Source organism: Cherax quadricarinatus, chromosome 31 (genome assembly GCF_038502225.1).
Source record: "Cherax quadricarinatus isolate ZL_2023a chromosome 31, ASM3850222v1, whole genome shotgun sequence".
Classification (NCBI taxonomy): Eukaryota; Metazoa; Arthropoda; class Malacostraca; order Decapoda; family Parastacidae; genus Cherax; species Cherax quadricarinatus.
The window spans coordinates 10607596-10751774 of NC_091322.1; the positions used below are offsets into that span (position 1 = coordinate 10607596).

Below are 144179 nucleotides of genomic sequence, written 5' to 3' on the forward strand. Positions count from 1 at the left end.
AACAACCCCTCTTCTGCCCTCTGACTAATACTTTTATTAACTCCACACCTTCTCCTAATTTCCACACTCCGAATTTTCTGCATAATATTTACACCACACATTGCCCTTAAACAGGACATCTCCACTGCCTCCAACCGTCTCCTCGCTGCTGCATTTACCACCCAAGCTTCACACCCATATAAGAGTGTTGGTACTACTATACTTTCATACATTCCCTTCTTTGCCTCCATAGATAACGTTTTTTGACTCCACATATACCTCAACGCACCACTCACCTTTTTTCCCTCATCAATTCTATGATTAACCTCATCCTTCATAAATCCATCCGCCGACACGTCAACTCCCAAGTATCTGAAAACATTCACTTCTTCCATACTCCTCCTCCCCAATTTGATATCCAATTTTTCTTTATCTAAATCATTTGACACCCTCATCACCCTACTCTTTTCTATGTTCACTTTCAACTTTCTACCTTTACACACATTCCCAAACTCATCCACTAACCTTTGCAATTTTTCTTTAGAATCTCCCATAAGCACAGTATCATCAGCAAAAAGTAACTGTGTCAATTCCCATTTTGAATTTGATTCCCCATAATTTAATCCCACCCCTCTCCCAAACACCCTAGCATTTACTTCCTTTACAACCCCATCTATAAATATATTAAACAACCATGGTGACATTACACATCCCTGTCTAAGACCTACTTTTACCGGGAAGTAGTCTCCCTCTCTTCTACACACCCTAACCTGAGCCTCACTATCCTCATAAAAACTCTTTACAGCATTTAATAACTTACCACCTATTCCATATACTTGCAACATCTGCCACATTGCTCCTCTATCCACTCTATCATATGCCTTTTCTAAATCCATAAATGCAATAAAAACTTCCCTATCTTTATCTAAATACTGTTCACATATATGCTTCAATGTAAACACCTGATCTACACATCCCCTACCCACTCTAAAACCTCCTTGCTCATCCGCAATCCTACATTCTGTCTTACCTCTAATTCTTTCAATTATAACCCTACCGTACACTTTTCCTGGTATACTCAGTAAGCTTATTCCTCTATAATTTTTACAGTCTCTTTTGTCCCCTCTCCCTTTATATAAAGGGACTATACATGCTCTCTGCCAATCCCTAGGTACCTTCCCCTCTTTCATACATTTATTAAACAAAAGTACCAACCACTCCAACACTATATCCCCCCCTGCTTTTAACATTTCTGTCATGATCCCATCAGTTCCAGCTGCTTTACATATATATATATGTATATATATTCTAGGTAGTAAGTTGGTAGACAGCAACCGCCCAGGGAGGTACTACCGTCCTGCCAAGTGAGTGTAAAACTGAAGCCTGTAATTGTTTTACACGATGGTAAGATTGCTGGTGTCTTTTTTTATCTGTCTCATACACATGCAAGATTTCAGGTATGTCTTGCTACTTCTACTTACACTTAGGTCACACTACACATATATGTACAAGCATATATATACACACCCCTTTGGGTTTTCTTCTATTTTCTTTCTAGTTCTTGTTCTTGTTTATTTCCTCTTACCTCCATGGGGAAGTGGAACAGAATTCTTCCTCCTTAAGCCATGCGTGTTGTAAGAGGCGACTAAAATGCCGGGAGCAAGGAGCTAGTAATCTCTTCTCCTGTATAAATTACTAAATTTAAAAAGAGAAACTTTTGTTTTTCTTTTTGGGCCACCCTGCCTCGGTGGGATACGGCCGGTTTGTTGAAAGAAGAAGAATATATATGTATATATATATATTTTTTTTTTTTTTTCAACAAGTCGGTCGTCTCCCACCGAGGCAGGGTGACCCAAAAAAAAGAAAGAAAATCCCCAAAAAGAAAAATACTTTCATCATCATTCAACACTTTCACCACACTCACACATTATCACTGCTTTTGCAGAGGTGCTCAGAATATAACAGCTTAGAAGCATATACGTATAGAGATACACAACATATCCCTCCAAACTGCCAATATCCCAAACCCCTCCTTTAAAGTGCAGGCATTGTACTTCCCATTTCCAGGACTCAAGTCCGACTATATGAAAATAACCGGTTTCCCTGAATCCCTTCACTAAATATTACCCTGCTCACACTCCAACAGATCGTCAGGTCCCAAGTATCATTCGTCTCCATTCACTCCTATCTAACACGCTCATGCACGCTTGCTGGAAGTCCAAGCCCCTCACCCAGAAAACCTCCTTTACCTCCTTTACCTTTATATATATATATATATATATATATATATATATATATATATATACAGTGGACCCCCGGTTAACGAACTTTTTTCATTCCAGTAGTATGTTCAGGTGCCAGTACTGACCGAATTTTTTCCCATAAGGAATATTGTGAAGAAGATTAGTCCATTTCAGACCCCCAAACATACACGTACAAACGCACTTACATAAATACACTTACTGTAGTGGAAGGAAGGCGGGGTAGGGGTCGGCCTAGGAAGGGTTGGAGGGAGGGGGTAAAGGAGGTTTTGTGTGCGAGGGGCTTGGACTTCCAGCAGGCATGCGTGAGCGTGTTTGATAGGAGTGAATGGAGACAAATGGTTTTTAATACTTGACGTGCTGTTGGAGTGTGAGCAAAGTAACATATAATTGGTTCGCATTCCAGTAGGTTCAGGTGCAAGTACTGACCGAATCCCATAAGGAATATTGTGAAGAAGATTAGTCCATTTCAGACCCCCAAACATACACGTACAAACGCACTTACATAAATACACTTACATAATTGGTCGCATTCGGAGGTAATCGTTATGCGGGGGTCCACTGTATATATATATATATATATATATATATATATATATATATATATACATACATATATATACAGTGGACCCCCCCCGCATAACGATTACCTCCGAATGCAACCAATTATGTAAGTGCATTTAAGTAAGTGCGTTTGTACGTGTATGTTTGGGGGGTCTGAAATGGACTAATCTACTTCACAATATTTCTTATGGGAACAAATTCGGTCAGTACTGGCACCTGAACATACTTCTGGAGTGAAAAAATATCGTTATCCGGGGGTCCACTGTATATGTATATATATATATATATATATGTGTATATATATATATATATATATATATATATATATATATATATCAAGGTAGTAGGTTGGTAGACAGCAACCGCCCAGGGAGGTACTACCGTCCTGCCAAGTGAGTGTAAAACGAAAGCCTGTAATTGTTTTACATGATGGTAGGATTGCTGGTGTCCTTTTTTCTGTCTCATGAACATGCAAGATTTCAGGTACGTCTTGCTATTTCTACTTACACTTAGGTCACACTACACATACATGTACAAGCACATATATACACACCCCTCTGGGTTTTCTTCTATTTTCTTTCTAGTTCTTATTCTTGTTTATTTCCTCTTATCTCCATGGGGAAGTGGAACAGAATTCTTCCTCCGTAAGCCATGCGTGTTGTAAGAGGCGACTAAAATGCCGGGAGCAAGGGGCTAGTAACCTCTTCTCCTGTATATATTACTAAATGTAAAAGGAGAAACTTTCGTTTTTCCTTTAGGGCCACCCCGCCTCGGTGGGATACGGCCGGTGTGTTGAAAGAAAGAAAGAAAGAAAGAAAGAAATATATATATATATATATATATATATATATATATATATATACACACACACACACACACCTCTCTGGGTTTTCTCCTATTTTTCTTACCAGTTCTTGTTCTTGTTTATTTCCTCTTATCTCCACGGGGAAGTGGAACAGAATTCTTCCTCCATAAGTCATGCATGTTGTAAGAGGTGACTAAAATGCCGGGAGCAAGGGGCTAGTAACCCCTTCTCCTGCATATACACGTATTACTAAATGTAAAAGGAGAAACTTTCGTTTTTTCCTTCTGGGCTACCCCACCTCAGTGGGATACGGCCAGTGTGTTGAAAGAAGAAGAATTACTTAAGTTAAAAAGAGAAACTTTTGTTTTTCTTTTTTGGGCCACCCTGCCTTGGTGGGATGCAGCCGGTGCATTGAAAGAAGAAGAATTAAGTTTCCAGCAGAAAATGGTGGGTCAGAGGTGTAATGTTGATTAATGTATGACCTCTGTTGTTGATCTGGCAAAAACCGACACACCGGAAAAGTCCAGGAACCAAGGTTGGCAGGAAATAGGTGATGTTTACCTGGAGTTTACCTGGAGAGAGTTCCGGGGGTCAACGCCCCCGCGGCCTGGTCTGTGACCAGGCCTCCTGGTGGATCAGAGCCTGATCAACCAGGCTGTTGCTGCTGGCTGCACGCAAACCAACGTACGAGTCACAGCCCGGCTGGTCAGGAACCGACTTTAGGTGCTTGTCCAGTGCCAGCTTGAAGACTGCCAGGGGTCTGTTGGTAATCCCCCTTATGTATGCTGGGAGGCAGTTGAACAGTCTTGGGCCCCTGACACTAATTGTATGGTCTCTTAACGTGCTAGTGACACCCCTGCTTTTCATTGGGGGGATGTTGCATCGTCTGCCAAGTCTTTTGCTTTCGTAGTGAGTGATTTTCGTGTGCAAGTTCGGTACTAGTCCCTCTAGGATTTTCCAGGTGTATATAATCATGTATCTCTCCCTCCTGCGTTCCAGGGAATACAGGTTCAGGAACCTCAAGCGCTCCCAGTAATTGAGGTGTTTTATCTCCGTTATGCGCGCCGTGAAGGTTCTCTGTACATTTTCTAGGTCAGCAATTTCACCTGCCTTAGTCTTAGTAATTCTACATGCAGAAGCCACAATTCCTTGGGTGAATATCATATTATAGACATGAATACAAGGTGATTATATAATAAAAATATAAATTTTTTAGTTGCGGAAACATTTATAATGGAGTAAATGCACAGAGATTCTCATTACTGTATATTACTTTTCCAGAAAAAGATTAGTAAAATACAGTATATCTTGAATTACAATATATGTCAAGTGGGTAGCAGTTGCCTAACTGGGTTGGAAATATAAGCGACACACATGGATACCATCAACTAGATAGGCAATGCTAGCAAACAAGGTAAAGCAGCCTAATGATATTCCTAAAAGGCGCCTAGTAGAATCATTAACAACAATGTGACTTTCCCAGTATATCAAACAAAGTACAGCAGCAATCAGGAATAATCCAAAGAGAGTGATGTTCAGCACAGGCTCCTGTAACAAGAAAAAATAGATATGTTAATGCAAAATGGAGGAGGAAATCAAATCTAGTTAATAATAACACATTGGACTTTCTCCTGAGCCCTAAAATCTAAATTTATCATTACTGTATTTTGTTACAAGCAATACCACACTATATTAGCCTTCTAAATTAGTTACGAATTATCACACAATCCAATGCTAGACAACACCCCCCCCTTCCCCACTTGTACATGTATGTGTAGTGTGACCTAAGTATAAGTAGAAGTAGCAAGATGTACCTGAAATCTTGCATGTTTATGAAACAGAAAAAAGGACACCAGCAATCCTCTCCCTGGGCGGTTGCTGTCTACCAACCTACTACCTAGGAGTATTTTTTTTTTTTTTTTTCAACAAGTCTGTCGTCTCCCACCGAGGCAGGGTGACCCAAAAAAAGAAAGAAAATCCCCAAAAAGAAAATACTTTCATCATCATTCAACACTTTCACCACACTCACACATTATCACTGCTTTTGCAGAGGTGCTCAGAATACAACAGCTTAGAAGCATATACGTATAAAGATACACAACATATCCCTCCAAACTGCCAATATCCCAAACCCCTCCTTTAAAGTGCAGGCATTGTACTTCCCATTTCCAGGACTCAAGTCCGACTATATGAAAATAACCGGTTTCCCTGAATCCCTTCACTAAATATTACCCTGCTCACACTCCAACAGATCGTCAGGTCCCAAGTATCATTCGTCTCCATTCACTCCTATCTAACACGCTCATGCACGCTTGCTGGAAGTCCAAGCCCCTCGCCCACAAAACCTCCTTTACCCCCTCTTTCCAACCCTTTCGAGGACGACCCCTACCCCTCTTTCCTTCCCCTATAGATTTATATGCTTTCCATGTCATTCTACTTTGATCCATTCTCTCTAAATGACCAAACCACCTCAACAACCCCTCTTCTGCCCTCTGACTAATGCTTTTATTAACTCCACACCTTCTCCTAATTTCCACACTCCGAATTTTCTGCATAATATTTACACCACACATTATTATTTTATTATTAATATGGTGTCCTCTAGACTAATAAGACACTCTTAGTGATTTTAGTGTGTACCTGCATGCCAGCACAGTGTGTAAGTTTATTTATGTACAGGTACACATAGGTATAATTATCTGAGCACAGTGTTACCTTGATTTATGAGTGCCCCAACTTATGAGTTTTCCAAGTTATGAGCACTTGCTTGGTCGATTTTTTGCTTTGAACTGCAAGCCAAAATCCGAGTTACAAGCAAGCTTCAGATATGCCGCCACTAGTTGGTGCAGCGAACGCCACAACAGTGCACATGGTTACCTCACCATGGATGCAGCTCTCTTGTGTTGTGCTTGCATTTTGTGCAGTTATTCTGCCAAATTTCTTTTTTCTAACCATGAGTCCTAAGACAGTAAGTGCAAAGGACAGTGCTGAGAAGAAGAATTAAAGCATGAAATCATAGAAAAACACAAGTGGCATGTAGTCGACTTGGCGAGGCAGTGCAAGTGTAGTATGTACTTCATGCCTCATGCGAGGCATTTACAATGATTTACTTCCGAGATATTCACCCAAGTCTCCTGACTTGGGAAAAAAAAAAATTCCGAGAAAACCGCTTTTCAGTGTTTTCCTTATGAAACTAGTGATCTAGTGCAGCTAGCCTCAAAAACACTCTGTTTTCTCTTATAATAAAACCTCTGAAGGGCAAATGGGAAGGAATGGTCAGAGCAATAATTATTTTTACCTCGGGAGTGGCAGCCACCATTCATCACAAAATGACATATTTTATTCATTCATTTATATTGTTTAATGAGAGGATTAAGGAGTTATAGGATTAAAATAAAAAATTAGGGTCAGTACTTACTGAGATATGAAGCTGCAAAGTTGGCACTTAACGCTAACCTGATATCAACATCGAGTCCTGCCTCTTGCATTTTTATATTATTTTATATAATTTTTATGTTCAGATAATTACAATTTATTGTAGTTCTTGTCATTTCATAACCAGCCTTTGTTCTGACACTAATATTAGGTACTGAAATTGTACTCAAATTGTCACATAAAGGATCACTTGGACAACGAAATATGGATCCCAGGTTACAACCTATACAGATGTGACAGAGTGAACAGGCAAAAGGGGGGGGTTGGCCTGTACATTGCAGAGTCACTTGTTTGCACAGAACTGCTAAATGCCTCAAATGATGTAGTGGAAGTTTTAGCAGTAAAGGTCGAGAACCAAAACCTAGTCATTGTGGAAATCTACAAGCCTCTGGATGCAACATCCCAGCAATTCCAGGAACAGCTGTTAAAAATTGACCACTGTCTGGAAAATCTTCCAGCTCCTGCACCCAACATCTTGCTCCTGGGGGATTTCAACTTAAGGCACCTAAAATGGAGGAATATAGCAAATAATATTGTTGCAGTAATAACACCAGGAGGCAGCTCTGATGAAAACTCACACTCACACGAGCTTTTAAATCTCTGCACAAAATTCAATTTAAACCAGCAAATAATAGAGCCTACTAGACTGGAGAATACACTAGACCTTATCTTCACTAACAATGATGATCTGATAAGAAATGTCACCATATCAAAAACAATATACTCAGATCACAACATAATTGAGGTTCAGACATGTATGCGTGGAGCCCCAGACCGACATAATGAGACTAGTCACGAGGGAGCATTCACCAAATTCAACTTCAATAACAAAAACATAAAGTGGGACCAAGTAAACCAAGTCCTAACCGACAGAAGCTGGGAAGATATACTAAGCAACACGAGACCCTAACTTATGCCTAGAACAGATTAACTTGGTGGCACTCGATGTATGCACAAGGCTTATTCCTCTAAGAAAAAGGAGGAGTAGATGTAAAATAGAAAGAGACAGGCGCTCCCTTTACAGGCGACGGAAAAGAATAACAGAGCGGCTAAAAGAGGTCAATATATCTGAAATGCGTAGGGAGACACTGGTCAGAGAAATAGCAAGCATCGAACTTTAGCTAAAGGAATCTTATAGGAGTCAGGAATCGCGGGAAGAACTAAAAGCCATAAATGAAATCGAAAGAAACCCAAAATATTTCTTCTCCTATGCCAAATCAAAGTCGAGAACAACGTCCAGTATTGGGCCCCTACTTAAACAAGATGGGTCCTACACAGATGACAGCAAGGAAATGAGTGAGCTACTCAAGTCCCAATATGACTCAGTTTTTAGCAAGCCGCTAACCAGACTGAGAGTCGAAGATCAAAATTAATTTTTTATGAGAGAGCCACAAAATTTGGTTAACACAAGCCTATCCGATGTTATCCTGACGCCAAATGACTTCGAACAGGCAATAAATGACATGCCCATGCACTCTGCCCCAGGGCCAGACTCATGGAACTCCGTGTTCATCAAGAACTGCAAGAAGCCCCTATCACGAGCCTTTTCCATCCTATGGAGAGGGAGCATCGACACGGGGGTCGTCCCACAGTTACTAAAAACAACAGACATAGCCCCACTCCACAAAGGGGGCAGTAAAGCAACAGTAAAGAACTACAGACCGATAGCATTAACATCCCATATCATAAAAATCTTTGAAAGGGTCCTAAGAAGCAAGATTACCACCCATCTAGAAACCCATCAGTCACACAACCCACGGCAACATGGGTTTAGAACAGGTCGCTCCTGTCTGTCTCAACTATTGGATCACTACAACAAGGTCCTAAATGCACTAGAAGATAAAAAGAATGCAGATGTAATATATACAGACTTTGCAAAAGCCTTCGACAAGTGTGACCATGGTGTAATAACGCACAAAATGCATGCTAAAGGAATAACAGGAAAAGTCGGTCGATGGATCTATAATTTCCTCACTAACAGAACACAGAGAGTAGTCGTCAACAGAGTAAAGTCCGAGGCAGCTACGGTGAAAAGCTCTGTTCCACAAGGCACAGTACTCGCTCCCATCTTGTTCCTCATCCTCATATCCGACATAGACAAGGATGTCAGCCACAGCACCGTGTCTTCCTTTGCAGATGACACCCGAATCTGCATGACAGCGTCCTCCATTGCAGACACTGCAAGGCTCCAGGCGGACATCAACCGAATCTTTCAGTGGGCTGCAGAAAACAATATGAAGTTCAACGATGAGAAATTTCAATTACTCAGATATGGTAAACATGAGGAAATTAAATCTTCATCAGAGTACAAAACAAATTCTGGCCACAAAATAGAGCGAAACACCAACGTCAAAGACCTGGGAGTGATCATGTCGGAGGATCTCACCTTCAAGGACCATAACATTGTATCAATCGCATGTGCTAGAAAAATGACAGGATGGATAATGAGAACCTTCAAAACTAGGGATGCCAAGCCCATGATGACACTCTTCAGGTCACTTGTTCTATCTAGGCTGGAATATTGCTGCACACTAACAGCACCTTTCAAGGCAGGTGAAATTGCTGACCTAGAAAATGTACAGAGAACCTTCATGGCGCGCATAACGGAGATAAAACACCTCAATTACTGGGAGCGCTTGAGGTTCCTAAAACTGTATTCCCTGGAACGCAGGCGGGAGAGATACATGATTATATACACCTGGAAAATCCTAGAGGGACTAGTACCGAACTTACACACGAAAATCACTCACTACGAAAGCAAAAGACTTGGCAGACGATGCAACATCCCCCCAATGAAAAGCAGGGGTGTCACTAGCACGTTAAGAGACCATACAATAAGTGTCAGGGGCCCGAGACTGTTCAACTGCCTCCCAGCATACATAAGGGGGATTACCAACAGACCCCTGGCAGTCTTCAAGCTGGCACTGGACAAGCACCTAAAGTCGGTTCCTGACCAGCCGGGCTGTGACTCGTACGTTGGTTTGCGTGCAGCCAGCAGCAACAGCCTGGTTGATCAGGCTCTGATCCACCAGGAGGCCTGGTCACAGACCGGGCCGCGGGGGCGTTGACCCCCGGAACTCTCTCCAGGTAAACTCCAGGTAATACATTGACACATGGACATTTACACCTGCCTTGGTCATTTACTATTGTCTAGGAATATATACGAAGTATTTATAGGTCCCAGCTATGTTTTGGATACACAGGAGTATAGAAAAGAAGAGGAAAGAAGAAGGAAGAAGAAGGAATAAGAAGGAAGAAGTTCCCTTGAAGCAATGTGTAAGACAAGTGTCAGTGACATACATCTGGGAGGGCAGTGATAAGATGAGATAAGGGATGACATTTGATGGGCGCCAGTGAGGGTGCAGATATAAGATGAGACAAGGGATGACATCTGATGGGCACCAGCGAGGGTGCAGAGATATGATAAGGGGTGACATTTGATGAGCTTGTATCTCTGTCTCTGATTATCTGTCTCTCTGTCTTGTCTCCCTGTCTGCTTGTCTCTTTCTCTGTCTCAGAGAGAGCCACTGTGAACCAACAGGTATTCTTATGCATTATATCTACAAGCACAGTATAGCACTTCGGATTTTTTTAGGTTATCCTAGGTAATTTACACTATGTATAATTGTATTTGTGTGTACCTGTGAGACAGATAAAAAGAGATAGAGACAGATTGATAGAGACAGTCAGAGACAGAGGTAGACAGAGATAGACAGACCCTAAACTTGGGGTTAACATCACCTTCCTCTTAAAAGGGAAGTGTTAATATGACACTACATCAGTGAATCCTTGGTGTTTGCTGCACTGTTTGCTCTAGCTGGCACTCAATTTAACTGGCACTCCCACAAGGTACTAAGTGGTCCCAGATTTGTTTAATATGGTGCACCCTGAGTGTTAAGACCCATTCTATGCGGACCAGGCATCTCAGGCCAATCATGCCAAATTTGGAGGCAGATAAAATAAAACGTATATATGTACATTTGGGGCGCTAGCAGTAAGAACATATATACGTATACGATTGGACCGTTTAGGGGTTAAATTGTCAGGAGGTTGTAATCATTCTCACAGCAGCTTTCTGTTGTATAATTAAGGTTTAAGGTGATTTGCTGTGGTTCAACCCCATGCACAAATACCATATGTGAGGTAAGGGTAGACGAGAGAGTGGTAAAGAGCAAGAAGCAGTGGCATCATAAGGGGGGGCACCCTGGGTGACACCAGCTAGGGGTGACACCATAGAGCTGACATTTAAAGCACTCCAGAGCAATTATTATTTATTTTTATTATTATTATTATTATTATTATTACCATTGTCATACCTTGTTCACAGATTTTAATTATTTCTTAAGCTGCCACGATACACTGAGAATGTAAACACACATACGAACACACCAGCTAACCCCTTAACTGTGAACTTCTTTTGTACTTCCATTTTCCTCTTGTTTTCCTCTTCCAAGTGCTGCTGCACTTTTAACTCTATCTTCTACTATGGGATGCACAATAAAGTACAAATTTATAGACGAAATATGTAGTCTTGGAGATTGCTTGATGCTGAGACGCATCACTAACCCCTTTACAATGAACTTCTTTTATACTTCTATTTTCCTTTTGTTTTTCCTCTTGGAAGAGGGAAAACAACAGGAAATTTGTACAAATATGTAGTCTTGGAGACTGTGAAAGCTTGTGTACTGAGTGGCTGTAGGAAGGAGATTCAGATACTTGACGCTGAGACGCTGCGCTGCCTGTTCACAACCCAAGTTCTCGTACAGTATACAACAACAACTCGTCAGAGAGCCCGTCCTCTGAGATGTCGGTAAACGAGTATGTCAGTAAGTGAGGAGAGGCTGTAATTCCATTAACAAGTACAGTGGAACCTCAGTTTTCGTTTGTCTTGGTTTTTGTTGAATTTGGCTTTTGACGACTTTTTCGTCAAAATTTTGTCCCAGTTTTCATTCCTCACCTTGGTTTTCGTCGAGTTGACAGTAGTCTGTCGTACTGAACGTGTCAGCCCACACCCACACAAAGCATCCCACATGCTCTGAGTCAGTCTGGCTTTGTTTCTCGTCGGTAGAGGGTGGCAGAGATGGTGGTAGAGGGTGGTAGTGATGGTGGTAGAGGATGGTAGTGGCTGTGATGGTGGTAGAGGGTGGTAGTGACTGTGATGGTGGTAGTGGTTGTGATGGTGTAGAGGGTGGTAGTGATTGTGATGGTGAAGAGGGTGGTAGTGGTTGTGATGGTGGTAGAGGGTGGTTGTGATGGTGGTAGAGGGTGGTAGTGATTGTGGTTGAGGGTAGTAGTGATGGTGGTAGAGATAACCTCTCCTCCCTCTCCCCTCCTTGCCGTCTTCCATACGCCAACAAGAGTCTTCAATAAAGGTAAAAGTGGTGTTAAATGTTCATTTATCCCTTTCATTAGTCCTTTATATTTATTTCTCATTGCTTTCTGTATGTAAAACTATAGTTATTCTCTATAAAATGTATTTTTTGTTAATACTTTTGGGTGTCTGGAACAGATTAATTGGATTTACATTATTTCTAGTGGGAAATATTGCTTCAGTTTTCGTCGAATTCGGTTTTTGTCAGACTTTCTGGAACAAATGAATGATGAAAACCAAGGTTCCACTGTACGTACGTAGTTGAATAACAAGTTACAGTATTATATTTTATATCAACCAAGGTAGTAGTGGTTTAGCAGTAATTAAATTAACAAGTAGTTGAATAACAACTTACAGTATCATATTTTAGCACATTATACATAATGAGATTAAGACCATTTAGTTTTGAAATAATTTTATAAAATATGGCAATTTTTGAGTGGTGTTTTATAGTGTTTGTATTGTTAATTTTGGGAGATAAGGTGATTTCTAAGTAGAGCCTTGAACTGGTGTACAGGCAGGGGCCCTTTTGTATTTTCAGGCAATGAATTCCAGATCTTAGGGCCCTTGATATGCATAGCATTTTTGCAGAGGGAGAGATGGACACGAGATATATCAAAGAGTGTTTTGTGTCTTGTGTTATGCAAGTGTGTTCTGTTGTAGTTCTCGAGAAGGAGTTTGAGAAGAGGGTTTATATTGGAGAAGAGTGTTCTGTGTATAAGGCATAATAATATAAGTGAATATTTTATATGTTAAGCAGGTTCAAGCTCTTAAATAGCAGTGGGATGTGTCTGGCCCAGGAGTTTGTAATCATTCTCACAGCAGCTTTCTGTTGTATAATTAAGGTTTAAGGTGATTTGCTGTGGTTCAACCCCATGCACAAATACCATATGTGAGGTAAGGGTAGATGAGAGAGTGGTAAAGAGCAAGAAGCAGTGGCATCATAAGGGGGGCACCCTGGGTGACACCAGCTAGGGGTGACATCACAGAGCCTCTAAAGGTGACACTAATGCCCAAAACAGTGCTGCAGCAACATAAGACCAGAATCCTTTGTTTCATATAGCCTCTTATGATTACAGAGTACAAATAGGCCTATATAGGGAAAAATCATTGATTTTGATGTGACAGATGATTTTGCAGGATTGAAGGCAAGGAAATTTAAGATCAGATTCACTGAGATGTTACCTGTACTCAGGGTCAAATCGGAACTAGTGTTTCTCTGATATTGCAGTGTTTTTCTTTATTTTTCAATTTTTTTTTTTTTTTTTTTTCTTTTTTTTTTTATTTATTGTTGAAGATGAGTAAATGTAGGATCTGTTGCCTGTACTCAAAGTGGTATTGGAGTTTATGGTTCCTCATATTACTACAATTATTTATTGTATCATTAATAAAGTTGAGAAGTATTCTCCTGTTCGGTTTATGGCCCTTAAATGTTTTCATTGCTAAGCATTACGGGGGAGTAAACTGGAGTTTATTCCCCCCATCCCCCCCGACCTTGGATTTCATGAGGGTGACACCAAAGATGCCGCCCCGGGTGACACCAACCCTAGCAATGCCACTGGCAAGAAGTGCCATTTGGGGTACATAGCACCGTATTTTAGAGAAGATGCCTACTGTTTGGGAGATTTTTTTTGAAATATGCTGCATGTGGGTCTGAAATTTAAGACGGTTGTCAATGTGGAGCTCTAGAAATTTTCTGTCAGTGTGTCTTGAAATGGGGGAAGCATTTTTCAATATGTATTTGTAGCTCTCTTTCCAAACAGTTTGAAGTAGGTTTTGTCGATATTGAGAGTAAGTTTGTTGGCCATCATCCAAGTGGATATTTTTAACAGCTCATCATTTACAGTGTTTCTAAGTATGATTTGGTTTGGGTGAGAGAAGATGTAGGTAGCGTCATCTCCAAAAAGAACAGGTTTATGTAGTTTGGAGGCATTAGGGACAGGGCCGGATTACCGCATAGGCAAACTAGACATTTGCCTAGGGCCCCGCGGTCCAAGGGGTTCAGGGGCTCATCCAAGACTGTGCACATGGTGCAAGTGCAAAGGGGTCCCTACCTAAAAAGTTCAAGAGATTGGAGAGTAAAATTGATTTTTAAAAATTAATTAAAACAAAAATAATTAAATAAAATAAAATAAAAATAAATAAACCTAACCATAGATGGCAACACTCAACACGCCTTTGTTTACATCAGAACAGCTGTGTTTTCCCACTAATGGGTGAGTATTCAAATTCAAAGTTTATTCTCTATAAGGATTACAATGCTGAGTTTACAGAAATTTGGTTATTGTTTGGTTTACATGTAGTAAAATTGTAATTACAGAGTGTACCACTAGAACGCTTAGCATGGCTAGGCATTTCGGGCATACTTAGTTTTATTCTTAATTGTAAAATATTACAAATTATGAGGTAAGTTGGTATTATGGCTAAGTGACTAAATACTAGTTTGTGGAGATTCCTCTCCAATTTTCTGTAGTAATTACACGTTATCTAGACTTGTACTGTGACCAATTTTCTGTAGTAATTACACGTTATCTAGACTTGTACTGTGACAAATTAACTGAAGTGTTGTTGATAGAAATTGATGTGTATGGATAAATGTTTGTTTTTGCCTCTAAATGTTAAGGGAGGTACCTGATAGGGTTACTTGACCAGTAAAGATGCATGGACCAGTAAAGACACATTTTTGGTAAAAATACTATAAAGAAAAACCTAAAAACACAAACTGACTTCCGTTTGTAGGTTTTAAAAGCACTTTGTCCTGTCTTTAAGTCTTTATCATTTCAATAACAGATCTCAATTGATTGATGTTCTACATCACTTCCGTCGCAAATGCTTAGTTTTCAAGTTGTGACGGAAGTGATGTAGAACATCAATTAATTTACTACATATTTCCCCAGAAACACATAAGCCACATCAGAAAATTGTTGGTTGGGTGAAACTGAAAAATGTCCCTGCATTCTTTAATTCTCATGTCCTTATCTATGGTGGTAGGCCATATATCATGCAAAACATAATGATTAGTTTAGTTATGAAAATGGTAATATAAATAACATTGTGCATTGTTCTTGGACTCAGTATGATTTCTGTTTAAGTAAATTGGAGATCAAGGAGGATGAATTAGTAAAATATTCGTAGCCCAAATCACTAACCTAATCTATGGTAAAAGTTCTGTATATGACTCCTTTCTAGTAACGTTTTGAATTTTTAGATGCGCAGCCAGAGGAAAGGGGGCTACAAGAGCCATATCCCCCAATTGACAGAAAAAAAAAATTTAATAATTAAAAAATTAATAATAAGTGATAATGAAAAATTTGTATTTGCATGATTACAGACAGTGATACATCCTCATTATGGCATCTTGTGAACGTGATGTTGGACGTTCTTATGCGAGTGGGTCACAGTAAAGAAAGAAGAAAATTCAAGAAGAACAGAAAAAGAAAGATGTAGGAAGCTGCAGAAAGATCACAGACATGCTCACGAAAACAATTTCTGATGTTACCAGTACAGTTGAATCTGCAGATACGTCAGATCATACAGGAAGCCCTCCCTCCATTATTTCTCAGCCAGCATCTACTTCTTTTGTGTCTCCTCTCAATGTCTCAATGGACATTTCATCCACAAGATTTGTCTTAAAAGATCCTGCCTCATGGCCAAATGTAATCCCAGATTCTCTACGTAATGCTTTCATTGCAGAAAACTTCAGTCAAACTCTGAACATTGACTTTAGGAAATCAGCAAGGATTTATGATGATGGAAGTCGTCGGTTCTTAAAGTCACCTATGTTTTATAGGAAGCTTGCAAATTCAGAAACTGTGAAAAGATCATGGATGGTATACTCTGAAAGCTCAGGAAAAGTGTACTATTCAGCATGCAAGCTATTTTCTACCAAAGAAAATACCTTCACACAGGGGTTCAATGACTGGAAAAATTCCAAGCATTTCGAGGAACATGAAAACAGCACCACTCACAGGAGCTGCATTTTAGCCAGTGTATTTCGTGCACAGAAAAAAGGCTTATTGGATTCTCATTTGGAAAATCAAACTGAAAAAGAGCGCACTTATTGGAGAAAAGTTCTAGAAAGAGTTGTTGCTGTTGTAAAATTCTTAGCTCTAAGAGGACTTGCTTTCTGTGGAGAAAATGAGGTTTTTGGTTCGGAAAACAATGGCAATTTCCTAGGGATCATAGAACTGTTAGCACAATTCGATCCATTCTTAGCAAATCATGTGTCACACCTTGAGAATGCAGGAAGAGGCACTGTATCTTACATGTCATCTACTATATGCAATAAATTTATTGAACTGATGACTAAGAAGGTCCTCAATAACATCATAGCAGCTGTGAAAACTGTAAAATACTTTGCAATAAGTGTAGATTCAACACCAGATATTTCACATACAAATCAATTGACATTCATTGTTCGCTTTGTCGACTCCAGTGGTAAGCCTGTAGAGCGCTTTATAAAATTCATTCCTCTTTCAGGCCATGATGGAGAAACAATGATGAATGTAGTACTGGATACTCTGCTTGAACATGATCTCTCTATTATGGATTGCCGTGGCCAGAGCTACGACAATGCAAGTAACATGTCGGGTAAATATAATGGATTGCAAGCCCGTATCAAGCAAATCAACCCACTTGCTGAATATGTGCCCTGCTCAGCACATTCTCTTAATCTTGTTGGGTCATGTGCTGCGGAGTGTTGTGTCGCTGCAGTTTCATTTTTTTGGACTTTTACAAGCACTCTTTAATTTTTTATCTGCTTCAACGCATCGGTGGAGTATACTCAAGTCAACCATTCATGGAGATGTCATCAAATCATTATCAACAACAAGGTGGTCAGTGCAGCATGATGCAACACATGCTTTGAAAGACAGCTTTGCTGAAATACGTTCTGCTTTGATCCAAATAGCAGAGGATGAAGACCAGACAGCAACTACAAGAAGCGAAGCAGCCAGCTTAGCATCAAAATTGGAAGATTTTGAATTGGCCTTACTCTGTGTGCTTTGGGACTGTATACTGGAATGGTTAAATGCCACGAACAAGACACTTCAGAAAATTGAAATTGAAATGGCTACTTGTGCTAACCTCTATGCAGGCTTAGTGGAATTTGTAAGCTCACTTTGCAATGATGAAGCTTTTGAAATGTTTGAAGAGAAAGCTAAACTGCTGGTAAAAGACTACAGTTACCGGGCAGATCATCAGCGGTCAAGGAAGAGGAAACGCAATTTTGAAGAGCCAGACAATGAAATTGTGTTGCTACCAATGCAGAAATGTAAGACAGCTACATACTTCGTCATTCTTTATTCACTGATTACAGAATTGGTGAAAAGAAAAGAAATCTACCAGAATCTCAATGACAAGTTTGGATTTCTGTTCAAAATTACTACTATGCCAGATGCAGAATTGAGAGAAGCTGCATTAAAGTTGCAACAACACCTTTCAGCAGATGTTCAGGACACATTTGTTGAAGAAATAGTTCATTTTTCTGGGTATATGAATCAGATTAAAGCTCCACCTGAAAAAATGTGTGCCCTCAGCTGCTTTGAAACATTTAAGAAATGCAGGTATCTCAGAAACCTTCCCTAATGTTGACATAGTGTATCGCCTTTGCCTAACACTTCCAGCCACTAACTGTGAAGGAGAACGTTCATTTTCTGTTTTGAAAAGAGTGAAAAACCAGCTCCGTTCAACAATGAGCCAAGACAAATTGTGTAACCTAGCCTTGTTGACCATTGAGTCTGATCTAACAAGAAATATTGATTTTTAGAATATAATTGATGATTTTGCCAATATGAAATCCAGAAAAAAGTTTATTTAAGAAGTGCCTGTGAATATAAACAATTCTTTACTTTCTGAGTTTATATGATTTGATAGTCTTATGCATGATGCAATGATAACAATAATGGTCAGTGATTTATAAAGGGAATAATAGTTCTGTAGTGGTTATGCTGAATATAATAGGTACATGATGTCACTACTTTAATAGCCTAATCTAGTAATACTATGCTGTCTTGAGTTTATTCTCTTTAAAATGCATGATTTAACAAGATAGTTATAATGGCTGTTGGTAAATGGTTTTGGTTGTCTTGATGTACTTTCCCTATTAAATTTAATCTAAATAGCCAGAATGTATTTAATTAGACCTTAAACAGGCTCACACCGACCCCCCCCCCCAAGCTGGAAGGGGTCGCTTCGCTTAACCGTAACTCAAAGGGGCCCCGCCAATCTGAATAGCCTAGGGCCCGGAGACTTCTTAATCTGGCCCTGATTAGGGAGGTCATTGATGTAAATGAGAAAGAGTAATGGTCCAAGGACAATACCCTGGGAGACTCCAACAAGAACAGGTTGTGTGATGCAGGCAACACCATTTGCATATACCATACTGGGGTCTATTGCTAAGATATGATTTTAGGAAATTGAGTGAGTGTCCTCTGACCCCATAATGTTCAAGTTTTAGGTGCAAGAGATCGTGGTCAACTGTATCAAATGTTTTCTGTAGGTCTGTGAAGAGGCCCAGTGGAATTTCCTTTTTTTCCACCGCCGTATATCGAAGCTCGAGCATATGTATAATTACATCGTTTGTGCTTTTGCTTGGCCTAAATCCAATAATAATCGTCCGGCCTGAAAGTTGTCCATTTCGGAAATAGTCCCATTATTACATCTAAACATTGGCTCGCAAATGGTCCGTTAACTCACTAATCGTCTTTGGTCCGGGACGCGTACTCACGCTCTGAGCCGCCTCCGCCTGCCTTCCCAGCCAGTGTGCCATTGTTTACCAGTGAGCGACGGTCCCCTCACATGCTCCTTCGAAATATTTCATAATATTCCATTGATTTTAGTGCTTGCAAGTGCTAAATAGCCTACCATGACTCCAAAGAAAGCTTCTAGTGCCAGCCCTTTGGTAAAGAATGTGAGAAACACATATAATTTATGAAAAAGTTTGTAGAAAAATACAAAGGTGGTGGTGGTAGAGTGGAAGCAGTTGTGATAGTGGTTGATGGTGGTAGTGATGGTGGTAGAAGGTAGTAGTGATGGTGGTAACAGTTCTAATGGTGGTAGAAGGTCATAGTGATGGTGGTAGAGGGTTCCTTCTTTAGTGATTCAGCGATTCTACCAACTCCTCCAATGTTGTTGGAGTTATATAGGGCTACAGAAAACACCACCGCCTCAGCTGCTGCTTCACCACCATTATGGATGGCTTGCTCTCAGTGGCCCTTATATACCCAACAACAACACAACACAACACCTCTCGTGACATACGTAATGACTTATTTTATTCATTCTAGAGTATATTCCATGTTTCTATGTTATTAATATTGTTTATTATGTCATATTAGTTGAATTGTGCTAGATAAATAAGCCAAAGAGTTGATATTAGTGTCATATTTTCCAACAATAAACTTGCCATCCCTCCCTCACACAAACAAGTCTCCAATAAGAACATAAGAAAGGAGGAACACTGCAGTAGGCCTGCTGGCCCATACTAGGCCAGTCCTTCATAAATCCAACCCACTAACAGAATAAATGCTACCTAAGCAATAAGCTCAGATGCAAGTCCAACTCAAATCCAACCCCTCTCACTCATGTATTTATCCAACCTAAATTTGAAACTACCCAATGTTTTAGCTTCGATCACCCTACTAGGCAGACCGTTCCACTCATCAACTACCACTATTACCAATGTTCATTTATACATTTTATTAGTGCTTTACATTTATTTGGAATTTTTTTTCTGCATGTAAATCTATATTTATGCTAGGGAAGTGACCCCTGAAGTGACTTAGAGTCCTTATGGAGGGGGATTCCCCTTCCAAACAATAACCTCTCTTCCCTCTCTCCTCCTCCCTGTCTTCCATTCATCAACGACAGCCTTCAATAAAGGTAACTGTCATGTTGAATGTCATGTTGAATATTCATTCTTTTGTGCATGTAAATCTATCTTTTAGGTAAAAAAAAAAATTGTTGTTGATACTTCTGGGTGTCTGGAATGAATTAATTGGATTTACATTATTTCTTATGGGGAAAGTTGATTCGAAAATCGTCTATTTCAATAATAGTCCCACTTCCAGGAACGGATTAAGGACGATAATTGAGGGACCACTGTATGCTGTGGGATACAAAGTAGGAGTAAACTTGCTTGTGTATTATTTTTTCAAAGATTTTAGACAGAAGGGGTAGGTTTGATATAGGTCTACAATTATTTAAATCAGTAGGATCACCTCCTTTGTGGACTGTTGTAACCCTTGCTGTCTTGAGTAGGCATGGGAAGGTTGAAGATTCAATGGATTTGTTAAAAAGTGTTGTAATAACTGGTGACAATAAATGAGAAGCTTTTTTATACATAAATGGTGGTAAGCTATTTAGGTCCCCTGCCTTGTTCTTGAGTGTTGTGATGATGAGTGAGATTTCAATAGGGTTTGTTGGGGATAGGAATAGAGTATTAGGGTAGCTGCCATTGAGGTAGTTTTTTGGTTGTGTGTCTGAGTTTGGGACTTTGCTTGCTAGTGTTGTTCCTACAGTGGAGAAAAAGACATCTGTCACATTAGATCAATTGTAATTGATGAATAAGCCGTAGATTTGATATTAGCATTATATTGAAGTATTTTCTCCTGCCTCCTGAGAGCCAGGAATTCCGCGTGAATGGATTAATGGCATTTCAATTAATTTCAATGAGGAAAAGTGATTTGATACACGAGCAAATTGAGTTACGAGCTGGGTCACAGAACGAATTAAACTCATAAGTCAAGGTAACACTGTATATATGAAATAACTTCAAAACACTTGAAATTCTGGAAATTTCCAGACATAATGGAGAAACACAGTGCTCACGGAGAATGTAAACAAACTGGGTGGGGCACAGTGACCGTATCAGAAAATCAGGTGGGGGGGAGCTGTATAGCAAGTTTTGGTCATAATTCGACATGTCCTTATTAGCAGAATGCAGTAAAGTCTGACCACTTTGACTTATGACCAGCTCTCCAACCAGTATGATTTCCTCTGTTCTGTTTATTACAGTATACAGTACACTACTGTATAAACATTTAAAAATATACAGTGGACCCCCGGTTTACGATCAGCTCCCAATGCGACCAATTATGTAAGTGTATTTATGTAAGTGCGTTTGTATGTGTATGTTTGGGGGTCTGAAATGGAATAATCTAATTCACAATATTCCTTATGGGAACAAATTCGGTCAGTACTGGCACCTGAACATACTTCTGGAATGAAATAATATCATAAACTGGGGGTCCACTGTATTAGAAATATTATAAATGGTGCAAAGGTGACATTAAAAAAATATCTAAAGATTGTTAACACAAACCCACTACCAGTATAGTATGCTCCTTGCTTACCGACCAATTCGCTTACCAACCTACTCTTAAGAACATAACCCCGTCGTTAAGTGAGGAGAGGCTGTACGTATATATCAATGGTATTATCTTGCCTAGGATTACTGTATCATCTGCAAATGTTTATATTATTAATTCCTTATGAAAAATTATTTATATTTATTAGTAATATCATCAAAGCATGCAAAGCATGCACCCTGTTGGTGATATTACCCAAGTGAGCATTTTTATTTTATATAATTTTTCCCATTTTTCTTTCAATCAGGAAATCTTTCATCTGCTGTAACAATTTGCCTATAATTTTTCCTATTTTCTGCAATTTCCAGATCATTGCAAATACAACAATAAAAGAATGCAAGTGGTGAGGAGCACAGTACATGGTGAGGAGCACAGAAATGATCAAAGCAGATTCCAAGAACTTTATTTAAAATTTTGTTAATGAGTCGTAATTTTTATTTACATGTCAACAGTGAGAAGGATCTCGGTAAAGTTCCTTCCTTGGGAGACCTGTATGAAGGTACACCAATAAAGAAGCACCTTTAAAGATATTCAGATATGCCCCCAAGAAATTAATTAAATTTCTAGGCAGCTGAACTCCAACAGCAACACTTGTAATATATTGTTGTCTATAACTTAGAAAACAAAAACTCTCACTGGTGGAGTGTCTGATCCTATTAAGACATCTGAAACACACTGTTTCGTGAAACAGTTGAGCATCGAGGTTGTTACGGAGGGTGAGAACCCAAATAATAGAACTAAGTTTAAAGTAATACTGTAAAGTACTGACTCACTATTACAGAGGATCTGGTAATATCCCTGTCAACAATGTAGCAAAGCAGCAAGATGGGTGTGATAATAAGTCCTGTTACTAAGAGGCCCATACTGAAGATGTGAGCATCTTCACCACCAAACAGAGAACCTGTTGTCCTTTGTATCATCATAGTCACCAGCAAGAGGATCTGCAAAAATGGAATTAATTCAAAACAACTATTAAAATTGAATCCAATCCCTGTCTCTCACACACATTAATGTCACTGAGGCAAGTGTCACTCGCACAGAGCTACGTCTTAATCACAGCATCCTCAAATATGCTGTGATCAATGAATTTTGGCTTAGACATGAAAGAATGGCTCTGTCCAGTGGGTGTGCACAGTATAAAAAAAAAATCTTGCCCAACAGTGCATGATGGGAATAACAAACCTCTGACCCTGTGTTTGGGTTAAAATAGCATCTGTGAGTTTTCTAGGATGAATTTCATTAGTTTATTGATGCTTCTTGATGTCTATTGATAGACCAGAAGACATACTAATGAAATGGAGATGATTTTGATTGGTTTAGATCAGAAGTGGCCTGAAACAGGCCCATAGTGATGGAAATATTTGATTTTTGGCAATTTTACTGAGGAAAGGTCAGGGCCATATAACCCCCAGTCTGTTTTATGGGTTTTTACTAAATCTGCTTCAATAATGTGGTTGGCATAAACCATGACCTATCAATCTTGGTTATATTTAATTAGCTAAGAAAAAGGATAAAACTTAAATTTTTCGTGTGATGATGGATTCAAAATGGAAAGATTATAAGGTTATAATGTGTAATTACAATCTTGATTTGTTAAGTACAAAGAAAGCCACTATTATGCCGGAGCATTTTCAGCACACTAAACCTAATGCTTACAGACTACTTAATACTAGACATATAAATAGTGGTAAATTTTAATTATCTCCATGGGGAAGTGGAACAGAATTCTTCCTCCGTAAGCCATGTGTGTTGTAAGAGGTGACTAAAATGCCGGGAGGAAGGGGTTAGTAACCCCTTCTCCTGTATGAATTACTAAATTTAAAAAGAAAAACTTTTGTTTTTCTTTTTGGGCCACCCTGCCTTGGTGGGATATGGCCGGTGTGTTGAAAGAAAGAAATTTTAATTATACATGCATTGTTTTTCTTATTTCAACAGAGGTAGCTAGTCGTTTACAGTAATTAAATTTATAGTAGGGATGAAGTATAGTAGGGCCCCGCTTTACGGCGTTTCACCTTACGGCATTCCGCTAATATGGCAATGTCAAATTATGACCAAAATTTGCTATACGGCAAGTGGTCTTTCAAATACGGTGCCCCCCCCCACCCGGTTTGTTAACATTCTCTGTGACCACATCTATTATGTCTGGAAACTTTCCAAAATTTCAAGTAGTATTTTATAGTTATTGCGTATTTTATATGTACTCTGATAATTATACTTATGTGTACCTGTACCTAAATATAATTACACACTGTGCTGGTGTGCAGGTACACATTAAAATCGCTAAGAGTCTCTCTACTCATGATGCCAACAGTACATAATAATCATCACTCTTAGGCACATTAAATGTCTTATTTTACATTAATATAGACATTTTCATTAATCTATCTATGATTTTTTCCTCAAAATTATATAAGAAACACGTTACATAGCAAATAAACATGATACATACACTCACAGAATAAAAATTGACGTAAATATGAGATTTGTTTACAAAGCGGCTGTGTAGATAGTGTCGGAAGAATTACGTTTTCTCTAGTCAAACACTGGGGGATACCTGTATAAAAATATTCCTTTCTTATGCCTTCACTCTATATATAGCAATTCACGACCTTTGTGAGTTTAGCGCTTTTTTATTATGATGATAATAATAATATCATCATCTTCACTCTAAAACTGGTGTATTGCATGAAAATGGGAGTGTTGTTGTTTATTTATTCTGTACTAACTTGTACAACTTGTACACAGTGTAAGAGTATTTGTATTGTGAGGTAATTATTATTACAGTGGAACCTCAAAAATTGAACTTAATCCATTCCAGGAGCTAGTTCTAAATTCGAAAAGTCTGAAATTCGAAGCAATATTTCCCATAAGAAATAATGGAAATACAATTAATCCGTTCCAGAAACCCAAAAATATTCACACAAAAAATACATTTTATAGAGATTAATTACAGTTTTACATACACACAACAAATGCTCTAGTCTTTAATTATGTATAGTAATATAAAATAACATTTTTACTTACCTTTATTGAAGATTGGTGATGGCATCTGGAAGATAGGGAGTTGGGGTTATTGTTTGGAAGGAGAATCCCCCTCCATGAGGACTTCCAGTATCAAAGCCCTCTCTGGGGTTGCTTCCCTTCTCTGTATTTTAATGCCACTAGGACCAGCTTGAGAGTCATTGGACCCCAGTCTCACAAAATAACTGTCTACAGTCCTCTGTTTCTGTCTCACAAAAAAACTATCCACAATCGTCTGTTTGTCTCAGAAAAAAACTCCACAGTCGTCTGTTTCTGTCTCACAAAATAACTGTCCACAGTCGTCTGTTTCTGTCTCACAAAATAACTGTCCACAGTCATCTGTTTCTTTCTTACAACATAACTGTCCACAGTCCTCTGTACATCCTGGCAAGCTCAACAAGTCTCACTCCAATCTCATACTTCTGTATTATTTCCTTCTTCACATCTATGGTGTTTCTCACTTTCTTTACCACAGGGGTACTGCTACCAAGTTTCTTTGGGCCCATGGCAGCTTATTTCACAGCCCCACAAGCACTAAACACAATTAAATAATCATAAAATATGTGAATGAGATCGCAGGTTAGTGTTCACTCAAGAATAAACAAAGCTAGACTGCTCACGGCGCCTGCGCAGGGACGCAAACAGAGCGGGCCAGCGGACAGGTCCCATACCCGGTGGTCCAAAAATAGGGGCGCATTCAATAATAGGGACACAGTTTGTCTGAAAAAATGGTCTTATTTTCGAAACGTTTGATATGTGATACGTTCGATTTTTTATTCCAGAGTATAATAAAAAAATATTGTGAGGTAAAAGTTTTACAAACTCTTACAAACGTACGTGAATGAACTAAAAGCAGACACATATTAATACGCATTTATTTCACCTGACAAAGTGATCACCCACTACCTGTTCAGTTTGTGTTCTTACATTATCTGAACTCCGTATCTTGTTCTCTCTCTCATTTATTCTTTCGCTAACTAGTTGGCTCTCATTGACAATAGCATCTAAGCTTAGCTGTGATAAAAAGAGGAGTTGTAAGCCTCTTGCTTTAACCCTTTCAGGGTCGCGAGGCCCTCTCCTAAATTTGTTCTCAGGGTCAAAAAATTTTCAGAAAAAACAAAATATTTTTCTTATGAAATGATAATCTTTTCCCTATCATAATAACACCAAAAGTATGAAATATGATGGAAAACTTATGGAATTATGCTCTCACGAAGTTAGCGGTCTCGCCGATGTTTACGCATCTGCAATTTCGCCCAACTTGAGCCCTATTTTTGGCCAATTCCTTTGTACTAGTCGACAAAAATCATATTTATTTCGCTAGAACTCCATTTTTTCTATCACATGAGTACAAGAAACCACCCATTTACCAATTTAAACTATCCAATAAAGTGGTTAGAAATTGGCAATTTTGCCAATTTCACACAAATTTCAGAAGATGCCAATTTCCAAATAGGGTCCAGAATAAACAAGATAGACATTCCTGGCACTAAAATAACAAGTTCTCTGTTCGTTAGTCATGTCCCCAGGCCCCTCTTATATTTCTTTTGCTTTCCACTTTGAATTGTTATTCTCACAAAAAAATAAAAGATTTACTGTTATGCAGACTACTGCTTTAGTGCAGAAATGGCATAAATAATATCAGCGCACTTGTGAAAGAATATTAGACTCACCAGTTGATGTGTATTAGACGCTTGGCATGATTTGTTTACTTTTGAACTTTGGTAAAAATCGAACATTTCTGCTACTTTGAGCTCAATTTCAAAGTACTTTTCATTGTGAAACCAATCAAAATCATCTCAATTTCTGTAATATGTCTTCCATTCTATATAAATGAGACCAGGAAAACTAGAATACAACCATAAATACCATACGAAAATACAGTGCAAAGTCGCTGTTTTAATCCTAAAACACAGTCAAAGATTTTTTTTTTCTCATTACGCACTGTGTGCTGCAGGATTTTTTTATACTGTGCACACTGACCACACTGACCCATTCTTTCATATATAGGCCTACCAGCTTTCTCTCCCTAGACTTGAAGGCACTAGAATTTAGGCGTTCTAGTATGTCAATAACCCTGGTGCGTAAGCCGTACTGGTACGTCGAAAACCCTGAAAGGGTTAAGTGCCAAGTTAGAGGATGATAGTGTGCCATTCTGATTTTATTCGATAAACACCCTGCCACTCACTTCTCACACATTAATATTAATATTTTAACCCTTTCAGGGTCCGTCCCGTAGATCTACGGCTTTACGTTCAGGGTCCAAACCGTAGATCTACGCCATGAGCTCAGCTCACTCTGATAAACTGTGAGTGGTACATTTGGGCCTAGATATGAGAGAATACATCTATGTGGTATGTGTGCACCACATAAAACAGATCCTGCAGCACACTGTGTATAATGAGAGAAAAAAATGAAATCATGATTTTTCGATTAAAACAGCAACTTTGCAGTGTTTTTTCGTATGTTTTTTATAGTTGTATTTGCGATTTCTTGGTCTCATTTGATAGAATGGAAGACATATTACAGAAATAGAGATGATTTTGATTGGTTTTAGCACTGGAAATGGCTTGAAACTGAGCTCAAAGTAGCAGAAATGTTAAATTTTTGCCGATATTCAAGAGTAAACAAACGACCTCACACGTCTAATACACGCCAGCTGGTGGTTCTAAGATACATTCACAAATATGGTGATGATATTTATACAATTATTACAGTACAGTGGACCCCCGCATAACGATGGCATCACATAGCGATTTTTCCGCATAACGATTACTTTTATCGCAAAATTTTTGCCGCGCATACCGATTAAAAACCCGCTTACCGATTTTCGTCCGAGACGCGTCCAATGTGCCCTCAGCCAGCCTCACATGTGCCGCCCCGTCCCATTGTTTACCAGCCAGCCTCCGCGGTAACATCCAAGCATACACTCGGAATATTTCGTATTATTACAGTATTTTCGGTGCTGTTTCTGGAAAATAAGTGACCATGGGCCCCAAGAAAGCTTCTAGTGCCAACCCTACACCTCAAAGGGTAAGAATTACTATAGAGATGAAGAAAGAGATAATTGATAAGTATGAAAGTGGAGTGCGTATAGCCGACCTAGTCAAGCTGTACAAGAAACCCCAATCAACCATCGCTACTATTGTGGGCACCAGAAAGACAATCAAGGAAGCTGTTCTTGCCAAAGGTTCAACTGTGTTTTCGAAACAAAGATCGCAAGTGATGGAAGATGTTGAGAGACTCTTATTGGTGTGGATAAATGAAAAACAGATAGCAGGAGATAGCGTCTCTCAAGCGATCATATGTGAAAAGGCTAGGAAGTTGCATGAGGATTTAATTAAAAAAATGCCTGCAACTAGTGATGATGTGAGTGAATTTAAGGCCAGCAAAGGTTGGTTTGAGAGATTTAAGAAGCGTAGTGGCATCCATAGTGTGATAAGGCATGGTGAGGCTGCCAGTTCGGACCACAAAGCGGCTGAAAAATATGTGCAGGAATTCAAGGAGTACATAGAAACTGAAGGACTGAAACCTGAACAAGTGTTTAATTGTGATGAAACAGGCCTGTTCTGGAAGAAAATGCCAAGCAGGACCTACATTACTCAGGAGGAAAAGGCACTCCCAGGACATAAGCCTATGAAAGACAGGCTTACTTTGTTGATGTGTGCCAATGCTACTGGTGATTGCAAAGTGAAGCCTTTATTAGTGTATCACTCTGAAACTCCCAGAGCGTTCAGGCAAAAGAATGTCCTCAAGGATAATTTGTGTGTGCTGTGGAGGGCAAACAGTAAGGCATGGGTCACTAGGGAATTTTTCTATAACTGGTTACACCATGCATTTGCCCCCAATGTGAAAAATTACCTAACTGAAAAGAAATTAGAACTTAAGTGCCTCCTGGTGTTAGACAATGCCCCTGGTCATCCTACAGACGTGGCAGAGCGACTTTATGGGGACATGAGCTTCATTAAGGTGAAGTTTTTGCCTCCTAATACCACTCCTCTCCTGCAGCCCATGGACCAGCAGGTTATTTCCAACTTCAAGAAACTGTACACAAAAGCTCTGTTTGAAAGGTGCTTTGTAATGACCTCAGAAACTCAACTGACTCTAAGAGAGTTTTGGAGAGATCACTTTAATATCCTCAATTGTGTAAACCTTATAGGTAAGGCTTGGGAGGAAGTGACAAAGAGGACCTTGAACTCTGCTTGGAAGAAACTGTGGCCAGAATGTGTAGACAAAAGGGATTTTGAAGGGTTTGAGGCTAACCCTGAGAATCCTGTGCCAGTTGAGGAATCCATTGTGGCATTGGGAAAGTCCTTGGGGTTGGAGGTTAGTGGGGAGGATGTGGAAGAGTTGGTGGAGGAGGACAATGAAGAACTAACCACTGATGAGCTGATAGATCAACTTCAAGAGCAAGAGGCCAGACCTGAGGAAACTGGTTCAGAGGAGGGGAGAGAGAAATTGAAGAAGTTGCCTACTACAAAGATAAAGGAAATCTGTGCTAAGTGGCTTGAAGTGCAAACCTTCATGGATGAAAATCACCCTCACACAGCTATTGCAAGCCGTGCTGGTGATTATTACACTGACAATGTTGTGAAACACTTTAGGCAAGTCATAAAGGAACGAGAGGTACAGGCCACTATGGACAGATATCTTGTGCGAAAGAAGTCCAGTGACTCTGAAGCTGGCCCTAGTGGCATTAAAAGAAGAAGGGAAGTAACCCCAGAAAAGGACTTACTACCTCAAGTCCTAATGGAAGGGGATTCCCCTTCTAAACACTAACACACTCTCTCCCCTCCTCCCATCCCATCAATCATCACCAGATCTTCAATAAAAGTAAGGGTCATTTAATTGTGCATGCCTTTTTCAGTTTGTGTGTATTAAAATTAACATTTCATGTGGTAAAAAAAAATTTTTTTCATACTTTTGGGCGTCTTGCACGGATTAATTTTATTTCCATTATTTCTTATGGGGAAAATTCATTCGCATAACGATTATTTCGCATAACGATGAGCCCTCTTGCACGGATTAAAATCGTTAACCGGGGGTCCACTGTATTGCATAACAGTAAATCTTCTATTTTTTGGTGTGAATAAAAATTCATTATGTGAATAAAAAATAAAAATGGAATTTATTTGTAAAGCCTCAAAACATAACTAATGAACAGAGGAAATGTTAGTTTAGTGCCAGGAATGCCTACATTGTTCATTCTGGACCCTATTTTGAAATTGGAATATTTTGAACTTTGTGTTAAATTGGCCAAATTAACAATTTCCGATCACTTTATTTTGTAGTTGACACAGTTGACTTGGCGATTTCTTGTGCTCAATCGATAGAATAGAAGTAATACTAGTGAAATAGCTAAGAATTTGGTTGATTGGAATAATGTAATTGGCCTAAAATGGGAGTCAAAGTCGGCAAAATCGCCGATTCGTAAATATCGCTGACACATCAAAATTCGTGAGAGCATAATTTCGTCAATTTTCCACCAAATTTCGTACTTTTTGTTTTATTACCTTCACAAAAAGATTATCTACGATTTCCTAAGAAAAAATAACAAATTTTTTTTTTTTAAATTCTTGGACACTGGTGCGTGACTCCAGATTTGGGCCTTGGACCCTGAAAGGGTTAAGGTATGTAATAAGTGTACTCTGTGTGTATCTTACCTTTTATTGTGTTTTTTTTTTTGCCTATTTCTATTGCTAACTTAATATAAGTTAGTGTATAAGTTAGTATATAAGTTAGGCCACGGAGCACCATACAGGCCATGGGGCACCATACAGGCCACGGGGCACCGTACAGGCCATGGGCCACCATACAGGCCACGGGGCACCGTACAGGCCATGGGCCACCATACAGGCCACGGGGCACCGTATAATCAGTCCTGCTGGAAGTCATACCCAGGGTGTAATACGGCAGTTCGTGGCAGTTCGTAGCCACCTTGAAAAGCATAAATTAATCAACGAATCTCAGCATGGTTTTACAAAGGGGCGTTCATGCCTTACGAATTTATTAATTTTTTTCACTAAGGTATTTGAGGAGGTAGATCATGGTAATGAATATGATATTGTGTATATGGACTTCAGTAAGGCTTTTGACAGGGTCCCACATCAGAGACTATTGAGGAAAATTAAAGCACATGGAATAGGAGGAGAAATTTTTTCCTGGATAGAGGCATGGTTGACAAATAGGCAGCAGAGAGTTTGCATAAATGGGGAGAAATCAGAGTGGGGAAGCGTCACGAGCGGTGTTCCACAGGGGTCAGTGTTGGGCCCCCTGCTGTTCACAATCTACATAAACGACATAGATGAGGGCATAAAGAGCGACATCGGCAAGTTTGCCGATGACACCAAAATAGGCCGTCGAATTCATTCTGACGAGGACATTCGAGCACACCAGGAAGATTTGAATAGACTGATGCAGTGGTCGGAGAAGTGGCAGATGCAGTTTAATATAGACAAATGCAAAGTTCTAAATGTTGGACAGAACAATAACCATGCCACATATAAACTAAATAATGTAGATCTTAATATTACGGATTGCGAAAAAGATTTAGGAGTTCTGGTTAGCAGTAATCTGAAACCAAGACAACAGTGCATAAGTGTTCGCAATAAAGCTAATAGAATCCTTGGCTTCATATCAAGAAGCATAAATAATAGGAGTCCTCAGGTTGTTCTTCAACTCTATACATCCTTGGTTAGGCCTCATTTAGATTATGCTGCACAGTTTTGGTCACTGGATGGGTATGGGGTGCATAATAAACATATTAAACTATTAAACTAACGTATTGCAGAATGGATATAAATTCTCTGGAAAATGTACAAAGGAGGATGACAAAGTTGATCCCATGTATCAGAAACCTTCCCTATGAGGATAGACTAAAGGCCCTGAATCTTCACTCTCTAGAAAGACGTAGAATTAGGGGGGATATGATTGAGGTGTATAAATGGAAGACAGGAATAAATAAAGGGGATGTAAATAGTGTGCTGAAAATATCTAGCCTAGACAGGACTCGCAGCAATGGTTTTAAGTTGGAAAAATTCAGATTCAGGAAGGATATAGGAAAGTACTGGTTTGGTAATAGAGTTGTGGATGAGTGGAACAAACTCCCGAGTACAGTTATAGAGGCCAGAACGTTGTGTAGCTTTAAAAATAGGTTGGATAAATACATGAGTGGATGTGGGTGGGTGTGAACTGGACCTGATAGCTTGTGCTACCAGGTTGGTTGCCGTGTTCCTCCCTTAAGTCAATGTGACCTGACCTGACTAGGTTGGGTGCATTGGCTTAAGCCGGTAGGAGACTTGGACCTGCCTCGCATGGGCCAGTAGGCCTTCTGCAGTGTTCCTTCGTTCTTATGTTCTTATGTTCTTATGTAAACTTGTTGTCTGGCATTTATTGCATATTTTATATGTGCTCTGATAATAATACTTCAATGTATCATGTTCAAATTAAAAATAAATAAATAAATAAATACTTGTGGACCTGTGTGGTAGCTGGGCGGAGGGATAACATTACGTTTTCTCTGCTCGGCCACCAGAGAAAACGTGTATGAATCTGCGTTTGGCCCAGCCACTCCCCCACTCTGCTTTTGTTTACAATTTTCGGCATGAATTATTCATTACTTCTCCCTTCGTTTATGATGGCATCTAAAGGTAGTTGTTAGAAACGATTAAATTCAGTGAACAAGGTATGTCGATGCTAATAATATGTCTCTGGGCCACAGTGTAGGTAGCTGGTAGGTGTAGCCCAGGCAGGCTACACCTACCGGCTACCTACACTGACTTCCTACAAATAAGTACTACTCACCTCTCTCCCTACATTAAGATTACAAATACTCTAAGATAAGTAATGAATGTACTGTGAATGTATTTTACTTTGTGTGTTTTTAATGCTTAGCTCTATTACTAACTTAATATAATTTAGTGTAAACTTGTTGTCTGGCATTTATATGCATTTATAAAAGGAAAAAATGGCGTTCTGCTTTCCGGCGATGTCTGCTTTCCGGCAATAGCCTGGAACCTAACCCGCCGTATAATTGGGGCCCTACTGTATATAAAAAAAATTACAGTACAGTATTACAATTTAACACAATTTACAATTATGGGACTGAAACAAATTTAAGTTTGAAATAATAATTAATTGAACAATCATAAATTATTGGGATTTTTTGAGTTGCTGGTAGGTGATAAAGTACAGTGGACCCCCAACCAACGAAGGCATCGTCTAACAAAAAAATCACCTAACGAAGCGTTTTAGTGTAAAAATTTTGGCCCAACCAACGATCATTCATCCCAAACGCATCCACGTGTCCATCTGGCCTGAGCGTGTCTTAGCTGCCCTGCCTTCAGTTTGTGAGCCATTGTATACAAGCCAGTGCGGTTGCTTCCACGCATACATTTGGTACATTTTGTATTATTCCAGTGTTTTTAGTGCTTGTAACTGCTAAATAAGCCACCATGGGCCCAAAGAAAGCTTCTAGTGCCACCCCTGTGGTAAAAAGGGTGAGAATTACAATTGAATTGAAGAAAGAGATAATCACAAAGTATGAGAGTGGAGTACGTGTCTTCGAGGTGACCAGGTTGTATAACAAACCCCAATCGACCATCGCTACTATCTTGGCCAACAGAAAGGCAATCAAGGAAGCTGTTGTTGCAAAAGGTGCAAGTATGTTTTCGAAACAGAGATCGCAAGTACTCAAAGATGTTTAGAGACTTGTTTTGTGGATAAACGAAAAACAGATATCAGGAGATAGTATCTCCCAATCAATCATACATGAAAAGGCAAGGCAGTTGCATTACGATTTAATTAAAAAATGCCTGCAACTAGTGGTGATGTTATTGAATTCAAGGCCAGCAAAGGTTGGTTTAAGAGATTTAAGAATCGTAGTGGCATACACAGTGTGGTAAGGCATGGTGAGGCTGCCAATTCGGACCAAAAAGCGGATGAAAAATATGTGTAGGAATTCAAGGACTACATAGACACTGAAAAATCCAAACCCCAACAAGTGTTTAAGTTTGACAAAACAGGCCTGTTTTGAAAGAAAATGCCAAACAGGACCTACATTACACAGGACAAAAAAGCACTGCCAGGACACAAGCCTATGAAAGACAGGGTAACTCTCATGTTGTGCAGTAATGCTAGTGGAATTGCAAAATGAAGCCTCTACTCGTGTATCACTCTGAAACTCCCAGTGTTTTCAAGAAAAACAATGTCGTCAAGGCTAATTTGTGTGTGATGTGGAGGGCAAACGGTAAGGCATGGGTCACTAGGAACATTTTCTATGATTGGTTTTATCATGTGTTTGGCCCCACTCTGAAAAATTACCTCCTGGAAAATAAATTGGACCTCAAGTGCCTCCTGGTACTAGACAATGCTCCTGCTCATCCTTCAGAGTTGCCAAAGCAAATTTTGGGGGACTTGAGTTTTATCAAAGTGAAATTCTTGCCTCCTAATACCACTCCTCTCCTCCAGCCCATGGACCAGCAGGTCATTTCAAATTTCAGAAAACTGTACACCAAAGCAGTGTTTCAAAAGTGCTTTGAAGTGACCTCAGGCACTCGACTGACCCTAAGAGAGTTTTGGAAAGATCACTTTAGTATCCTCAATTACATAAACCTTATAGGTAAGGCTTGGGAGGGAGTGACTTGCAGGACTTTGAACTCTGCTTGGAGAAAACTGTGGCCACAGTGTGTAGAAGAGAGGGATTTTGAAGGGTTTGGGGCTAACCCTGAGAAGCCTATGCCAGTTGTGGAATCTATTGTGGCACTGGGGAAGTCCTTGGGGTTGGAGGTTAGTGGGAAGGATGTGGAAGAGTTGGTGGAGGACGACAATGAAGAACTAACCACTGATGAGCAGCCAGAGCATCTGCAACAGCATGAGGCCACAACTGAGGAAATTGCTTCAGGAAATTTGTACAGTGTGGACAAAGCTGCAAACCTTTATGGATGAAAATCACCCTGACACAGCTATTGCAAGTTGTGCTGGTGACTTTTACAATGACAATGTTGTGGCCCATTTTAGGAAAATCTTAAAGAACGCGAGGTACAGAGCTCTATGGACAGATTTTTGGTGCGACAGAGGTCCAGTGACTCTCAGGTTGCTCCCAGTGGCATTAAGAAAAGAAGGGAAGTAAGCCCAGAAAAGGACTTGGTACCTAAAGTCCTTATGGAAGGGGATTCCCCTTCCAAAAAATAATACACCACCATCCTCATCACTTATCACTACATCTTCAATAAAGGTAAGTGTCATTGTCATGCCCCTATTGTTAACCTTTCTTTAATATTACATTGCGGTTATTTCCTTTAATAGCTAAATTGGAAATGAATGTCCTTGTATTATTAAGGCTTATTCTTATTAACAATTATTATAATTATTTATATAACATGGCCATGATAAGTTTAACTGAAGGTATAGTAACATGCCTTCCGCCCGGTGTACTGGTGTATGGTTAATCTGTGGTGTTCAGTGGTTACACCCCCCCTTCCCCCCCTTTTTTGGTCGACTACTCTACTGAGTGTTGCTGAGTCACATGACCCACCTGACCTGTATACTCAAGGCTGAGGGACGAGCAGTGAAGAAGTAGCAGCCAACGAGAACACTCCTGCTCGTCTCTGGTAACTGGCCAAGGTTGATTATCCGGCCTGGACATATTCTGTTTTATTCTGACTGCTTCCAATTGGGAAATAAGACTTTAGTCACTAAAGTAATCTCTGTACATATATGTTATATCTAGGATCTCCTCCTAATCATGAGTTATAAAAGCCTTATATATTTTGGACTATATAGAACAAACAAACATTCATAACTTGTATACGATAATTCGTATAATATCATTTTTGGGTTTTTGTTGTATCAAATATACTACATTAAAATTAGATTTCTGGAGGATTACTATTATTACCCCAACCTCTCTGTCCAAAGTTGTTATGCTCTAACCAGAAAGAAACTGAGTGGTTACAACCCTTGGAGTGTAACAAGTGGGGGCCTGTGTCCGGGACCATAACATTGAATTTCGTTTAAAATGAATGTAGAAATGGCAGAGAGGTTTGAAGATATAACAAGGGAGAGATTACAGAATTTGAAGCTTCAATCTTGTTGGCAATTAGCACGAGGCTTGGGCATAAAATACGACAGACATTTTACTGCCCAGACAGTCAGATGTATGATACAGAATGTCCTTTTTCCAGATGAGCAGGATCCAGAGACTGAGAATGGAGAAGCAGATATTCCTTCTTTTTTGAATTCTTTACTACAGACACCCGAGGCTGGAACTACGATGCCAACAACCCCTACTGGAGACGACGGACATCAACTTCCCGATACTCGGAAAGACGACGCTGCTACAACGACTCCAATTCCATCTCCAAGGACTATATGGGGAACAGAACTCCATCAGGCTAAGGAAACAGTTCCAGGTAAACCCTTTACAGAAGTTTTAGAAATGGAACAAGAGAAAGTCTTAGTGGATGATGAACACGTTCCACTTCAAATCTCTTTGGTTCTCCTGACTACTATTCAATCGAAGGAGAATTTCGAATGTCTAGAACGTATTTTATCACTTCAAACCTCCTTTGTAGAAGCCCAAAGAAAACTAAAAAGGGAGAATTTTGAACACGAATCTTTGCTTTATGAACGGGAAGTACTGAGAAAGAAAAGAGAATCAAGTAATATGCATACAATCCCTTCTTTCGACCTTAGTAAAGCAGCCTCTTTAATGCCTAAATTTACTGAGGATAATTTAGATTCATTTTTTGAGGCATTCAAAAATCAGGCAAAAGTGATGCAATGGCCTCCTAAATATTGGGCTGTTTTAATACATTCATCTTTAATAGGAAAAGCTCAAACCATAACTGCAAACTTACCTTTTGAACAATATTTTGATTATACTCAGGTAAAAGATTGTCTTTTGAAAGCCTACGATTTATTACCTGTTAGTTACTTAAAGATGTTTAGAACTCTGAAGAAATATCCTCAGCAGTCTTGGGTGGACTTTGCCAGAGAAAAGCTCTCGGCTTTCGAGCGTTGGCGTAGGGCCACAGGGGCCGCCTCAGTCAAGTCACTTTCTCAGCTGACATTGCATAAAGACCTTTTTAAATATTTCCCAGAGAGGGTTCATACATATCTTTTGACATTTCCTACAACTAACTTATTAGATACTGCTGCCCACGCAGATCATTTTGAAATTTCCCATGCTATAACCGTAGAAATGTCTAAGACCCCGGAAAAGAAATCTCCCTCCCAAGGTTTTAGTTTAAGATTGACTACTAGAAAAGCTCCAGCTGTCAAACCTTTGAATGTGGTTTCAGAAAAAAAAACAGGTGACAAATGGCTCTTTCTCCAGGCATTACCCTAAAGATCAATTACCACTGTGCCTTTTTTGTAAACAGCATAAACAGCAGGAAGATAAAATCCAACCAAGAGGGAGATATCCTACTCAGGTAATAAATTCCTCTCGGAAGTATGAAACTCTGGATGATGAATCTTTACCTTTACAGGCCTCGTCTAGCAGACCGTCTAATAGATGACTTTACCACGATAGTACTTCAGAAGAAAAGATCCGAGCAGCTATGGAACCCTACTTTTCCAAGGGGAAGTTCGGACTCTGTAAAGAGAGGTTAGTAAACATCACAACCTTTCGAGATACTGGCAGCTATCTCTCTTTGTTAAGATCAAACCTGGTAAAGTTACCTACTAGTAATGAACCCCGGCTGGACGTATTATTAGAGGCTTACGGAGGCACAATAATAAAGGTCTCTATTATAAGGATTTATGTAGAACTGCCTGGATATGTAGGCTGGATCAATGTGGGACTTTCAGATAAACCTTTCCCCATTGCCGGTGTAGATCTATTAATCGGGAATGAAATTGATCAATTGGAGATACCCAAAGAGCCTCTGGTTTTAGATAATCCTTGTGATATAAATTATGCATTAGAAGCTTCTGAGGCAGGGCTAGATTTATTTCCCCTTAATGTGATCACCAGAGCCATGGCTAAAAACTCTAAAAATGTGGATATTCAACAGCCATTAGAAATATCTGACGAATTAGGTTTGAACTTCCTGTTTAGCGAAGCAATTCAGTCCAGACCCACAGGTGACACTAAGAATGTTTCATCAGTCCCTGCGGACCTAGCTAGAAAATGTAATAAAGAAGAATTTCTTGTAGCTCTAAAGGACGATAAAAGTTTAACCAATAAGGACAAAGAGGAAGGTTATCTTTTAGATGAGGACGGTTTTCTTTGGAGGAGAAATAATGATAATGACTCTAGTTCAAAGGGAAACTTGTTAGTGGTGCCATTATCCTTGCGTAATATGGTATTTGAACTAGCACATGATAATCCATTGGGAGGTCATCTAGGATCCCGTAAGACCGAGAAGAAGATTAGGAAATATTTTTTTTGGCCTCAGATGAGGACCTATATTGCTGACAAACTACGGAAATGCCATGTTTGTCAAATAATAGGCAAAACGGCGCATAATCCCGCGTCTACCCCTTTACTTCCAATAAAATGTCCTGAAGAACCTTTTGAAAGATTAGTTATTGATTGTGTAGGACCGTTGCCCCGCACAAAAAGGGGTAACCAGTACATCTTCACTATCATAGATATGGCAACGCGGTATCCTGATGCTATCCCAATGTCCAAAATTAATTCCAGAAATATAGTAAGAGCTTTAATACGCTTCTTTGCACAAGTAGGCATACCACGTGAAATTCAATCTGATCAGGGTTCTAATTTTACATCTAAGGTTTTTAAAGAGGCTATGTCTCGATTAGGAGTAAGACAGATCCTCTCTACAGCAAATCATCCCCAGTCACAAGTAGTGCTAGAAAGATTCCACCAAACCCTTAAATCTACTTTACGTGCTTACTGTGAGCAACATTCTCATGAATGGGATGAAGGTTTACCCTTTCTTCTCTTCGCCCTCCGCGAAGCTGAACAGGAAAGTACTTAATACTCTCCATTTGACTTGATTTTTGAACATCAGGTACGAGGACCTCCTAGCCGTATTACGAGATTCTTGGATAGGGAAGAGAGGACCTCTTCATCCCAGTCCTCTGCTTTGGAAAGAACATCTCTCCAAATTAAAAAGCTTAGCTGCAGTGAATCTGACAGAAGCTCAAGCCAAAATGAAGAAATTGTATGACCAAAAAGCTAAATCACGTTCATTCTCTCCAAATGAATTAATGGTAGTTAAAAACTTAATTCCAGGATATTCTTTAAAACCTTGATATTTGGGGCCGTATGAGATAGACAAAGAAAATGAGGTGAATTATCTGGTCCGTGAACCAGGACGTCGTAAGAAAATTAAGAGGTATCACATAGATAACTTAAAGAAGTATGAGTCTAACCTTCTCCCTACTAATATCACCTCTATTCAACCTACATCCACAGAAATTAGGAATGATACCGTAAGAGAAGTAAGAGAATTTCGACTACATAATTCAGAAGTTTTGAAACAACTAGACCTTTTCTTAGAAGTTCTCCCTACCCCTCAAAAATCTCAAATAAAAGAATTAATCACTAAATATAACTCCATCTTCCAAGATATCCCTACTCCTTGTACCTTAGGTTTTCATGATACTGAATTGTTAGAAGATGGTCCAATAAAGCAATCCCCTTACCAGGTCTCCCCTGCTAAGCAAGAATTAATTCAGCAAGAGATAAACACATTACTGGAATATAATTTGATAGAACCCAGTTGGACACCTTGGGCCTCTCCATGTTTATTGGTCCCAAAACCCGATGGTACCGTACGTCTATGCACAGATTATCGTAAAGTAAATTCAGTCACCAAACCAGATGGGTTTCCATTACCCAGGATTGATGATTTAATAGATGCTGTGGCCGGTGCCAACTTTGTGACCAAATTAGACTAATTGAGAGGATATTACCAGGTACCGTTAACTCCTAGGGCCCAAGAGATTTCCGGGTTCGTAGTTAAGAATGGACTATTTACGTATAAGGTTATACCTTTCGGCTTGTGTAACGCCGCCCCCACTTTTCAGAGAATTTTGAACATTTTAGTCCAACCCTTAGAAGGTGTAGAGGCATACTTAGACGACGTGGTGGCTTTTAGTGATGATTGGCAATCTCATTTAGAAAGATTAGAGCAACTACTGAAAGCGTTGCAGAAATACAATTTCACTGTAAATTTACAAAAATGTGACTTTGGTAAAGCCCAGATTAAATATCTCGGTTTTAAAATAGGGAAGGGACTAGTGGCCCCCGACCAATTAAAGGTCAAAGCTATTTTAAATTTTCCAACGCCTCAGGACAGGAAAGCCCTCCAACGATTTTTGGGAATGGCTATTTATTACAGGCGTTTTTGCCCAAACTTTGCTCAAGTTGCCTCCCCCCTTACTAGATTGACCAGTCTTAAATATAAATTTAATTGGGACGAAAATTGTGAGCAAGCTTTTAAACGTTTAAAGCATTTCCTTTCCTCCGCCCCAGTATTGCGTGCACCCAATTTCCAAATTCCTTTCACCCTCCATGTTGACGCCAGCAATGCTGCAATAGGTGCTGTCTTATTGCAATCTTTCCAAAACAGTAATATTCTGCATTCAATATGTTATTTTTTCTATAAATTGAAAGAATATCAAAGATCTTATTCAACCACAGAAAAAGAAGCCCTGGCTTTAGTCTTGTCATTGGAACACTTTGACGTATACCTCGGTTATACTCCTCATGTGATAAATATTTACTCAGACCATAATCCTCTAACTTTCATAAATTCTATGAAATCAAAAAATGTTAGAATATTACGCTGGGCTTTAAGGATCCAACCTTATCGGATCTCCATATTTCATATAAAGGGTTCAAGCAACGTTTTAGCCGATGCCCTCTCTCTGTCCTAATATACTGCCTAACTACGGAAATTCTTTGCAGTCTAGCAGTGTTTCTGGTCCAGTTCTAGGAAGTGGATGACTGAGCTCGGAGAGATGTATCTCCATCCCCTTGTCATCTTACACCAGCTGGATGGTTTCTTCCACACCATCAGCATCTTAAACGCCGAGATATTTGCTTGTGGGCCGGGGTGTCATGCCCCTATTGTTAACCTTTCTTTAATATTACATTGCGGTTATTTCCTTTAATAGCTAAATTGGAAATGAACGTCCTTGTATTATTAAGGCTTATTCTTATTAACAATTATTATAATTATTTATATAACATGGCCATGATAAGTTTAACTGAAGGTATAGTAACATGCCTTCCGCCCAGTGTACTGGTGTATGGTTAATCTGTGGCGTTCAGTGGTTACACCCCCCTTCCCCCCCCCTTTTTTGGTCGATTACTCTACTGAGTGTTGGTGAGTCACGTGACCCACCTGACCTGTATACTCAAGGCTGAGGGACGAACAGTGAAGTAGCAGCAGCCAACGAGAACGCTCCTGCTCGTCTCTGGTAACTGGCCAAGGTTGATTATCCGACCTGGACATATTCTGTTTTATTCTGACTGCTTCCAATTGGGAAATAAGACTTTAGTCACTAAAGTAATCTCTGTACATATAAGTTATATCTAGGGTCTCCTCCTAATCATGAGTTATAAAAGCCTTATATACACCTACCATCAGACTTACGACCTGCTCGACTTACGACCACTCGACTTACGACCATGTTTTTTTATGCCAAATTTCTGGGAAATAAACAACTATTTGTGTTGTACACAGTGTTTATTCTAAACCTTACTGTATAAAATACAGTACTAACAACATAAAAAGTAAAGTAAAACATGAAATACCAAAATAAAACAATAAAATAGTCATTACAAAAATGTTTTGTTGACATTCAGTACTAGTAAAGTTCGACTTATGACCATTTCGACTTAAGACTGGTTTCTCGGAACCAAACTCGGTCGTAAGTCGGATGGTAGGTGTATTTTGGACTATATAGAACAAACAAACATTCGTAACTTGTATACGATAATTCGTATAATAGTATTATTTTTGGCTTTTTGTTGTATCAAATATACTACATTAAAATTAGATTTCCGGAGGATTACTATTATTACCCCAACCTCTCTGTCCAAAGTTATGCTCTAACCAGAAAGAAAATGAGTGGTTACAACCCTTGGAGTGTAAGTCATTTATTCTTCATTTAGTACAGTATTTATTGTGCATGTATCCTTCTTTTTCTGTGTAGGAAAATGTATATTTCATGTAAAAAACAATTTTTTTTCATACTTTTGGGTGTCTGGAACGGATTAATTGGATTTCCACTATTTCTTATGGGGAAAATTAATTCGACTAACGATAAATTCGCCTAAAGATAAGCTCCCTGGAACGGATTAATATCGTTGGTCGAGGGTCCACTGTATAGTGGTTATTTGGTTAATTTTGGGAGATGAGGTGATTTTTAAGTAGAGTCTTAAATTAATTTGCAGGCAGGGGCCCTTTTTGTAATGTTCAGACAATGAATTCCAGATTTTTGGGCCCTTTATATGCATAGCATTTTTGTATAGGGTGAGATGGACATGAGGGATGTCAAAGAGTGTTTTGTGCCTTGTGATATGTCTGTGAGTTCTGTTGTAGTTATCAAGGAGGAGTTTGAGAGGAAGGTTTATATTGGAATATAAAGTTCTGTGTATGTAGTAGGCACAATAATATGAATGGATATTTTGTATATTTAACAAGTTCAAGCTCTTAACCCTTTGAGGGTTTTCGTCGTACTAGTACGTCTTACGCGTAGGGGTTTTTGACGTACTAGTACTCATAAATTCTAGCGGCCTCAAATCTAGTGGGAGAAAGCTGGTAGGCCTTCATATGAAAGAATGGGTCTATGTGGTCAGTGTGCACAGTCTAAAAAAAATCCTGCAGCACACAGTGCATAATGAGAAAAAAAAACTTTGACCATTTTTTTTTAATAAATCAGCGACTTTGCAGTGTATTTTCGTATGGTATTTATTGTTGTATTCTAGTTTTCTTGGTCTCATTTTATAGAATGGAAGACATATTACAGAAATAGAGATGATTTTGACTGGTTTTACAAAGAAAGGTGCCTTGAAATTGAGCTCAAAGTAGCCGAAATGTTCGATTTTTACCAAACTTCAAAAGTAAACAAATCGTGCCAAGCGTGCAATACACGTCAACTGGTGAGTCTAATATTCTTTCACAAGTGCACCAATAATATTTATACCATTTTTTACACTAATGCAGTAGTCTGCATAACAGTAAATCTTATATTTTTTGTGAAAATAAAAATTCAAAGTGGAAAGCAAAAGAATATAAGAGGGGCCTTGAGACGTGACTAATGACTAGAGGAAATGTCATTTTAGTGCCAGGAATGTCTTTCTTGTTTATTCTGGACCCTATTCGGAAATTGGCATCTTTTGAATTTTGTGTGAAATTGGCAAAATTGCTAAATTCTGACCACTGTACTGGATAGTTGAATTTCATAAATGAGTGGTTTCTTGCACCCATTCGATAGAAAAAATGCAGTTCTAGCGAAAAATTCATGTTTTTTGTCGACTCGTACAGTGAAAGTGGCCGAAAATAGGGCTCAAAGTGGGCAAAATCGCCGATGCGTAAACATCGCCGAGACCGCTAACTTTGCGAGAGCATAATTCCGTAAGTTTTCTATCAAATTTCAAACTTTTGGTGTTTTTATGATCGGGAAAAGATTCTCTATCTTTTCATAAGAGAAAATAATCTTTTTTTTTTTTTTAAATTTGGCCGACCCTGAGAACGAGTTTCGGAGAGGGCCTGTCGACCCTCAAAGGGTTAAATTGTGGTGAAGTGTGTTGCCTGGCACAGGAGTTGGTAATCAAATGCACAGCAGCCTTCTGTTGGGTTATTAACCCTTTGTGGGTCGACAGGCCCTCTCAGAAACTTGTTCTCAGGATCGGCCAAATTTCAAAAAAAAAAAAATTATTTTTTCTTATGAAAAAATAGTTTTTTTTTTTCTAAACATTATAGGATAAACAAAAAAATTTTACCATCAATACTTACGGAGATATGGAGGCGTAAAGTTTGCAGAAAATGAGCCCCGTATGGCAACAGCGGCGACTGCCGCTCACCGGTAAACTTTGGTTTACTTGTATTTGAAGGTTTGTTTTTTTTTTCACTATTTTATTTTTTCACATAACTTATGTGGCCTATGAGACCAAAGTAAGGTGCAATGTACATATATACACTCGTTGTATACAACACAATAAGCACACAAACATAATTATCAATATATTGTTTACAAAACTTGTTTACAAAAACAAACAATACAAAACATTGTTTATTACTATTGTTCTCTAATATATATACCAATATACAGTCACTGAACATATTCCTATTAGCTCTGCAGCTTGTGGAACTCTTTGAAACATGGTGTCATACACAATGGTGTTTTATCTTTCTCCCTCATTCTATCTCTTTCAATCTGTCTCTCTCTTTCTATCTGTCTGTCTATCTCTGTCTCACAGGTACACATAAATACAAGTATACATAGTATAAATTACCTAGGACAACCCAAGAAATCCAGACAAAGTGCTGTACTTTGCTTGAAGATGTGAGTAAAAGTGATGACGCAGTCTTGTGGCTCTCTGAGACAGAGAGCTAGACAGATAGACAGGGAGCTTGACAGACAGACAAATAGACAGACAGAAATGTTAGTGTACCAGCAGAAACAAAGGGAGGGGGATGTTCATCTAATCTTTTATTATCAGTTCCACCCTCGTTTACGCTCATCAAGTCATCTCTTATCAGATGTTATCTCCCCTTATCTTGTCACTGTCATGGGGTGGATTTTTTTTTCTTGCTTCAAGGGAAAAATATTATTACATCATCTTCTTCCTCTTCTTCCTCCTCCTCCTCTTCCTCATCCTTCTCCTCTTCTTCCTCTTCCCCCTACTCTTCCTCCTCCTCCTCCTCTTGTAGACAGCCTGTACTGTCTGCACAGACAGCCCATGCTGTCTGCCAGCTTAGTTCATATTTCGCGCCACTCAAGTGCTGCCATCTATAGGCCTTGCCACTTCAGTATGCCCAGACTTGCCTCGCTCTCACTCACACAGCGGCCTGGCATCAAGACACAAGGCCTCCCAGCTCTCTCTCGTGGGCATGGCCCTCCCGGGCCATGGGCACAAACACACAAGCCTGTGTAACCCAACACTAGTTATCAATAAAGTAAGAAGCCTCCGAAGACGTATATCATTTAACACCCCGCGTTCACCATGCTATCAAACAAGCTCGTTATAAATGGTGACAGCGGTGCTCTGCAGCAGTTGTGTTTGCCTGGAGAGAGGGAGGAAGAGTTTCATCACCCTACACAAGAAGCATCCATCTCTCAACGAGTTATCCTGATGTCGTGTCTGCACGTTTGAGCATCCAGACACAGGTACTAGCAGGATCCAGCCGAAATTTATCGAAATTCTCCGAGAATTGTGAGTGGCGTCACAGTGACCCCACGCTACAGCGTCCCAGTGACCCCACGCTGTTTCTCAAGTCACGTGTTCAGCGTCACTTGTATGTTGCTGTTGTTGTTGTTCAGCTCAGCACAGCTGTTTCAGCAAGCCAGAGGTGAGTTTTGTGGTGATTTCTGCATCCAGTGTGAGCTTCTCCACGTGTTTGTGGGTGGAGGAGGAGGAGGAATGGCCAGATGCCCGCCCTGCCATACACTCACGCACGCTCCTCGCCACCACACTACCATACACTCACCACTGCCCACTCCCTCTGCTGTGTTTTCTGCTGTTTTTCGTATGAATTCATTGCCAGTGCTGTGTATCCGAGAGCCCGAGGCCACTCGAAGCTACGTGGATTACGACGTCACGTGGGTGTGGGCGATGTCACGTAGACCTACAAAGCCACGTGAGTTACCAGATGTCCCAAGGCCTCATGCTGTGGTCTGCTGCCCGCATCACATCGATGCCACCCACGATGCTGCCTGAATTCATGATGTCACGATGTCTGCTGACGTCACCTCACGATGTCTGCCTGACGTCACCTCACGATGTCTGCTGACGTCACCTCGAGATGTCTGCTGACGTCACCTCGAGATGTCTGCTGACGTCACCTCGCGACATCACGCCTGACATCACATGATGTCAACATCGAGTGTTTCTAGTAATTATTTCAGTATTGTCGAGAAGATTGAGAGAAGATATATGTCGTGTGTTAATTAATTCCTCTCAGTCAGTGTTCTCACATTTTAGTATGTCTTAGTCAGTTTTATGCGCAGAAAAACATCATTTGCTAGTTAAGCCATGTTGTACCGTATGTACAGCGGTGTGTTTGTAAGTTTTCCGTGTGTCCAGTGAGGTCTGTGGTCAGACCCTTGAGTTGCACCACTGTGCTGTCACCTGCGTGACCAGTGTTTGACAGCTGATTACTCAGCCCTGAGCGTACGAGCCCTCTTGTACAGAAAGCTTTTATGCTCGTCGCTCGTGATTCTGCAGAATCGTACCTGCTACGATTCCCATCGAGATTTGTTTCACTTCACCTCCAGACCGTCAGAGTGCAGTTATATGTAGAGAAACAAGTCTGGGGACGCTTAGGCTAACCTCTGCTATAACTCCAACTGTCGAGAGATGATACTCGTCAAGCCGCAGCCAGGCCTGTCGGCAGGCGCTGTGTCAGCCTCGTGTCACAAGCTTCAGTGAGCAGCCTGCACAAAGAAGATGTCACTTTGACTGCTAGCTCTCTCACTGCAGTCTGGTGTATGATGTTACGACTCCCAGATGTTTCGCCCAGTCGTCTCTGCCACGACTCGCTCCACAACTCGCTCCACGCTCGCCGGCAGTGATAGCCCAGCGACAGTACCAGTCGAGAAGTGTCCTCCTGAGTCGCTTGCCAGAAGTCCTGCCCAGTTGCCGAGTTTTGTCAACGCCTCACTCGAGGGCACCAGCATGTCGTGCCCCAGGTTGAGTGAAAACCTGCAGCGACTCCTACGATGTCTGCTTCACCGTTCCAAAGGAGACCGTACCCTGTTACGTCACAGCTCAGCCGCAGCGATGTCTCCCGTGTTGCAGTATCTGTCCAGACGCAGGAAGGCGTGCAGTGATACACTTCGATGCTCACTGCCTTTGACCACGATGTTTAGCACACCCCACATGTTTTTTTCTTCCCTCCCTGTAGGAAGTTTTTTTTCCATGTCCATATGTATATATATGTTTTTATTTTGTGTTCTGTGCCCTGTTCCTACGAGAGAGAGAGAGAGACCGAGTTTTTTTTACTACCAGTATTGTCGCGTCGGGACGATGCGCTGTAGGTGGCCGAGCGTATGTAGACAGCCTGTACTGTCTGCACAGACAGCCCATGCTGTCTGCCAGCTTAGTTCATATTTCGCGCCACTCAAGTGCTGCCATCTATAGGCCTTGCCACTTCAGTATGCCCAGACTTGCCTCGCTCTCACTCACACAGCGGCCTGGCATCAAGACACAAGGCCTCCCAGCTCTCTCTCGTGGGCATGGCCCTCCCGGGCCATGGGCACAAACACACAAGCCTGTGTAACCCAACACTAGTTATCAATAAAGTAAGAAGCCTCCGAAGACGTATATCATTTAACACCCCGCGTTCACCATGCTATCAAACAAGCTCGTTATACTCTTCCTCTTCCTCCTACTATTCCTCTTCCTCTTCTTACTCCTCCTCTTGCTCCTCCTCCTCTTCTTCCTCTTCCTCCTCTTCCCCCTACTCTTCCTCCTACTCTTCCTCTTCCTCCTCTTCCCCCTAATCTTCCTCCTACTATTCCTCTTCCTCCTTCTCCTCTTCCTCTTCCTCCTACTCTTCCTCTTCCTCCTCCTCCTCTTCTTCCTCTTCCTCCTACTCTTCCTCCTCCTCCTCCTCCTCTTCTTCCTCTTCCTCCTTTTCCCCCTAATCTCCCTCCTAGTATTCCTCTTCCTCTTCCTCCTCCTCCTCTTCTTCCTCTTCTTCCTCTTCCTCCTACTCTTCCTCTTCCTCCTCCTCCTCTTCTTCCTCTTCCCCCTACTCTTCCTCCTACTCTTCCTCTTCCTCCTCCTCCTTCTCCTCCTCCTCCTCCATAGTGTAAATTACCAGGAGTCGGCAGCTGTCAAAGTGACATATTGTCTCATTACTCACTCCCCCTCCCGCCTGTCAAAACAATGGGGTCGGATGCTGCTTCCCCTCCATTCTATCTAATTATCTTTCTCCCTCATTCTATATCTTTTAATCTGTCTCTTTTTCTATCTGTCTGTCTATCTCTGTCTCACAGGTGCACATAAATGCAAGTATACATAGTATAAATTACCTAGGATAACCCAAGAAATCCAGACAAAGTGCTGTACTCCGCTTGAAGATGTGAGTAAAAGTGATGACGCAGTCTTGTGGCTCTCTGAGACAGAGAGCTAGACGAATAGACAGATAGACAGGGAGCTTGACAGACAGACAAATAGACAGAAATGTTAGTATACCAGCAAAAACAAAGGGAGAGCGATGTTCATCTAATCTTTTGGTATCAGCTACACCCTCATTTACCCTCATCAAACGTCAGCACTTATCAGATGTTATCTCCCCTTATCTTGTTACTGTCATGGGTGAACATTTATTATTACATATTATTATTATTATTACGTATTATTATTATTATGTATTATTATTATGTATTATTATTATTATGTATTATTGTTATTATTACGTATTCTTCTTCTTCCTCCTCCTCTTCTTCCTCCTCCTCCTCTTCTTCCTCCTCCTCTTCTTCCTCCTCCTCTTCTTCCTCCTCCTCCTCTTCTTCCTCCTCCTCCTCCTCCTCCTCCTCCTCTGCCTCCTCCTCCTCTGCCTCCTCCTCCTCTGCCTCCTCCTCCTCCTCCATTCTTGGAACAAGTTTGAAGAGCTTGTAGTTCATAATCACTATCACTATCATCACCAATGCTCACATCTGAGTCTGGGATTTGGGAAAACAGGAGTTTCCTCTTTGATTCTGGTACAACTGAATGTGAACAAGCCGGCCCAGCACCAGAGGTGGAAGGCTGTGGGTTGTCTGGGTTTTCCTCACTATTACCCATATTATGGTCCATTAGTTTCAGTCAAAACCTCACCAGAACTTTGAAACTCATCTTCACTGTCACTTCCATCTGTATTAGAACTGTCACTGGGGAACAAAAGTGTCCCAATTCGCCGAGGAGTGAGGAACTTCTTACCGCCAGGCATGGTGGACATTGTGTACTATGATGGCATTCCCACAATGCACCACTGGGTCCCAGAGTTTTTTCCTACTGCGCACACCCACCACACAGACCCATTCTCTCACATCTAGACCTATCAGCCTTTTCCTGTGAGATTTGACAGTGCTAGAATTTATGCGTACTAGTACGTCAAAAACCCCTATGCGTAAGACGTACTAGTACGGCGGAAACCCTCAAAGGGTTAAAGGTTTAAGGTGGTTTGCAGTGGTTGAATCCCATGCACAAATACCATAGGTGAGGTAAGATTAGATAATTATTATTATTATAATAATTATCTAATCTTACCTCACCTATGGTATTTGTGCATGGGATTCAACCACTGAGGAAGCACTAAACCCATAGGATTATACAGCACTCTTGGGGGGGGGGGGAATGGAAGGTATTCAGGCTTAATTCAGGGAACTGGAGCACAGATCCAATTCCTTAGATCAAGAGCCCCTCACCAGCATCAAGGAACCTTCCTTGAGGGGTAAGATTAGATAAGAGAGTGGTAAAAAGCAAGAAGTGCTGTTTGGGGTATACAGTACCATATCTTAGAAAAGATGCCTACTGTTTTGGAGACTTTCTTGGATATATGCTGTATGTGGGTCTGAAATTTAAGACAGCAGTCAAGATGGAAACCTAGAAATTTCCCCTCAGTGTTAGTTGAAATGGGGGAACCATTTATCGATATGTTTATCTGAACATTTGAAGCTCTGTTTTCAAACAGCATGATGTAGGTTTTGTCTATATTGAGAGTGAGTTTGATGGTTGCCATCCAAGTAGATACTTTTAGTAGCTCGTCGTTTACAGTGTCTCTAAGCATAGTTGGGTTTGGGTGAGAGAAGACATAATTAGTGTCACCTGCAAATAGAATAGGTTTAAGGAGTTTAGATGCTTTGGGGAGTTCATTGATGTAAATGAGAGAGAGAAGTGGGCCATGGACACCACCTTGTGGGACTCCAACAAGAGCAGGTTGTGTAGTAGAGGTAATGCCATTTGTGTATACAGTGGTACCTCGAGTTTCAAACAGCTCCCAACTCGAACAATTATGTAAGTGTATTTTTGTAGGTGTATTTTTGGGGGTCTGAAACGGACTAATCTAATTTATATTATTCCTTATGGGAATAAATTCGTTCAGTATCAGCACTCGAACAGCCTTCTGGAACACATTAAGTTCATAACTAGAGGTACCACTGTATATACATACTGGTGTGTACTGCTATGATTTTTAGGTAATCAAGAGAATGTCCTCTTGACCCCATAATGTTCAAGTTTTAGGTGCAAGAGGTCGTGATCAACTGTATCAAATGCTTTCCATAGGTCTATGAAAAGGCCAAGGGGAATTTCAGTTTTTCAAGTGTTGCATATAGAAGTTCAAGCATATGTATAATTGCATCATTCATACTTTTTTCAGCCCAAATCCAAACTGGCAGGGGTTAAATATGTTGTGGGATATTAGGCAGGAATAAACTTGCTTGTGGATTATTTTTTCAAAGATTTTAGATAGTAGGGGCAAGTATGATATAGGTCTATAGTTATTCAATTCAGTTGTATTGCCTCCTTTGAGGATTGGGGTGACTCTTGCTGTCTTGAGTATGGATGGGAAGGTTGAAGATTCAACAGATTTATTAAAAGGAGTTGCAATAACGGGTAACAACACATGAGAAGCTTATTTATACATGAGTGGTGGTAAGTTATTTAGGTCTCCTGTCTTGTTCTTTAGTGTTTTGATGATGAGTGAGATTTCAGTAGGGTTTGTTGGGGCTAGGAATAGAGTGTCTGGGTAGTTACCAGTGAGGTACTCTTTTGGCTGAGTGTTTGAGTTTGGGATTTTGCTTGCTAGCTTTGTTCTCACAGTCGAGAAAAAGACAGGTTTGTTGGCAGTATCTATCAGCTGGATGAGGGGTTCCTCTGGTTTCATTAATCACTCTGTTTCAAGAGTTTTCTAGATCCTAGAATTTCAGAGAGGGTTTTCCAGGTCTTTTTCATATCCCCTTTTATGTCATAAAGTCTGTTTTCATAATACAGTTGTTTAGACCTCCTCATTAGTTTAGTAAGTACTGATGTGTAACGTTTTGACAGTTCCTGTGTTATTAGAATCATTCTATACTGTTTTTCACATAGATGTTTTTTATCAATGAATTTGAGGATGCTGTTTGTAAGCCAAGAGCTGTTTAGTCTCTTTACTGTGATCTGCTTTGTTTTTATTGGACAATGCCTGTTACAGAGTTTTTTTTTTTTTTTTTTTTTTTTTTTTTAAAAAAATTTTGACACATTCGTCAATATCAAGGCTGACTGCTAGCTCACTCTGCCAGTCAGCGGTACTTAATGCTGAAATAAAATTATTTACTGATGACTCATCATGTAGCCAGAAGGAGAAATTACTTGTGTCCTGAGGCAATTTACATAAGTTGGTTATGAGAATGGTGGGATAGTGCTCTGTGGTATTATCTGTGATTATGCCTGTTTTTAGTGGGGATACAGTGCTGGTCCAGATATGGTCAAGTAATGAGGCACTTGTCTCGGAGATTCTTGTTGGTTTAGTTATAGATGGTAGAAGTAAGCAGCTGCTCATAGTGTTTGTGAATTCAGTTACTTGTGGGGTCATGTTCATGAATGAGGTTTATGTAAGTATCAGGTGGTGTTTATTCATCTCTGAGTCAGTAATCATGTTTCTTAGGTTTTCACTAAATGAGTAAGTACGTATTTGTGTGAGGTACTCTGTAGATTGCTCCAACTGTTATAGGTTTTTGGATTTCAATTTTGCAAATGTATATTCTCCATATTCATCCTTGGTGCAAGTGGATTTAATACATTCAAGTTCATCAGAGTAGTAGATAGCTGTACTGCCTCCTAATTGATAAGGCCTACAGTTGTGTATGGCTGTGTAACCTGGTATGGCAAAGATGTTTGCAATGTCACGTTTGAGCCAGGTTTCAGTAAGAGTAATGATTGACATACTGACATTTAGAGAAGTGAGTAGAGCTAGGAGGTCATCGTAGTGTTTACACAATTATCTAAAATTATAACTGAATACTGTTATGTTACTGTTGGTACTGAGTAGCACCTTAACCTGACAAGCATTGTAATAAAGGCAATTACGATTGTTTATGCCATTTAATAAGAGGTTAATATCAGGATCGATGTTTGCATTCATATGGCTGATGAAGAATGTATGTATTAATAATAGGAAAATCACTATTAACTAATAACAAGGACTGATATATTGACTTTGACAAATAGTAAATCAATTTAGCACATGCTTTGGACCTAATATTGCACTGGAGCTAATATGAACTGTTCACAAAAGGCAGTAAAAAGTATAAGTATGCAAAGATCTATTCTAAAATGAAAGGAGGAATGATTACACAGAGATTAAATAAAAAAAATAACAAAAATATAAATTGGATGACAGTAGATAGTAAATGAGGAAGGTGGCTTTCATCAGACATCCTATTAATAAAAGTACATCTCTGGCCAGATTTTTCTGGTCCATTTCACTTAACATTCACTTTCTGGGTGTCCATTTTATCAAACTTTTACTGACATCGCTGAGAAATAATGGACAAATGATAATGAATGTTGGTCTATGATATATATATATATATATATATATATATATATATATATATATATATATATATATATATATATATATATACATATATATATATATATATACACACAGTAGGGCCCCACTTATACGGCGGGTTAGGTTCCAGGCTGTCGCCGGAAAGCAGACATCGCTGGAAGGCAGAACGCCATTTTTGTCCATTTATAAATGCATATAAATGCCAGACAACAAGTTTACACTAAATTATATTAGGTTAGTAATAGAACTAGGCATTAAAAACACACAAAGTAAAATACATTCACAGTAAATTCGTTACTTATCTTAAAGTATTTGTAATCTTAATGTAGGGAGAGAGGTGAGTAGTACTTATTTGTAGGAAGTCAGGTGCAGGTAGCCCAGGTGTAGGTAGCCCTGGCTCCCCGTCTCATACTTAATATACGATATTTAAAACATCCCAGAGAGGTAAAATGCACATACAGTACACTCATTATTTACCTTAAAATATGTGTAATCTTAATATAGGAAGAGAGGTGAGTAGTATTTATTTGTAGGAATTCAGTGTAGGTAGACGGTAGGTGTAGCCTGCCTGGGCTACACCTACCGGCTACCTACACTGTGGCCCAGAGCCATATTATTAACATCGACATACCGTGTTCACTGAATTTAATCGTTTCTAACAACTACCTTTAGATGCCATCATAAACGAAGGTAGAATTAATGAATAATTCATGCCGAAAATTATAAACAAAAGCGGAGTGAGGGAGTGGCTGGGCCAAAAGCAGAATCATACACGTTTTCTCTGATGGCTGAGCAGAGAAAACGTAATGTTGTCCCTCCACCCGGCTACCACACAGCTCCACAAGTATTTTTAACAGAGCACATAAAATATGCAATAAATGCCAGACAACAAGTTTGCACTAACTTATATTAGGTTAGCAATAGAAATAGGCATTAAAAACACAATAAAAGGTAAGATACACACAGAGTACACTTATTACTTACCTTAAAATATTAATATTAATGTGTGAGAGGTGAGTGGCAGGGTGTTTATTGAATAAAATCAGAATGGCACACCATCATCCTCTAACTTGGCACTTAAAGCAAGAGGCTTACGACTTCTCTTTTTATCACAACTAACCTTAGATGCCATCATCAATGACAGCCAACTAGTTAACAAAAGAGTAAACGAGAGAGAGAACAAGATACAGAGTTGAGACAATGTAAGAACACAAACTGAACAGGTAGTGGGCGATCACTTGGTCAGGTGAAATAAATGCGTATTAACCCTTTGAGGGTCGACAGGCCCTCTCCGAAACTCGTTCTCAGGGTCGGCCAAATTCAAAAAAAAAAAAATTATTTTCTCTTATGAAAAGATAGAGAATCTTTTCCCGATCATAAAGACACCAAAAGTTTGAAATTTGATAGAAAACTTACGGAATTATGCTCTCGCAAAGTTAGCGGTCTCGGCGATGTTTACGCATCGGCGATTTTGCCCACTTTGAGCCCCATTTTCGGCCAATTTCACTGTACTAGTCGACAAAAAACATGAATATTTCGCTAGAACTCCATTTTTTCTATCGAATAGGTGCAAGAAACCACTCATTTATGAAATTCAACTATCCAGTACAGTGGTCAGAATTTAGCAATTTTGCCAATTTCACACAAATTTCAAAAGATGCCAATTTCCGAATAGGGTCCAGAATAAACAAGAAAGACATTCCTGGCACTAAAATGACATTTCCTCTGGTCATTAGTCACGTCTCAAGGCCCCTCTTATATTCTTTTGCTTTCCACTTTGAATTTTTATTCTCACAAAAAATAGAAGATTTACTGTTATGCAGACTTCTGCATTAGTGTAAAAAATGGTATAAATATTATTGGTGCACTTGTGAAAGAATATTAGACTCACCAGTTGACGTGTATTGCACGCTTGGCACGATTTATTTACTTTTGAAGTTTGGTAAAAATCAAACATTTCTGCTACTTTGAGCTCAATTTCAAGGCACTTTTCTTTGTAAAACCAGTCAAAATCATCTCACTTTCTGTAATATGTCTTCCATTCTATAAAATGATACCAAGAAAACTAGAATACAACAATAAATACCATACGAAAATACACTGCAAAGTCGCTGATTTATTCAAAAAAAATGGTCAAAGTTTTTTTTTTCTCATTATGCACTGTGTGCTGCAGGATTTTTTTTAGACTGTGCACACTGACCACATAGACCCATTCTTTCATATGAAGGCCTACCAGCTTTCTCCCACTAGATTTGAGGCTGCTAGAATTTATGAGTACTAGTACGTCAAAAACCCCTACGCGTAAGACGTACTAGTACGACGAAAACCCTCAAAGGGTTAATATGTGTCTACTTTTAGTTCATTCACGTACGTTTGTAAGAGTTTGTGAAACATTTACCTCAATATTTTTTTATTATAATAATAATTACCTCACAATACAAATACTCTTAAATTGTGTACAAGTTGTACAAGTTAGTTCAGAATAAACATACAGCAACACACCATTTTCAGAGTGAATGAGGATAATATTAATAATAATATTATTATTATTAATAATAATAATAGATATTATTATTATAATAAAAAGCACTAAACCCACAAGGGTCGTGAATTGCTATATATAGAGTAAAGGCATACGAAAAGAATATTTTTCTACAGTTATCCCCCAGTTTGACTAGAGAAAACGTATTTCTTCCAACACTACCTACACAGCTGCTTTGTAAACAAATCTCATATTTACATCAATTTTTATTCTGAGTGTATGTATCATGTTTATATGCTATGTAATGGGTTTCATATATAATTTTGAGGAAAATATCATAGATGGATTAATGAAAATGCCTATATTCATGTAAAATAAGACATTTAGAGTGCCCAAGAGTGATTATTATTACGTAGTATTGGCGTCATGAGTAGAGAGAGACTTAGCGATTTTAATGTGTACCTGCACACCAGCACAGTGCGTAAGTATATTTAGATACAGATACACATAAGTATAATTATCAGAGTACAGAAAGGGGTTTAGTTATAGGTAATACATATTTTAAGAAAAAGAGGATAAATAAGTATACAAGATATGATGTAGGGCGAAATGACAGTAGTTTGTTGGATTACGTATTGGTAGATAAAAGACTGTTGAGTAGACTTCAGGATGTACATGTTTATAGAGGGGCCACAGATATATCAGATCACTTTCTAGTTGTAGCTACACTGAGAGTAAAAGGTAGATGGGGTACAAGGAGAATAGAAGCATCAGGGAAGAGAGAGGTGAAGGTTTATAAACTAAAAGAGGAGGCAGTTAGGGTAAGATATAAACAGCTATTGGAGGATAGATGGGCTAATGAGAGCATAGGCAATGGGGTCGAAGAGGTATGGGGTAGGTTTAAAAATGTAGTGTTAGAGTGTTCAGCTGAAGTTTGTGGTTACAGGAAAGTGGGTGCGGGAGGGAAGAGGAGCGATTGGTGGAATGATGATGTAAAGAGAGCAGTAAGGGAGAAAAAGTTAGTATATGAGAAGTGTTTACAAAGTAGAAGTGATGCAAGGAGGGAAGAGTATATGGAGAAAAAGAGAGTGGTGAAGCAATGTAAAAAGAGAGCAAATGAGAGAGTGGGTGAGATGTTATCAACAAATTTTGTTGAAAATAAGAAAGAGTTTTGGAGTGAGATTAACAAGTTAAGGAAGCCTAGAGAACAAATGGATTTGTCAGTTAAAAATGGAAGAGGAGAGTTATTAAATGGAGAGTTAGAGGTATTGGGAAGATGGAGGGAATATTTTGAGGAATTGTTAAATGTTGATGAAGATAGGGAAGCTGTGATTTCGTGTATAGGGCAAGGAGGAATAACATCTTGTAGGAGTGAGGAAGAGCCAGTTGTGAGTGTGGGGGAAGTTCGTGAGGCAGTAGGTAAAATGAAAGGGGGTAAGGCAGCCGGGATTGATGGGATAAAGATAGAAATGTTAAAAGCAGGTGGGGATATAGTTTTGGAGTGGTTGGTGCAATTATTTAATAAATGTATGGAAGAGGGTAAGGTACCTAGGGATTGGCAGAGAGCATGCATAGTTCCTTTGTATAAAGGCAAAGGGGACAAAAGAGAGTGCAAAAATTATAGGGGGATAAGTCTGTTGAGTATACCTTGTAAAGTGTATGGTAGAGTTATTATTGAAAGAATTAAGAGTAAGACGGAGAATAGGATAGCAGATGAACAAGGAGGCTTTAGGAAAGGTAGGGGGTGTGTGGACCAGGTGTTTACAGTGAAACATATAAGTGAACAGTATTTAGATAAGGCTAAAGAGGTCTTTGTGGCATTTATGGATTTGGAAAAGGCGTATGACAGGGTGGATAGGGGGCAATGTGGCAGATGTTGCAGGTGTATGGTGTAGGAGGTAGGTTACTGAAAGCAGTGAAGAGTTTTTACGAGGATAGTGAGGCTCAAGTTAGAGTATGTAGGAAAGAGGGAAATTATTTCCCAGTAAAAGTAGGCCTTAGACAAGGATGTGTGATGTCACCATGGTTCTTTAATATATTTATAGATGGGGTTGTAAGAGAAGTAAATGCGAGGGTCTTGGCAAAAGGCGTGGAGTTAAAAGATAAAGAATCACATTATATTATAAGTCCTACTCTAAGATTGTTTTCATATCTTAGTGACTATATTGTGTGTGCAATTAGTGTATATTTCAATTATATTATTGTTCAAGGCCCTTAACTATCTTTTGCTAACTAGTACCAACTACTCACATATTTTTTTTTTCTACTTTTTTTATTCTTTTGCTACCTTAACTTGTATATTTTATCTTGTCAATTTAAATCTAGTTATACTCTAATTCTTGTAAACAACTTATATAACACCTTAGTGCAATTACAACTGAGAGTCTTGTGCCTTTTTTATATCATTAGATTAAACTCAGTTGTACTATAGCTCATTCTAGCTCAATACATAATCAGTACCAAAGTCATTATATTAGATCATAGTGTAATTACTAGTGAGAGCCTGGTGCTATTTTTAATTTGTATTTTTATATTATTAGATTAAACCTAGTTGTACTATAGCTCATTCTAGCTCAATACATAGACTATACCAAAGTCATTACATTAGACCTTAGTGCAATTACAAGTGAGAGTCTTGTGCTATTTTTAATTTGTATTTTTATATTATTAGTTTATACCTAGTTGTACTTTAGCTCATTCCAGCACAACACATAGACAACACCAACTTCATTATGTGTATTAGTGACTATACTCTACATGACCAAAATGCTATAGCTATACACTTGTCCAAACTTCCCACCACTACAGATATCAGTACTAAAACTCAACACACAACTCAGGATATAAATAACCATAATTTAAACCTAGAAGATGATTGATCACATTGACCCTGATCTAAACCTACATAAACTGACACACAATCAAAACCTATTGGAAAGTAACTGCCTTTACTACACAGCATCACAAGCCAGCACTATCCTAAACAATGATAAAAGTCTATCAGTACTTAACTACAACATCAGGTCCTTAAGCAAACACTATGATGACCTCCTGGCACTCCTTGAATCACTAAAGACACCCTTCTCCTGCATTATTCTTACTGAGACCTGGCTTAAGCAGGACACAATAGATATCTACCCTCTACCAGGATACACAGCAATCCACAACTGCAGACCATACCAAGTTGGGGGTGGTATTGCAATCTATTACTCTAACCAATTATCTTGTATTAGCACTAATTGCTTTAGTGATGAATATGGAGAATACATTTTTGCTAATTTTACTGTAAAAAACCTTAAGACGCCTTTAACAATCGGTGCCATTTACCGGATACCCCACACAAACATCCCAAACTTCAGTGAGAAATTAAAGGTACTAATAACAAACAGACAAATGAATAAGCACCACCTTCTCTTAGCTGGAGACTTCAACATCAACCTTGGCCTACTAGATGATCAGCCTGTAACTGATTTCATCAACAATATGAACAACACACTTCTCATACCAACAATAACTAAACCAACCAGGCTCACTGAAACAAGTGCAACTAAAATAGACAACATATGGACCAATATACTAGCCCCCTTAAATCAGGGATAATCACAGATAGCACTACAGACCACTACCCTACCTTCCTCTTGACAAACATTAGTAAACCACCACTTGAATACAACAAAGTCTCATTTAGACTCCATGATGAGGCCTCAATAAGGAAGTTCACAGCTGACCTAGAGACTGTTGACTGGCCTACAGAATTCTCCAAGGCCAATGGTATTGATGACTGGACAGACATTTTTCTTAACAAACTACTTAGACTATACAACAAACATTGTCCTATAAAAACGAAACAGATCACAAACAAACAGCTTGGTTGCCCATGGCTAACCAGCACCATTCTGAAATCCACTGATAAGAAACACCAATATGAAAAGCAATATAGACAGGTCTTAATACACAAAGATATTCTTAAACACTATTCATCAGTCCTCACCAAAGTAATAAAGAAAGCCAAACAACTATACTACTCCAGTAGATTCACTGACACAAGAGGAGATATAAAAAAGACCTGGAAAACACTCTCTCAGATTCTAGGGACCCACAAACTGAAAAAAAACAAGAATATTGTCCTAACTAAACCTAATGAAACACCACTGCAACCCACTGACACAGCTAACAAGATAAATGACTTCTTCTCAACCATAGGTTCTAATCTCGCCAATAAAATCCCACGTACCAATGCCCATGCCGGGGACTACCTAGATGGGAATTTCCCAAATTCCTTCTATCTTGCTCCAACTGAGCCCACGGAAGTCACTGAGATTATAAAGTCACTTAAAAATAACTCAGGGAATCTGTCTCATGTCCCACCATTATTGTACAAGAGAGTGGCCCATGTCCTCTCGCATATTATCTCATTACTTTATAACAAGTCACTAGAAACTAGCACCTTCCCAAAATTACTCAAGACGGCAAGGGTTACACCAATACATAAAGGTGGTGACCCTACAGATTTAAACAACTATAGGCCAATACCAAACTTACCATTGCTATCCAAAATCTTTGAGAAACTCGTGCACAGGAGACTGTATTCATTTATAACGTCACAAAACATACTCAACCCCTGCCAATTTGGATTCAGGAAAAATAAAAGCACTAACAATGCAATCATAAAAATGCTAGATCTGTTTTACACAGCATTGGAAAATAAGGAATATCCACTAGGAATTTTTATTGGCCTAAGAAAAGCTTTTGACACAGTTGTGGAGAAATTTTCTCCAGGAGGGGGGTATCAGCCCCCTTCAGCCCCCTTCAGCCCTCTCAGCCCTGAGGGGCCACTCAGAAGGGGCGAGCATCTTGTTTACTGCTAGAGTGAGTAATTGATCACAGATGCTATGAGTGGTCAAATGACCTCTGCTCCTTGCAGCGGTGTTGCAACGTGTATTTTTATAAGAGACAGTACATCTCTTACTTAGCAGGACAATTAAGGAAAATCCTGCTCCCACTTTATTACCATAGTAAAACTAGTGTACATTGTTGTCTATGATTAAGACAGCAAGAAACAAACATTCTGCTTTGCTTCATCGAGGAGGTGACAAGGATGCAAGGTACTAGGTCAGCGTTTTTTTTGTGCTGGGGCCAGTGACGGGATGGAGCCCTGTAGCGTCTGGCAGACTAACTTTGACTCTACTACGAGACACTGACGCCAGGATAACCAGCAAAGGACACTGATCTGTGCGTTAGTGTGAATAAAGTGTCTCACAAAACACAATAAACTCTTAAGAGAGGTGTGATCAGCTTCTCTTGTGATACAATGTGAACAATAAAAACAAATCTTGTGGAACATAGTGTACCAGTGTGCGTTTCCTAGACAATGGAAGACGTGGACATCCAAGGACACTTCAGCTTCTATCAAGTCACCGATATCTGTCGAAGGTGTTGAGAACACCATAGCTCACGTTACAAAGAGCAAGGTATGTTACGAATTTCTTGTAGATCGGGGGATTGCGCAATTCTTGAGTCACAAGGAGTTTGTAATCAACCTATAATCGGCAGTAAGGTGTGGACTTTTGAGTCCAAACAAGTAAGTATTCGTCAGCCATCATCGAATGAAATATGCTGACATAACACCCCCTAGGGGTAATTTATACTTACAAATTGTATCTCTTGACAGCCCACTGTTGTGATGGTTTCGACAGCTTCTAGACCTCGTCTGCAGGGGCGGCTGTGTAGACGATTTGCTGTCATTTATCAGCTAAGTGTTTATATTTATAATATATAATAAACACAGCAGGTAAGGCCAAATTCTCAACAGAACTTTGGTCGTGTTCGAACCGGATAAAGACCACACTGTGGTCCAAATATGTTGTACTACAGTGTACAAATAACCTATGAGCCAAGGTCCTTCGAAAAAAGCTGTAAAACTAGTGTTTTACAATATAAATCAGTATAAATGAGTCCCTCCAGACTCAATCACAGAGAATGGGCAGCCAAAAGAAAACGGGCGCTCACCCAGCGTTCACCCAAAAGAAAACGGGCGCTCACCCAGCGGACACCCAAAGAAAACGGGAGCTGGGTGACTCACCCACACCCTGCAACCACTGCTCCAATCTCGAGAAAATGCTGATTAATACAACAACTACCCAAATGATGTTGTTTGTCTGAGTGTATATATACACATAGTGTTTATAATGTTTATAGACAGAAATTAAGAGACAAGATTGTGTTAAAGTTTGTTTCTTATAGATCTACCTGTTATATTAAAGGAACTTATATATAAAGTGTAAGCTTTCAAATATATATTAACAGTGAAATTTATATATGTGTAAGTAATATTCACGTGTGATTACAGTTATACAGTGACATTTATAGTGTATAGTGAATGAAGTGTATAACGTTATTTACGATTAATCATCATGGGCAGGCTGACACAGCAAACTCTAAGCCATAAACTCCAGCCACATGTACGGTGTACCCTTCATGGTCATTGACCCTGAGGTTAAGCTTAGTGGGTCAGTAGTGTCTGACTCGATTATTGCTGACTTAAGCATAACAAAAACTCAGCTGTCTATAGCAGTACAGTGTTTTATAAACACTCTAAGTGTGGTGCTAGAATTTTCAGTATACCATTAAAATGGCTTGTTTGAAAACTCAGTTTCAGTCTTTACAGACTAAGATTACACAATTAGAAAATCTAATTTCAGTCTGTCTAGGATTAACTCAAGATATAAACATAGATTTTGATGATCTTGAGGTCAAGTTTGAATTATTTACCCAACGTATGAAAATAATTAATTATGAAAATAAATTTCTTGAATCAGATCCATCTGAAGATGAAATTAAAAATGTTTTGGATACTTTTAGTGATCAACAATTAAGGTGGACAGGAGTACAGGCTATCTGCCGCAAAACTCTGTCACAGAGACCTACTGTAACTAGTGGTCAAACACCTGTTACACCTGTAACAACAAGTGTCCCATTACCAAGCTTACCTACATTGTCATTACCTATTTTCCAAGGTCATAATTATGAAGAATTCATTAGTGGTTTTCAATCCATAGTAAATTCACGAACTGACATAGATGAGATTGCTAAGTTCAATTATCTTAAATGTCTTGTGAAGGGAGAACCCTATGAACTGATTAAGTCATTTCCGGTGGTTAAAGGCAATTATCAAATAGCCTTACGTGTCTTAGCAGACAATTACTTCGATGCTGACAAGGCTAGAGTTAGACATGCAGTCTTAATATCAAGCTTGAAGCCACCCAAACATTGTTATTCAGACTTACAGGCATTTAGAATCACATTAGACAATAGTCTCAGATCTCTAGGTGCTAAATATGACCTAAGACAATGTGATTGGTTTATCAGTGGTATTGTACAAGATAAGTTGTCACCACAAACTATTGAACGATTAAATATTATGTTCAATAAACGCTATTTCACTTGTGAAGAAATTAGCAATGGTTTACAAACAATAGTTTCATGCATGCAAGCAACGAGACAAGATGAAAAATCCACAAATCCAGTGGATAATAAACCTTCAACTCAGTATAAAAAGAGTATAACTACTCCCACTAAACCACATAATGGGAAATCCCATATAGGCATTTATCAAGCTGTGAATACAATAGACAGTAAACAGACTGTCATACATAAACGTACTCCAAAATGTGTACTTTGTGATGGAACACATTGGGCACAGTATTGTAGTCAATACACATCAATGGAGGCACGTAAACAACGTGTTCATCAGCTGAAAAGATGCATCAAGTGTTTAGGTGAACACAAGGGAGGAAAATGCTCACTGAAGAAGTGTTTTAAATGCAAGGGTATGCATCATACAGCATTATGCCCAAATACTTTTGCTGAACAGCAGCAGACTTCCACAGAATCAGGAAGTCAACAAGCAACAGCATTAAATGTGAGAGATAAGTTTAAAGCAACTGCTCTCCCGATAGCTCGAGTTGAGTTATCTAATAAATTACACAAAACCAATGTGCTAACACTATTTGATCAAGGCTCACAAAGGTCCTTCATAAGAAGAACAGTGTTGCAGAAACTGAATAAACAACCCTATGCTAAAATACAGTTAGATATAGCTGGTTTTTTCCACAATTCTGGTAAACAGACATATGACCTAGCCAGAATCACTGTTGGTCTAGGAAACAGGAAAAAGACAGTAGAAGCTGTGGTAGTAGATGATTTGCCTAAGTCTGTGCAGATCCAGGGATTAAAAGAAACAGTTGCAGCACTGAAAGCAGCTAAGGTCAAGTTAGCCTGTCCTGACATACAGACGGACACAATTAGTCCAATTGATTTAATCATTGGAAGTGATTATTATCACTGTTTTGTGCAAAATATAGTAAGTAAACATGATGTTCACTTGCTGAAAACAGCAGGAGGCCACATGATATGTGGTCCCATTCCCTCTCAAAGTGGGAAAGAAGCTGATATTGATTCAGTGGAAAATGTACTAGTTACGAGAATAACCGCTGATCATGTACCACAGCAAAAATTATCATTACTGGAAGAAATGAATGAACCAGTTGATAAGTTGTGGGATTTAGATGCGATAGGTATTGATGTAAATAAACCAAGCCCACAAGAGTCTCAGACTTATAACCAATATTTGGACACTGTCAAATATAAAGATGGACAGTATTGGGTTAGGTTACCATGGAAATTAAATCCACCACATCTGCCTAGCAATTATCGCATGGCTTTCGGACAGATGAAAGCACAAATACATGAGCTCACGAAGAATCCAGAGCTACTGACTGTCTATGATAATATCATACAAGAACAGTTGGACAATAAATTCATTGAGGAAATAGTCGAAGATAAGTTGAAGACAAACGCTCATTATCTCCCGCACCATGGAGTCAGAAAAGATTCTGAAACCACTCCACTACGTGTTGTATATAATTGCAGTGCACGTGCAAATAAAGATGTAGCAAGTCTTAATGACTGTCTGATGACCGGACCCTCACTAACTGAGAAGCTTGGAGACGTTCTTATGAAATTTCGCACAAACCCATATGCCTACACGGCTGATATTTCCAAAGCTTTCTTAAGAGTAGGACTACAAGAAATAGATAGAGATTATACTCGATTCTTGTGGCCTGAAAATCCACATGATCCTCAAAGTCCTGTGAAAACTTATCGTTTCAAATCAGTATTATTTGGTGCAACATCCTCTCCATTCTTACTAGAAGCTACTCTAAATACACATTTGAAGAAATCTGAAAGTCCCTTCAAAGAAGTCTTAAAGAAAAGTTTCTATGTGGACAATCTTCAAGGTACTGTGAATAAAGAGGAGGATTTGAAATCCTTATACAGAGAAGCTAACAAGGAGATGAAAGAAGCAAATATGCCTCTAAGGATGTGGAATACAAATTCAAAGCAATTAAGGGAACTTATCAAAGAAGATTTCCCTGAAACTGAAATTCCTGATTGCAACAATATGCTGGGACTTAATTGGAACACACAGGAAGATACTCTGAGTCTCAAAAAGATAAACAATAAATCATGCAGTACACTCACTAAACGTAGTTTACTGTCAGAGGTATCACAATGTTTTGATCCTCTAGGACTTGTCTCACCAATTACCATAAAGGGTAAAATGCTTATGCAAGATGCATGGAAGCTCAAAATTGGATGGGATGAGAACTTACCTCTAGAAATGAGTCAAGCATGGGATGAAATATCCAAGGAGTTTAAACAACTTCATCAAATTACATTTCCCAGACAAATAGGTCAAGAGGGAAACAAGTACACATTACATGTGTTCTGTGATGCGTCAACCAGAGGTTATGGCGCTGTAGCTTACATGAGTAATGCTGAAGGAAGTACACTAATTACTTCAAAGGCCAGGGTAGCACCCTTGAAGGTCAGAACAGTACCACAATTGGAACTGACAGCACTCTATGTAGGTACAAAATTAGCTGTCTATCTCAACAAAGTACTTGATCATCTCACTATTGAAAAAACCATGATCTGGAGTGATAATGAAGCAGTTCTCCAGTGGTTAAGAAATAATAAGAGTAAGCTGGTCTATGTACAGAACAGAGTAGCAGAAATAAAAGAGATGCAGAGAGATTATCTCTTTCTTCACGTCTCTACCCAAGAGAATCCAGCTGACATGTTGTCACGTGGTGTCCCACTCAAGAAATTTGTGGAAAATAAATTATGGCTCCACGGACCGAACTGGCTCTCTAATGAAAATAACTGGCCTCAGCAAAAAGCTCACATTATGCCAGAAGAAACAGTCTGCTTGAACACAGCAGAAATAAGTTGTGTAAATACTGCAGACACAACAGAAATAGTCATTGATGGATTTAAATACTCATCTTTGGGTAAACTCTTAAGAGTTACAGCTCTTGTCTTTAAATTCATTAAAGGAATAAAACCTGATTATGAATGTCTTGAACCCATTAAATACTGGGTGAAACTAATACAGAAAGATGTTTTCTCTACAGAACATAAATTTCTAGAAACACAAGATAAATCCCCAAAGAAACCTGTCATGATTAATTCCTTAGGACTTTATCTTGACTCAGAAAAGATTATAAGATGTCGAGGAAGAATTCATAATTCTTCACTACCTAAAGAAGCCATACATCCAATATTGATCCCCAAGAATCATTGGCTAACAAAACTGATTGTGCAAAACGCCCACAGTAACGTGTTACATGGTGGGGTAGCTGACACACTTTGTCATATACGACAATCCTACTGGATACCTCAAGGTCGACAAAGTGTGAAAAAACAAATAAAGGACTGTATTACTTGTCGTCACTACGATATGCGAGTATGTCAGTATCCAGGTCCACCTCCATATCCCTCTGAAAGAGTTTGTCATATCACTCCATTTGAGGTGACAGGTGTAGATTATACTGGACCAATAATTTTAACCAAAACAGTTGACAAAGTTCCCATCAAGGTGTACATCTGTTTGTTCACTTGTGCTACGACTAGAGCAGTACATCTAGAAGTAGCCACTGACATGTCTGCTGAAACTTTTATCAAATTATTCAGAAGGTTTGCAGCCAGAAGGGGATGTCCTAGACTGATGATTTCAGACAATGCAACGAACTTTATTGCTGGTGCTGCTTATATAAGCAAGATCTTTGATCAACCAGAAGTACAACAGATGCTGAATCAACGCAGATGTCGTTGGAGATACATTCCTCCTAAATCTCCATGGCACGGCGGATTTTATGAAAGAATGATCGGCATTGTAAAGCGTTGTTTAAGGAAGACTCTTCATCGTCAGAGAATAGACTTAGAAGAATTCCGTACAGTTGTGACTGAAATAGAAAATAGAGTCAACAACAGACCTCTAACTTATGTTACCGATGATCTGGACAATTTAGAAGTGTTAAGTCCATCTCATTTACTCCATGGCAGAAGGCTCGAACCTGTTCCTCCCATGAATGATAAAGAAATCATAGAGGATCCTACTTATTTCGAACCTGAGCAACTCAGACGTAAATTCAAACACCTTAATAAAGTGATTGAACGTTGGGAGAAAATTTGGCGAGAAGACTATCTCACCTCATTGAGAGAACACTTCTATGGAGCTGGTATTCCTGAAAATCATAAGTCCTTAAGACCTGGTGACATAGTGATTATCGACAATGATGGTCCGAGGTCCCAATGGCCACTTGGAAAAATTGTGACCATATATCCTGATGCAAATGGAATCATCAGGACAGTTGATGTTTTGAGCAAAGGTGTAGTGAATAAGCGGACAATAAATAAACTAGTGCCGTTAGAATTACACAGTGTTGAAAACAAAATTAGTGATTCTCCAGAAACCACACAGACTAAAGCTGTTCAGAAAAGACAAGCAGCAGTGGTGGCGAGTGAGAAAATCAAATTAATGTTAAGTGATGAATAGTTCACCTGCAGCGAACCTCCGCCGCCCCCCAGTGTGGAGAAATTTTCTCCAGGAGGGGGGTATCAGCCCCCTTCAGCCCCCTTCAGCCCTCTCAGCCCTGAGGGGCCACTCAGAAGGGGCGAGCGTCTTGTTTACTGCTAGAGTGAGTAATTGATCACAGATGCTATGCGTGGTCAAATGACCTCTGCTCCTTGCAGCGGTGTTGCAACGTGTATTTTTATAAGAGACAGTACATCTCTTACTTAGCAGGACAATTAAGGAAAATCCTGCTCCCACTTTATTACCATAGTAAAACTAGTGTACATTGTTGTCTATGATTAAGACAGCAAGAAACAAACATTCTGCTTTGCTTCATCGAGGAGGTGACAAGGATGCAAGGTACTAGGTCAGCGTTTTTTTTGTGCTGGGGCCAGTGACGGGATGGAGCCCTGTAGCGTCTGGCAGACTAACTTTGACTCTACTACGAGACACTGATGCCAGGATAACCAGCAAAGGACACTGATCTGTGCGTTAGTGTGAATAAAGTGTCTCACAAAACACAATAAACTCTTAAGAGAGGTGTGATCAGCTTCTCTTGTGATACATTGTGAACAATAAAAACAAATCTTGTGGAACATAGTGTACCAGTGTGCGTTTCCTAGACAATGGAAGACGTGGACATCCAAGGACACTTCAGCTTCTATCAAGTCACCGATATCTGTCGAAGGTGTTGAGAACACCATAGCTCACGTTACAAAGAGCAAGGTATGTTACGAATTTCTTGTAGATCGGGGGATTGCGCAATTCTTGAGTCACAAGGAGTTTGTAATCAACCTATAATCGGCAGTAAGGTGTGGACTTTTGAGTCCAAACAAGTAAGTATTCGTCAGCCATCATCGAATGAAATATGCTGACATAACACCCCCTAGGGGTAATTTATACTTACAAATTGTATCTCTTGACAGCCCACTGTTGTGATGGTTTCGACAGCTTCTAGACCTCGTCTGCAGGGGCGGCTGTGTAGACGATTTGCTGTCATTTATCAGCTAAGTGTTTATATTTATAATATATAATAAACACAGCAGGTAAGGCCAAATTCTCAACAACAGTAGACCACGACATCCTACTCCACAAACTTGACCATTATGGTATAAGAGGCCATGCGCTTGTATATTTCAAATCTTACCTTACTAATAGGTATCAGTATATCACCATTAAAGACACAGCATCAACAACACAGCCACTTGATACTGGAGTTCCGCAGGGAAGTGTCCTTGGTCCCCTGCTCTTCCTCATATACATCAATGATCTTCCAAACGTATCTCGACACCTGAACCCCATTCTCTTTGCTGACGACATGACTTATATCATCTCTCACCCTAATCTTGCCACCCTCAACACCATTGTTAATGAGGAGCTGATCAAAATATCGACTTCGATGACAGCCAATAAACTTATGCTTAATGTTGACAAAACCTACTACATTATGTTTGGTAGCAGAGCAGGAGATGCGCAAATTAACATTAAGATCAACAACACTCTAATTGCCAGGCATAATGAGGGCAAATTCCTAGGCCTATACCTCGACAACAACCTGAACTTCAGCACCCATATCCAACACATAACCAAAAAGGTATCCAAAACGGTTGGGATCCTCTCCAAGATACGATACTACGTGCCGCAAACTGCCCTTCTCACACTATACCATTCACTTATATATCCATACCACACCTATGCTATCTGTGCTTGGGGTTCAACTGCAGCAACACACCTAAAGCCAATAATAACCCAACAAAAAGCCGCAGTAAGAATAATCACTAAATCCCATCCCTGGCAACACACCCCCCCACTCTTCATAGATCTAAACTTACTCCCTGTTCAGTACATCCACACTTACTACTGTGCAATCTACATCTACAGGACCTTAAATTCCAATATTAACCTTGACCTAAAACACTTTCTTGATAGTTGTGACAGAACCCACAGGCACAACACCAGACACAAACATCTCTATGACATTCCCCGTGTCCGACTAAACCTTTACAAAAATTCAATGTATGTCAAAGGCCCTAAAATCTGGAACACCCTACCTGAAAGTTCCAAAACTGCAGACACATTCATCACCTTCAAAACTACCATCAGAAAACATCTTATCTCCCTGATACACCCTGTCAACTAATAATACAAATATCACCTGGTGGTTCACACTTACACTCACTCACTCATTTGACCATAAACAGAAATATCAATCTCAATCTCAAAATAATGAATCTTAACTAGTCATAAGTTAGCCTGTGATACTCCAATACTGAAACTATGTATAGTGCCAAAACAAAAGCATTCACATTTTTAAACTCACAACTAGTATTTAGTCACTTAGCCATAATACCAACTTACCTCATAATTTTGTAATATTTTAAACTTAAGATTTAATATAAGTCTGCCCGAAATGCCTAGCCATGCTAGGTGTTCTAGTGGTACACTCTGTAATTATTATTTTACTACATGTAAACCACACAATAACCAAATTCTGTAAACTCAGCATTGTAATCCTTATAGAGAATAAACTTTGAATTGAATTGAATTGAATTGAAAAGTGGGAGTTGTCACAGTTGCTCTTTGCTGATGACACTGTGCTCTTGGGAGATTCTGAAGAGAAGTTGCAGAGATTGGTGGATGAATTTGGTAGGGTGTGCAAAAGAAGAAAATTAAAAGTGAATACAGGAAAGAGTAAGGTTATGAGGATAACAAAAAGATTAGGTGATGAAAGATTGGATATCAGATTGGAGGGAGAGAGTATGGAGGATGTGAATGTATTCAGATATTTGGGAATGGACGTGTCAGCAGATGGGTCTATGAAAGATGAGGTGAATAATAGAATTGATGAGGGGGAAAAGGGTGAGTGGTGCACTTAGGAGTCTGTGGGGACAAAGAACTTTGTCCTTGGAGGCAAAGAGGGGAATGTATGAGAGTATAGTTTTACCAATGCTCTTATATGGGTGTGAAGCATGGGTGATGAATGTTGCAGCGAGGAGAAGGCTGGAGGCAGTGGAGATGTCATGTCTGAGGGCAATGTGTGGTGTGAATATAATGAAGAGAATTGGTAGTTTGGAAGTTAGGAGGAGGTGCGGGGGTACCAAAACTGTTGTCCAGAGGGCTGAGGAAGGGTTGTTGAGGTGGTTCGGACATGTAGAGAGAATGGAGCGAAACAGAGTGACTTCAAGAGTGTATCAGTCTTTAGTGGAAGGAAGGCGGGGTAGGGGTCGGCCTAGGAAAGGTTGGAGGGAGGGGGTAAAGAAGGTTTTGTGTGCGAGGGGCTTGGACTTCCAGCAGGCATGCATGAGCATGTTTGATAGGAGTGAATGGAGACAAATGGTTTTTAATACTTGACGTGCTGTTGGAGTGTGAGCAAAGTAACATTTATGAAGGGGTTCAGGGAAACCGGCAGGCCGGACTTGAGTCCTGGAGATGGGAAGTACAGTGCCTGCACTCTGAAGGAGGGGTGTTAATGTTGCAGTTTAAAAACTGTAGTGTAAAGCACCCTTCTGACAAGACAGTGATGGAGTGAATGATGGTGAAAGTTTTTCTTTTTCGGGCCACCCTGCCTTGGTGGGAATCGGCCAGTGTGATAATAAAAAAAATATAAAATATGCAGTAACTTTAAAACACTTGAAATTTTGGAAAGTTTCCTGACATAATAGATGTGGTCACAGAAAATGTAAACAAACCGGGTGGGGGGTGCCGTATTTGAAAGACCACTTGCCGTATAGCAAAATTTGGTCATAATTTGACATCGCCTTATTAGCGGAACGCCATAAGGCGAAATGCCATAAAGCGGGGCCTTACTGTATATATATATATACTATATATATATATATATATATATATATATATATATATATATATATATATATATATAATTATATATATATATATATATACAGCAGGGCCCCACTTATATGGCAGGTTAGGTTCCAGGCTACCGCCGTAAAGCGGAAACCGCCGTAAAGTGGAACACCCTTTTTTTTCCACTTATAAATGCATACAAACACTAGATAACAAGTTTGCACTAACATATATTAAGTTAGCAATAGAACCAGGCATCAAAAAACAATAAAAAAAGTACAATACACACATAGTGCACTCGTTACTTACCTTAAAATATTTATAGTCTTAATCTAGGGTGAGACAAGTAGTATTTATTGTAAGAAATCAAGTGTGGTATGTATGGTAGTCAGCCAGGCTACCATACCAGGCCAACCCACCCACACATATATTCTATGATATTTAAGCATCCCAGAGCGATAAAATGTATATACAGTTCACTCATTACTTACCTTAAAATATTTGTAGTCTTAATGTAGGGTCAGGAGTAAGTAAATGAGATAAAACGAATAAATGAGAGAGAGAAAGAATGAGTACATGAGAGAGTACAGGCGCAGAGTTATGTAAACAAACCAGGCGAACGTAAGTTTTGTAAACAAACGAAGTGTACACGTCTGGTTTGTGTACAAGTTACATTGTGTACAGGTTGTCTCTACATTGATACGGTAGAATTAATAAAGAAGAACACTCCCATTCTCATGTAACATCATTCTGAGAAGAAATGAAGCTCTGAGTGAAGGCAATGGAAATAAGTCACACTGACTATTTTGGGTTATCCTAGGTTCTCTACACATATGTTGTTATGTATGATAATCTATGTAACTGTATTTGTGTATACCTGAATAAACTTACTTACATACATACGAAAGGAATAATTTTCTACAGTTACCCCCAGTAACACATTTTCTCTTATGTTAGATTAGAGAAAATGTTATTCTTGCCGTCACTTGTACAAGTTATCTGGCTCCCACATCTTATATTTATGTTTATTTATTCTATTGTGGGGTGTATTTATCATCTTTTTATGTTATGTATCGTGTTTATTATATAATTTTGAAAAAAATATCATGGATGGATTAATGAAAATGTGTATATTAACGTAATATATGACATTTAATGAGACTCGGTGAGTATTGTTATTATTATTATTATTATCATTTCTAATATGGCGTCACTTGTGCAAGTCGTCTGCTACCACATCTCACATTTATGTTTATTTATTCTACTGTGGGGTGTATTTATCTTATTTATATGTTATGCATCGTGTTTATTATATAATTTTGAAAAAAATATCATAGATGGATTAATGAAAATGTGTATATTAACATAATATACGACATTTAAATGACTCGATGATTATTATTATCATTACTAATATGACGTCTGGAGACATAAGACACTTACCGACTTAATGTGTACCTGCATGCCAGCACAGTATGTAAGTTTATTTAGGTACAGGTATACATAAGTATAATTATCAGAGTATATATAAAATATGAAATAACTTTTAAAAACATTTGAAATTTTGGAGTTTCCAGACAAAATGGAGAGACTTAGTGCTTACTGAGCTCACGGAGAATGTAAACAAACAGGGTGGGGCACGGTGACCGTATTAGAAAGTCATGTGGGGGGGAGCTGTATAGCGAGTTTTGGTCATAATTTGAAATGACCGTATTAGCGGAACGCCGTAAAGTGAAACGCCGTAAAGCGGGGCCCTCCTGTATATATATATATATATATATATATATATATATATATATATATATATATATATATATATATATATATATATATATATATATATATATATAGTAGAGTAGTATAACATACAGTAAATTCAAGATGGGCTTATAAGGTGTTGCCTAACAGTAAATGAATACAGAAGAACAGTCATATTATACTCACTATTTCAATTATCTTGCATGCTCCAGATATTGTCTTAACATTACCAGCATTAAAAGTCAGCGGCATCGTGTTCCTAAAGAAAATCAATACATATAATTCATGCAAAGAACTATTTGTCATACAGTACATGTTCACACAAACACAAATAGCCAGATTACAAGACACTTTGTACATGAGAGATATATGAGAATGAAAACGTTTTTGCATTCTCTACCCTGCTGTCATTTAGTGAACACTAGCTCATACTGTTCTTTTACAATTTTGCTTATTTCCTGTTCATTGTCAATACAGTGGAACTCCCATATCCACGGATTCGGTATCCATGGTTTTAGTTATACTGTACACAGTTTACTCTGACCCAAAAATAACCCTATATTTTGTGTAATTATGGCTCCAAAGTGCAAAAGTAGTGATGGTGGCAGTTGTTGAAAGCCTAAGAGAAGCTGTGATATGCTTCCCATGAGTGAAAAGTGCTAATTCTAGACTTTTGCATAATTTATCAATTAAACTTTATCATAGGTATGTATATAAACAAAAAATTACTTACACTATAGGATTTGCTACTTAGGTTTCTGGTATCCACAATAAGTCTCAGAACGTATCCCCGCAGATACAGGGGGACTACTGTATGAGTCTCCTCTCATTAAGGGTCCAATTCTCAAGGTAGTTTTTAGCTTAGATTTTGCATATGAATAGAAATATCTGGAATTTCTTGCAATATCCTGAAGGGTCTTTTGTTCCCTTTGTACTTCTTCTGTTTAGTATGACATTCTAAGTTTTTGCTCTAAATCGGTGATCTCTCGGGTAAGAATCTTTCTTTTGTTGTGACATATTTATGTTTTGAACCAATTCAGTAACCCATTTTCTTCTTTTGCACCATCTCTTACTCTCTCTCTCTCTCTCTCTCTATGTGACCGTCTAGATTTCATCAATGGTACATATTAGAGAGCTTGTATGCTTCTGTGTTCAGCTTCTCCAGGCACTGGTGAGGATTTAGGGTGCTCATGACTTTTTTCCAAGATATGTCTGGTAGTTCTTGGTTAATTTTGTCCCAGTCACTTCTGTGGCTATTAAACTTAATGAACATCCCTTGTCGTACAGAGGAACCCTGATTTTTATCCGGTCCAGTTAGCGTACAATTCAGTTTTCAACCACATTTTTTGGCGAAATTTTCCCCATTTTCGTACATCCACTCGGAAATCGTATGTACCAGACACGTCTGCCTGCCCGCAGGGACACAGCCACTCATACGTTCATGACTCAGTCCGCCTTTGCTACTCGTTCAGAGTAACACAATGTGTCCTCCAAAAGGATTTTGAAGGGTATGAGGCTGACCCTACACCTGTTGTGGAATCTACTGTGTCTTTGGGAAAGTCCAAGGGGTTGGAGGTGAGTGGCCAGGATGTGGAAGAGTTGGTGGACAACCATAGGGAATAGCTAACATATTATTATTATAATAATAATTATTATTATTAATTTAGGGAACTGGAGCACAGATCCAATTCCCTAGATCAAGAGCCCCTCACCAAGGAACCTCCCTTGAGGGGGAAGTTCACATTCTGAAATTTCGTTCGTGTCCAAAAGCAAAAAATCAACCGAGCAACTGTTCGTATCCTGAAAAATTCACATGGTGGAGGCATTCGTAAGCCAAGGTTCCACTGTATATATCTGGGAGTGGAAATGTCAGTGGAAATGTCTCGATGTATGCACAAGGCTTATTCCTCTAAGAAAAAGGAGGAGTAGATGTAAAACAGAAAGAGACAGGCGCTCCCTTTACAGGCGACAGAAAAGAATAACAGAGCGGCTAAAAGAGGTCAATATATCTGAAATGTGTAGGGAGACACTGGTCAGAGAAATAACAAGCATCGAACTTAAGCTAAAAGAATCCTTTAGGAGTCAGGAATCGCGGGAAGAACTAAAAGCCATAAATGAAATCTAAAGAAACATAAAGGATTTCTTCTCCTATGCCAAATCAAAATCGAGAACAACGTCCAGTATTGGGCCCCTACTTAAACAAGATGGGTCCTACACAGATGACAGCAAGGAAATGAGTGAGCTACTCAAGTCCCAATATGACTCAGTTTTTAGCAAGCCACTAACCAGACTGAGAGTCGAAGATCAAAATGAATTTTTTATGAGAGAGCCACAAAATTTGATTAACACAAGCCTATCCGATGTTATCCTGACGCCAAATGACTTCGAACAGGCGATAAATGACATGCCCATGCACTCTGCCCCAGGGCCAGACTCATGGAACTCTGTGTTCATCAAGAACTGCAAGAAGCCTCTATCACGAGCCTTTTCCATCCTATGGAGAGGGAGCATGGACACGGGGGTCGTCCCACAGTTACTAAAAACAACAGACATAGCCCCACTCCACAAAGGGGGCAGTAAAGCAACAGCAAAGAACTACAGACCAATAGCACTAACATCCCATATCATAAAAATCTTTGAAAGGGTCCTAAGAGGCAAGATCGCCACCCATCTAGAAACCCATCAGTTACACAACCCAGGGCAACATGGGTTTAGAACAGGTCGCTCCTGTCTGTCTCAACTATTGGATCACTACGACAAGGTCCTAAATGCACTAGAAGACAAAAAAAATGCAGATGTAATATATACAGACTTTGCAAAAGCCTTTGACAAGTGTGACCATGGCGTAATAGCGCACAAAATGCGTGCTAAAGGAATAACAGGAAAAGTCAGTCGATGGATCTATAATTTCCTCACTAACAGAACAAAGAGAGTAGTCGTCAACAGAGTAAAGTCCGAGGCAGCTATGGTGAAAAGCTCTGTTCCACAAGGCACAGTACTCGCTCCCATCTTGTTCCTCATCCTCATATCCGACATAGACAAGGATGTCAGCCACAGCACCGTGTCTTCCTTTGCAGATGACACCCGAATCTGCATGACAGTGTCTTCCATTTGTGACACTGCAAAGCTCCAGGCGGACATCAACCAAATCTTTCAGTGGGCTGCAGAAAACAATATGAAGTTCAACGATGAGAAATTTCAATTACTCAGATATGGTAAACATGAGGAAATTAAATCTTCATCAGAGTACAAAACAAATTCTGGCCACAAAATAGAGCGAAACACCAACGTCAAAGACCTGGGAGTGATCATGTCGGAGGATCTCACCTTCAAGGACCATAACATTGTATCAATCGCATCTGCTAGAAAAATGACAGGATGGATAATGAGAACCTTCAAAACTAGGGAGGCCAAGCCCATGATGACACTCTTCAGGTCACTTGTTCTATCTAGGCTGGAATATTGCTGCACACTAACAGCACCTTTCAAGGCAGGTGAAATTGCCGACCTAGAAAATGTACAGAGAACTTTCACGGCCCGCATAACGGAGATAAAACACCTCAATTATTGGGAGCGCTTGAGGTTCCTAAACCTGTATTCCCTGGAACGCAGGAGGGAGAGATACATGATTATATACACCTGGAAAATCCTAGAGGGACTAGTACCGAACTTGCACACGAAAATCACTCACTGCGAAAGCAAAAGACTTGGCAGACGATGCACCATCCCCCCAATGAAAAGCAGGGGTGTCACTAGCACGTTAAGAGACCATACAATATGTGTCAGGGGCCCAAGACTGTTCAACTGCCTCCCAGCACACACAAGGGGGATTACCAACAGACCCCTGGCAGTCTTCAAGCTGGCACTGGACAAGCACCTAAAGTCAGTTCCGGATCAGCCGGGCTGTGGCTCGTACGTTGGTTTGCGTGCAGCCAGCAGCAACAGCCTGGTTGATCAGGCTCTGATCCACCAGGAGGCCAGGTCACAGACCGGGCCGCGGGGGCGTTGACCCCCGGAACTCTCTCCAGGTAAACTCCAGGTAAACTCCAGATGGGTGACGGGTCTATGAAAGAAGAGGTGAACCAGAGAATTGATGAGGGAAAAAAAGGAGAGTGGTGCACTGAGTAGTCTGTGGAGAAAAAAGACGTTATCCATGAAAACAAAGAGGGGAATGTATGAGAGTACATTGGTACCAATGCTCTTATATGGATGTGAAGCATGAGTGGTGAATGTTGTAACAAGGAAAAGGCTGGAGGCAGTGGAGATGTCAGGTCGGAGGGCAGCGTGTGAATACAATGCAGAGATTCCATAGCTTGGGATTAGGAGGTGGTGTGGGGTTTCTAAAAGAGGACTAAGGAGAGGTTGTTGAGGCAGTTTGGACATTTAGAAAGGATGGAATGAAATAGAATGACTTGGAAGGTGTATAAATCTGTAGTGGAGGAAAGGCAAGTTAGGGGATCATTCTATGAAAGGTTGGAGGGGGTAAAGGAGGTTTTGTGTGTGAGAGGCTTAGAATTCCAGCAGCATGCATGAGCATTTTAGGTAGGAGTGAGTGGCAATAGTTTTTATGACTTGACATGCTTTTGGAGTGTGAGCAAAGTACCAATTTTGAAGGGATTCAGAAAAACTAATTAACCAGACTTGAGTCCTGGATGTGGGAAGTACAGTGCCTGCAGTCTGAATGAGGGCTGGAGATATGTTGCATTTTTTGAACTGTAGTGTAGGCACACCCCTGGCAAGACAGTGATGAAATGAGTGATGATGAAAGTGCTTCTTCTTTTTCAGGCGATCCTGCCTTGGTGGGAAACGGCCAATGTGTTAATAAAAAAAATTAATTGAAATTTAAAAAATGACAAAAATAACATTCATTCCACAGCAGTACACTATACTCTCTAGAGCAGCCATTACAACCATTCAATCAGCCAAAGAATGTGGTTCACACATGCTATGAGCCACTCACAGCAAATGCTGCCAGTCATGTATTAGTTCACACTGTACCTCTAATGTGTGTGTATATGTACTTGCTCCCTCACGAATATTTTACATTTTTTCACCCATAATGTCTGGAAAATGGCCTGCAACTTCCAGTGATGGTACAGTACAATACAATTTTATTTCTTTTCTGTAGTATACAAAATGTAGTTTTGTGATGAATGGTTTTGAAAACTGACAAGTTGAAAAATTAAGACACATGCAAAAATATGGGAATCTTGATTGAAGAAACGTTTTGCCACACGATGGCTTCATCAATCCAATACAAAGCAGGAAGGTATAAGGAGAGGAGGAGTTTGAGGTAATCAGTCCCTCAGCCTGGAATCGATGTGTTCAGTCCATCATTCTTGTAGGAAGTACAGCATAGGGTCAGAGAGGTGGCTTATGTACTGCAGTCAGGCAAGTCGAAGCAGGAGGAGGTGGGATCACAGTGGGACCATCCACAGTGAGGTAGCTAAGTGAACAATAGTACAATTTTAAGTATGCATTAATACAAAAAAACGACAGGTAGCTCAATGAAAATGGTACAGTTTTAAGTACAGGAGGGCCCTGCTTTACAGCACTTTGCTTTACGGCACTTTGCTAATGCAGCGTTTTTCAATTATGCCCATTTTTCATTTATTGAGACTTCCTACAATATATTCACCAAAAGACAGACAGACCAGCCAGACTATGGGAAACAAAAGAGGGGAGCCATAACCTCTCCAGAGAAGGAAATTTTTTAGTACCAGGAAGGAAAAAACACTGGCAAGATATCTTATGACAGAAATCTTACACCAACTGAAAACACTTCGGGAGCAAGGGGCGCAGTCATTGGCCTCCACTCCAGAACAACAGATATTAGAGCCAGCAAATAAAACCCTCCTAAATTCCATCAATATAATGACACTTGTCTTTGCAAACATACATCAAGGGACTGCTCACGGAGTCAAATGCAATGTTTGGAGCTTTCACAGAAACCCACATAAAGGATCATTTTGACAACGAAATATAGATCCCAGGTTATAACCTATTCAGATGCGACAGACTAAACAGGCAACAAGGGATGAAGGGGGATTTTGGCCTGTATGTCACAGAGTTGCTCATTTGCTCAGAACTACTAAACACCTCAAATGATGTAGCTGAAGTTTTGGCAGTAAAGACTGAAAACCAAAACCTTGTCACTGTGGCTATATACAAGCCTCCAGATGCAACTTCCCAGCAATTCCAGGAACAGCTTTTGAAAATTGACCACTGTCTGGAAAATCTCCCAACTCCTGCCCCAAACATCTTGCTACTGGAAGATTTCAACTTGACACCTAAAGTAGAGGAGTGTAGCAAATAATATTTCAGCAGAGATCACCCCAGGAGGCAGCTCAGATGAAAATTCACACACACACACAAATTATTAAATCTCTGTACCAAATTCACCTTAAACCAGCAAATATTAGAGCCTAGAAGACTAGAAGATACGCTGGACCTCATCTTCATTAACAACGATGATCTGATATGTAATATAACCATATCAAAGACAATACACTCAGATCACAACATAATATAGGTGTAGACATGTATACACAGGGCTCCTGACCATTAACCCTTTGAGGGTTTTGGTCGTACTAGTACGTCTTACGCGTAGGGGTTTTTGACGTACTAGTACTCATAAATTCTAGCGGCCTCAAATCTAGTGGGAGAAAGCTGGTAGGCCTTCATATGAAAGAATGGGTCTATGTGGTCAGTGTGCACAGTCTAAAAAAAATCCTGCAGCACACAGTGCATAATGAGAAAAAAAAAACTTTGACCATTTTTTTTGAATAAATCAGCGACTTTGCAGTGTATTTTCATATGGTATTTATTGTTGTATTCTAGTTTTCTTGGTCTCATTTTATAGAATGGAAGACATATTACAGAAATTGAGATGATTTTGACTGGTTTTACAATGAAAGGTGCCTTGAAATTGAGCTCAAAGTAGCAGAAATGTTCGATTTTTACCAAACTTCAAAAGTAAACAAATCGTGCCAAGCGTGCAATACACGTCAACTGGTGAGTCTAATATTCTTTCACAAGTGCACCAATAATATTTATACCATTTTTTACACTAATGCAGTAGTCTGCATAACAGTAAATCTTATATTTTTTGTGAAAATAAAAATTCAAAGTGGAAAGCAAAAGAATATAAGAGGGGCCTTGAGACGTGACTAATGACTAGAGGAAATGTCATTTTAGTGCCAGGAATGTCTTTCTTGTTTATTCTGGACCCTATTCGGAAATTGGCATCTTTTGAAATTTGTGTGAAATTGGCAAAATTGCTAAATTCTGACCACTGTACTGGATAGTTGAATTTCATAAATGGGTGGTTTCTTGCACCCATTCGATAGAAAAAATGGAGTTCTAGCGAAATATTCATGTTTTTTGTCGACTAGTACAGTGAAATTGGCCGAAAATGGGGCTCAAAGTGGGCAAAATCGCCGATGCGTAAACATCGCCGAGACCGCTAACTTTGCGAGAGCATAATTCCTTAAGTTTTCTATCAAATTTCAAACTTTTGGTGTCTTTATGATCGGGAAAAGATTCTCTATCTTTTCATAAGAGAAAATAATTTTTTTTTTTTTTTAAATTTGGCCGACCCTGAGAACGAGTTTCGGAGAGGGCCTGTCGACCCTCAAAGGGTTAAAATGTGATCAGTCATGAGGGTGTCTTCACAAAATTCAACTTCAATAACAAAAATACAATGGGAACAATTCAACCATGTCCTAAATGAAACAAGCTGAGAAGGGATCCTTAACCTTGTCAAACCCTGTGTAAAAATAAAAAAAAATTAACTCTGTGGTTCTTGAGGTCTGCTCAAGGCATATTCCATTAAGAAAATGAAAGAGAAGATGTAAACTAGGAAGAGAGAGATGCTCCCTATACAGACGAAGGCGAAGAATCACAGAGCTGCTGAGAAGGGCTAATACGTATATCTGAAATACGAACGCAGGCACTGGTCAGTGAAATAGCAAATGCTGAACTTAAGCTGAAGGACTCTTACAGGAGACAAGAATCGTAGGAAGAACTAAAAGCCACAAAGGAAATTAAAAAAAAAAATACAGTGGTACCACGAGTTTCGTACAGCTCCCAACTCGAACAATTATGTAAGTGTATTTTTGGGGTCTGAAACGGATTAATCTAATTTACATTATTCCTTATCGGAACAAATTCGTTTGGTAACAGCACTCGAACAGCCTTCTGGAAAGAATTATGGCCGAAACTCAGAGTACCAGTGTACTTCTCTTATGCCAAATCTAAGGGAAAAACAACATCGAGTATTGGGCTCCTGCTTAGGAGAGATGGGACATACACAGATGACAGCAAAGGAGTGAGTGAGATACTAAGGTCCCAGACCAAGGGTTGACAATCTAAATGAATTCTTCATGAATGAGACCCAAAATTTGGTCATCTCAAAAATCTCTAATATTATCCTACCACCACAAGATTTCGAAAGGCAATAAATGACATGCCCATGAACTCTGACCCAGGCAAAGACTCATGGAACTCTGTGTTCATCAAGAATTGCAAGAAGCCCCTGCCACATGCCTTCAGCATTCTATGGAGAGGGAGCATAGACACAGGGGTCATCCCACACTCACTAAAAACAACAGACAGCCCCACTCTACAAAGGTGGCAATAAAGCAACTGCAACTACAGACTGATAACACTAACATCCCATATCATAAAAATCTTTGAAAGGGTTCTGAGAAGCAAGACTGCCAACCACCTACATACCCATCAATTACACAACCCAGGGCAACATGGGTTTAGAGCAGGTCGCTCCTGCCTGTCCCAGCTACTGGACCACTATGACAAGGTCCTGGATACTATAGAGGATAAACAAAATGCAAATGTAGTATACACAGACTTTGCAAAAGCCTTCAACAAGTGTCACCACGGTGTAATAGCACACAAAATTTGTGATAAAGGAATAACAGGAAAAGTTGGTAGATGGATCTATAACCTAACACATAGAACACAAAGAGTAATAGTATATAGAGCAAAGTCCGAGGCAGCTACTGTGAAAAGCTGTTCCACAAAGCACAGTACAGGTACCATCCGACTTACGACCGAGTTCGGTTCCGACCAACCAGTCGTAAGTCGAAATGGACATAAGTCGAACCTTACTACGTACTGAATATCAACATCACATTTTTGTAGTGACTTTATTTTATTGTTTTATTTTGGTATTTCATTTTTACTTTACTTTTTATGCTGTTAGTACTGTATTTTATACTGTAAGGTTTAGGATAAACACTGTGTACAACACAAACAGTTGTTTATTTCCCAGAAATTTGGCATACAAAATATGATTGTAAGTCGAATGGTCGTATGTCGAGCAGGTCGTAAGTCGGATGGCAGGCGTACTCACTCCCATCCTATTCATCCTCATATCTGACATAGACAGAGATGTAAGCCATAGCTCCATGTCTTCCTTTGTGAATGACACCCAAATTGCCGTGACAGTGTCCTCCATCGAAGGCACCACAAGACTCCAAGCGGACATCAACCAAATCTTCAAATGAGCCACTCAAAACAATATGAATTTTAGACCTAGCTCTGTTGCTCACTTGATATATGATAGTGTAAACATATTATTAAGCTTTTACATGCATTTGAAAGCGAAAAAAAACCATGTTTTACCTCACAGTGATTTTTGCTTTACAGCAATAGACCAAAACCTAACCTGCTGTATAAGCAGGGCCCATCTGTATGGATTAATACATGTACTTTAAACTGAATTAGTGATCTTAAGCTAATTGGGATTACTTAAGCAATTTCAAACTGTCTCTATGTCTTCATGCTATGGAACGATTGTAAGAGATGTGAAGAAATGAATGTTTATTAGGTTTCAATAGAATTATAATGGATCTATACGAGTAATTAATTTTCTATGGGAGTTTGAGAAAGACTGGAAGAACAGGGATAGTTGGATGAGCTGGTTTTACAGTGGACCCTCGGGTAACGACATCATCAGCTAATGAAAAAATCGGGTAGTGACACGTTTTTGTGTCAAAATATTGGCTCAACTAACGACAAAGAACTCAGTTAAGGACATTCGTCCCACATGCCCTGAGTGGGCCTGGCTACTCCATGTACAGCCAGTGTGCCATTGTTTACAGGCCAGGGAGGATGATTCCACACGTACATGCAATATATTTTGTATTATTCCATTGTTTTTAGTGCTTGTAACTGCTAAATAAGCCACCATGGCCCCAAAGAAAGCTTCTAGTGCCAGCCCTGTGGTAAAGAGGATGAGAAATACTATTGAATTGAAGAAAGAGATCATCACAAAATGCGAAAGTGGAGTGTGTGTCTCTGAACTGGCCAGGTTGCATAACAAACCCCATTCAACCATCGCTACTGTCTTGGCCAACAAAAAGGCAATCAAGGAAGCTGTTGTTGTGAAAGGTGCAAGTATGCTTACAAAATGAAGATCACAAATACTCAAAGATGTGGAGAGACTGTTGTTGGTGTGGATCAATGAGAAACAATTATCAGGAGATAGTGTTTCTCAGTCAATAATATGTGAAAAGGCAAGGCAGTTGCATGATGATCTAATTAAGAAAATGCCTGGAACTAGTGCTGATGTTAGTGAATTTAAGACCAGCAAAGGTTGGTATGAGAGATTTAACCCCTAAACGGTCCAAAGGTATATATACGTTCTTACGCATAGCGCCCAACATAGTATACATATATACGTTTTATTTTTCCTGCCTCCAACTTTGGCACAATTGGCCTGAGATGCCTGGTCTGCATAGAATTGGTCTTAACACTCGGTGTGCGCAGTATTAAAAAAATCTGGGACCACTTAGTACCTTGTGGGAGCGCCAGTTAACCCTTTGACTGTCGCGGCCGTATACATACGTCTTACGAGGTACCGTGTTTGATGTATATATACTCATAAATTCTAGCGGCTTCAAATCAAGCAGGAGAAATCTGGTAGGCCCACATGTGAGAGAATGGGTCTGTGTGGTCAGTGTGCACCATATAAAAAAATCCTGGAGCACGCAGTTCATAATGAGAGAAAAAAAGCTCCGACCGTTTTTTTTTTAATTAAAATGCCGACTTTGTGGTCTATTTTCGTTTAGTATTTATGGTTGTATTCTCTTTTCCTTGGTCTCATTTGATAGAATGGAAAACATATTATAGAAATAGAGGTGATTTTGATTGATTTTACTATAAAAAGAACCTGGAAATGGAGCTCAAAGTAGGGGAAATGTTTGATTTTTGCCAATGTTCAAAAGTAAATAAATGATGTCATTGTCTAATAAATGTCCAACTAGCCATTCTAATATGCAGTCATGAATGGGTTGATGTTATTTATGTAATTATTACAGTATTGCACTAGTCTGCATAATAGTAAGTCTTCTATTTCTTGTTTGAATAAAAATTCAAAATAGAAAGCAAGAGTAATATCAGAGGGGCCTGGAGACATGACTGATGAACAAAGAAAATGTTATTTTAGAGCCAGGAATGTTCATTCTGGACCTTATTTTGAAATTGTCATATTTTTTAATTTTCGTGAAATTGGCCAAATTGCAAATTTCTGACCACATTATTGGATAGTTGAAATTGGTAAATGGGCAGTTTCTTGTACTCAATCGATAGAAAAAATGGAGTTCTAAAGAAATAGCTATGAGTTTGGTCAACTGGAGCAACGGAATTAGCCGAAAATAGGGCTCAAAGTGGGTGAAATCGCCGATTTGTAAATATCGCCGAGGTCGCTAACTTCGCGAGAGCATAATTCCGTCAGTTTTCCATCAAATTTCGTTTTTTTGGTGTCATTACAATCGGGAAAAGATTCTCTATCATTTCATAAGAAAAAATAATTTTTTTTTTTTTGAAAATTTGCGACACCAGGAGATACCTCACGATTGGGGGTTGCGACAGTCAAGGGGTTAAATTGAGCACCAGCTAGAGCAAACAGTGTGGCAAACACCAAGGATTCACTGATGTAATGTCACATTAACACTTCTCTTTTAAGAGGAAAGTGATGTTAACCCCAAGTTTAGGGTCTGTCTATCTCTGTCTCTATCTGCCTCTGTCTATCTGTGTCTGTGTATCTGTGTCTGTCTCTGGCTTTGTCTATCTGTCTCTGTCTATCTCTTTCAATCTGTCTCACAGGGACACATAAATACAAGTATACGTAGTATAAATTACCTAGGATAACCAAAAAATCCAGACAAAGTGCTATACCCTGCTTGAAGATGTGAGTAAAGGTGATGATGCAGTCTTGTGGCTCTCTCTGAGACAGAGAGCTAGATGGATAGACAGAGAGCTTGACAGACAGACAAATAGACAGAAATGTGTGTGTGCCAGCAAAAACAAAGCGAAGGGGATGGTCATCTAACCTTTTCTTATCAGCTGCACCCTACCCCACCCTCATGTATGCTCATCAAACTTCAGCTCTTATCGTATGTTATTTCCCCTTATCATGTCACTGTCAGGGGTGGACTTTGTTTTTCATGCTTCAAGGGAAAAACAACAACATCAATCATCATCGTCGTCCTCCTCCTCCTCCTCCTCCTCCTCATCATCATCATCATCCTCCTCCTCCTCCTCCTCCTCCTCCTCCTCCTCCTCCTCCTCCTCCTCTTCATCATCATCATCATCATCCTCCTCCTCCTCCTCCTCCTCCTCCTCCTCCTCATCCTCCTCCTCATCCTCCTCCTCCTCATCCTCCTCCTCATCTTCCTCATCCTCCTCCTCCTCCTCATCCTCCTCCTCCTCCTCATCCTCCTCCTCCTCCTCCTCCTCCTCCTCCTCCTCCTCCTTCTCCTCTTCCTTCTCCTCCTCCTTCTCCTCCTCCTCCTCCTCCTCCTCCTCCTCCTTCTTCTTCTTCTCCTCCTCCTCCTCCTCCTCCTCCTCCTCCTTCTCCTCCTCCTTCTCCTCCTTCTCCTCCTCCTTCTACTCCTCCTCCTCCTTCTACTCCTCCTCCTTCTACTCCTCCTCCTTCTACTCCTCCTCCTTCTGCTCCTCCTTCTAATCCTCCTTCTACTCCTTCTCCTCCTCCTCCTCCTCCTTCTCCTCCTCCTTCTCCTCCTCCTCCTCCTCCTCCTCCTCCTCCTCCTCCTCCTCCTCCTCCTCCTTCTCCTCCTCCTTCTCCTTCTCCTCCTTCTCCTCCTCCTCCTCCTTCTCCTCCTCCTTCTCCTCCTCCTCCTTCTCCTCCTCCTCCTCCTCCTTCTCCTCCTCCTTCTTCTCCTCCTCCTTCTTCTCCTCCTCCTCCTTCTCATCCTCCTCATTATTATATACTTCCACATATCCAAAACATTGCTGGGACATATAAATACTTTGTATATATTCCAAGACAATAGTAAATGGCTAAGGCAGGTGTAAATGTCTACCTGTCAGTGTGTTTGTGACAATTTGAATACAATTTCAGTACCTAATACTAGTGTCAGAACGAAGATTGGTTATGAAATGACTAGTACTACTATAAATTGTAATTATCAGAACATAAAAATTACATAAAATAATATGAAAAATAGAAAAAAAGGTATATCGGTAACACTTCTGCAAGTGGCAGGACTCGCTGCTGCTGTCAAGTGAGCATCCAGTGCCAACTTCTGGGCCTCATATCTCGGTAAACAATGACCCTAAATTTTTTTTTATCCTATAACACTTAGAAAAATGTGCTCTTTTTTTCAATAAAAAAAACTATTCTTTTATTTTTCAAAATATCTGGGGCGCTGCACGAGTGAACGTATATACAGTGGACCCCTGCCTTACGATGGCATCACGTTACGTTAAATCCGCCATACGATACATTTTAAGGCAAAAATTTTGCCTTGCCTCAAGCTAAAAAACTCGCCTTACGTGATTCGTCCAGGATGTGTCCCACGTGTGGCCTCAGCACCAGTGTTTACAAGCCAGCCAGTGCAGTCGCATCCACGCATACATTCGGTACATTTCACCTTATCCCAGTGTTTTTTGTGCTTGTAACTGCAAAATAAGTTACCATGGGCCTCAAGAAAGCTTCTAGTGCCAACCCTGTGGTAAAAAGGGTGAGAATTAGTATGGAAATTAAGAAAGATTTTGAAGGGTTTGGGGCTAATTCTGAGAAGCCTATGCCAGTTGTGGAATCCATTGTGCCTACTTCAAAGATTAAGGAAATGTGTGCAAAGTGGGTTGAAGTGCAAACCTTTATGGATGAAAATCACCCTAACACAGCTATTGCAAGCCGTGCTAGTGACTATTACAATGACAATGTTGTGGCCCATTTTAGGCAAATGTTAAAGGAACGGGAGGTACAGGCCTCCATGGACAGATTTGTTGTGCGACAGAGGTCCAGTGACTCTCAAGTTGGTCCTAGTGGCATTAAAAGAAGAAGGGAAGTAACCCTGGAAAAGGACTTGCTACCTTAAGTCCTAATGGAAAGGGATTCCCCTTCTAAACAATAACTTCCACACTCTCCCCTCCTCCCATCCCATCAATCATCACCAGATTTTCAATTAAGGTAAGTGTCATGTATTCTATTCTTAGTAGAGTAGTAATTGTACATGTCTTCTTCAGTTTGTGTATTAAAATTAATATTTCATGTGATAAATTTTTTTTTTTCATACTTTGGGGTGTCTTGCACGGATTAATTTGATTTCCATTATTTCTTATGGGGAAAATTAATTCGCCTTACGATAATTTCAGCTTACGATGAGCTCTCAGGAACGGATTAATATCGTAAGGCGGGGGTCCACTGTATAGGTTTGGACTACTTAAGGGTTAAGAATCATAGTGGCATACACAGTGTGGTAAAGCATGGTGAGGCTGCCAGTTCTGACAAAAAAAGGTGGCTGAAAAATATGTGCAGGACTATATGGGGTACATAGAGGCTGAACAATTAAAACCCCAGCAAGTGTTCAATTGTGACGAAACAGGCCTGTTTTGGAAGAAAATGCCAAACAGGACCTACATTACTCAGGAGGAAAAGGCACTCCCAGGACACAAACCTATGAAGGACAGGGTAACTTTCATATTTTGTAGTAATGCTAGTGGTGATTGCAAAGTGAAGCCTTTACTCGTGTATCACTCTGAAACTCCCAGAGTGTTTAAGAAAAACAGTGTTGTCAAGCCTAAATTGTGTGTGATGTGGAGAGCAAACAGTAAGGCATGGGTCACTTGGGACATTTTCTTCAATTGGTTCAATGACATGTTTCGCCCCACTGTGAAAAAATACCTCCTGCAAAATAAAATGGAACTCAAGTGCCTCCTGGTAATGGACAATGCTCCTGCTCATCCTCCAGACTTGGAAGAGTGAATTGTGGGGGAGTTTAGCTTCATCAAAGTGAAGTTTTTGCCTCCTAATACCACTCCTCTCCTCCAGCCCATGGACCAGCAGGTCATTTCAAATTTCAAAAAACTGTACACCAAAGCAGTGTTTCAAAAGTGCTTTGAAGTGACCTCAGACACTAAATTGACCCTAAGAGAGCTCTGGAAAGATCACTTCAGTATCTTCAGGTAAGGCTTGCAGGACTTTGAACTCTGCTTGGAGAAAATTGTGGCTAGAATGTGTACAAGAGAGGGATTTTGAAGGGTTTGGGGCTGACCCTGAGGAGCCATGCCAGTTGTGGAATTTATTGTGTCTTTGGGGAAGTCCATGGGGTTGGAGGTTAGTGGTGAGGATGTGGAAGAGTTGGTGGAGGATGATAATGAAGAGTTAACCACTACAGAGCTGAAATAGCTTGAAGTGCAACAGCAACAGACAACAGCTCAGGAATTTCCTTCAGAGGAGGAGGAAGAGAAATGGAGGAAGTTGCCTTCATCAAAGATTAAGGACATTTGTACAATGTGGACAAAGATGCAAGCATTTATGGACGAACATTACCCTGACACAGCTCTTGCAGGCCGTATTGGCAACATGTACAATGAAACTATTGTGTCCCATTTTAGGGAAATCTTACAGAGATGCCAGAAACAGAGCTCTCTGAACAGATTTTTGGTGCGACAGGGGTCCAGTGACTCTTAAGCTGGTCCTAGTGGCATTAACCCTTAAATGGTCCAAATGTATATATACGTTTTTTCATCATCTGAAAGTATGTAAAAAAATGTAGATCTTCTTTTTTGTTTTACATTTGAAAATGTGTAAAAAAAACTTTTATCTACATTTTTTTTTTTTTATATTTGAAAATATGTAAAAAAAAGTAGATCTACTTTTGTAGCACTACGAATTTGAGCGTCGATCTGTTTGGACCGTTTAAGGGTTAAAAAACAATAAAGGGAGGTAACTCCAGAAAAGGACTTGTTACCTCAAGTCTTTATGGAAGGGGATTCCCCTTCCAAACAATTATAAACTCCTCCATCCTCTTCCCTCCCATCTCATCACTCATCTGTAAGTCCTCAATAAAGGTAAGTGTCATTTCAGTAATGTTTATTCAGCATGTCTCATTGTTTTCTGTGTAGGGAAATGTATATTTCATGTAAAAAAATATTTTATTTAATACTTTTGGGTGTCTGGAATGGATTAATTGAATTTCCATTATTTCTGAGGAAAATTAATTCGGCTAACGACAAAATCGGTTAAAGACAAGCTCTCTGGAACAGATTAATGTCATTACCCGAGAGTCCACTGTATTTGATATAGCATAGTGTTGGTTTTGTTACAATAGGAAAATGAGGTAATTTTTAACAGTAGCTTTAGACTAAATTGACTGGCAGACAAGGGACCTTTCTCTGGTTCGGGCGATGAATTCCAGGTCTTAGGGCCTTTTATGTGCATTGCGTTTCTGCACAGGCTAAGATGGATAAGGAAAATGTCAGAGAGAGTTTTGTGTCTTATGTTGTACCTGTGTGTTCTGTTGCATATATCAAGGAAAACTTTCAGAGGAAGGTTTATGATGGAATTTAATGTTCTATATGTATAATAGGCACAGTAATATGAGTGTATATTTTGTATATTAAGTAAGTTCAAACTCTTGAAGAGAGGGGGGTGGTTGTGTTGTCTGGCAAAGGAATGGGTAGTAGTCTTTACAGCAGCTTTCTGTTGAGTTATTAATGGTTTAAAGTGATCTGTCGAGGTAGATCCCTAAACACAAATAAAATAGACGAGGTAAAGATAGATTAGAGAATGGTATAGTGTAAGTAGTGCAGTTTGGGGTACATAGTACAGTATCTTGAAGAGGATGCCTACTGTTTTGGAGACTTTCTTGGCTGTGTGTTGGATGTGGGTATTGAATGTCAGGTTGCAGTCAAGGTGTAGACCTAAAAATTTGCCCTTGGTGTGTCTTGTAATTGGGGAACCATTGATCAATATGTTAAGTTGGAAATTTGAAGCTGTGTTGCCAAACAGCATGTAGCAGGTTTTGTCTATATTGAGGGTGAGTTTGTTGGTAGCCATCCACATAGAGATTTTTAGTAGCTCGTTGTTAACAGTGTCACTGAGTTTAGTCGGATTTGAATGGGAGAAGATGTAACTAGTGTCATCTGCAAACATAACAGGTTTAAAGAGATGAGATGTGTTGGGAAGATCATTGATGTAAATAAGAAAGAGTAAGACCCAGGACATTGCCTTGGGGCACTTCTATGTCTGCAGGCTGAATTGACAAGGTTACACTGTTTGTGGACACATACTGGTGTGTATTGCTAAGATTTTAGGTATGCTCTAGTCTAAGGTGCAGGTAATTGTGGTCCACCATATCGAATACTTTCCAAAGGTTTATGAGGAGTCCTATAGGATATTCATTTTTTCAAGTGCTGCATACAGCAGCTCAAGCATTTGTATAATTGCAACATTCATACTTTTTTTTGGCCTAAACCCAAACTGGCAGGTGTTAACCCTTTGAGGGTTTTCGTCGTACTAGTACGTCTTACGCGTAGGGGTTTTTGACGTACTAGTACTCATAAATTCTAGCGACCTCAAATCTAGTGGGAGAAAGCTGGTAGGCCTTCATATGAAAGAATGGGTCTATGTGGTCAGTGTGCACAGTCTAAAAAAAATCCTGCAGCACACGGTGCATAATGAGAAAAAAAAAACTTTTTCCATTTTTTTTTAATAAATCAGCGACTTTGCAGTGTATTTTCGTATAGTATTTATTGTTGTATTCTAGTTTTCTTGGTCTCATTTTATAGAATGGAAGACATATTACTGAAATTAAGATGATTTTGACTGGTTTTACAATGAAAGGTGCCTTGAAATTGAGCTCAAAGTAGCAGAAATGTTCGATTTTTACCAAACTTCAAAAGTAAACAAATCGTGCCAAGCGTGCAATACACGTCAACTGGTGAGTCTAATATTCTTTCACAAGTGCACCAATAATATTTATACCATTTTTTACACTAATGCAGTATTCTGCATAACAGTAAATCTTATATTTTTTGTGAGAATAAAAATTCAAAGTGGAAAGCAAAAGAATATAAGAGGGGCCTTGAGACGTGACTAATGACTAGAGGAAATGTCATTTTAGTGCCAGGAATGTCTTTCTTGTTTATTCTGGACCCTATTCCGAAATTGGCATCTTTTGAAATTTGTGTGAAATTGGCAAAATTGCTAAATTCTGACCACTGTACTGGATAGTTGAATTTATAAATGGGTGGTTTCTTGCACCCATTCGATAGAAAAAATGGAGTTCTAGCGAAATATTCATGTTTTTTTGTCGACTAGTACAGTGAAATTGGCCGAAAATGGGGCTCAAAGTGGGCAAAATCGCCGATCCGTAAACATCGCCGAGACCGCTAACTTTGCGAGAGCATAATTCCGTAAGTTTTCTATCAAATTTCAAACTTTTGGTGTCGTTATGATCGGGAAAAGATTCTCTATCTTTTCATAAGAGAAAATAATTTTTTTTTTTTTTTTAAATTTGGCCGACCCTGAGAACGAGTTTCGGAGAGGGCCTGTCGACCCTCAAAGGGTTAAGTATGTTGTGAGATATTTGGTAGGAGTAAGCTCACTTATGTATTATTTTTTTCAAAGATTTTAGTAAAGGCAAGACTGATATAGCCCTATGTATAGTTATTCACTTTAGTGGGAGCCCCTCCTTTGAGGAGGGGCTATTTTAACCCGTAAACGGTCCAAGCAGATCTATATTCACATGCATAGTGCTCCAAAAGTAGATCTATGTTTTTTTTTTTAAATATTTTCAAATATAACAAAAAAAAGTGTAGATCAAAGTTTTTTACACGTTTTCAAACGTAAAAAAAAAAAGAAGAGCTACTTTTTTTACATACTATCAAATGTTGAAAAAACGTATATATACGTTTGGACCGTTTACGGGTTAAGTACTGATGGGAGAGTTGAAGATTCCACTGATTTCTTGAACAGTTGCAATAGTGGTAGTGTATCTTAAGATGTCTAGGAAAAGCATTAGAATGGATGTGAAACTGCAAGTGGTATGGCATTTGAAAGCTGGTGAGTGTCAGGTTGATATAGGTGCCTCTGTGAACTTGGCTACATTGATAATCAGAACAATTTAAAAAATGCAGACAAGATAAAAGCTTCTGCAACAACAATGACCTCAAAGTTATCATCAACAAAGGTGACTCATTCAAAAAGCCACTTGCTTGAAAAAGTGTGGATAACCAAACACTAAGTAACATGCCGCTAAGTTAGCTGATAATAATGGAGAAGGCAAGAAGCATCTTCAATCATATTCAAGAAGATACATAGGTAACTTTCACAGCCAGCAGAAGTTGGTTTGATAGATTTAAACAGCAGAGTAACCTCCATATCATGCATATCTGTGGTGAACAGCTAGTGCAGATAGCAAGGCAGCCCAGTAATTTTGAAAAAGAATGTCTTTCCCTACTTTCATCTCCTGAGAAAAGAAACATGCACCTGGTTAAGGCTGCAAAGGACAGGTTAACCCTCTTGCTCAGTGCCAATGCTAAGGGTGACTAAGTAAAAGCCTGTGCTTGCATATTATTCTGCCTTTTATTGCATACAATGAAAGTCATTTTAAAATCGAGTCTACCAGTGATTTGGAAATCAAGCAAGAAAGCCTGGTCAATGATTAATGTTTTCCAAAATTGGTTTATTTCACATTTTTTGCCCAACAGTGAAGTGGTATTGTGAGGAGCATTGCTGGTGCTTGATAATTTTCCAGGCCACCCTGAGAATCCTGACACTCTTTGGACTCATATTCTTGTAGAAGTGGTTTACCTTCCACCCAACACCACTTCATTACTCCAACCAATGGATCAAGGAGTAATACCGAATTTTAAAGCCTTCTACCTTCGTCACACATTCAAGCAACTCGTAGAGGAAACAGATGGCCAAGGGAAATAATCCATCAGGTAATTTTGGAAAACTGTAGACAATATCAGAGTAACATTAGACAAAGTTACTTCAAACTGCATGAACGGAGTGTAGAAGAAGCCATGTATGGCCAGAATCATGCAGTGATTTCCAAGGATTTCAGGCAGAACCAGTCACCCAAAACATTGTCAAACTGGCCAGTGAAGTGGGATTAGATGATGTTAATGATGGCGATATCAAAGAGTTGCTGCAGTCTCATGGTGAAAGCCTTGGCAATGAATTTGAGAATTGACAGAGCAACGCATCCTGAATGAATGAGGACACAGATGGAGAAGAAGAAACACCAGCAAGAAGCCTGACCACAAAACTCCTCACCAGGCCCAGACTCATGGAACTCTGTGTTCATCAAGAATTACAAGAAGCCCCTATTGCGTGCCTTCAGCATTTAATGGAGAGGGAACATGGACATGGGTCATCCCACACACACACTAAAAACAACAGACATAGCCCCACTCCACAAAAGTGGCAGTAAAGCAATTGCAAAGAACTACAGACAGATAGCACTAACATCCCATATCATAAAAATCTTTGAGAGGGTTCTAAGAAGCAAGATAGCCAACCACCTAGATACCCATCAATTACACAACCCAGGGCAACGGGTTTAGAGTAGGTCGCTCCTGCCTGTCCCAGCTACTGAACCACTATGACAAGGTCCTGGATGCTGTAAAGAATAAACAAAATACAGATGTAGTATACACAGACTTTGCAAAAGCTTTCGACAAGTGTGACCATGGTGTAATAGCACACAAAATGCGGGATAAAGGAATAACAGGAAAAGTTGGTAGGTTAATCTACAACTTCCTGATGCATAAAACACAAAGAGTAATAGTAAACAGAGTAAAGTCCAAGGCAGCCACGGTAAAAAGCTCTGTTCCACAAGGCACAGTACTCGCTCCCATTCTATTCCTCATCCTCGTTTCAGACATAGACAGAGCTGTAAGCCATAGCTCCGTGTCTTCTTTTGCAGATGACATCTGGATCACCATGGCAGTGACCTCCAACGAAGACACAGCGAGACTCCAAGCGGACATCAACCAAACCTTTGAATGGGTCACTCAAAACAATGTGAAGTTCAACGAGGAGAAATTTCAACTACTCAGATATGGAAAACTTGAAGAAATTAAAAATGTGTCAGGGTATACCACAAATTCTAACCATACAATAGAGCGGGAAAGTAATGTGAAGGACCTGGAAGTGATAATGTCAGAGGATCTCACCTTCAAAGCCCACAACAATGTATCTACCTCATCTGCTAGGAAAGTTATAGGATGGATAATGAGAACCTTCAAAACTAGGGATGCCAAGCCCGTGATGATTCTCTTCAAATTGCTTGTGCTCTCTAGGCTGGAATACTGCTGTACACTAATGGCCCCCTTCAAGGCTGGCAACATGGCAGATCTGGAGAGTGTACAAAGAACTTTAACAGCACACACAAGTGCGATAAGGCACCTAAACTACTAGGAACGGTTGAAGGTCCCTCGAACACAGGCAAGAGAGATACATGATAATATACATGTACACTTGGAAGGTCCTGGAGGGATTGGTACCAAACCTGCACACGAAAATCACTCCATATGAAAGCAAAAGACTCCCACGATGAAAAGCAGGGGTGTCACGAGTACACTGAGAGACAACACAGTAAGTGTCCGGGGTCCAAGACTGTTCAATTGCCTCCCAGCATACATAAGGGGGATTACCAGTAGACCCCTGGCTGTCTTCAAGAAGGTACTGGACAGTCACCTAAAGTCAGTTCCTGACCAACCACGCTGTGGTTCATACATCAGCTTGCATGCGGCCAGCAGTAACAGCCTGGTTGATCAGACCCTGATCCACCATGAGGCCTGGTCTTAGACCAAGCCGCAGGGGCGTTGACCCCCAAAACCCTCTCCACGTAAACTCCAGGTAACCACTAGCATCACCATTGGTACACTAAGGGAAAACACCATAAGTGTCCAGGGCACAAGACTGTTCAACAGCCTCCCATCAAGCATTAGGGGAATTGCCAATAAATCCCTGGCTGCCTTCAAGAGAGAGCTGGACAGATACCTAAAGTCAGTGCTGGATCAGCCGGGCTGTGGCTCGTATGTTGGACTGCATGCGGCCAGCAGTAACAGCCTAGTTGATCAGGCCCTGATCCATCGGGAGGCCTGGTCATGGACCAGGTCATGGACCAGGCCGCGGGGGCGTCGATCCCCAGAATAACTTCCAGGTAACCATGATCAAATAAATCATGGACTAGTTTATAGATAATGACCCTGACTGAGAGCAAAGCAACAAGGCAAAGAAAGGTGTTCACAACATGATTTCCTGCTGCCAAGAACTGCACAAGAGGAACCTTAAGAAAAGGCAGTTAACTCTTGACAACTACTTCAAGAAGAAGCCAAATTTAGAGGGCCCACAGTTGGTCTCTCCTCTAAAATGTAACCTCCATTAGCCTCCCTCCTCTGCTTCTGCAATTAGTTGTTGGGTAAGGTTTATTTTTGTAAATTACTGTATTTGTTACTCCCACAAATTAGTGTCAATAAAATAGTCATGCCAAATACTATCTTGGGTTGATTTTTTTTATTAGGCACACATGTCCATTTACATAATGTTATAATGACCCCACATAACACTGATTTACATTGCGCTCCATCTCCAGAAAAGCATCCTCAGTGCTAAGCATGAGCTCAGTGTATAGCCGAGAGACCAGTGGCTGGATGTGTGGACACATCCAGAGCTGTGTAACTTTCTCAGGGAATCATGAATGAAGTGTTTGCTAATAATGGCTTGTGCACTAAATTTTCAAGAGTGCTGCAGAATTCTAGAAGCAGGATTAAGAGGTGTAAAGGATGTTCTAGTTCTCAAGGATGAGGATCTACTTCTGAGAGAATGTCAAATTAAAATTTATTTAGATACCTTGATAAGGATGGTAAGTATAATAAAGGAAGGTGAGGTGGTTGGCAGAAATGGCAGGAAACCATGCTGGATATATAGAATGGAAAGTTGTTTCCTGAAGTGAGAGGATGAAAATGAAGAAAATTGAAGCAGGGTTAGGCAACAGAAATCACTTTGCTGTTCTTAAGGACAAGTGTGCAGTTATGGACAAGGAGACAGGTAGGACAAATGTCTTAACATACAACAAAATGGACATACTTGTTGTTAGATATTCTCAAATTCTATACTATATGGGTTGAGCATTTTGTAACAGGAATAAGAAAGTAAGACAGAGGCTGTTTTCTTGGAGGTGTAGGTGATGTAGATAACAAGCTCGACAACACTATGTCTGCCCTAAATGCCCTGGCATGATAGTGGCTTTCTTTGTACCTAACACATCAAAAATGTAATTACACATTGTAACGTTTGCAAAGAAATAAATCTTTGTCTTTTTCTTCTTCTTTGTAATAGGAACAAACCCACAATCTGCCTCAGTGCTGGAGGTAATGATGTGGGAAATGCAAGAGGTTTATTTAGGTACATTATTATAATCAAAACTAAGTGCTAAACCACCAGGGTCATACAGAGCTGCTTACTTAGGTGCAGGTACACATGTACAATTATCATCTACAGTAACATATGTGTAAATTACCTAGGATAGCCCAAAAAAGTCTAAGTGACTTATTTCCACTGGGGTCCTTGTAATACCTTATTATTTAACCCTTTCAGGGTTTCCGACATACTAGTACAGCTTACGCACCAGGGTTTTTGATGTACAGTGGACCCTCGACCAGCGATGACATCGATTAACGATAAATCTGACTAGCGATACATTTTATCGCAAAAATTTTGCCTCGATTAGCGCTAAAAAACTCGACCAACACTATTCCTTCCGTCTGAGACGCGTCCACTTCTGGCCAGTGTTTACAAGCCAGCCAGCCACCGCGGTCGCTTCCAAGCATACAATCGGAACATTTCATATTATCACAGCCTTTTTAGTGATTGCACCTGCAAAATAAGTCACCATGGGCCCCAAGAAAGCTTCTAGTGCCAACCCTACAGCAAAAAGGGTGAGAATTACTATGGATATGAAGAAAGAGATCATTGCTAATTATGAAAGTGGAGTGCATGTCTCTGAGCTGGCCAGGCTGTACACAAAACCCCAATCAACCATCGCTACTATTGTGGCCAAGAAAACGGCAATCAAGGAAGCTGTTCTTGCCAAAGTTGCAACTATGTTTTCGAAACTGAGATCGCAAGTGATAGAAGATGTTGAGAGACTGTTATTGGTATGGATAAACGAGAAACAGATAGCAGGAGATAGCATCTCTCAAGCGATCATATGTGAAAAGGCTAGGAAGTTGCATGACGATTTAATTAGAAAAATGCCAGCAACTAGTGGTGATGTGAGTGAATTTAAGGCCAGCAAAGGTTGGTTTGAGAGATTTAAGAATCGTAGTGGCATACATAGTGTGATAAGGCATGGTGAGGCTGCCAGTTTGGACCAAAAAGCAGCTGAAAAATATGTGCAGGAATTCAAGGAGTACATAGACAGTGAAAGACTGAAACCTGAACAAGTGTTTAATGGTGACACTGACAATGTTGTGAAACACTTTAGGAATGTCATAAAGGAACGGGAGGTACAGGCCTCTATGGGCAGATATGTTGTGCGACAGAGGTCCAGTGACTCTCAAGCTGGTCCTAGTGGCATTAAAAGAAGAAGGGAAGTAACCCCGAATAAGGACTTGCCACCTCAAGTCCTAATGGAAGGGGATTCCCCTTCTAAACACTAAGACCATCAACACACTCCCCTCTTCCCATCCCATCAATCATCACCAGATCTTCAATAAAGGTAAGTGTCATGTAACTGTGCATGTCTTCTTCAGTTTGTGTGTATTAAAATTAATATTTCATGTGTTAAAAAAAATTTTTTTCAATACTTTTAGGTGTGCAAGAAAGGTATAAAATACCGACAATATGAAAGTTAAGACACATGTGCAACATCTGGATATCTTTATTGTAGACGTTTTGCCATCCAGTGGCTTTATCAATACAGATTCTAGGACATAATAGGAAGACAGTAGAACTATATACAAAAGATGAGGTAATCAGTCCCTCAGCCTTGGAGTTAGTGTTCACAGCATCGTGGTGGAGGAGAATCTGGAGCAAAGGCAAGAAGACTGGCGGTTATATAGGTGTCAATGGATAGGGACGGGCAGCAGACGAGGGCATAGTCACTGGTAGGCGGGATTCCCCAGTGGAAGTAGGTCCTTCCCAAAGAGATGGGTTAGTTGCAGCAGCTGTGAAGAAGGTCTTGTAGATGTCCTCTGAACCAAGATTCCATGATGTTGCAGTGTCTGACAAGTTGTGCAAGAAAGGTATAAAATACCGACATAAAATGCAACATCATGGAATCTTGGTTCAGAGGACATCTACAAGACCTTCTTCACGGCTGCTGCAACTAACCCATCTCTTTGGGAAGGACCTACTTCCACTGGGGAATCCCGCCTACCAGTGACTATGCCCTCGTCTGCTGCCCATCCCTATCCACTGACGCCTATATAACCGCCAGTCTTCTTGCCTTTGCTCCAGATTCTCCTCCACCACGATGCTGTGAACACTAACTCCAAGGCTGAGGGACTGATTACCTCATCTTTTGTATATAGTTCTACTGTCTTCCTATTATGTCCTAGAATCTGTATTGATAAAGCCACTGGATGGCAAAACATCTACAATAAAGATATCCAGATGTTGCACATGTGTCTTAACTTTCACTTTTAGGTGTCTTGCACGGATTAATTTGATTTCCATTATTTCTTATGGGGAAAATTAACTTGACTAACGATTATTTTGACTAACGATGAGCTCTCAGGAACGGATTAATAGCGTTAGTCGAGGGTCCACTGTACTAGTACGCCTAAATTCTAGCACCCTCAAATCTAGTGAGAAAGCTGGTAGGCCTACATATGAAAGAATGGGTCTATGTGGTCAGTGTGCGCAGTATAAAAAAAATCCTGCAGCACACAGTACGTAATGAGAAAAAAAAACTTTGACAGTGTTTTTGGTTTAAAACAGCAACTTTGCACTGTATTTTCGTATGGTATTTATGATGGTATTCTAGTTTTCCTGGTCTCATTTTATAGAATGGAAGACATATTACAGAAATTGAGATGATTTTGATTGGTTTTACAATGAAAAGTACCTTGAAATTGAGCTCAAAGTAGCAGAAATCTTTGATTTTTGCCGAAGTTCAAAAGTAAACAAATCATGCTACACATCCAATACACGTCAACTGGCGAGTCTAATATTCTTTCACAAGTGCGCTGATATTATTTATACCATTTCTACACTAATGCAGTAGCCTGCATAACAGTCAATCTTCTATTTTTTTGTGAGAATAAAAATTCAAAGTGGAAAGCAAAAGAATGTAAGAGAGGCGTGGGGACGTGACTAATGAACAGAGAAAATGTTATTTTAGTGCCGGGAATGCCTTTCTTGTTTATTCTGGATCCTATTTGGAAATTGGCATCTTTTGAAATTTGTGTGAAATTGGCAAAATTTGCTAAATTCTGACCACTGTATTGGATAGTTGAAATTGGTAAATGGGTGGTTTCTTGTACTCATTCGATAGAAAAAATAGAGTTATAGTGAAATAGTTATGATTTTTGTCGACTAGTACACTGGAATTGGCCGAAAATAGGGCTCAAAGTGGGCAAAATCGCCGATGCATAAACATCGTCAAGACCGCTAACTTCGCGAGAGCATAATTCCGTAAGTTTTCCATCAAATTTCATACTTTTGGTGTCATTATGATCGGGAAAAGATTCTCTATCTTTTCATAAGAAAAATAATTTTTTTTTTTAAATTTGGGCAACCCTGAGAACAAGTCTGGGAGAGGGCCTGGGGACCCTGAAAGGGTTAATGCCTAGCTGTAAGTTACTGAAGAAACCAGTCATGGTTATAACCTTAAAATTACAACAGCTAAGTAACTCAACTGTGTGAAAATGAGTTGCTAACCAAGTACAAGGCAGCTATTGATCTACAGTAATTATGTCAAAGAAAGAGATCCTCATATGAAGCATTTTGCCTAAAAGGAGTGGACAGTGAACAGATGTCTAAGGCATTTGGTGTAAATTACTAGCTAGACAAGCACTGCAAGGAACTTGTAATACAGTTCACTGACAACTGAGATAGTTTCGGTGACAAACATGTAAGTTTATTTAGGTACCTGGAGTTTACCTGAAGAGAGTTCCAGGGGTTAACGCACCTGCGGCCCGATCTGTGACCAGGCCTCGTGGTGGATCAGGGCCTGATCAACCAGGCTGTTATTGCTAGCTGCACGCAATCCAATGTACAAGCCACAGCCCGGCTGGTCAGGTACCGGTTTTAGGTGCTTGTCCAGTGCCTGCTTGAAGACAGCCAGGGGTCTGTTGGTAATCCCCCTTATGTATGCTGGGAAGCAGTTGAACAGTCTTGGACCCCTTGGACCTTAATGTGCTAGTGACACCCCTGCTTTTCATTGGGGGGATGATGCATCGTCTGCTGACCCTTTTGCTTTTGTAGAGAGTGATTTTCATGTGCAAGTTTGGTACTAGTCCCTCTAGGATTTTCCAGGTGTATATAATCATGTATCTCTCCTGCTTGTGTTCCAGGGAGTACAGGTTCAGGAACTTCAAGCGCTCCCAGTAATTGAGGTGTTTTATCTTAGTTATGCGTGCCGTGAAGGTTCTCTGTACATTTTCTAGGTCAGCAATTTCACCTGCCTTGAAAGGTGCTGTTATTGTGCAACAATATTCCAGCCTAGATAGAACAAGCGACCTGAAGAGTGTCATCATGGGCTTGGCATCCCTACTTTTGAAGGTTCTCATTATCCATCCTGTCATTTTTCTAGCAGATGCAATTGATACAATGTTATGGTCCTTGAAGGTGAGATCCTCTGACATGACCACTCCCAGGTCTTTAACGTTAGTTTTTCACTCTATTGTGTGGCTGGAATTTGTTTTATACTCTGATGAAGTTTTAATTTCCTCATGTTTGCCATATCGGAGTACATAATTGAAATTTCTCATCGTTGAACTTCATATTGTTTTCTGCAGCCCATTGAAAGATTTGGTTGATGTCCACCTGGAGCCTTGCAGTGTTTGCAATGGAAGACACTGTCATGCAGATTCGGGTGTCATCTGCAAAGGAAGACACGGTGCTGTGACTTACATCCTTGTCTATGTCAGATATGAGGATGAGGAACAAGACGGGAGCGAGTACTGTGCCTTGCGGAACAGAGCTTTTCGCCGTAGCCGCCTCAGACTTTACTCTGTTGACTACTACTCTTTGTGTTCTATTTGTGAGGAAATTATAGATCCATCTACCAACTTTCCTGTTATTCCTTTAGCACGCATTTTGTGCGCTATTACACCATGGTCACACTTGTCGAAGGCTTTTGCAAAGTCTGTGTATATTACATCTGCATTCTTTTTGTCTTCTAGTGCATCTAGGACCTTGTCGTAGTGATCCAGTAGCTGAGACAGACAGCAGCGACCTGCTCTAAACCTATATTGCCCTGGGTTGTGTAATTGATGGGTATCTAGATGGGTGGCGATCTTGCTTTCAAAGATTTTTATGATATGGGATGTTAGTGCTATCGGTCTGTAGTTCTTTGCTGTTGCTTTACTGCCCCCTTTGTGGAGTGGGGCTATGTCTGTTGTTTTTAGTAACTGTGGGACGACCCCCGTGTCCATGCTCCCTCTCCATAGGATGGTAAAAGCTCGTGATAGGGGCTTCTTGCAGTTGTTGATGAACACGGAGTTCCATGAGTCTGGCCCTGGGGCAGAGTGCATGGGCATGCCATTTGTCGCCTGTTCGAAGTCATTTGGCGTCAGGATAACATCAGATAGGCTTGTGTTAACCAAATTCTGTGGCTCTCTCATAAAAAATTCATTTACATCTTCAACTCTCAGTCTGGTTAGCGGCTTACTACAGATACATGTAAGTAAAATTATCATACAAAGTGTAACATATGTGTAAATTACCTAGGATAACCCAAGAAAAAAGTCAAAGTGACTTTTTGGGGAGTTATGCTAGGTAATTTATACATATGTATGCATGGGATGGGGTTCATCTCCGGTGATGTGGTGACTGACAACACTAGCCAACTTTAGTCAAAGGAGCCATTACTAAATTTTGTAGAACTAAACTCAAACAATAGAGGAAAGGGTGTGTGTGTGGAGAAGAAAACAAAGTGGTTGCAGTACTGGGGATGGAGATAACAAAAATGGCTGAGATACGTTAAACAAACGTTTACAAAGCAGGATAGTTCATAAAATAGTTACTGATAAACATGGAAATTGGTCTGCAGACAGGGGAGGAAGGTTAAGCAAAACTTTCCTTAACATCTACTATATAAATAGCTAGAATGTAAGAACTAAATAAGACTAATGCATGTTCAAGAAACAGATATTATTGCAAAACTACCGTTAGAAAACATCTTATCTCCCTGATACACCCCGTCAACTACATAAAAACCACCTGGTAGTTTACACTTACACTCACTCACCCATTTGATTATAAGCACAGAAATACATATCTTAATCTTAAAATAATGATTCCTAACTAGTCACAAGTTTGCCTGTGATACTCCAATATATTATTATTATTATTATAATCAAAAAGAAGCGCTAAGCCACAAGGGCTATACAGCGCTGATACTCCAATATAGAAACTATGTTTTGTGCCAAAACAAAAGCATTCACATTGCTAAACTCACAAACTAGTATTTAGTCACTTAGTATTTAGTCAACTTACTCCACAATTTGTAATAATTTAGGGATAAGAATTAATCTAAGTTTGCCCGAAAGGCCTAGCCCTGCTAGGTGTTCTAGTGCCCCCCTCTGTAATTAGTATTTTATTACATGTAAACCACACAATAGCCAAAATCTGTAAACCCTGCATTGTAATCCTTATAGAGAATAAACTTTGATTTTATTTGATAACCAAAACCTGGTTCAATCTGAATATAATCAGACATGCTTGCTGAATGCCACATACAGTGGTATAAATTATTCCACTGATAGAGTGAAAGGGAAAGAGAGGCAGAGTTGCAAAGCATGCTAGGGAAATTTTAAACTGTTGTATCAGAAACAATATAAAGGCAGAAGGGACACGAAATCTGCTCGACTGCAGTTGTTGTTGGTACTGTTGGGGTTTATAGGGCCACTGACAGCATACGCCGTATCGAGCCCTGCCTTCCAGCGCTCGCAAAAAGGAAAGGAACCTCGACCAAAGTGGAAGGATGTTTGACTAATAATTGCGTATTATATGTCCCTAATGCGTCCTGAAGCCAGCAAGAATGTGCAGTTACAGGCCAAGATCTCCTGACGTTCTGGAGGGTCAAATCCCTCCCCATTGAGAAGGAGAGGTAGGGTTAAAGATTGCAACCCAAACATGCGCAAGGCCGCACGGTGAATAGTCTGTGCAGAGTGGTAACGTGGGTACCACAAAAGGAAGTGTTCCACCGTCTCAGGCTGTGAGGGACCACGGGCAGTGCGGAGAGTCCGTCATCCGAAGGCGGTGCAGATGCAGTCGTGACTGCCTAACCCGGAGGCGAGTCAGTGCAACATCCACTGAGCGATTGGGATGGCGAGCCCAAGGGCAGCTGCCATTGAAAGATCAGACAGCTCACTGCCGAAGATGAAAGGGAGTGTACCAGGTTCTCTTGCCATAAATAACGGATTTCCTTCTAAACAATCCTTGTGAAATCACTGCGGCCCAGTGCAAGAGGAGTTGCAGCCCAGCCACCGTGGAGAGAAGACGTCGTCGTTCCTGCTCTTCAGCTGAGCAACTCTGAACACTGTTGCTCGAGAATTTACTTGGGTTATCCTGAGTAGTTCTTCACCAGAGCTGAGAGGAGACTTGCTTGCAGTCACTTCGAGCCCCATCCCATCAAGAGGGTAAGGCGGTGACTTGCTTGCTTGTTCACCCCTCTCATCCCCATCCCCCCATCCTTCCCCATCCTCCCCTCACCCATACATCAACACTGGCCCACACACTTAACACACTACATACATTGCTATCCTTCTGACTGTCCTATCTTCTTCTTTTTCGGCAACTTCGCTTTGGCGAGTTAACACAAGGCATTTTGACCATCTGGTAGCCCGTGTGGTTTTTTAAAATCCAGCCGATCTTTGCCTTGGGCCCTTTCCCCTCACTACTCGAGGGTAGGCTATCTTAGGGGCTGACCTTCATAAGTCAGCTGAAATAGGATGTTAGGCTAACATTAAGGAAAGATACCTTTTTGTTAAGCAACTCCTCTGCCAGATGCACCTTCCCAGGCATCATGGCGAGGATTCGTGTAAGATTACGCATTGATGGAAATCAAATGTCCATGAAAGACATTCTCAAATGTATTTGCTCCAACTCAACTGTTGCTCCAGTGGATGTTTTTCAAACCCACGCTGGAGCAGTACTTCTCCTCTCTTCGGAAGAAGAGTTACTTCAACTACTAAAGCATGATGTCTTGGATAAACTGAAGACTTCTGGTGTTACCCCAGTTGCACCTGACAGCTATCAAGCTCAGAGGACTGTGTTTGTGGCCAGAATCAACAGTTTTATGAAACACAGCACTGTTAATGAAATTGTTGATAACATTAATACCGAGAATTCTGACCTTAGGGCTGTAGAAGCACATAAATTCTCGAATCCCAACAACAATAAGGTAACTTTAAAATTAATACTCGAGACACCTGAGGAGGCCAAACTTGTGTGTCAAAATGGCTTCAAATGTTTTAGCACCAGATGTACATCTGACCAAATTTCTCTGGAACGCTTTGTCAGTGTGACACAATGTTTCAAGTGTTATGCCTTTGGTCATAACAACAACAAATGCAGTACACAAGGGCAAATTTGTAGCATTTGCTCTGGCCAACATTCGTATCGTGATTGTACCAATAAAAATACACCTAAATGTGTCCTCTGTAATGGAAAACATCATGCTGTTTCTGCTATTTGTCCTGAAAGAAAAAAGGAAATGCAGAAAATTCTTGACGCCAAGAAACTATCCACTTCTAAGAAGACCACTCCCCAGGCACCGCCAACCATGTCCCAAGCTTCCTTCCCAGCTCTGCCTGGATCAAGTGGGACTCCTCAGGTCTCTACCAATGGTTCCAATGTTTGGAATTCTGCCCCTCTTGGAGTGCCCCAATCTAACCCTCACTTACAACAGACACAACAACAAGGTTCAGTCGCATCTCATATGTCTCAGGTATCCACAGACGGGGATATAACGAGAGCACAACTAATGTACTTGTTGGCCAAAGACATAGCAGGTGGTGACATTCAACTCTGCTCTCAGGTTTTAAATGATCTGTTAATGGCTAATGGGATCACTCCCATCACTATCCCTGAAAATGTGAAGGCTATTATGACCCAGCCTTCTCATAACAAGAAGTATGTACCATACTCTACATCTAAAAATAAGCCTAAGTCATCCCTGGCCCAGGGATCGCCCTCCTCGCAAACCCAGGTTGTCAACTCCTCTCAACCCGATAAGTCAACACCTGAACATAACAATGCCCCAGAAAGTGGTGCCTACTCTCTCGCTATTGTAGCTGATCCTGTTGAACAGGAACTTTCCCAAGGTAACTCACCTTGCCTATCTAATATTCCCTTGGAGCCTACACAGTCTCCCATTAACTCTCACGAGCCTCTGCTTCCTGAAACTGAGAATAGCATACCTCAGTTTTATGATGATGACTCTAACGACTCTAACGATTCTAATGAGTCTGTTAATATTACTACCTGTAGTGAAGATGATGGCATTTTTAATACACAAGCATCCACGCAAAAGTTCCCTCCTCCCCTTGACGAGTCCAGCAGGGATAGTGTAGATACAACACATGACATTACTTGCAGGCGTTCAGAACGCAGTGTACGAGCGAAGAAAAAGAAATAATGGGGATTACAATTTTCCAACTTAATGTTCAACATTTCTTTAATAACCGTTACCTTCTTGAGGTTGAACTACATAACTACAATCCCGATGTTATACTTTTGAACGAGACAGCTGCAAGAGTTGATCAACATATTAAATTACGTGGATACTGTACTGTGGAGAAATCGAGAGGACCCTTTAGTGGTGTAGCCATCTTGGTTAAATTAGGATATACATTTAAAAATATTCATGTGGATGAAGATAACATTCTTGCAATAGAACTAACAACGTCGCATGGACAACTAGTGATAGGAACTGGATATTTTCCCCCGAGACAGCCATATATAGAGTCAATTCCTCTACATAGGATATTAAGCAGAAATATTCCAACAATTCTAGCTGGAGATTTTAATGCTCATCACCCTGCCCTCTTCAACTGTGGAGCTGGTATTCCACTGGGTGACTTAAAAGGAAAACAACTCTTTAATATCATGACAGCTAGAAACTTGTCATTTCAAGGCCCATTCTTCAAATCGTACATTGGACCTCATCCAGGAACACCAGATATAGTACTGACAAACAGAGACTGTGACATCTTTCACTGTCGTATATCTCCTGGTGGAAATGTAGGATCTGACCATATCCCTGTTATAATACAACTACAAACTTCTCCATTTAGAATACCTGTAACTCCTAAACCCAATCTTAACACCCTAGGATTTGACCCCTTCAGGGCATATCTGGGTGAGGATGAAATTGTGTCTTTGGAAAATCTACCTTCCAGTGCAATTGATGATGCAATCAGGTCCCTGCACAATCGAATAATTGAAGCTACCAATGCAACTTGCCAATTAGCTTCCACAAAGATATACCAACAATATAAACCTACTAGAGAAATTAGAGACACTTTAAGAAATTATCAAGCAGAATGTCGAAGGCATCTTCAAACGCGACAACCACCAGCAGCTACACTGCACCGATTAAGGCACGAATTAATTAACATGATTAGTCAACACAAACGAGACATATGGAAATTTCTAGTTCTTCAAGCTAATCAATATAAACGTGAACCAGCAAAATTTTGGAGTAAGATCCGACAACTTTTAGGGGGAAAGCACAAGGTTCCTAACTACCTAGTTCATACCTTCACTGATGAGGATGATGAAGATGTTGAAATTAAACTTGACGATCCACAGGACCAGGCTAATTTGATGGGTGATGTATGGGAGAAAATTCTCTCTCACAATAACAGTCGTCAATTTAATAATAATCATTATCAGTTAGTAAATGAATGGAGAGATGAGAACTTGGATGATCTACAACCACTACCTACCATCGATACTTCAACTCTTGAAGATACCCACCCGCTTACTAGACCTATTACATTACTAGAGATAAGTCAGGTTATTGGAAGAATGAGAAATAGAGCCCCTGGCCTCTCTGGAATAACAATGAAACAAATAAAGTACCTACCTAGAAATTGCAAACAGTCCTTGGTAAATATCTTTAATGCCATCTTGGCCTCAGGACATTTTCCAGTTGTTTTTAAGACTGCTAGGATGATCTTTCTTGCTAAGCCCAATAAAGACATCCACCAACCTGGGAACTATAGACCTATATCTTTACTTGAAGTCACTGGAAAAGTTCTTGAGAAAGTCATTTCCAACAGATTGAATTACTATATGGAGTTTAATCACTTGTTTACTGAAAAACAATTTGGCTTTAGAACACATAGAGGTACCAATCATGCAATAAATGTTATTTTTGACACTGTAGCAAGTCTAAAACAGCAGGGCAATCTTGCCTTAATTGCCACCAGAGATGTTCATAAAGCTTTTGATAGCTTATGGCATGATGGCCTTATATACAAACTCATTGACCTACCAGACCATAACTGGACTTTTCTCAGAGTAATTTATAATTTCTTAACTCAAAGAAAAATCATTCCCACCTTTCATGGCAAGTCGACAGAACCTTTTATACCGACGGCTGGTGTCCCACAAGGTTCTTGTCTCAGTCCACTTCTGTTTAACATTTATGTGAATGACCTTCCTCAACCAGAGTTTAATGACACAATTGTGACACAGTTTGCAGATGATGTTATTCATGTCGTCTCATCAACTCCAGTAACAGGAAAATACAAGTATGAGAGAGTCATAGAAAAAATGAATATTGAACTTCGTCGAACATCTAATTGGGAGAAGAAATGGAGAATTACGACTAATCCTGACAAGGTCCTTGTTAGCACGATAGGATGTTTTGCATCAACCATCGAAGATAAAGGGGGTATCTCCATCAGAGGTACACCTGTAGCCATTAGAAACCCTAACAAGATCTTGGGATATGAAATAGACAGGCTGCTCCACTCAACATCTCATGTAACTAAAAAGATCAACACAGCCAAAGCCGGTCTTAGCAGACTCTTTCGATTCAATCAAGCCCCTCAACATGTCAAAAAACATCTGTATAAAATGATAATAAGACCTATACTCGAATACCCTTGTGTCCCAATGTCATTAACAACAAAGACCAACATGCTACGGTTACAAAGGGTCCAGAATAGAGCTCTTCGCTTTATTACCGATACCAGGAGGAGAGACAGAGTTAAAATGGCAGATTTACACACACAACAAGATATTACTGCCATAAATGTACGCCTTGACACCCTAAAAAAGAAACAACTTTATACAATGCAAGAACTATACATGCCAGATAGAGAACATCCTATACAAGTGATAAATACCACCGATTACACCATCAATACTCCACCTCACAGGACTCAAAGAATGACTCTCCCACAGAGGGTTCGTCGTTTTATTCATAAAGATGATTACCCTCGACCCATGATTTTGAATAAACTTACTTACTTACTTACTTACTTACTTACCTGATGAAGAAGATTGGATACCACCAGAACCCTTCTATGTATACTGAAAATCATCGCCCCCAATTAGGGAGACATCTTAAATAACTTTCTAATGTAAAATTATGCTATTGACTATTGTTGGACACCACCATTAAGAAGCTATTGTCACGAACTTATAAACTGGCCAGAAAATTATTGCCTTTCTTGTCGTATAAATATCCGTTGTGCAATCGCGAAAAACAAAAAAAAAAAAAAAAAAAAAAAAAAAAAAAAAAAAAAAAAAAAAAAAAAAGCAATTGCAACTTGTATAACTACTACCAATTCAGAGTCATGTACTTATATACCTATTATATCTACGTGACTCTGATGGGTTAGTATTATACCCCTTAAAGAATATCTCATCAATTCACATACACTTTTTAAATTACACCAAAGTGGTTGGGCCACTTACCTTTTATATCCTACCTCTCCCCCCCCTCCCACACTTTTCCAATATTTCCATCCTTACCCATCCTTCTTCCTTACCCATCTTACCAAAGCTCTGGTCATCAGAACCCAGGCTGCGAAGAGAGGAGGAAAAGGCTGAGCCATACCTCCCTCCCATAGGCGAGTTTGCTGCGAACCATAGCTGTATAAAATTTAAATAGGAGGTCTACACCTCCCCCCTCCCACTTTGTGCCAGAGATCCGACCCATAAGTGCAGCACGGCGTGCACATGAGAGGTGGAGCGCCATTATGTGTTTCCTCCATGTCAAGAGTGGTGCATCCAAGGTGACACCCAACCATCGATGAGAAGAGACTAACGGAATTGGTGTCTGACCCAATGAAACAGATGGAAGAGTAGAGAGGCGTCGTTTAGTAAAACATAAGAGCCGGGACTTGGCGACAATAACCTCCAAACCCCATGTGGCAGCCCATGATGCATTGAAGGGTATGCTGAGGTTTTTTCTGTACAGCCAGCAAGGCAGTGGCACTGTACGTAAGAGCCACGTGGCCCGGTGGCCTGATGGCTAAAGCTCCCGCTTCACACACGGAGGGCCCGGGTTCGATTCCCGGCGGGTGGAAACATTCCGACACGTTTCCTTACACCTGTTGTCCTGTTCACCTAGCAGCAAATAGGTACCTGGGTGTTAGTCGACTGGTGTGGGTCGCATCCTGGGGGACAAGATTAAGGACCCCAATGGAAATAAGTTAGACAGTCCTCGATGACGCACTGACTTTCTTGGGTTATCCTGGGTGGCTAACCCTCCGGGGTTAAAAATCCGAACGAAATCTTATCTTATCTTATCCGCATACACCACGGTATGCACACCCTGTATGGAATGGAGATCCTGGGGCACTCCCTGGTACAGGGCCGGATTAAGAAGTATCCGGGCCCTAGGCTATTCAGATTGGCGGGGCCCCTTTGAGTTACGGTTAAGCGAAGCGACCCCTTCCAGCTTGGGGGGGGGGGGTCGGTGTGAGCCTGTTTAAGGTCTAATTAAATACATTCTATCTTTTTAGATTAAATTTAATAGGGAAAGTACATCAAGACAACCAAAACCATTTACCAACAGCCATTATAACTATCTTGTTAAATCATGCATTTTAAAGAGAATAAACTCAAGACTGCATAGTATTACTAGATTAGGCTATTAAAGTAGTGACATCATGTACCTATTATATTCAGCATAACCACTACAGCACTATTATTCCCTTTATAAATCACTGACCATTATTGTTATCATTGCATCATGCATAAGACTATCAAATCATATAAACTCAAGAAAGTAAAGAATTGTTTATATTCACAGGCACTTTTTAAATAAACTTTTTTCTGGATTTCATATTGGCAAAATCATCAATTATATTCTGAAAATCAATATTTCTTATTAGATCAGACTCAATGGTCAACAAGGCTAGGTTACACAATTTGTCTTGGCTCATTGTTGAACGGAGCTGGTTTTTCACTCATTTCAAAACAGAAAATGAACGTTCTCCTTCACAGTTAGTAGCTGGAAGTGTTAGGCAAAGGCGATACACTATGTCAACATTAGGGAAGGTTTCTGAGATACCTGCATTTCTTAAATGTTTCAAAGCAGCTGAGGGCGCACATTTTTCAGGTGGAGCTTTAATCTGATTCATATACCCAGAAAAATGAACTATTTCTTCAACAAATGTGTCCTGAACATCTGCTGAAAGGTGTTGTTGCAACTTTAATGCAGCTTCTCTCAATTCTGCATCTGGCATAGTAGTAATTTTGAACAGAAATCCAAACTTGTCATTGAGATTCTGGTAGATTTCTTTTCTTTTCACCAATTCTGTAATCAGTGAATCCAGAATGACGAAGTATGTAGCTGTCTTACATTTCTGCCTTGGTAGCAACACAGTTTCATTGTCTGGCTCTTCAAAATTGCGTTTCCTCTTCCTTGACCGCTGATGATCTGCCCGGTAACTGTAGTCTTTCACCAGCAGTTTAGCTTTCTCTTCAAACATTTCAAAAGCTTCATCATTGCGAAGTGAGCTTACAAATTCCACTAAGCCTGCATAGAGGCTAGCACAAGTAGCCATTTCAATTTCAATTTTTTGAAGTGTCTTGTTCGTGGCATTTAACCGTTCCAGTATACAGTCCCAAAGCACACAGAGTAAGGCCAATTCAAAATCTTCCAATTTTGATGCTAAGCTGGCTGCTTCGCTTCTTGTAGTTGCTGTCTGGTCTTCATCCTCTGCTATTTGGATCAAAGCAGAACGTATTTCAGCAAAGCTGTCTTTCAAAGCATGTGTTGCATCATGCTGCGCTGACCACCTTGTTGTTGATAATGATTTGATGACATCTCCATGAATGGTTGACTTGAGTATACTCCACCGATGCGTTGAAGCAGATAAAAAATTAAAGAGTGCTTGTAAAAGTCCAAAAAAATGAAACTGCAGCGACACAACACTCCGCAGCACATGACCCAACAAGATTAAGAGAATGTGCTGAGCAGGGCACATATTCAGCAAGTGGGTTGATTTGCTTGATACGGGCTTGCAATCCATTATATTTACCCGACATGTTACTTGCATTGTCGTAGCTCTGGCCACGGCAATCCATAATAGAGAGATCATGTTCAAGCAGAGTATCCAGTACTACATTCATCATTGTTTCTCCATCATGGCCTGAAAGAGGAATGAATTTTATAAAGCGCTCTACAGGCTTACCACTGGAGTCGACAAAGCGAACAATGAATGTCAATTGATCTGTATGTGAAATATCTGGTGTTGAATCTACACTTATTGCAAAGTATTTTGCAGTTTTCACAGCTGCTAGGATGTTATTGAGGACCTTCTTAGTCATCAGTTCAGTAAATTCATTGCATATAGTATTTATTTATTTATTTATTTATTTCCAATTTGTGCACACATACAGAGGTACAAAAAAATACAGATAAGAGCAGTATGCCAAAGCCACTTATACTATGCATAGCATTACGGGCTGGCTTAAAATTAACTTAAGATTAACTAAGCAATGATTATTATTATTATTATAATCAAAAAGAAGCGCTAAGCCACAAGGACTATACAGCGCTGCTACTAAGCAATGATGAAATCAGTGATAAAACATTAATGTAAACAGATAACTATAAAGCACAAGTGAGTATTACAAAGACAGGTCATATGGTTGCATTCAGTTAGGTAGTGATTCTGTTAGGTAGTGTATTTAAAAAATAATAAAGTTAGATTGGGTTTTAGGTTTAACATTTATGTGATATAATTGTGAGAAACATTTAAGATATACAATTTATAATGTTCAGTTATTCAGTATTTATTTGGTTTTGGGTGAGTAAGTAATCTTTGAGAAGAGACTTGAATTTATAAACAGGTTGTGTTTCTTTTATATTTACAGGTAATGAATTCCAGATTTTAGGGCCTTTTATGTGCATTGAGTTTTTGCATAGTGTGAGATGGACACGAGGAACATCAAAGAGTGATCTGTGCCTTGTGTTATGGTCATGTGTTCTGTTGAGGTTGGCAAGGAGATGTTTGAGGGGAGGGTTAATATCAGAGTTAAGTGTTCTATGTATGTAATAGGTGCAGTAATAAGTATGGATGTTTTGTATGGTGAGTAGGTTTAGTGTATTGAATATTGGTGGAGTGTGCTGCCTGTAGTGAGAATTTGTTATCATTCTAACTGCAGCCTTTTGTTGGGTAATTAGTGGTCTGAGATGGTTAATTGTTGTTGAGCCCCATGCACAAATTCCATAGGTGAGATAGGGGTAAATAAGAGAGTGATATAGGGCCAGGAGGGCTGACTGTGGAACATAGTACCGTATCTTCGATAGTATGCCTACAGTCTTGGAAATTTTCTTAGAAATTTGATGTATATGTGTATGAAATTTGAGTCTATTATCAAGGTGGATTCCTAAGAATTTTCCCTCTGTTAGTTTTGTGATAGGTGATCCATTTATCATTATGTTAAGAGGGACATCTGTAGCTCTGTTACCAAACTGAATGAAGTAGGTTTTGTCAATGTTTAGTGTAAGTTTGTTAGTCCTCATCCAGGTAGATATTTTCTGTAATTCGGTATTTACAGTATTGGCTAGCGTGACTGGGCTCGGGTGAGAGAAGACGTATGTAGTGTCATCTGCAAATAGTGTGGGTTTGAGTAATTGCGAAGCATTTGGAAGGTCATTTATGTATAGGAGAAAGAGAAGAGGGCCATAGTAGATGTGGAAATTATTTAATTTCCGAAGCTATAGTGTCTAATAAGTGTTTAATGTGCTGATTTGGGTCAAAATGTATTTGCATTTTTCATGAAATCAGCTGGGTTCCCGCTGCGCCTGCGCAGATGTGCAGGGGGGTGGGGGGTCGAGCTGGGGGGCAGGTGGCGGGAGTGTTTTGAATGGGTGAGGAGGCTGAGAAAACCGGGAATGAGGAAACTGGCGTTCACGGCGGCCTAAGGATCAATATAGGCCTCAATTCATAATAGGAAGTGTCGTGACTGTCCCTAGTGAAGAGTGAGGGAACGTGATTTACGGGACCACCGTAAAGGGGTGGTAAAATTAGTGAATAATGTTCGACCGGGTGGCAGGTGCATGGTGTGTGTCCAGGGGAAATACCCGTGTGTTAATCCTCGCTCATCGGCCTCAGATCTTAATGGAGTGACCTCTAATGTGTATAATAGTTATGAGACGTTAAATCGTCTTGTGAATGGTAATGTAATCAGTGATAATAACATTGAGTTAAGAGAATGCGGGATGTGAAATAGATCGCCCTGCTCCGAGTGAACGTGTGACTCTCGTACCGAGGACAATGAAGTTTTATGGAATCACGACTTCTAAACCGGGACAAACCGACGGATACCTCGTCCTGCCGGAATAAGAACCGTGTCGGTGTAGCAGGACATCGAAATGAGATGGGGAATGGAGGAAATAAGGAGTATCAATCACTCACAGTTAAGTAACCTTTCTAGTTATAGCAGACTGATGCTGGCCAGTTAGGTATGTTGTAATTGGATAGGTTATGAGTGATCCAGCTACATCAAGTGACCACCAGAGAACATCTGGTAAGTGGTGGGATTATGTACAAATGTTTTTCCCTGATGGATGTATCCATGTGTATCCTACCCCCCCCCTTCATTCAGCTAAACTAATATAATCTATACAGTCCACAATTAATTAGTAGCGCCGTGCTTGAGGGTGCTACCCAATTTATACTGGTCTCGGATAGATGTGGATAAGATTGTGAGGGTCGAGGGGCCACCTGTAGTGACCAGAGGTGGTTTAAGTTTTCTCACATGTCTACACGGGGTGACTACGATAAACAATATGGTTGTCTCCCAATGAGATTACTTGTATGTATATAATGTTGAGGTACATACAGATAAGCACCCTATAAAATTTTCCACAGTAGATGACATGTAAGATACAGTGCCTCTTCCTGCATTCCCAAGGCGTGACACATGATTTGCTAAGAATGGATCGAATTGTGCTAACAGTTCTATGATCCCTAGGAAATTGCCATTGTTTTCCGAACCAAAAACCTCATTTTCTCCACGGAAAACAAGTCCTCTTAGAGCTAAGAATTTTATAACAGCAACAACTCTTTCTAGAACTTTTCTCCAATAAGTGCGCTCTTTTTCAGTTTGATTTTCCAAATGAGAATCCAATAAGCCTTTTTTCTGTGCACGAAATACACTGGCTAAAATGCAGCTCCTGTGAGTGGTGCTGTTTTCATGTTCCTCGAAATGCTTGGAATTTTTCCAGTCATTGAACCCCTGTGTGAAGGTATTTTCTTTGGTAGAAAATAGCTTGCATGCTGAACAGTACACTTTTCCTGAGCTTTCAGAGTATACCATCCATGATCTTTTCACAGTTTCTGAATTTGCAAGCTTCCTATAAAACATAGATGACTTTAAACAACGACGACTTCCATCATCATAAATCCTTGCTGATTTCCTAAAGTCAATGTTCAGAGTTTGACTGTAGTTTTCTGCAATGTAAGCATTACGTAGAGAATCTGGGATTACATTTGGCCATGAGGCAGGATCTTTTAAGACAAATCCTGTGGATGAAATGTCTGTTGAGACATTGAGAGGAGACACAAAAGAAGTAGATGCTGGCTGAGAAATAATGGAGGGAAGGCTTCCTGTATGATCTGACGTATCTGCAGATTCAACTGTACTGGTAACATCAGAAACTGTTTTCGTAAGCATGTCTGTGATCTTTCTGCAGTTTCCTACATCTTTCTTTTTCTGTTCTTCTTCTTGAATTTTCTTCTTTCTTTTCTGTGACCCACTCGCATAAGAACGTCCAACATCACGTTCACAAGATGCCATAATTAGAATGTATCACTGTCTGTAATCATGCAAATACAAATTTTTCATTATCAATTATTATTAATTTTTAATTATAATTATTTTTTTTCTGTCAATTGGGGGGATATGGCCCTTGTAGCCCCCTTTCCTCTGGCTGCGCATCTAAAAATTCAAAACGTTACCAGAAAGGAGTCATATACAGAACTTTTACCGTAGATTAGGTTAGTGATTTGGGCTACGAATATTTTACTAATTCATCCTCCTTGATCTCCAATTTACTTAAACAGAAATCATACTGAGTCCAAGAACAATGCACAATGGTATTTATATTACCATTTTCATAACTAAACTAATCATTATGTTTTGCATGATATATGGCCTACCACCATAGATAAGGACATGAGAATTAAAGAATGCAGGGACAATTTTCAGTTTCACCCAACCAACGATTTTCTGATGTGGCTTATGTGTTTCTGGGGAAATATGTAGTAAATTAATTGATGTTCTACATCACTTCCGTCGCAACTTGAAAACTAAGCATTTGCGATGGAAGTGATGTAGAACATCAATCAATTGAGATCTGTTATTGAAATGATAAAGACTTAAAGACAGGACAAAGTGCTTTTAAAACCTACAAACGGAAGTCAGTTTGCGTTTTTAGGTTTTTCGTTATAGTATTTTTACCAAAAATGCGTCTTTACTGGCCCATGCGTCTTTACTGGTCAAGTAACCCTATCAGGTACCTCCCTTAACATTTAGAGGCGAAAACAAACATTTATCCATACACATCAATGTCTATCAACAACACTTCAGTTAATTTGTCACAGTACAAGTCTAGATAACGTGCAATTACTACAGAAAATTGGAGAAGAATCTCCCATACTCACCCATTAGCGGGAAAACACAGTTGTTCTGATGTAAACAAAGGAGTTTTGAGTGTTGTCATCTACAGTTAGGTTTATTTATTTTTATTTTATTTTATTTCATTATTTATTTTTGTTTTGATTAATTTTTAAAAATCAATTTTACTCTCCAAACACTTGAACTTTTTAGGTAGGGACCCCTTTGCACTTGCACCATGTGCACAGTCTTGGATGAGCCCCTGAACCCCTTGGACCGCGGGGCCCCCAAATGCGCGGGGCCCTAGGCAAATGCCTCGTTTGCCTATGCGGTAATCCGGCCCTGCCCTGGTATATAGGACAGGGTGAGGACATCGTGCCACCTACTGCAACCCAGGAGGCTCTTCCTTGTAAAAAGTTGTGCGTCCAACGGAGGGGGGGCTCCTGCCAGCCCCATGTGGGCCGTTTGAGATGCTGAATCAAACGAACGCTCCACGCAGATCCAAAAAGACAACCAGAAGGAACTCCCGGCTTCCAAACAAAGTATGAACTAACTGCACAGATTGAAGCAGAGTCGAGGGTGGATCAACCCTCATGGAAGCCACTCTGGTTTTCAGGCAAGAGACCATGTTCCTCAGTCCACAAAGAGATTGGTTACACAAGAGGTTTGGTTACAAGGGACTCTGCTTCTGGCTCTCGCCTCGGCAGGTCATAGCAGCTCTCCTTACTTGCACAGTCTCCCTACGATCCCCACCAGGCCCGGTGGCCTGGTGGCTAAAGCTCCCGCTTCACACACGGAGGGCCCGGGTTCGATTCCCGGCGGGTGGAAACATTTCGACACGTTTCCTTACACCTGTTGTCCTGTTCACCTAGCAGCAAATAGGTACCTGGGTGTTAGTCGACTGGTGTGGGTCGCATCCTGGGGGACAAGATTAAGGACCCCAATGGAAATAAGTTAGACAGTCCTCGATGACGCACTGACTTTCTTGGGTTATCCTGGGTGGCTAACCCTCCGGGGTTAAAAATCCGAACGAAATCTTATCTCTTATCTTACCATCTCCACGATGTCGCATTGTGTGAGAATTAAGCCCAAGTCTGTTGTCGTCGATGACGCCTCGAAGCTTGAGCTTGCAGTCTCTCTCAACACTTGTCTTCACGCCAAGTTCTCCAAGATTACTTCACTGAAAGGAGCTTTCATCGTAACTTTTCTCGATGATGGTGAAGCTGACAAAGTGCTTACACCTACTGCCATGAAGACCTTAGAAGACCGCGGCTTTACCATCTCCAAGTCACCATACATGCTTGCAAAACGTTCTGTGTTCATGAAACGTCTTGACAGGCTAATCACGAACATGTCCATCGAGGAAATTACGTCATCAATTGAAGACCTCAACACCTGGGCCAAGACTGACTCTGTTATGAAGATCCCCAACGCTTCCTCGATGCTCAAGGTCACATTCCTTGACGTTACCATGGCGACCAGAGCACTGTCTGATGGCCTGCCCATCTCTTACTACTTCATCAACCCTCGTCAGATTGAACCTGAACGCTTCACGTACATAACACCTTGCTGGACATGTTACTCGTACAATCACTCTACTGCCGACTGCCACGTGAAGAATAAGAAGATATGTTCCACCTGTGGGTCTGCAGGTCACGATTTTCGTTCTTGCACTTCCACTGCTGCTCCCACTGGCATCAACTGTAAGAGTGATCACCATACTCTTGCAGCCAAATGTCCAGTGCGTAAGGATATCCTCTCTAAGAAACTGAAGGAAGAAACAAATAAGTCATCTGGAACCTCTCCTTCATACGCTGCAATTGCAAAGATTCAATAAACAACATCCAAGATTCTACAAGCCACTCAACAGTTGTCTCCACCACCTCTCACTACCCAACCTCCACCTGATGATATCTCTACCAAATTCTATTACTGCATGATGTTTGCTCACATGCAAAATGCTGCAAAACCTGGCTCTTTCAACACGACTATTAATGAACTTCTTGCACTTAACAACATGCCATCATTTAACTTCCCTGCAAGTCCACCATCAGCTGAGATTTTGAAAATAATCCCGAAGATTGTCAGTTTTGAAGTGCCAGATGACTTGAAGGAATTAATAATTCAATCAATCAAGGACTCACAGGTAAGGACCCACAAGGGGCGAGGGGCAAGTGGGGACAGTGCGAAGAATAGACGGTGAGAGGAATGTCTCGAGTCGAAGAGAGAAGAGTCAGGACTAGACCCAACTGCTAAGCCTGGATAAACAATAACGAAGACGACATAGAAGACAGCAGGAACTCTGCGGGTGCTGACTGCAACTTGCTGGACGGAAGATTGCTGCATCTTGATGTTGATTGGCGGCTGGCAGAAGCTGGAGGTGTGGTCAACGGAGGCTAGCTTCTTGATTGGTCAGGTGTCGTTAAATTGTGAGTCAGAAGTTACTTCAGTTCTTCAGTGTTGGAGGCATTCCTTATGTTGTGCAGTTGTTGGAAGGAAACGATGAGTAGTCTTGTAATCTTGGGTCGAAATGCTGGGTCGGCTTGTAACTGGTCAAGGGTCATCTTGAGTGTAGTGAAGGAGCAGTGGGATCCTTTACGATTTGTAAACTTGACTGTTCTGTCGTGTAATTTCTCGTACAAAGTGTCGACATTCATGGTGGGTTCTTGGTCAGGAGTCGTATAAAAAGTTATATCTTTCCAGTGCAGGTATTGATCTCGATGTTGGTCTTCTGTATTAATACGTCGAGTGATGGCTGGAGAGGTTTTTGTTGGTGGTTGCAGCATTGAAGGTTCTTTCAATGTTGGTGTCTCTGCTAGAGAGTGTGTAGAAGACTGTGGTAGAATCGTGGCTTCTGATTGGTCCATATGAGTAGTGGTGAGTGGAGGTGAAGGAGGTACGCCGCCACGACGAGCCAATCGACGAGTAGGAGGCGATCGACGAATAGGAGGCGTAGTGCTGACTTGGATGTTATCAGGTGAACGTTGATTGGAGGACTCAAAAATGGATGCGTCGTCATTGTCAATTATTAATTCCTTCAAGTCATCTGGCGCTTCAAAACTGACGATCTTCGGGATTATTTTCAAAATTTCAGCTGATGGTGGACTTGCAGGGAAGTTAAATGATGGCATGTTGTTGAGTGCAAGAAGTTCGTTGATAGTCGTGTTGAAAGAGCCAGGTTTTGCAGCATTTTGCATGTGGGCAAACATCATGCAGTAATAGAATTTGGTGGAAATATCATCAGGTGGAGGTTGGGTAGTGAGAGGTGGTGGAGACGACTGTTGAGTAGCTTGTAGAATCTTGGATGCTGTAGATTGAATCTTGGCAATTGCAACGTATGTAAGAGAGGTTCCAGATGACTTCTTTGTTTCTTCCTTTAGTTTCTTAGAAAGGATATCCTTTCGCACTGGACATTTGGCTGCAAGAGTGTGGTGATCACTCTTACAGTTGATGCAAGTGGGAGCAGCAGTGGAAGTGCAAGAACGAAAATCGTGACCTGCAGACCCACAGGTGGAACATATCTTCTTATTCTTCACGTGGCAGTCGGCAGTAGAGTGACTGTACGAGTAACATGTCCAGCAAGGTGTTATGTACGTGAAGCGTTCAGGTTCAATCTGTCGAGGGTTGATGTAGTAGTAAGAGATGGCCAGGCCATCCGACAGTGCTCTGGTCGCCATGGTAACGTCAAGGAATGTGACCTTGAGCATTGAGGAAGCGTTTGGAATCTTCACTACAGTATCAATCTTGGCCCAGGTGTTGAGGTCTTCAAGTGATGTAGTAATTTCCTGGATGGTCATGTTCGTGATCAGCTTGTCAAGACGTTTCATAAACACTGAACGTTTTGCAAGCATGTATGGTGACGTAGAGATGGTAAAGCCTCGGTCTTCTAAGGTCTTCATGGCAGTAGGTGTAAGCACCTTGTCAGCTTCAGTATCATCGAGAAAAGTGACGATGAAAGCTTCCTTCAGTGACGTGATCTTGGAGAACTTTGCGTGCAGACAAGTGTTGAGAGAAGCTGCAAGCTCAAGCTTCGTGGCGTCATCGACGACAGCAGACTTGGGCTTAATTCTCACACGATGAGACATCGTGGAGATGGTAGAGGTTCCCCTCCCCAACGGGGATCGTAGGGATACTGTGCAAGTAAGGAGAGCTGCTATGACCTGCCAGGGCGAGAGTCAATTAATAATTGATAACGACGACGCCTCTTTTGAATCCTCCAATCAACATTCACCTGACAACATCCAAGACAGCACCACGCCTCCTATTCGTCGATTGGCTCGTCGTGGCGGCGTCAATAGCATTTCCTCGCCTCCACTCACCACTACACAAATGGACCAATCAGAAGCCACGATTCCACCACAGTCTTCTATACACTCTGTAGTGGAGACACCAACAGAATGAACCTTCCATGCTGCAACCACCAACAAAAACCTCACCAGTCATCACTCGACGTATTAATACAGAAGACCAACACCGAGATCAATACCTGCACTGAAAAGATATAACTTTTTATACGACTCCTGACCAAGAACCCACCATGAATGTCGACACTTTGTACGAGAATTTAGTCGACAGAACAGTCAAGTTTACAAATAGTAAAGGAACCCATTGCTCCTTCACAGCACTCAAGATGAACTTTGACCAATTACAAGCCGACCCAGCCTTTCGACCCAAGATTACAAGACTACTCATCGTTTCCTCCCAACAACTGCACAACATAAGGAATGCCTCCAACACTGAAGAAATGAAGTAACTCCTGACTCACACTTCAACGACACCTGACCAATCAAGAAGATAGCCTCCCTTGACCATGCCTCCAGCTTCTGCCAGCCGCCAATCAACATCAAGAATGCAATATGCAGATAGCTTGCCAGCCAGACGACTGAGTGTTCTTCTGTTTCTTGTGTTGCTGTTTTCCGTCTGTTGGGTCTAGTCCTGACTCCTCTCTCCGACTCAAGACATTCCTCTCTGAACCATTCAACTACAATTCCTCTCACCGACTATTCTTCGCCCTGTCCCCACTTGCCCCTCGCCCCTAGTGGATCCTTACCTGTGAGTCCTCTGATTTGATCTGATCTCAGTCCACCATGAGAGACGGGTGGCCACCAGTCTTTCCAGCACTTTACCCAAGCAGGGCAAAAAGGCAATGGGTCGGTAAGAGCCTGGCTTCAGAATCGGAACCAGGAGAGAGTGCTTCCACACATCGGGGGGAAACTCCTTCAGATCAGCTGGCATTGAAAACCTCCAGCATGGCATCTGTACAAGAGGGAAGTAGATGCAATAAGAATGAGTAAGGTATGTTATCCTCAGGAGAAGAACGGGAAGAAAGCTGGGAGAGTGCCGCCTGTAGTTCATGGGAATTGAAGGGAGATGCCAACACCTGGCAGTCAACCTTGGGTACTATAGGGGGCAGGGGACCCCTTAGAAGGTAGAGGGGGAGGAAGAGCAAACATAAGCCCAAAGAAGCTAGCAAACAACTCCGCTTTATCCTGAGGTAAGAGTGGCAGTGCACCATCCCCCAATACGAAGGGTAAGTAAGTTTATTCAGGTATACACTAATAGTTACATAGATTATCATACATAGCAACATATATGTAGAGAACCTAGGATAACCCAAAAAAGTCAGACAGAGTGACTTATTTTCATTGGGAGGCACTGGTCAATGAAATTGCGAATATCGAACTTCAGCTGAAGGAACCTTACAGGAGACAAAAATCACAGGAAGAACTAAAAGTCATAAAGGAAATTACAAAAAAGTACTTCTTCTCTTATGCCAAATCTAAAGAAAAAAAACATCCAGTATTGGGCCCCTGCTTAGGAGAGATAGGACATGCACAGATAACAGCAAAGAAATAAGTGAGATATTCAAGTCCCAATATGACTCACTGTTCAACGAGCTGCTGCCCAGATTAGGGATTGGCAATCCAAATGAATTCTTTATGAACGAAACCCAAAATTTGGTCATCTCAAAAATCTCGGATATTATCCTAACTCCACAAGACTTTGAAAAGGCAATAAATGACACGTTCAAGCACTCTGCCCCAGGCCCAGACTCATGGAACTCCGTGTTCAGCATTCTATGGAGAAGGAACATGGACACAGGGGTCATCCCACACACACTGAAAACAACAGACAGCCGCACTCCACAAAGGTAGCAGTAAAGCAATTGCAAAGAACTACAGACCGATAACACTAACATCCCATAACATAAAAATCTTTGAGAGGGCTGTAAGAAGCAAGACAGCCAACCACCTAGATACTCATCAGTTACACAACCCAGAGCAACACAGGTTTAGAACAGGTCGCTCCTGCCTGTCCCAGCTACTGGGCATATATAATAATAATATGACAATTGTGGTCCTGGATGCTGTTGAGGATAAACAAAATACAGATGTAGTATATACAGACTTTGCAAAAGCTTTCGACAAATGTAACCATGGTGTAATAGCACACAAAATGCGTGGTAAAGGAATAACGGGAAAAGTTGGTAGATGGATCTATAACTTCCTCACAAGTAGAGCACAATTAGCAATAGTCAACAGAGTAAAGTCCCAGGCAGCCACGGTGATAAGCTCTGTTCCACAAGGCACAATATTCGCTCCTGTTCTATTCCTCATCCTCATTTCGGACATAGACAGAGCTGTAAGCCATTGCTCTGTGTCTTCCTTTGCAGATGACACCCGGATTGCCATGGCGGTGACCTCCATCGCAAGACTCCAAGCGGACATCAACCAAATCTTCAAATGGGCCACTAAAAGCAATATGAAGTTCAACGGGGAGAAATTTCAACTACTCAGATATGGAAAAATTGAGGAAATTAAAAATGTATCAGGGTACACGACAAATTCTAACCATACAATAGAGAGAAAAATAATGTGACGGACCTGGGAGTGACAATGTCAGAGGATCTCGCCTTCAAAGACCAAAACAATGTATCTACCTCATCTGCTAGGAAAATAATAGGATGAATAATGAGAACCTTCAAAACTAGGAACGCCAAGCCCATGATGATCCTCTTCAAATCGCTTGTTCTCTCTAGGCTGGAATACTGCTTTACACTAACGGCCCCCTTTAAGGCTGGAGACATTGCAGACCTGGAGAGTGTACAAAGAACTTTCACGGTACACAGAAGTACGATAAGGCACCTAAACTACTGGGAACGGTTGAAGGTCCTTGATCTGTATTCCCTGGACTGCAGACGAGAGAAATACATGATAATATACACTTGGAAGGTCCTGCACACGAAAATCACTCCCTATGGAAGCAAAAGACTCGGCAGGAGATGCAACATTCCCCCAATGAAAAGTAGGGGCGCCATGAGTACATTGAGAGACAACACAGTAAGTGTCCGGGGCCCAATACTGTTCAACTGCCTCCCAGCATACATAAGGAGGATTACTAATAGACCCCTGGCTGTCTTCAAGAAGGCACTGGACGGGCACCTAAAGTCAGTACCCGACCAACCGGGCTGTGGTTCGTACGTCAGTTAGCGTGCGGCCAGGAGTAACAGCCTGGTTGATTAGAACCTGATCCACCATGAGGCCTGGTCTTAGACCGAGACACGGGGGCGTTGACCCCCGAAACCCTCTCCAGGCAAAGAGGGGAAAAGAACTTACAAATCGTGATCCCAGCATAGAGTGGAAGAACCCCCATGTCCGACTAGCAGAGGTGCGAAAATAGAGAGAAGAACAGAAAGAAGCCCATGATTCACGTTTTGCATGGAGGAGAGTTCTCCAACATAAAGCGTCAGCCCTTCGGTAGGCCAACTGCAGAACGCTTAAAGGTTGGCACTGCCATTGTGCCCATGCCTTTCGACGCGCCTTCACTGTCTGGAGGCACTCATCATTCCACCATGGAGCCCGGGGGTGTGAACGAGAGAAGTTCCAAGAAAGACGAAAGGAACGAGAGCCTGCATCTAATATGGCCCCTTGAAGGGATGCGACAGCATCGTCCAACAGAGAATCTTGAGGCAGGCTATAATCAAAGGGTGTGTAACTATAGCTCGTCCAACAGGCCTGAGTGGTTTTCCACCGTGGACGAATTGCTGTCACCGCCACTGTTGAGGCTCCATTGATAGAAACAGTGACAGGGAGATGATCGCTCCCCATGAAGGGACCTACAGAAACAATGGCTGTAGTAAAATACCCACACCCAAGAGCGAGGTCCAGGGTAGAATCTCGCCCTGTGTAAGGATCCACTCTAGTCTCCAATCCTGGTGGTGTGAGCAACGAAAGGTGAGACGCGAGGAGGGCTTGGAACAAGGCCCTACCTATGGGATTCACCGATCCGAAAGAAATGGATGGCTCCCAGAAATGGTGCCTAGCATTGAAGTCCCCTATAACAAGTGCTGGACCACTGAGTTGCCAAAAGTAATGGGTAAATTCACTGTGTTACTGATCTGCCCAGGTTGTAAATCAGAAGGAAGGTACACCACTGAGTGCCCAAGGCAACGCACACGGCTAGAGTTTCTAACACCCCACTCTCATAGGCTCGGAGGGAGAGGGTCATACTCTGGAGCCGGCTACACACAAGAAGAGCTAGGCCACCAACACCCCCTTCAAGGCGATCCCGACGATAAACAGTTAAACCAGACAGCCGAACAGAATGATGAAGACGTAACCAAGTCTCGGAGAGGCCCACCACTAGTGGCTGTACTTCAGCCAAATACTTCCGGAGGTCTGGGAGCTTCCCCAATATGGAACAAAAGTTCCAGAAAAGAAAAACAGAGGAGTGGGAGTGAATCATGTGTGCAAACTAAGAAACCCGATGACGCGAGGGAGAACCGAGAAACATGCATTCACAAAAGGTGCCCTGTAAGGAAGGAAGCACTTCCTCCACCAAATGGAGGACAGGACGAAGAAATGAAGCCAAGGCTGGTGAGAGTGAGACAGCAGAACCTTCAATAGCAAAGGGTCCTGAAACAGGGACAGGCTGGGGTTGAGGAGAAATGGAGGGGGAGGGGAGAATTCTGTGAGGAATGAGGCTCTGGGTCAGGCAAGAGGTCCATTTGGACTAGGAGGGGTACCGAACTTTGAGTCGATTTTGAAGCCGCGCCACCATGACGGGAGGATACGCGCTATGAACGAGGAGGAGCATGAGCAATAACTTCTGCAGTGGAAGCCGGATCTGAAGACACTTTGAGATGATTCTCCCCCGGAGGTGGGTTATCCTCTGAAGGAAGAAAGAGTCCTGCAAGAGCCACGAAACGATCTGAAACAGGGACATTAGCCCTCACATATTCCCTGTCACATACGCTGGGCACTGCCCGGCATGTGACAGGGTGAGGACATCTCGCCACCAACTGCATCCCCGAGGGTCTTCCCTTGCAAAAAAAAAAAAACTGCACATCCAACTGAGGGAACGTTCCACTCAGGTCCCAAAAGACCTCCAAAAGAATCTCAGACTAATCATTCGTTAACTGTACAAACTGAAACAATAATGTTGGTAGAATTACCGATAATATGTAAAGTAAAAGGACACAAGCGCAACTAATGTGACATTTTTATTGTGGCAACGTTTCGCTCTCCAGGAGCCTTGTCAAGCCCGACAAAGCTCCTGGAGAGCGAAACGTTGCCACAATAAAAATGTCACATTAATTGCACTTGTGTCCTTTTACTTTACAAACTGAAACAAGGTCGTGTTCCATAATTCACCATAACAGATGGGCAGCGACCAGTCACTCCACCACCTTACCCATGCAGGGCAGTAAGGCAATGAATTGGGCAAATATTTTTGTTAGTGAGTTTGGTTTTGAGAAGAGGTTGCTTAGTATGGGCCAGTAGGCCCTCTGCAGTGTTCCTCTTTTCTTATGTTCTTATGAACCTGGTTGTGTACCACCTTTGCTCGGTTTCAGAATTGGAAAAAGACCCTTGGACCAACTGGCATTGAAAACTGCCAGAATCACAGCAGTACAAGAAGGATAGGGGATACGTGGAGCAAGAATGAGTATGGAATATTATCCTCCCTTGGAGAAAAGATTAGATTTTTAGATTTTGCCACCGAAGTGGCTAGTTTATTGTGCACCCCATATCCATCCTGTGGACGGTAGCGCGAGAGCATATAGATACACAAAAGGCCTAGGAACTAGGCCCCAAAGGGTTAACAGGAATACATATGGATTTATATCTACATGTCTATAGTTCACTTATCTGTTACAAGCAAATTTAGGAAATTTGCTTAGTATATCTGGTATCTTATTTTCATTAATAAGATATCTTGACATGTCACATAGGTTATTATACTGTCTGTCTCTGTATTCCTCAATAAGTGGACAATTAAGCACATAGTGTTCAAGAGAGTGACCATATGCCTGATCACATAATTTACATTTAGTTTGATCATCATCTGTGTGTCTCCCAAACTGCCAGAAGTACTTGTAACCAAGCCTAAGCCTGGCCACTACAACATCAGTCAGTCTGTTCACATTGCAAGTTGCTCCATAAACATACTTATCTACGTTCATGTTATCATAGTGGGTTATAGATCTACTCAGGCTTCTAACTGCATTCCTATAACAATCATTTTCATTATTTACTTCTCTCCTAATATTATTCCTAATGCTAGACACAGTTATACCAAAGTTATATTCTACATTCTCTTTCTGGATACTCTTCTTGGCTAACATATCAACTTTATCATGAAGGAGTAATCCAATGTGTGATGGCTTGGAGAAAAGCACAAGGAAAACTGGAAGAATGCCCGCTGCAATTCATGGAGATCGAAGGGAGACGCCAGCACCTGGCAGTCAACCAGGGGCACTGTCGGGGGATGGGGACCCCATCTAAAAGCCTTAAAAGGTAGAGGAGGGGGAAGGACAAATGCAGGCCCCAAGAATTCCACGAACAATTCCGCCTTATCTAGAGGTAAAGGCGGCATAGCACCATACCCCAGTAGGGAAAAGTACTTACTATCCTCGATCCTACTATAGAATGAAAGAAACCCCACGCCCGACTAGCGGAGGTCTGAAGATAGACATTTATTGTTCGTACTTATAGCCCGGAGGGTAAGCCACCCAGTATAACCCAAGAAATTCAGTGCATCATCGAGGACTGTCTGTCTTATTTCCATTGGGGTCCTTCAATTTTGTCCCCCCCCAGGATGCAACCCACACCAGTTGGCTAAGTACCCAGGTACCTACTAACTGCTAAATGAACAGGGGCAGCAGTGTAAGGAAACATGCCCAATGTTGCCACGCATGCCAGGAACTGAACCACGGACACTCAATGTGAGGCGAGTGTTGCCGACCGATGCATGCTTTGCCTGGACGAGGGCTCTCGGATAATATAATGTAATATAATATAATAATAATAATAATAATAATAATAATAATAATAATAATAATAATAATAATAATAATAATAATAATAATAATAATAATAATATCTTCATTTCTACAAGTACATGTACAAGGTGTGCAGTCCTAGCTGACATCAATGACATACTACTATATAGAAAGTCGCTTGTTATGCAGAGCATTTCAGGCAAATTAGGTCAATTATGTCCCAGGATGCGACCCACACCAGTCGACTAACACCCAGGTACCCATTTTATACTGATTGGTGAGCAATGGACAGCAGGTGTCTTAAGAAAACACGTCGTAATGTTTTCCGGACCTGAGTGTGTGAGCTAAGTGCGTCAGCAACAGCCCTTTGATGTATTAAGTGCTAAGGCAATGAAGGTCGGCGCCGCCACACTGCCCATACTTGTCGGCGCACCTTTTATTTATTTATTTATTTATTATAAATTTGAGCACACATACAGAGGTATGTGTGTGTATGAGTGTGGAAACACTCCTCTGACCAACAGAGGAGTGAGCACATTTCACCTGACTCCTGCCACTATATATATATACGTTTTCTTAGTTTTCTCTGTGTTAGGACTGAAGAAGCCACTCGTGGCGAAACGTTTCCACAACAGAAGAGTGTTAATTTTAAGTTTCCCCGAGATGCTCTGCATACAAAGGGGCTTTTAACATGAACAGCCAACTATTATATTCCTTTGTACAACCATGCAGCATGTCAAAATAAATTATTATTATTATTACCTGGAGAGAGTTCCGGGGGTCAACGCCCCCGCGGCCCGGTCTGTGACCAGGTCTCCTGGTGGATCAGAGCCTGATCAACCAGGCTGTTACTGCTGGCTGCATGCAATCCAACGTACGAGCCACAGCCCGGCTGGTCAGGAACCGACTTTAGGTGCTTGTCCAGTGCCAGCTTGAAGACTGCCAGGGGTCTGTTGGTAATCCCCCTTATGTATGCTGGGAGGCAGTTGAACAGTCTCGGGCCCCTGACACTTATTGTATGGTCTCTTAACGTGCTAGTGACACCCCTGCTTTTCATTGGGGGGATGTTGCATCGTCTGCCAAGTCTTTTGCTTTCGTAGTGAGTGATTTTCGTTTGCAAGTTCGGTACTAGTCCCTCTAGGATTTTCCAGGTGTATATAATCATGTATCTCTCCTGCCTGCATTCCAGGGAATACAGTTTTAGGAACCTCAAGCGCTCCCAGTAATTGAGGTGTTTTATCTCCGTTATGAGCGCCGTGAAGGTTCTCTGTACATTTTCTAGGTCAGCAATTTCACCTGCCTTGAAAGGTGCTGTTAGTGTGCAGCAATATTCCAGCCTAGATAGAACAAGTGACCTGAAGAGTGTCATCATGGGCTTGGCCTCCCTAGTTTTGAAGGTTCTCATTATCCATCCTGTCATTTTTCTAGCAGATGCGATTGATACAATGTTATGGTCTTTGAAGGTGAGATCCTCCGACATGATCACTCCCAGGTCTTTGACGTTGGTGTTTCGCTCTATTTTGTGGCCAGAATTTGTTTTGTACTCTGATGAAGATTTAATTTCCTCGTGTTTACCATATCTGAGTAATTGAAATTTCTCATCGTTGAACTTCATATTGTTTTCTGCAGCCCACTGAAAGATTTGGTTGATGTCCGCCTGGAGACTTGCAGTGTCTGCAATGGAGGACACTGTCATGCAGATTCGGGTGTCATCTGCAAAGGAAGACACGGTGCTGTGGCTGACATCCTTGTCTATGTCGGATATGAGGATGAGGAACAAGATGGGAGCGAGTACTGTGCCTTGTGAAACAGAGCTTTTCACCGTAGCTGCCTCGGACTTTACTCTGTTGACGACTACTCTCTGTGTTCTGTTAGTGAGGAAATTATAGATCCATCGACCGACTTTTCCTGTTATTCCTTTAGCACACATTTTGTGCGCTATTACCCCATGGTCACACTTGTCGAAGGCTTTTGCAAAGTCTGTATATATTACATCTGCATTCTTTTTTTCTTCTAGTGCATCTAGGACCTTGTCATAGTGATCCAATAGTTGAGACAGACAGGAGCGACCTGTTCTAAACCCATGTTGCCCTGGGTTGTGTAACTGATGGGTTTCTAGATGGGTGGTGATCTTGCTTCTTAGGACCCTTTCAAAGATTTTTATGATAAGGGATGTTAGTGCTATCGGTCTGTAGATCTTTGCTGTTGCTTTACTGCCCCTTTTGTGGAGTGGGGCTATGTCTGTTGTTTTTAGTAACTGTGGGACGACCCCCGTGTCCATGCTCCCTCTCCATAGGATGGTAAAGGTTCGTGATAGGGGCTTCTTGCAGTTCTTGATGAACACGGAGTTCCATGAGTCTGGCCCTGGGGCAGAGTGCATGGGCATGTCATTTATCGCCTGTTCGAAGTCATTTGGCGTCAGGATAACATCGGATAGGCTTGTGTTAACCAAATTCTGTGGCTCTCTCATAAAAAAATTATTATTATTATTATTATTATTATTATTATTATTATTATTATTATTATTATTATTATTGTAGATGAATGGTTCAGAGAACCGACAAGTTGATAAATTAGACACATGTGCAACACTTAGATATCTTTAATGAGGAAACGTTTCGCCGCACAGTGGCTTCATCAGTCCATACAAAGGAGAATGATGATGAACAGAAAGAGTTTGAGGTAATCAGTCCCTCAGCCTTGAGTCGATGCGGTCAGTTAGTTTAATATGTTTATTATGCATCCCATACCCATTCTGTGGCCGGTAGTCGAAATGTTAGAGGTACATAATGGGTCCAGGGACTGGTCCCCAAAGTTTTGATAACTGAGCAAGTTACAAAGATAATGAACTCCAGGCAGATCTGGTCACAATCATGACAAGTTACGAAGGCATTTACAGATTACAGAGGTACATAATGGTTCCAGGGACTGGGCCCCCAAAGTTTTGATAGCTGAACTAAGTACAAAGGTAATAAAGTCACAAGTTACAAAGGTAAAGAATCCTGTAAGTAAATTTACTTACTTACGTTTATACATGGCTACAATCATGAACAAATTATAGAGTAATGAACAATTCACACGTCCACACCCGGTCACAACTGTAATGAGTTATTGGTGCAAATATTGATTGTTGAGTCACACACACACACACACACACATCGATACCTCAAAGGCAATGGGACCAGACATCTCCCCGTGGGTCCTTAGAGAGGGAGCAGATATGTTGTGCGTGCCACTTACCACAATCTTCAACACATCCCTGGAAACTGGGCAACTACCTGAGGTATGGAAGACGGCAAATGTAGTTCCCATTTTTAAAAAAGGAGACAGAAAAGAGGCACTAAACTATAGACCTGTGTCATTGACGTGTACAGTATGCAAAATTATGGAGAAGATTATCAGGAGGAGAGTGGTGGAGCACCTGGAACGGAACAGGAGTATAAATGCCAACCAGCACGGATTCACGGAAGGCAAATCCTGTGTCACAAACCTTCTGGAGTTTTATGATAAAATAACAGAAGTAAGACAAGAGAGAGAGGGGTGGGTTGATTGCATCTTCTTGGACTGCAAGAAGGCCTTTGACACAGTTCCTCACAAGAGATTAGTGCAGAAGCTAGAGCATCAGGCACATATAACAGGAAGGGCACTGCAATGGATCAGAGAATACCTGACAGGGAGGCAACAACGAGTCATGGTACGTAATGATGTATCACAGTGGGCACCTGTGACGAGCGGGGTCCCACAGGGGTCGGTCCTAGGACCAGTGCTATTTTTGGTATATGTGAACGACATGACGGAAGGGTTAGACTCAGAAGTGTCCCTGTTTGCAGATGATGTGAAGTTAATGAGGAGAATTAAATCTGATGAGGACCAGGCAGGACTTCAAAGAGACCTGGACAGACTGGACACCTGGTCCAGCAAATGGCTTCTCGAATTTAATCCTGCCAAATGCAAAGTCATGAAGATAGGGGAAGGGCACAGAAGACCACAGACAGAGTATAGGCTAGGTGGCCAAAGACTGCAAACCTCACTCAAGGAGAAAGATCTTGGGGTGAGTATAACACCGAGCATGTCTCCGGAAGCACACATCAATCAGATAACTGCTGCAGCATATGGGCGCCTGGCAAACCTGAGAACAGCATTCCGATACCTTAGTAAGGAATCATTCAAGACACTGTACACCGTGTATGTCAGGCCCATACTGGAGTATGCAGCACCTGTTTGGAACCCGCACTTGATAAAGCACGTCAAGAAACTAGAGAAAGTACAAAGGTTTGCGACAAGGTTAGTTCCAGAGCTAAGGGGAATGTCCTATGAAGAAAGATTAAGGGAAATCGGCCTGACCACACTGGAGGACAGGAGGGTCAGGGGAGACATGATAACGACATATAAAATACTGCGTGGAATAGACAAGGTGGACAAAGACAGGATGTTCCAGGGAGGGGACACAGAAACAAGAGGCCACAATTGGAAGTTGAAGACACAAATGAGTCAGAGAGATAGTAGGAACTATTTCTTCAGTCATAGAGTTGTAAGGCAGTGGAATAGCCTAGAAAATGACGTAGTGGAGGCAGGAACCATACACAGTTTTAAGACGAGGTTTGATAAAGCTCATGGAGCGGGGAGAGAGAGGGCCTAGTAGCAACCGGTGAAGAGGCGGGGCCAGGAGCTAGGACTCGACCCCTGCAACCACAAATAGGTGAGTACAAATAGGTGAGTACACACACACACACACACACACACAGGAGCTAGGACTCAATCCCTGCAACCCCAACTAGATGAGTACAACTAAGTGAGTACACACACCAGGAGCTGAGTCTCGACCCCTGCAACCACAATTAGGTGAGTACACACACACACACACAAATAGGTGAGTACACACACACACGACTATACACACACATATGAGTACAATTCAATTCAATTCAAGTTTATTCTCTATAAGAGTTACAATGTGGGTTTTACAGGTTTTGGGTATTGTGTGGTTTACATGTTATAATATACTAATTACAGAGGGGGCCACTAGGACAGCTATCATGGCTAGGCATTTCGGGCAGACTTAGATTAATTCTTAGCATTAAATCCTTACAGATTATAGTACACAAATACACATGCAAACACACACACAAGCACACACATACACAGACACAGACACAGACAGACAGACACAGACACAGACACACACACACACACACACACACACACACACACACACACACACACACACACACACACACACACACACACACACACACACACACACACACACACACACACACCAAAATGCAAGGAGGCTGAGGAGAGGTTTGTACACAAGGGTAACAGGAATAATGAAAAAGCCAGGATGAGCCCATGGTTTACCCAAAGGTGCAGGGAGGCAAAAACCAAGTGTGCTAGGGAATGGAAGAAATATAGAAGGCAAAGGACCCAGGAGAATAAGGAGAACAGTCGTAGAGCCAGAAACGAATATGCACAGATAAGAAGGGAGGCCCAAAGACAATATGAAAATGTCATAGCAGCGAAAGCCAAATCTGACCCGAAACTGTTGTACAGCCACATCAGGAGGAAAACAACAGTCAAGGACCAGGTAATCAGGCTAAGGAAGGAAGGAGGAGAGACAACAAGAAATGACCGTGAAGTATGTGAAGAACTCAACAAGAGATTCAAAGAAGTGTTCACAGAGGAGACAGAAGGGACTCCAGAAAGACGGAGAGGTGGGGCACACCACCAAGTGCTGGACACAGTGCACACAACCAAGGAAGAAGTGAAGAGGCTTCTGAGTGAGCTAGATACCTCAAAGGCAATGGGGCCAGATAACATCTCCCCATGGGTATTGAGAGAGGGAGCAGAGGCGCTATGTGTACCCCTAACAACAATATTCAATACATCTATCGAAACAGGGAGATTGCCTGAGGCATGGAAGACAGCAAATGTAGTCCCAATCTTTAAAAAAGGAGACAGACATGAAGCATTAAACTACAGACCAGTGTCACTGACATGTATAGTATGCAAAATCATGGAGAAGATTATCAGGAGAAGAGTGGTGGAACACCTAGAAAGGAACGATCTCATCAACAGCAGCCAACATGGTTTCAGGGACGGGAAATCCTGTGTCACAAACCTACTGGAGTTCTATGACATGGTGACAGCAGTAAGACAAGAGAGAGAGGGGTGGGTGGATTGCATTTTCTTGGACTGCAAGAAGGCGTTTGACACAGTTCCACACAAGAGATTGGTGCAAAAACTGGAGGACCAAGCAGGGATAACAGGGAAGGCACTACAATGGATCAGGGAATACTTGTTAGGAAGACAGCAGCGAGTCATGGTACGTGGCGAGGTGTCAGAGTGGGCACCTGTGACCAGCGGGGTCCCGCAGGGGTCAGTCCTAGGACCAGTGCTGTTTCTGGTATTTGTGAACGACATGACGGAAGGAATAGACTCTGAGGTGTCCCTGTTTGCAGATGACGTGAAGTTGATGAGAAGAATTCACTCAATTCAATTCAATTCAATTCAATTCAAATTCAAAGTTTATTCTCTATAAGGATTACAATGCTGAGTTTACAGAAATTTGGTTATTGTTTGGTTTACATGTAGTAAAATTGTGATTACAGAGTGTACCACTAGAACGCTTAGCATGGCTAGGCATTTCGGGCATACTTAATTTTATTCTTAATTGTAAAATATTACAAATTATGAGGTAAGTTGGTATTATGGCTAAGTGACTAAATACTAGTTTGTGAGTTTAGCAATGTGAATGCTTTTGTTTTGGCACAGTACATAGTTTCAGTATTGGAGTATCACAGGATTCATTATTTTAAGACTGAGATTAATATTTCTGTTTATGGTCAAATGAGTGAGTGAGTGTAAGTGTGAACCACCAGGTGGTATTCGTGTAGTTAGTTGACGGGGTGTATCAGGGAGATAAGATGTTTTCTAATGGTAGTTTTGAAGGTGATGAATGTGTCTGCAGTTCAAGAGTTCTCAGGTAGGGTATTCCAGATTTTAGGGCCTTTGACATACATTGAATTTTTGTAAAGGTTTAGTCGGACACGGGGAATGTCGTAGAGATGTTTGTGTCTGGTGTTATGCCTGTGGGTTCTGTCACAACTATCAAGAAAGCATTTTAGGTCAAGGTTGATATTAGAGTTTAAGGCCCTGTAGATATAGATTGCACGGTAGTAAGTGTGGATGTACTGAACTGGGAGTAAGTTTAGATCTATGAAGAGTGGGGGGGGTGTGTTGCCAGGGATGGGATTTAGTGATTATTCTTACTGCAGCTTTTTGTTGGGTTATTATTGGCTTTAGGTGTGTTGCTGCAGTTGATCCCCAAGCACAAATAGCATAGGTGAGGTATGGATAAATAAGTGAGTGGTATAGTGTGAGAAGGGCATTTTGCGGCACGTAGTATCGTATCTTGGAGAGGATCCCAACCGTTTTGGATACTTTTTTGGCTATATGCTGGATATGGGTGCTGAAATTCAGGTTGTTGTCAAGGTATAAGCCTAGGAATTTTCCCCCATTATTTCTGGTAATTAGAGTGTTATCAATCTTAATGTTAATTTGTGCATCTCCTGCTCTGCTACCAAACATAATATAGTAGGTTTTGTCAGTGTTAAGCGTAAGTTTATTGGCTGTCATCCAAGTCGATATTTTAATCAGCTCCTCATTCACAATGGTGTTGAGGGTGGCAAGATTAGGGTGAGAGATGACATAAGTCGTGTCATCAGCAAAGAGAATGGGTTTCAGGTGTTGGGATACGTTTGGAAGGTCATTGATGTATATGAGGAAGAGCAGGGGACCAAGGACACTTCCCTGCGGAACTCCAGTATCAAGTGGCCGTGTTGCTGATGTTGTGTCTTTAATGGTGACGTACTGATACCTATTAGTAATGTAAGATTTGAAATAAGCAAGCGCATGGCCTCTTATACCGTAGTGATCAAGTTTGTGGAGTAGGATGTCGTGGTCTACTGTGTCAAAAGCTTTTCTTAGGTCAATAAAAATTCCTAGTGGATATTCCTTATTTTCCAATGCTGTGTAAAGCAGATCTAGCATTTTTATGCTAGAACTACAAAGGGATCTGGACAGGCTGCAGACCTGGTCCAGGAATTGGCTCCTGGAGTTCAATCCCACCAAGTGCAAAGTCATGAAGATTGGGGAAGGGCAAAGAAGGCCGCAGACGGGGTACAGTCTAGGGGGTCAGAGACTACAAACCTCACTCAAGGAAAAAGATCTTGGGGTGAGTATAACACCAGGCACATCTCCTGAAGCGCACATCAACCAAATAACTGCTGCAGCATATGGGCGCCTAGCAAACCTCAGAACAGCATTCCGACATCTTAATAAGGAATCATTCAGGACCCTGTACACCGTGTACGTTAGGCCCATATTGGAGTATGCGGCACCAGTTTGGAACCCACACCTAGCCAAGCACGTGAAGAAACTAGAGAAAGTGCAAAGGTTTGCAACAAGACTAGTCCCAGAACTAAGAGGTATGTCCTACGAGGAGAGGTTAAGGGAAATCAACCTGACGACACTGGAGGACAGGAGAGATAGGGGGGACATGATAACGACATACAAAATACTGAGAGGAATTGACAAGGTGGACAAAGACAGGATGTTCCAGAGATTGGACACAGTAACAAGGGGACACAGTTGGAAGCTGAAGACACAGATGAATCACAGGGATGTTAGGAAGTATTTCTTCAGCCACAGAGAAGTCAGTAAGTGGAATAGTTTGGGAAGCGATGTAGTGGAGGCAGGATCCATACATAGCTTTAAACAGAGGTATGATAAAGCTCATGGCTCAGGGAGAGTGACCTAGTAGCGATCAGTGAAGAGGCGGGGCCAGGAGCTCGGACTCGACCCCCGCAACCTCAACTAGGTGAGTACAACTAGGTGAGTGAGTACACACACACACACACACACACACACACACACACACACACACACACACACACACACACACACACACACACACACACCCACACAGTACATCAGCTAGTGAAACTGAAGAAAGGAAATTGCAATGGAGGAAATCAAATTGAATGAGGGGATACACAGGGATATGCAGTGAGAGCATGAAAGGGTGAGGTCAGTCTTTGTGTATGGGCTCCAGGAAGTTGAAGGGGAAACATATGAAGCAAGAAAACAAGGGAAAAAAAAGCAATTGAAAGCATCATGAAAGCAATAGGAGAAGACGACATGACCCAGCTGGAAAATTTTCGGAGAACAGGGGGGTTTGTAAAAAAAAGAACCCGGCCAGTGAAAGTGACCTTCAAGGCAGAATCGACTCGGAACAGGATCCTGCAGGAGAAAGCACGATTAAGGGACATGCTGGCATACAGGAAGGTGTATCTCGACCACGACAGAACACAAGAAGAAAGGCAGAAACTGAGAGAGTTGGTACAAAAGTGAAAGGAGGAAAGAGAGGGGATGGAGAAGACAGACATGAGATCCCAGACACAGGAAGAAAATCAAATACAACCTCCCTCACAACTTCCTATAGAAGCCTCCCAACCAGGTCAACCTCAGCGCAACCAAACACTAAACCAAAACACCCATGGCACATTTAATGCACCCACCCACTGCATTACAAACTCCACCCCCACAGCAACCACCCATAGTTCCTTATCAGGTCTCCCACTTCCCCAACCCCAATACACCTCCCAGACCACAGTCTTAGAAAAGAAGTTGAAGGTGTGGTATACAAATGCAAATGGAATAACAAATAAGTATGAGGAGTGGCACGAAAGAATCAAGGAGACATCCCCAGACATAATAGCACTCACAGAAACAAAACTCACCAGAATAATAACAGATTCAATCTTTCCATCCGGATATCAAATCCTCAGGAAAGACAGAGGGAGGAGAGGGGGAGGAGGAGTAGCACTGCTCATTAAAAACCAGTGGGGTTTTGAGAAAATGGAAGGAATGGATGGCATGGGTGAAAGGGACTACTTAGTAGGAACAATCCAGTCTGAGGGACATAAGGTGATAATTGCATTAATGTACAACCCACCACAGAACTGCAGGAGGCCAAGAGAAGAAGACGATGAGAGCAACAGAGCAATGGTCGACACACTAGCCGAGGTGGCCAGGAGAGCACACATGGGGGGAGCAAAGTTACTAGTTATGGGTGATTTCAATCACAAGGAGATTGACTGGGAAAACCTGGAGCCCCATGGGGGTCCCGAAACATGGAGAGCCAAGATGATGGATGTGGTACTGGAAAACCTCATGCATCAACATGTTAGAGACACTACCAGAGAGAGAGGAGAGGATGAACCAGCAAGACTGGACCTTGTATTCACCTTGAGTAGTTCGGACATCGAGGATATCATGTATGAAAGGCCCCTGGGAGCTAGTGATCATGTGGTTCTGTGCTTCGACTACATAGTTGAGCTCCAAGTGGAGAGAGCAGCAGGAATAGGGTGGGAAAAACCAAACTACAAAAGGGGGAACTACTCAGGCATGAGGAACTTCCTTCAAGACATTCAGTGGGAGAGGGAACTGACAGGAAAACCAGTACAAGAAATGGTGGACTATGTGGCAACAAAATGCAAGGAGGCAGAGGAGAGGTTTGTTCCCAAGGGAAACAGAAATAATGGGAAGAACAGAACGAGTCCTTGGTTCACCCAAAGGCGTAGGGAGGCAAAAACTAGGTGTACTAGAGAATGGAAAAGGTACAGAAGACAGAGAACTTAGAAAAATAAAGAGATTAGCAGAAGAGCCAGAAAGGAATATGCACAGATAAGAAGGGAGGCTCAGCGACAGTATGAAAATGACATAGCATCGAAAGTCAAGACTGACCCGAAGCTGTTGTACAGCCACATCAGGAGGAAAACAACAGTCAAGGACCAGGTAATCAGACTGAGGAAGGGTGATGGGGAATTCACAGGAAACGACTGAGAGGTATGTCAGGACCTCAACACGAGATTTAAAGAAGTATTTACAGTGGAAACCAGTAGGACTCCAGGAAATCAGAACAGGGGGGTACACCAGCAAGTGCTGGATGAGGTACATATAACCAAGGAGGAGGTGAAGAAGCTGCTATGCGAACTTGACACCTCAAAGGTGGTGGGACCAGACAACATCTCTCCGTGGGAGATATTGTGTGTGCCATTAACAAAGATCTTCAACACATCATTTGAAACTGGGCAACTCTCCGAGGTATGGAAGATGGTAAATGTAGTCCCAATTTTTAAAAAGGGAGACAGACATGAGGCACTAAACTACAGACCTGTATCACTAACGTGTATAGTATGCAAGGTCATGGAGAAGATCATCAGGAGGAGAGTGGTGGAGCACCTGGAAAGAAACAAGTGTATAATTGACAACCAGAACGGTTTCAAGGAAGGAAAATCCTGTGTCACAAACCTACTGGAGTTTTATGACAAGGTGACAGAAGTAAGACAAGAGAGAGAGGGGTGGATCGACTGCATTTTTTTGGACTGCAAGAAGGCCTTCGACACAGTTCCTCACAAGAGGTTACTGCAAAAGCTAGAGGATCAGGCACACCTAACAGGAAAGACACTGCAGGACCCCAATGGAAATAAGCCACTCTGTCTGACTTTTTTGGGTTATCCTAGGTTCTCTACACATATGCTGCTATGTATGATAATTCTATGTAACTGTATTTGTGTATACCTGAATAAACTTACTTACTTACTGCAATGGATCAGAGAATACCTGACAGGGAGGCAACAACGAGTCATGGGTACGTGACGAGGTGTCAGAGTGGGCGCCTGTGAAAAGCGGGCTTCCACAGGGGTCAGTCCTAGGACCTGTGCTGTTCTTGGTATATGTGAACGACATAACGGAAGGGATAGACTCAGAAGTGTCCTTGTTTGCAGATGATGTGAAGTTAATGAGAAGAATCAAATCGTTGTGCTCTGCGTGCCTCGTTGTGCTCCGGGTTTTTTCGTGTTTTCACGGTCGCTCTTACGTGCTAGAACTTTAATTTGTGCCATCAATCCTATACGATACATCCCTCTAGCGCCTGGAACCAATCTTGGGCGGAAAACATTATATACTGAGTCAAAAAATGAGAATTAGTGTGCACTACCTAGCAGAGTTTACTGCCAGAAGGGAATCTTAGGCCTGTGTTCCGTGTGCAAAATAATAATAATAGAACTTTTCTTTGTCAGAGGAAAGAAAGTCTCCCTGATAACATTGTGTATACATAGTGTATAGTGTATACTACAGTGGCTCCCTAGTATATAGATGATAAAGGCTAAAGTGTCATTTGAAAACAGGTGAATTTGTAAATGAAGTGATAAGCCTATAGAGGCAGGTGCCAGAAGTCGCCAGAATCTTACCACAGTGGTCAGCTGTTTTAATAATCTTTCTGGCCTGCTAGTGTACTCGCATATAATCTAGTGATACCAGTGAATAGCAGAATACAGTGTTGTAGTAGCAACTAACCAGTATTATAATGGTACTTAGTGGAGTGGAGTGACTTTCATTAGTTTCTTTTTTCTTGAAATACCAGACATATACTGTGAATTTCATATAACCTGTAGTTACCAGCGGTCGCAATATACACAACGAGAAGCAATTATTACTACAGAAAAAGCGTCCTTCCTCCAAAATTTCCACCAGTCAACTATAGTGATAATATAGCATTTATTGTGGTGGAGACGAAAAAAAACTAGAAAAGCTAGATACAGCGATTGATAAACAAGGGTTGAGGCTCGACCGTTCGTCACTGTAGGAGCTGCCAGAAATCAACACGCAAGTTATACTTTTGTATCAATCAAATCACATATTACTCGGGTAGATAATTTCAAGTAGATCCTTCATGTGTTAGCCCAAATCACCGACTAGTATGTTTTAAATAAGTGACCCACTGATCAGATCAGATCGACTGGTCCGAACCCTCGACTGGTCCGAACCCTTGATGGTCCGGACCCTTGACTGGTTTCAAACGGATTCGTTGGACAATAAAGCAGACTGTAAACGGATGGGGTTGTAGGCGCCCTTATCAAACACAAACAATAAATATAAATCAGGAACGTACACGGTAAGCTGTCCAATTAGTTAGAAATAGAAATACAAATAGCTAGAGCTTCATTTAAGGAGGTTATTAATAGAGTATTCAAGAGGTTGCTAGTACAATTACAGTAAATCAACCACTCAAATCATTATGAAGCTCTCTGTAGTCTGCAGTCAATCAAACAAACGGGCTTCCACATGGATAAATTGTCATTTTTGTGGAAATTGGTGTCACGCCCCTTGTGCAGATATCCAAGAACTAGCTACAAGCAGTATTAAAACAGGGAAGTGTTTTTGGGTATGCCCAAATGAGGAAAATCTGTGGACTAAAATCACAAGGGTATTAAAAGAGGATAACATCAAAGCTGCTTTTATAGACAACCTGGAAGCTTTCTACAACAGATGGGAACATAAAAAGTCTGGGCTGAATGGTACTGCCCTTGATACTGGCCATGTAGTCAGAAACTGTAAGGCTGGAGGTGATGTCCTGGTAGTCAGTAAATGTGGGGCTGATAGTGCTGTCTTGGGAGACAGTAATGGTGAAGCTGGAGGTGCTGTCCTGGGAGACAGTAATGGTGAAGCTGGAGGTGCTGTCCTGGGAGACAGTAATGGTGAACCTAGAGGTGCTGTCCTGGGAGACAGTAATGGTGAAGCTGGAGGTGCTGTTCTGGGAGACAGTAATGGTGAAGCTGGAGGTGCTGTCCTGGGAGACAGTAATGGTGAAGCTAGAGGTGCTGTCCTGGGAGACAGTAATGGTGAAGCTGGAGGTGCTGTCCTGGGAGACAGTAATGGTGAAGCTGGAGGTGCTGTCCTGGGAGACAGTAATGGTGAAGCTGGAGATTTTGTCCAGGTAGTCGGGAATTATACGCAGGAAGGAATACATATAAATGACCTCATAGGGGACAGGAGCCGTAGTGGGGAAACAAGTGTAGTCAAAGATAAGATAAAACCAATATTGCAAACTAGAAATACCACAGGAAATAGCAAACAAGAGGACTCCACTAGCTATAGTGAGGATATATTACCAAAAACAACTGGTGGGAGCTCCATTGTTGGTGCTAGGGAGGATAGGAATAAGACAGGGAAACATGCACCAACAGGGAATACAGTCACAGAAACCCAAGGCAAACGGAAACCAAGCCTGTGCACTTACTATGCACTTGGTATCTGCAGACATGGGAAATCTGGAAAAACAGACGGGACGTGCAACTATGACCACCCTAGAAAATGCCATGCCCATATGACAACAGGAAAATGCAAACTCCCTTCCTGTAAGCTTTTTCACCCTGAAATGTGTACCTATTCAGTACAGGAAAGACTGTGCTATAACTTAAATTGCCAGGCACACCATCTGAAGGGTACAAAAAGATACATAACATCCAGGCCATGGGAAAACCTGGGTAGCCACAGCCACTCAAGAGGGAGAGGTTTTTTAGTGCCAGGAAGGAAAAAAAAACTGGCAGGAAATGGCAGAAATCGTACACCAAATCCAGTCATTCCTGGAGTGGAACCACAGTCGATGGCCTCCACTCCAAACCAACAGATACAGATACTAATGCCGGAAAAAAAATCCCCCCCCCCCAGTACCAACAATACCACCAGTCCGATGACATTCTTCTTTGCAAATATACAGGGTCTAAAGCCAGCAACAAACAAAATACCTTTCATCCGTGGACTGCTTGCAGAGGCAAAGGCAATGTTCGCGGCTTTCACTGAGACCCACATAAAGGATCACTTGGACAACGAAATATGGATCCCAGGTTACAACCTATACAGATGTGACAGAGTGAACAGGCAAAAGGGGGGGGGGTTGGCCTGTACATTGCAGAGTCACTTGTTTGCACAGAACTGCTAAATGCCTCAAATGATGTAGTGGAAGTTTTAGCAGTAAAGGTCGAGAACCAAAACCTAGTCATTGTGGTAGTCTACAAGCCTCCGGATGCAACATCCCAGCAATTCCAGGAACAGCTGTTAAAAATTGACCACTGTCTGGAAAATCTTCCAGCTCCTGCACCCAACATCTTGCTCCTGGGGGATTTCAACTTAAGGCACCTAAAATGGAGGAATATAGCAAATAATATTGTTACAGTAATAACACCAGGAGGCAGCTCTGATGAAAACTCACACTCACTCGAGCTTTTAAATCTCTGCACAAAATTCAATTTAAACCAGCAAATAATAGAGCCTACTAGACTGGAGAATACACTAGACCTCATCTTCACTAACAATGATGATCTGATAAGAAATGTCACCATATCAAAAACAATATACTCAGATCACAACATAATTGAGGTTCAGACATGTATGCATGGAGCCCCAGACCGACATAATGAGACTAGTCACGAGGGAGCATTCACCAAATTCAACTTCAATAACAAAAACATAAAGTGGGACCAAGTAAACCAAGTCCTAACCGATATAAGCTGGGAAGATATACTAAGCAACACAGACCCCAACTTATGCCTAGAACAGATTAACTTGGTGGCACTCGATGTATGCACAAGGCTTATTCCTCTAAGAAAAAGGAGGAGTAGATGTAAAATAGAAAGAGACAGGCGCTCCCTTTACAGGCGACGGAAAAGAATAACAGAGCGGCTAAAAGAGGTCAATATTTCTGAAATGCGTAGGGAGACACTGGTCAGAGAAATAGCAAGCATCGAACTCAAGCTAAAAAAATCTTATAGGAGTCAGGAATCGCGGGAAGAACTAAAAGCCATAAATGAAATCGAAAGAAACCCAAAGTATTTCTTCTCCTATGCCAAATCAAAGTCGAGAACAACATCCAGTATTGGGCCCCTACTTAAACAAGATGGGTCCTACACAGATGACAGCAAGGAAATGAGTGAGCTACTCAAGTCCCAATATGACTCAGTTTTTAGCAAGCCGCTAACCAGACTGAGAGTCGAAGATCAAAATGATTTTTTTATGAGAGAGCCACAAAATTTGGTTAACACAAGCCTATCCAATGTTATCCTGACGCCAAATGACTTCGAACAGGCGATAAATGACATGCCCATGCACTCTGCCCCAGGGCCAGACTCATGAAACTCCGTGTTCATCAAGAACTGCAAGAAGCCCCTATCACGAGCCTTTTCCATCCTATGGAGAGGGAGCATGGACACGGGGGTCGTCCCACAGTTACTAAAAACAACAGACATAGCCCCACTCCACAAAGGGGGCAGTAAATCAACAGCAAAGAACTACAGACCGATAGCACTAACATCCCATATCATAAAAATCTTTGAAAGGGTCCTAAGAAGCAAGATCACCACCCATCTAGAAACCCATCAGTTACACAACCCAGAGCAACATGGGTTTAGAACAGGTCGCTCCTGTCTGTCTCAACTATTGGATCACTACGACAAGGTCCTAAATGCACTAGAAGATAAAAAGAATGCAGATGTAATATATACAGACTTTGCAAAAGCCTTCGACAAGTGTGACCATGGCGTAATAGCGCACAAAATGCGTGCTAAAGGAATAACAGGAAAAGTCGGTTGATGGATCTATAATTTCCTCACTAACAGAACACAGAGAGTAGTCGTCAACAGAGTAAAGTCCGAGGCAGCTACGGTGAAAAGCTCTGTTCCACAAGGCACAGTACTCGCTCCCATCTTGTTCCTCATCCTCATATCCGACATAGACAAGGATGTCAGCCACAGCACCGTGTCTTCCTTTGCAGATGACACCCGAATCTGCATGACAGTGTCTTCCATTGCAGACACTGCAAGGCTCCAGGCGGACATCAACCGAATCTTTCAGTGGGCTGCAGAAAACAATATGAAGTTCAACGATGAGAAATTTCAATTACTCAGATATGGTAAACACGAGGAAATTAAATCTTCATCAGAGTACAAAACAAATTCTGGTCACAA

General features: G+C 40.8%; 1 protein-coding gene across 8 annotated transcripts; it reads right to left on the reverse strand.

Moving 5' to 3' along the window:
- Window positions 1-3116: 3116 nt before the first annotated feature.
- LOC138853467 (uncharacterized) lies at window positions 3117-102837 on the reverse strand. Of its 8 annotated transcripts, none has more exons than XM_070090191.1 (4): window positions 102785-102837; window positions 72653-72725; window positions 22557-22724; window positions 3117-5157 (listed from the first exon to the last, which is right to left on the reverse strand). In XM_070090191.1, the coding sequence occupies exons 2-4, from the start codon at window positions 72716-72718 to the stop codon at window positions 4954-4956; spliced, it is 438 nt and encodes a 145-aa protein (XP_069946292.1). In that variant the 5' UTR covers window positions 72719-72725; window positions 102785-102837; the 3' UTR covers window positions 3117-4953. The 8 variants fall into 8 exon arrangements, with proteins under 8 accessions (XP_069946292.1, XP_069946293.1, XP_069946291.1 ...); XM_070090192.1 differs by having other exon boundaries at window positions 102669-102826; XM_070090190.1 differs by having other exon boundaries at window positions 102621-102826.
- Window positions 102838-144179: the final 41342 nt, after the last annotated feature.

What these genes read in the sequence shown, in the direction of transcription:
- LOC138853467 (XM_070090191.1), bottom strand. Translation starts at nt 72,718, where the DNA reads ATGCCGCTGACTTTTAATGCTGGTAATGTTAAGACAATATCTGGAGCA. An exon ending in CATGCAAGATAATTGAAATA is followed by an intron (nt 22,725 to 72,652) that starts GTGAGTATAATA and finishes CCATTTTTGCAG; the next exon opens with ATCCTCTTGCTGGTGACTAT. An exon ending in TTACCAGATCCTCTGTAATA is followed by an intron (nt 5,158 to 22,556) that starts GTGAGTCAGTAC and finishes TTCTTGTTACAG; the next exon opens with GAGCCTGTGCTGAACATCAC.